Source organism: Rattus norvegicus, chromosome 1, assembly GCF_021556685.1.
Source record: "Rattus norvegicus strain SHRSP/BbbUtx chromosome 1, alternate assembly SHRSP_T2T, whole genome shotgun sequence".
NCBI lineage: Eukaryota > Metazoa > Chordata > Mammalia > Rodentia > Muridae > Rattus > Rattus norvegicus.
The window spans coordinates 62,678,744-62,800,639 of record NC_141534.1 but is presented as its reverse complement, the minus strand read 5'-3'; the positions used below and the strand labels follow the sequence as shown (position 1 = coordinate 62,800,639).

The window sequence follows — 121,896 nt, the reverse complement described above, 5'->3', positions numbered from 1 at the left end:
GGGACAGTGGGAGTTCTGCTACAGGGGTTATCAAAGTGCATGCAAAGAAGAAGCAATGGTACCAGCCAAACATGACCATGGCAAATATAATGAAGTTTTTCATCCACCCCAACACCATCTTGCTTCTCCAATTGAGTCTGAGACAATTCTAAGAACTTATCGTGAAACTGGTTGAAATTTTACAGCTTTACAAATACATCTGAAAGTCTTTCCACCGAGAGGAGGAAGGAGCCAAGGAAATATTTAGGCAAATATTAGCAGGCTTTATCTATGGCTATGGGCACTGTATAAGTTCACAGTGACCTTAAACCAGATTATATTTTGTTAGAGAAGAACAGAAAAGTCAAAAGCATCGACTTTGGCCTTCAACTCAAGACAAACCTGGGCAAATGCTGAACTGGCAGCATGGTGCTTACCCTATTGATGCACCTGATCTCTTCCTAGGACAACTTTATGATGGTGCAAAAAAAAAAAAAAAACCCAACGTATGGATCTTAGGAGTAGGCTTATATTTCACTGTTGTATTTGACGCCGTTGTCATACAACAGTTCAGAAGACAGGTTGTAGCAGGTGTGTACCCTGCTCACTGTGGGGTGTCAGAAGAGGCAGCTTAGCCTCTTAATAAAAGTCAATCCAAACTATGGGCTGACAGTCTCAGAGGTGATGATGTACCCCTGGTCAATGAAAACTGGAAGAGGTTCACAAATCCTTATGAAGAAGTGATCCCTCTCATGCCAGATACTCCAAAAGAGGAAGAAACGTAATATATTGAGGTTTGAGGTAAAATATTATAGATTCATTGCATCAAAAAGGTATAACCAGAATATGGCATCCTTTTGCTTAATGTAACAGCAAGTTATACACAGGAAATGCTTCACAACACAGGCTCAGCAGCTTTGTCCAGTTACGGTCCCATTCTCTACCCTTGCTGATTTCCCTCTAGGACTAAATAGGAATAGAAGTGAACACAACATAGACACATTGTTCTCCTCATCTTCCAATGGCCTAGTGTCTCCCTATGATCATAAGGCTAGTCAAAGAGGAAGCAAAGAGCCATTGGGCATGCCCTTCTTTTCAGGACACTCCCGACAACACGCACAGTGAACAAAGCATACATACACACCAGAAGTGTCCTGTGTCTTCACTCAACCATCAGCCACACTTAGAAGAGCTGTAGCAACGAGAAAACAGAGGACAACCTACTTTCCTCCTGTCTCTCAGCAGAGAGCAGGACACTGCCCAGCTGGGGATTTCCCAGAGGCATTAAAGGATGAACCAATTACAATGGGGAAATTCACTGATGAAGCTGTGTGGCTGCTTTCCTTCAAGAATAAAACCTTACAAGGGGGTGGAGGAAGAGTTTTCTCCCAGAAATGAGGCCAAGGGAGATTGTCCAGAGAACACGCAGATGGCAAAACCCACGTGACTTTGTACTTTGTCCTTCCCAGTTTGCTCTGTGCTCATTCTTCCTCTGGCTCTGTTTTCCAGTTCCCCATAATTCTTACCTTCTTATATCCTCTAAGTATTTTATGATTCTTCCCCCAACCCAAGCCTTCTCCTTCTTCTGGATTTCTTCTCTTCCCAGCAAGGACTCAATATGACTGCTGTGTAGCCCACTCTGGAGCGTGGTGCAGCTGAATGCATCCATTCACCTGAAGTTTATCACACTCTAAAAACACCAGCTTCCACAAAGTGAGGTGGAGAGTGGTATGAGCTCATGAAATCTTCCATAGGTTAGTGGTCCTAGCACACACGGCATTTATCACTAGAGCTATAGAACAAATTCTTATGCTTTCAAAAGTAGCATCACATTTCATTCAGCCTCAAATCTAATAACCAGCAATGACTTTGAAAAATTGAAATTACAGTTGCTGCAACAGTGCAGATCCTGTGAAGAGGTAGGTCCTGCAACAGTGGAGACACTGAAATGGCGCCGGTTCTGTGACAGTGAAGGTCCTTTGAAAGTGGAGGCACTGAGATCGTGGAGGTCAATCTACCTACAGGGGAGCTGCTGCACAATTGAAGGTTCTGCTACAGTGGAGGTCCTGCAAAATTGGAATTGCTGATACAGGGGTATTCCTGTCACTGTAGAGATCCTGTGGCAGTGAAGTTGCAGAATCATGGGAGATCTTGCTTCAGTTGATGTCCTGAAACACTTTAGTTGCTACGGGTGGTGCTACGACAGTGGAATTCCTGGGATAGTGGAGGTGATAGGACAGTGGGTGTCCTGAGACAGTTGTAGTGCTCCTACAGTGGAAGTCCTGTGACAGTGGAGGTCCCGCAATAGTAGTGTTGCTTGGACAGTCCAGTTCTTGGACAAAGGAGGTCCTGTGACACTTGAGATGCTGAGACTCTTGAGCTCCTGAACAGTAGAAGTGCTGTGATAGTTGAAGTGCTGAGACACTTGTGGTCCTGTAACAGTGGAGTTGACACACAGACAGTGGACTTCCTGAGGTAGTGGTGGTGCTTAAACAGTGGATGTCCTGTGACAGAGGAGGTCCTGCAATAGAGGAAGAACAATATATGCTGGCTGATGACCCAGAGCTTCCAGAAAATAGACCACCAACCAATATATATCAGAGGATGGCATTATTTGAAACCAATGGGATGGAAAGCCCTTGGTCCTGTGGAGATGTGATGCTCGAACGTAGGAGGAGGCTGGGGTGGTGGGTTTCGAAAAGTTGGGTGAGTTTAGGAGCAGCATCATAGTGGCACAATGGAGGGAGGAGGGTGGAGATGTAGGAGTGGGCATTTGTGGATTGGCACCTAGAACGTGGGACATCATTTGAGATGTTAAAAACAGTGGAAATGATAAGGTTTACATTGTCTGACCCAAACCTAAGGGATACTACATGAGGAACACAAAAACCTACAGGTGCTCACCAACAATCAGATAAAATTTGGCCTTTGGCGGTATACTCCAAAGAAACTATTCCAAGATCACTGTTTTTTGTTTTTTCAAACAAAGTTTAAAACTCTTAAGTGTACTCTCAAATCTGCCCTAATTTGCATAAATCGGTCAAAACTGTTGGCTTTGTAAACACTTCTATCTTGTCCCAATAGTCACATGCTGGTCATCCCAACAAAATGATCTTGTCAAGGTGGGAGTCAATCAACATGGGGTCCTTGTTCCAACTCGGCATGCAGACCCTCAGCTCACCTTCTCACACACACACACACACACACACACACACACACACACACACACACACAGAGGAGAGAGAGAGAGAGAGACAGACAGACAGACAGACACACAGACACAGATTCACAAACACATGCACACACACACACAGACACACACACCCATGAGAGAGTGATAGATCGAAAGTGAGGTAGAGAGAGAGAGAGAGAGAGAGAGAGAGAGAAAGAGAGTTCTTATCATCTACTTTCTAATGCATATTGTATGCTCTTTGAGTTGAGCACAGAGACTTGCACATGTAAACCAGTCTTGTACACCGAGGAATATTTTCTGATCAGTATTTTCTCTTCTTCATGCAGTTCTTAAATTATCTTTAAGAGAGTGTAGGGCATTGACCTACCATGAAATCTTGGACGTAAAGGTACATTTTAATACAAAGCTTACATATCACTTACAGATGACTCTAGTAGGAAGTACATTAAGTTCAGAATCATTCAATCAGAGACCCTTAATGTATATACCCCATTCTCACTGCCTTCACTTAACCTCATGTTTGGACCACTCTTCCTAGCTGGAGATTCCTGTTTATCTCCCAGAATAAAAGGGAGGCTCCATGCTTAAGTGGAACAGGAGATTCAAGGTGGGACTGTTGGGTGACATTACAGTGAACACCAGGGACTGCGCCACAGAGGCGGGTAGTGGCCCTTTCTTTCCTCCTGGGGAATCATTTTCTACATTGTCCTGAGAAGGGAAGGATCCTCTCATTCTAGCAGATATTCTGGATGACACAAGGAATGTGAATAGATTATGAGATCACTTTTCCACATTTCTTTCTGAGGCAGAGACCCTTGAGACCCTTGGCTCAGGAATAACAGTTCCAGATAGCAAGGTGAGGTCAGTGTGGGCCCTGTGTTCACCTATGAATAGTTATTTATGTTAATCACCAAATCTTTGAAACTTACAGCATGTGAGAGAAAAGTGTCCCAGGAGTCTCAGCTAAAACTAATCAGTGAGTTTTTAAGAACAAGAACAAGTAGGAAATTTAAATTCATGTGATTGCTTCAAATAAAGCAAGACACTGTCACTAGATCACCTTTGTGTAAGGGCCCTGACGATATACACAACTTAAGATGTGAAGTGCTCAGCTAGCAAGCTTCGTGGCATGAACCCAAGACACAGTTTCTCTGTGTCTCATCACCTCTGAAGCATGGTCCACAAACAATGGCAACAAACCTTCTCTTCCTCAGAGTTCAAAGTTACCTTTACTGTTAGTGATAGTTTCACAGTTAACTAACCTCTACTGGATAGACAGGTTAGACTAACCTTCTCTGAGCTTCTCCCAACCATGTACAGATGGTACATCCCTCTGCACATGAGGCCTGTTCCTCTCAGGCCTGCTGGTCTCCTTCCCAGAATAGAAACTGGATACCTTTCAAGCCTACATTCTTAAGTCATCTACCAACTTTGGGTACATGATAAGCACAACATGACATTGGGTGCCAAATAACACTTTCCTACCTGACAATGAATATGGTCCAGGGGTACCAAACATGGAAACTGGTCAGGTAAGGTCAGGTAACCCCCATGCTATCTCCATATGGAGATGAAGATTGACACACCTTCCCAAGCACACTTTCTCAGCTGTCTCAGCCCACACAGCAGTCCTTTGCTGAGCTTCCTTACTCCCAGTGACTGATGAGAGTACATGAGAAGATGCCTGAGTTCTGGAAAGCCCTAGGCCCCATGACCCACAGTAGCAGCAGCTTCTGATCACAGGTGATTTCAGGAACTGAAAATGCCTAATGTTCCTGTGTTGATTTGAATATGCTCAGCCCAGGGAGTGGGACTATTTGCAGATGAGCCCTCATTGGATAGGTGTAGCCTTGATTGAGGAAGTGTGTCACTGTAGATGTGACCCTTATGTTCCTTGTCCTAGCTGCATGAAAATCAGTTTTCTAGTAGCAGCGTTCAGATGATGATGTAGAACACTCAGCTCCTCCTGTACCATGTCTGCCTAGATGCTGCCATGCTCCCACCTTGATGATAATGAACCAAACTGCTGAACTTGTAAACCAAACCCAAAGCAGTGTTCTTATAAGATTTGCATTGGTCATGGTGTCTGTTAATAGCAGGTAAACCCTAAGTAAGTCACTTTCTACCACAGATTACGAGGTTAATTGAGTGATGTCTTCACCTGAGGAGACATGGCCTCTTATTAAGGTTCTAATCTCCTAAGTAATTGCAGGCTCTCTTCCCGCCTAGGCATTGGCTAAAATATTAATCTTCCCAGTGTCTTTTTCTCTGTAAACTATACATTTTGCATTTCTATTTGCCCCATTTGCTCTTTTTCATTGAAGTCCTATAACCTCAGTATAACAGAGGCCATACTGGGCTCTCTTCAAATTTTCATCGAAGAAATTTGTTTATTACTTTTTAATTTAGCCTCAGGTAGGTTTTTACGATGTGGGCTGAAGGAAGCCACATTTTTGTAAAAGCATCATACAAATTATCCCAGGCCAGTTACAAATATTATTGCCTTCTGAATCTCCTTGTCCTGTGCTTCCACATTCTGGATAGGTCTTGGCACTCCTGACTCCCAAGCTCCTGCCAGTATACCCCATTAAACTAGAAGTGGCACTGGGCCACTTCTAGTTCAAAGTTCTGAATTCTTGCATATTTTCCAAAACAAGTAACAAGCACTAACTGGCATGGTCAGGTATCACGGAGCAAGAGTCCGCTCTATCACATCCCATTCTGCATTAGTTACATTTGTATTTCTGTGACAGAAATGCCATGAGCACAGAAAACTATAAAACATGTAGGCGATTAGTGATCCTATTTCACAGACCACCTGTTACCATAGGTTAAGTTCCATGACTACAGGGCACGGTGGAAGGAGCAGGAAGCAGAGGACTCACATCTGGAATCACAAGTACAAAGCAGAGAGTGCACAGGGAGTGGTGCAGAGCACTAAAACCTCAAAGCCCAGCCCCACTGGCATTCTTTCTCCAGCAAGGGCACACCTCCTGAGTCTTCCCAAACAGAGTCAGCAACTGGGAAAGGAGTACTCAAATGCCCGAGACAGTGGAGGATAGCTCATGCAAAATGTCATGATGATTCAGGAATTCGAATCAGTAACAGAGAGAACCTTCACTCTGGGTCAATGTGTGTTGCTGCAAAGCCAGCAAGCTGCTCTCCCTCCTCTTGAACATAAGATATGGATTAAGTAAAAATGTAAACAAGCATCTCCATGGAAAATCAACAGCCCTGTTAATCTGGTCATACTTATAGGATAAGTCCAGAGGTGCTGGATACTGAAATCACAGAAGAAGCCAACACAAACTCAAACCGTTTAGTCTATAGGAATAAAAATACCACAGAAGCCAAAATGGGTAACGATATGGAGCAAACGCTCACTCACTCAGCAGATAAAATTACACCTAGCCCTTACTCACAGACCTACTTCATAGACAGTGTACATTCTGCTGGTACCTACTCAACACAATCCTAAATGCTGCAATCAAACCAAATGGTTTCTTACTTTGTTGAGTATGACATTAAAACACTAAAGTACTCTGAAGGAGGTTAATGGAATCTTCTCAGGGCCTGTGGAGGTTGGCTGAGGGAGTGCAGATTAACAAAGGAACACAACCCAATTTCCCCACCAGCAAGCAGAAACCGGCCTGATGTCAGTTGCCAATTCCTGAGGCTTTAAGAGAAGCCTACAGACTGGAAGGACTGAGGTAGGTGAGATTAAAGTACAGTTACACTAATTGCTCACTTGACGAATCAGAAGGGTAGAAACTGGAAAGTGCTCTGTGTGTGTGTGTGTGTGTGTGTGTGTGTGTGTGTGTGTGTGTGCGTGTGTGTGTGTGTGTGTGTGTGTATGTTCCATGCATGTGTTTCTGTGTGAGTGTGGTTGGGTTGTTGCTGTTGTGTGCTTAATTTGAGACAGAGTGTTACCACAAACTGAAGCTGTCCTAAAACTCACCCTGTACACAAGGGTGGTTTGGACAGTATAGAGACCTTCTCTCTCATGAAAGGGGGATTAATGATGTGTAGCACAAGCTATGTGTGAATGTAAATTTCAAAATCTGAAGATTTTATAAATCTCCTTTGGCTTGCTTTAACAATGCTGGTGATTATAGCAATACATGGTACACTGAGGACAGAACAGAATATATAGTGTGAGCTTTTGAGATGGTTCAGAGGTGAAAGGAATAGCTGATGATCTGAGTTTAGTTCCAGAGGCACTGTTAATAATCAAACACAAATGTAGCCGACTTTTATCCTGTGTAAAAATCAGTCAGGGCATCCAGTCATCTAAAGTCTGGAAGCTGGGGAAGGGAACATGGAGAATTAATATCCTAGTAAGATCACCATTGGAAGGGGAAGCCCTGGGTCCTGCTAAGACTGATCCCCCAGAGAACTAGATTGTTGGGAGGAGGGCGACAAGGGGGGCAGGATGGGGAGGAGGGAAGGGGATGTTTGCACGGAAACTGGGAAAGGGAATACTGGAAATGTATATAAAAATTACTCAAGTTAATATATATATACACTGAGGTCAACCCTAGATAGGGCATAGAGCAATCCATACATCATGGGATTCAACGGGGTGTTTTATGAAAGAGCTCTTTCCCAGGAGCACACCTGTGTGTCAAGGCCTCCCTTCCAGCTAGGCCTTTGGAATCTCCAGTGCTAAACACTGTCTCTTCCTTTGCAGAAGTGAAACATAATGAAAATTCACACTTCACAGTACAGTGAATAGCAGTAATCGCGAAAGGTGTAAATAGAACTGATGAGTACCAGAGTATGTGGATTGATGTTATATGAAATGTGTTTGGATGCCGTGCAGTATCCTCTTCCATGTACCTACATACTGAGCAATGACCCTGTACAATTTCTCTCTAGACAGAACCATCTGGAATTCACTCACTGAGGGACTTATGCCCTGGAGTGGCAGCTACAGGTAGGACTTGTGCAACCATGTCACGAAGCGAAGAGACAAAGATGCATGGATTAAATGGAGAGAAGCAGATTGGAATGGTGGAGAGGCTAACCTGCCAACAACTCCAAACCCCCAGCAGGATGACAATGGAGAACAGCGAGCAGTTTCCCAGCCAGCCTCACTCTCCATAGCCAGACTTCTTCCAGTCCTTCCATTTTCCCAAGGAAAGAAAAGTTCAAAAAGCAGGGACAGGGAAAGAAAAACTGCTCTACTCCCAGGAGCCAAGGGCAAACCCCCTGGCACCTCCCTGTCTGAGCCCATAAGCAGCCACAGCCCAGTCCTGAGATCATCTCTAGAGGCTCAGGGACCCAGGCAGATGAGCCCTTGAATCACAAAGGGTTCCACTACAGCATTCTATGGGTGTCAGTCCTGAGTCCCTGAGCCTGAGGTGCTCTGCACAGCTATTCAGAGAAGCCTTCTCCTGATCTCTGTACAAAGATCTCTGTGTTGGATGTCAGAGGAGAGTGTCCACCCAGCATGGGTTGGGGCTCTGGCCCTCTAATCAGTTGGTCCATGTTAACTTCTCCACAGAGAAAGCTTATGAGCTTTGCTGATGCATCCATTAGGCGTTTGGGGGATTCAAACTCAAGTCTCTGCCTAGTCCTGCAGCTTTGTCTCAGGTGTTTGATGATAACCTAGAGCCTTTCTGAGGACTTATGAGAACAGTGTCCTCTTGATGGGTCAGTTTAGAAACAGCTTTGTCTTTAAAAAAAGAAAACTATACCATCAGTTTGAGGCTATTCCTTCAGAATTCAAAGATAACGTGACACCCTGAGTGTAAACATGAGGACTTTTTAGCAGGATGCAGAGTAAGCATTCAAAACAGAGAACTATGGACAGCTAAACATCTTACAGGGTTTTATTTCTAACAGCCTAAAGTCTTTCCATAGCCCATAGAAGCCACGGTCTCAGAGTCCTTCCCAACCATGTCATGACAGGTCCTATTGTGACCTCATGAGGAGTGATTGTGAGGTGGCCCAGCAAACACATATTAAGCTGTTGCCAGGCCTGGAATTCTTTGAGTGCTTTGAGAGGAGGTGTGGAGTGGAGCCCTCTGCGACTTGGTTGTATCTAGTGAGCTGTGTGTGGTTGTATCGAATTTTACTGTACTGTGTATATGTGTATGTATCAGTGTGTGTAAGAGAGTGTGTGTTGACAGATTGGCCTGTGTGTGAGTGCGTGTACACTTTTGCCTGTGTGTTTGTCAGTATATGTAGGAGTGTGTGAGTTTACAGGTTTTTATGTGTGTATGTGTTTGTATGTGTGTATGTCTTCTTGTGCGTATGTGTATCCCTGTGTGTATGTGTGTATGTGTCTGACGTGTGTTTTTTCAGCTTTGCTTGTGTGTAAGTATGCGTGCTTTGTGTGAATCTGGGTGTTTGTAAGAGTTTGTGTGAGTATAAGTTCACTTCTGTGTATTTCTGTGTGTGTGCCTGTGTGTGTGCCTGTGCCTGTGTGAGTGCCTGTGTGTGTGTGTGTGCGTGTGTGTGTGTGTGTGTGTCTGTGTGTGTCTGTGTGTGCACGTGCCCATCCCCTTTTGCCCCTTGTATCTATATTACCTGCACCTCAGTGCAAGAGAGTGTAGAGGCCAGAAGTCACCCCGGCTGCTGTTCCTGAGGTAGGTTCTCAACCTTATTTTCAAGACAGGCTCTCTCACTGGCCTGCAGCTGCCCAAGTATCTGGGTTGGCTGACCAGTCGCTCCCAGGCATTTGGTATGCCACCCCCATAATATCAGTTTAAAGGCCTATATAGATGGCTGGCTGCCTATTTCTTGATTTTTGATTGATTTTTGGATGACTTCAAGAGAAAGAATTAGGTCACATATTGCCACGCCACTGGCTAATTCCTTATTGGGGTTTTGTTTTTTGTTTTATTTATTTATTTATTTTTTTATGGATTGCTGGTTTCATTTTTTAGTGGTTTTTATGTTCTCACATGCTATATTACTGCTTTGATTATTTACGGTTCTGCAGTCGGATGATTAACTCTATCTCCATTTTCAATGTCCTGCTGTTTCATCCTTTTACATTATTCCTGTTTCTCTATTTATTGAGTACAAGCAATCATTGGCTTAGACTTGATACAAATTTGCCCTTTGTGACACTTTGACTCTTCGGCCTTTGTTTAAGGTTTACTATTCACTGATATTTAACTGCCTTATTCCTTGTGGTTGGTTAATTTTAATTTTCAGTATTTTGCTCTGGAGAGTTGTGGATTTTTGTGGATCACTAGGTCCTGAAATTCAATGGAGTTTTCCCTTAAGTGTTGGCTTTTTATATTTGTTTGTTTTGTCTTATACTAATTCTTTCTCCTCTCGTTTCTTTCATCTGTTTTTTTTTTTTTCTTCAATGAACATCTATTCATAGTATTGACCATCTTTGGCCGCCCAATCCTATTGTAGTATGACGATTTTTATTTTCATCATTGCATTTAGTATGTGTGTGCTCTTGGCTTTCTCTTTTGGAGTTGGTTATTTGGGTGGCTTTTACTTATGACTCTTCATATTTTCCCCTTAACTTTTTCATAATTTTGCTCTATTTTTCTAGTCTAGTTTTTACTTTGTCTTGTTTGTTTTTTTTTTTCTTTTTCTTTTGTTTGTTTCTTTTAGGTACCACAAGTGTAATTTTAGCTCCTATATTGCTCCATCTTTTTCATTATTTGATTCCATTTTTGTTATTTTTAGGTAGCATTAGTACTGATAAAATGCCTACAGAGACTGAGGAGGAGTTACCAACCCCTACACCCGAGCCCAGTATCTCTGAGGAGGGCAACTTCCATTCCCAATACCAAGTATTGGGGACAATTGGGCAAGGGGGCAACGCCAAAGTCCTCCTGGCCCACCACCGGCTCACAGGAACCCCGGTGGCTGTCAAAGTTCTGCGAAAGGACAAGCAGTGGTTCCAGCCAGCCATGATGGAAGCAAACATAATGAGAAAGATCAACCACCCCAACATAGTGTCTCTCATACAAGTTATTGAAAAGGAAACGAGAATATACCTCATAATGGAGCTGGTGGAAGGCCAAGAACTCTACCAGTACATCAGAGAGTCAGGGCACATAGAGGAGGATGAGGCCCGGCAAATATTTGAACAGATATTGTCAGCAGTGAGCTACTGCCATGGAAAGGGGATTGTTCACCGAGACCTCAAACTGGACAATATAATGATTGATAAAAACAAAAAGGTCAAAGTCATCGACTTTGGGCTTAGCACCCAATTTCAACCTGGAAAAATGCTAAACCACCACTGCGGCACGTACTCTTTTGGTTCCCCTGAACTCCTCCTTGGCCATCGGTATGACGGGCCGAAGAATGATATGTGGATTATAGGAGTGGTCTTGTACTGTATGGTAGTGGGAAAGCTCCCATTTGATTCAGTGATCATCCAAGAACTGCAAAGACAAGTAGTGGCAGGGGTATATCCTGCTCCCTGTGGGGTTTCAAAAGAACTGGAGGACCTCCTTAGTAAATTACTGAGGGTAAATCCCAACTTTAGACCAACAGCAAGAAAGGCGATGAAACACCCTTGGTTCAAAGAACACTGGAACGGATTGATAGGTCCCTATGAAGAAATGCTTCCCCTCACACCAGACCCGGCCATTTTGGATGCCATGAAAAGCATTGGATTCCAAGCCTCTGTAGTAAAACACTCTTTAAAACAAAGAAAATATAATGAGGAAATGGCAACTTATTTCTTTCTACAAAAGCAGGCTCTCCAGGGGGATGGCTGCACAGCCCAGGCACAGCAAGTGAGTCCCGTTGTAGCCCCATTTCCTAGCCTTGATCCTGCTGCTGCTTTTAGATTAGAACCAAAGAGGAGTGGAAGCCTGCCAGTCCTTGGCACCTTGCGGGTGTCATCCTCCCATGGTCACGTATCTCACTATGGCCAGAATGCTCATCCAAAAGGAGGCAAAAGATCCACTGTGGCTGGTCGTCTCAGGCCTCTACCGATGACACCTACACAGGACCACTATCACAAATGTGCCGTGAGTGTCCCATGCATTCAAACAACAAGCATCTTCACTGAGAAGAGTAGCAATAAGGAAATCAAAGAAGACAACCCACTCTCCCACAGAGCCCCATTAGAGGATAAGCCCATCCCCAGCAGGGTCCGGCACAGAGGTTTTAAGGGGTGGACCAGGAATATAGCAAATGCCCTGATAAAGCTGTGTTGCTGCATGCCAAGGAGAAAGAAACCTCGCCTGGGGCAGAACAGAATCTCCCCCCAGAAATGAGCCACAGGGAGAGTCCAGAGAACAAGCAGCAGGCATAGCCCAGGTACCTTTGTGCTTTGTCCTTTCCAGTTTGCTCTATGCTCCTCCTTCCTCTGTCTCTGGTTTCCATTTTCCCCACAATTCTTACCTTGTATCTTCTCTAAGTTCTTTATGAGGTTTCCCCAACACCAAGCCTTCTCCCTCTTCTTGATTTCTCCTCTTCCCAGCAGGGACCCAATAGGATTGATGAGTTCCACACTCTACAGAGTTTTCTAGTTGGCCCATCCCTTCAGATGTACTCCAGCTCCCCCTTAGGCCAATAGCTCCCACAGGGTGAGGACTAGAGGGTCATGGGCTCATGGACTCCTCCAGGGGCTACTGATCTTTTAACATGTGGTCATCAATCACAAGTGCTGCAGAGCAGAGTGTATGTTTTCAAATGTAACATCCCATTCCATTATGCCTCAAAACTAATTAACAAGGTTTGTCATTGAATAAGTATCAACAACCTAGTTTGTGGGTTATAGTTGATGGTCAGAATCCTGCATGCATGCATATTGTTTTGCATACTGGTTTTTTTTTGTTCCTAAGACCTAGTGATCTATTGAATTTTATAGGTAGTAGTTCTAAATGTTTTCTTTCAAAGACCTCAACTGAGAAGTAGAAAAAAGAAGTTATAATATAGTAAGGCAAATCAAAGCTCCAAATGGTAAGCTAAGAATTCTACCTCACTGTCTTTTTTGCTTGGAATAAATTGTCTTGTCTATTTCACAGTGTCATCTGGAAATTCTTTCATGTCCTCAGTATAAACAGTAGGTGATTTCAGACACATGGCAATGGAAAAGACACCAGCAGAAACTACAGCAGCAACAGGAGTAGCAACAATAGCAGAAGCAGCATTAGGCACAGCAGCAGCAGGAGGAGGAGAGCGAGGAGGGTAGGAGGAGGAGGAGGAAGAGGAAGATGAAGAGAGGAGGAGAAAGAAGAGGAGGAGGAGGAAGAGAAGGAAGAGGAGGAGAAAGAGGAGGATGAAGAGCAGGGGGAAGATTTTGATTCCCTGTCCCCGTGAGAATTGCTGATGACTACTTCTGGACACAGATATCATGCTGAGAACTGTTTATCAAAATGATTTAACAGAATATTAATTTTCATAGAAGACATGTCAATGTTCCTGAGGGCATGCAGCCCTGGAAAAGAGAGCCAGATGGCAGAGGCAAGCAGTGTGGAATGTTCTTACTGAGGAAGACCTTCTCAAAGCTGATGATGTAATAGGTATGAAGGAGCATTTCATGGGAGTCACGGTCCCATGCCCCTGTGTCAGGGCACACAGAGCTCCTAGCCTTGCATCCTGCGTGAGAGGGGACCTGGAATATTCCCTGATCCCCACAGGGTCCTGGATTGCATGGTTCCCACTCAGTTATGGTCCTCCCTGTGCCTCATGGTGTACGCAGCTTCTACGGGCTGAATTTATATCAGTGATTAACTGGAGCTGGACCACAACCACACCACAGGCAAGCCCTGGGCACTGAGGACATTAAGAGCAACAGACAACATCTCCTCCACTGCTTCTGACTCTGCTCCACAAGGCAAGGCAGCTCCCACACAGCAGGCATCCAGCCTAACTCCCAGCAGGGAGAGTGTGAGATGTCTGTGGATGAGCCCACAGGGACTACAGGATTCTGTGGGAAGACATCTGGTAGCTTCTGGAGCAGCTGCAGCAGCCAGGACACATGAACTACAGTGGAGGTGAGCTATAGGACCAGGTAGCAAAGAGCCTGCTCTGGCCAATGCTGATCTGAATCCCTGGGTGCAGGCTGGAATAGTCACTCAGGGCTATTAGAGTGAAGGCCAGCCCAGGGCATACAATGTGTCACTAACATTCTTAAAGTCTTGTCCAGGAAATAAACCACTGGCCTTGACCAGTAAAGTTGAGTCCAGACTCATGGGCTACAGGATAGCAGATTGAACTGAGTCTGAATTCCCATGAGTATGACCTCTGGCTGCTCCCTAGGCTCAGTATAGATGAGCATGAGAAGGCACCATTGCTGTGTTTGCAGGAGTAGCAGAGAGCTCAGAATACATGACCCACTCCTAACCCAGACTGGAGCCACTCTGGGGAGGAGATAGCATCATTTGAGAGATGGGCTTATGCGGGACACTGTGCTCTGGTTTGTGGCACATACAGCTCCTGTCTTTCTTGCTGACAGTTCAGATCCTCAGCTGGCCTCATCACGGACAGTCCCATGAGGAGTGGGTGTTTGTTTCCTGCTTCACAGTTAGGGCAGGAACAAGCCCAGACGCAGTGAGTAAGGACAGTGCTTCTGTCTTGACCCAGCTTCCTTGTCCTACCCCCTCCCCCAACTCATATCAGGAGCCACCCAGAGACCTTCATAGGAGTGTGGGTCATGTTAATGGGAATGCACAGCTGGAGATTAAATTCTGGGTAAGGTCTCCATACAGCCCTGGTGGCTCCCACACCCTGCCTACCTAAGTTTTCCCAATTGGGTCCTCATGGTCGTGGAGAATATTCTACAAGCTGCCGTGAAGATACAGCCAGTTTCTTGGTAACATTGTGTTTAGCAGAGGTTCTCTGCTTCAGGCACAGGGCCTTCCAGTGAGAGGGTTTGCTGAGTAGCACACCAGGACCAGAAAAGTGTAGAGCCCTCCAGTGGTAGACATGAAGTACTGCAGGAGTTTATTTCCTGATTTCTTCACATCTTCCTTGTTCTAAAGGCTTTTTGTCAGACACATAGGGACCTAAGAAACTTGCGTTTGAACCCCCATAGGGAACCCAGGACACTAAACCAGCAGCCCCGTTAAACGTCGGCAGAGGACAGTCTGGGCTCTGTGTTTATAGAATGGCTCTAGACTGGTATGATGACTGATTGACCAGCCAGTCAAGGAGAGTTAGGGACAGTTAGAGACTTGGAGGAGAGCATGAGCGGCAGACACAGCAGACTCCAGGCCAACAGTGGAACCAGTTCATTTAATAGAGAAGCATTTGCCCTCCCAAAAGGCTGTCAGCTTAAGGCACTGCACTGAAGACCTGACCCAATAACATGCCCAATTTACACATCACCCACCTGTGGCTTGTGGAGGGTCCTCAGGGTAGATCCTAAAGTCCATCATGGCTGAAAGGCAGAAGTTTGCACATCATTGCAATGTGCAGGCTACTCTCTGCTGATGGGACCCACACACTCTGTGAAAAAGTTTGCTTAAGTGAAAGTTGGCCGTCCTTGAACTCTCTGGTCTTCCAGGGTAGTGTGTGTTGACCACATGCAGAGCCATTCCTGAAAAACATAAGTGCCAAAATTCAACAATAGGGAGAGAATCCTGTGCCAGATGGAATCCCTCAGGCCAGTGCGGATTCAGAGACATCCTATGCCATGGCATGGAGGCTCCCAAGAACTTCTAGGATCAATGTGAGCCACACAGGGGCCACAGTCCATCCTGGGAGAACATTAAAGTATCTGGAATTATCAGGGACCCTAAGGTAGGTTCGTCAGGATATGGAGCTGATGCATGGTGGGATGCTTGGAGGATACAGCCTAAGGCAACGTAGAGGAAAGTGTGTTATGAGAGCTAAGACAGAGCAACCACACAGTCTGAGAACAATTTTGCTTAAGTGCAATTTGGCCGTCCTTGAACTCTCTGTTCTTCCAGGGTAGGATGGCCTATCGGGCCCAGGACAGAGCGACTATGCCAGAATTACAATGGACTGTAATAGAGATGGAGAAGGTGTCAGGATGGGACTTGGGCAGTGGATGGAGCTCTATGACTGCAAAGCCTGCCTAGGCTCCAAGGACCCAGAGCTGGCTGCTGCAGGAAGTCCTAGATCACAACTCTGCCGTTCCTCTTCCCAGGTCTTGCTTTTAACTACTGGACCCAACACAAAGCCTCCCTTGCAGGCTTACCAGAGCATGAAAACGAAATGGCCACCTCCTGTAACAAGAAACACTTCTAGAAGAGGAAGGAGACATCAATACATTCACAAAACTTTCAACTCGAAATCTGTCTTGCCAATAAGTGTGCAGGGATAAAGGTAAAGCAGATATTGAGGGACCAACCAGTCAATGACTGACACAAAGTGAGATCTGTCTCATGTGACAGACACAACCTCTGACGCTATTTATGATATTCTTTCTGATTTACTTGCAGACAGAAAAGTAGCACACCTGTCTCCAGAAGCTTCACTCAGCAGGTGAAAGCCACAGCCAATCCTCAGATGGAGCTCGGGAAGTCTTGTGGAAGAGTGGGGGGAGAGTGACAAGGAAACTGGTTGGGATAAAACACTACAAGAAGTCCCCTACCGTCAGATACCTTGGACCATGGAGTATGCTAGAGCCTGTGCAACCAACCCCAGAGCCAGGTTAGCTATCTGCAGTTGGTCTCCATGTGGGTCATCTGACAAGTAGATCCAGGACTGTCTCAGTCTGTGTTGCCTGCCATTGGATCTGTTCCCCATACCCGGACTGCCTGATTGTAAATCTGTGGGGCAGAATGTGCTCGGGCCACCTGGGACTAGATGTCCCGGGGTGGTGTGGTACCCAGGGACTCTCCCCTTGTCCAAAGAGAAGGGAGAGCATTATGGTAGAAAGGATTTGTAAGGTGGGACTGGGAAGGGAAGAGGGAGAGTGACTGGGATCAGGATGTAACCTGAATAAAGAAGACATTATTGGAAGTAAAAAAGTTAGCCTGGAAAATGGAAAGATTGATAAGTGGCTAAGAGCACTGAATGCTCTTTCAGAGGTCCTGAGTTCAAATCCCAGCAAACACATGGAGGCTCACAAATGTCTCTAATGACATCTGATGCCCTCTCTGGTCTTTCTAAATACAGCTACCCTGTACGTATGCATAACGATTGATTGATTGAATGAATGAATGAATGAATGAATAAATAAATAAATTTTACCTAGACTTAGTTATCAGGCAATGAATAAAATGTCGAGATTATGTTCAAACCCATGTCATGGATTGCCTGGATCTTTTAGATCTTCAGGAAACATCTCAACGAAGAACAAGAGAGGCTGAAGAAGAATGGGGAAGGGTTTGATCCCTGAAGTTCCTCAGTGTCCACTAGCACAGCACTTGTCCTTGGGAGATGACATCTTTCACTCTTCCTGACTGTTGCACCAATCAGAATTACAAGCTCTGTGGATGAACCTGTAAAAGAGGACAGTTGCTCTTGGGCCAATATGGAGGTTCCTGACCTCTCAGCAAGCTCACTGCGGACTTTTGAGGTCTCTGGAGGGTGAGCAAAATGAAGACACACAGAGTAGCCTCAGGTTGAGTCAGCCAGGCCCAGGGGGCTCAGTGGTGTCTCTCAGATTCCCAGGCCCTCCCTGAGATTGAACACACTACACAGTGTAAGAGGATTAGGGGATAACCAGGAAATGCAGTTGCTCAGGTGTCTGGCTCTGTAGGAGGGAAATAAATCACAGTGGGAAGCTTCAGGACAGTCAGGTGACCTGAGCCCTCCACAGAGTCTAAGTCCAGAATCACAGACATTCATCTGTCCACAAGTCTCCTAAACACGGGCCTTGACTGACCTGCAGTCCAGAGTATGTTATTATACAGTGTCGCTTAGAGAGAGGACATACTTTCCAATTAGGCCTTTTCTGTGTCACACTGAGACTGGGTTTATGGCACAGCTGATGCAGATGGGGACTGGCCACAAGTGGCAGTCTATCGCAGATGAAATAAATAAATAAATAAATAAATAAATAAATAGATAGATAAATAAATAAATAAATAAATAAATAAATGAATACCCACTTATCTCACTGCCTGCAATCCTCATTGTCACCACAAGGGAGCGCTGCTTTGACATTCTCAGAAAGAAAAGCTGACTTCCCTCAGGGAAATGGATGGATGGATGGATGGATGGATGGATGGATGGATGGATGGATGGATGGATGGATGGATGGATGGATGGGTGGGTGGGTGGGTGGGTGGTTGGATGGATGGATGGATGGATGGATGGATGGATGGATGGATGGATAGACAGAGAAGTGATTTGACTTAATCAGTTTCTTCCTTACCTACTTTTCTGGTCGAAAACACACTGAACATGTCTGCTGCAATTGCTTGTTCTTCATTTCTGCTTTCTTTGGCTGTTCATTCAAGGCAGCTCCCTTAGAATCTGCTCATCTCAATAAAGGTCCATCTGTGGAATGTATAGCTTCTCAGTTAGGAGCCAAGGGATTCTTGGAAGGAGTTCCCAAAATCCCCTCTGGGGCAGTTGCCAGTGTTCTCTACTTCAGACAGCAGCTGCATGAAGCAAACACACACCTGTCTGAACATTACAGCTTGGGTGCACGTCACAGTGCACCTGCCCCAGGGTCCTTGCCAGTTGCACATGCCACAGGGCCACAACTACAAGATCCCTTCCCCAGGAATCATGCCCCCTTGCATCTCCCCCAGGATTCCTGCTCTGTTGTAACTGAACCAGGGTCCCTGCCCGGTTGTTCCTGGCTCACGTTTCCTACTCAGTTTTACCTGCCCCAACGACCCTGTCCCACTGCACCAGCCTCAGGGATCCTGTCCCATTGTGCCCACCATGCTGCACCTTCCTGAGAGTACCTACTAACTGTTCCTAGGTGGCATTTTTCAAAATCTAATTCAAAGATCTTGCCAGTCAGAACCCATTGTCTTTATTAACACCAAGTAGATATTTGCAGGGCTTCCTCACCTACACTTAATCAATCCCTTCTCTCAGTTGTCCATGTGGAAGCAAAGAAACTAGCAGCAGAACATGTATTATTCATCCAGGATATCAGCATCCCTAGAATTCTCATGAGATGGGCTGCTGTGACTGTGATACAGGGGTGGCAGGGAGGCTTTGACACTGAACAAGCCCAGAGTGCTGCCTCTGCTCACATTGTGCCAGCACCTTAGCCTACCTCTAGATGTCCTAAACTCTGAGAGGAGGAAGGAGATCTTCCTACATAGAAGATGTTCTCTGAATCTGTGCTGGCCAAGGTCAAGCCAGAGTGTTTGCACATGCCAGTTCCAGCCCCTGAGGGTTCTCTGCCTGCCTGGTGTTTTGTTCTGCTTTATGTCTGGCAAGGTGAAGATGTGGCCCATACTAGGAATATCTTTGAAGACAACTGCCCTGGGTTCCCATGCTAAAATTCAATTAGGGACTGACAGGGACCTAAATAACAACAAGACAGTGCCAAGACCATGAGTTCCAAAATCAAGAGCAAATGGGGCCTTGATGGTATCCTGTGCTGATCTGACAGGAGTCAGCACACACAATTCTCCTGCACATCCAATGCCCCTTGGAAAAATCCTCTGTCAAGGGTAAGTGATGCCTCATGAGAATGAACTGTCAGCGTAGGACAAGACACTTGGGACTACTGTCCTGAACTCATCAGTCTCAAATGAATGGGCTTTGAAAAGTTTTCAGGACACAGAATAGGGGTGTGTGAGCAAGTGCAGGTAATCCTTGGGTAACACATAGTTCCCGAGGAGGTTCTGAGAGCTGTTGGATCCACTCCTGGAAAAGGCAGCATCGTGTTCAGGGGGGTAAGAAAGCATGAGCCTGCTGATGTTTTCACAGTATTGCATGGGAACAGTAACAATGCCCTTAGGAGCAGGATGTCCTAACACTCTCAGATCAAGCAGACAGCCTAGAGCCTATTAGGCCCATATCCCAAGAGAATACCGGTCATGTGTGAAGCTTCTATAGCCAGGAAGCTGGAGCAGGGAACATTGACATTGTCTCAGTTAGGGGTTTACTGCTGAGAACAGACACACCATGACCAATGCAGCTCTTATGAGGACAACATTAATGGACACAGGATTGCAGGTCAGAGACTCAGTCCAGTATCATCAAGCTGGGAGCATGGCAGCATCCAGGCAGTCATGGTGCCAGAGTAAGTGGGAGGTCTACATATTCATCTGAAGGCTGCTTGAGGAAGATTGGCTTGCATGTGGATAGGAAAATGGCTTTAAAGACCATGCCCACAGTGACACACCTACTTTAACAAGACCACGCCTCCTAATATTGCCACTCCCTGAGCTAAGCATATACAAACCATCATAGACTCTTGCAGGAGGGTGGTACTGTTCTATCAGAGAGAAGCCTCTGCTCCCGTTAATATACTGAGGTCAACCCTGGGTAGGGCACAGAGCCCTCCACACATCCTGGGACTCAGGGAGGCATCCTATGAAAGAGCTTTTTCCTAGAAGGAAACATGGGTGTAGGCCTCCCTTCCAGCCAGGCTGTAGGGAGTCTCCAATGCTAAACTCTGTCTTTTTGCAGAAGTGAAACAATGAAAATTCACCCTTAACAGTACAGTGAATAGCAAAAATGGTGAAAGGTATAAAAAGAATCAATTAGTACCAGAGCATGAGGATTGGTTTTATATGAAATGTGGGTGGGTGCAGTGCAGTATCCTCCTCCATGTACCCACATGTTCAGTAACTACCCTGTTCGATGCAGCTTTACACAGAACCATCTGGAATCCATTCACTGAGGGACTCCATCCCTGGACTGGAAGCTACAGGTGGGACTTTTGTATCCAGGTCTCCCAGCCCTGGGACAGGGATGCATGGATAAAGTGGAGAGAAGCAGACTGGAATGGTGCAGAGGTTATCCTGCCAGCAACCCCAAGCCCCCAGCTGCATGACAATGTAGAACAGCGAGCAGTTTCCCAGCCAGCCTCACTCCCCATTGACAGACTTCTTCCAATCCCTCCTTATGCCAAGGAAAGAAAAGCAAAAAAAGTAGGGGCAGGGAAAGAAAAATTGTTCTACTCCCAGGAGCCAAGGACAAGCCCCCTCCCATCCTCTGATCTGACCCCATAACCAGCCACAGCCAAGTCCTGGGCTCATCTCTAGAGGCACATGGACCCAGGCAGATGAGCCCTTGAATCACAATCGGCTCCTCAAAAGCATCCTATGGGTGTCAGTCCTAAGTCCATGAATCGGAGGTGCTCTGCACAGCTATTCAGAGAAGCCTTCTCTTGATCTCTGTGAAGATCTCTCTGTTGGATGTCAGAGGAGGGTGTCCATCCAGCATCAATCCAGGGACTGTGGCCCTCTAATGTGTTAGCCCATGTGAACCTCCCCACAGAGCCCCACCTGTCCTTGTGCAACTCCTCCTTGAACGCCTTCTATAGGAAGATATTTAGAGTCCCTTGCAGGAGGCAGGGAAAATGGCACACAGCTGAGGGTGGTAGACAAACCTGGGAACACATCAAATATTGAGTTGGTGTGAGGCTCCCTAAGCCATGCTTGGGCAGGTCTGTGCCAGCGATCCCATAAGACCCTTTGATTCTCCCCATGTACACAGCAGGAACCAATTGCCAGTCCTACCCTCTGCCCAGAGCAAAGGGAGATTGGAACTTGGATTCCAACCCTGGCCATTCCTATAATACCTGACCTTGTAACCCTTGCTCCCTTTGGGGCTCAACAGTCCCCCTCAAATGTAGACAACAATGTCTAGATGGTGTTCACATCTTTTCTTGCCTGAAACTGTGCTGTGTTTGATACTACAAACCAGGAAGTAGGGACTTAAACTTGAGATCACTGACTCAGGCTAGGGAGGACTCCAGGGCACCTGAGCTCAGCTGCAAAGGCAGAAGCTGAACCACAGTGAGCAGAGGTGGCACACTTTGCTGTTTCTTTCCTTTTCTGCTCTCAGGCCTTTCAGTGAACTCTACAGATGAGGATCTTTCCTCCCAGGCTTAGTGTCTGCAGCCATGAGAGTCCTCTACAGGGGACTCCAAACCCCAGAAGAGTCTTCAGAAGGAAAGCGCTACACACTGCACTGCCCCCAGCACTCTGAGAAACAGAGACCCTTTCTGGGCTTGGGCCAGTCAGTGCTCAATAGTTAGCTTCTGGCTGCACTGGCTGCTCACAAATAACACAGCAGACTGGGTCCTGTGACCTGGCTGTCACAGACTGTGATTGAGAATTCATTTCAACTGTGTCAGCATAGCCACTCTGTTCCTTCTGGCCCCAGGTTGCACAGAGCTCCTTGTCCTCATACATGCCTCTTCCATCACTGGACCTTAATATTTAAAGTGCGCCCTACACTCTGGATGGACTTGGTTTTCTATACATCATGCCAACCTCTGTGTTAGAGGAAGTGTCTGCCTGTGTATGCCTACCCCTTTATGTGCCTAGGTGTCCATGCATACCACTACCCCATGTCCTGTCAGAGGCCATCCTCTGGACAGGTCCTCACGCCTGCATGTCAGACCACCTGTCTTCAAGCCCCAACCCCTCCCCACTGCACAGATGCTGAGCTTATGGGCTTTGCTGATGCATCCAACATTGATGGGGGTTTTGGGGATTGAAACTCAATTCCTTACCCTTGGGAGGCAAGTGCTCTGCCTATCCCTGCAGCTTTGTCTCAGGTGTTTGATGATAACCTAGAGCCTTTCTGAGGATTTATGAAATCAGTGTCATCTTGATGGGTCAGTTTAGAAACACAGCTTTGTTTTTTTTTATTTTTTTTTAACAGTGTACCATCAGTTTGAGGCTAATCATTCAGAATTCAATGAAAAAGTGACACCCTGAGTGTAGACATGACGACTTTGAAGCAGGAGGCATAGAAAACATTCAAAACAGAGAACCGAGGAGAGGTAAACATCTTACAGGCTTTGATTTCTAAAAGCCTTAAATCTCTCCATAGCCCAAGAAGCCAGAGCCTTGAAGCCCTTCCCAACCATGTCATGACAGGTCCTATTGTGACCTAATGAGGAGCGACTGTGAGGCGTCCCAGCTAACAGATGTTAAGCTGTTGCCAGGCCTGGATTTCTTTGAGTGCTTTGAGAGGAGGTGTGGAGTGGAGCCCTCTGCGACTTGTTTGTATCTTGTGAGCTGTGTGTGGTTGTATTGGATTTTACTGTACTGTATATATGTGTATGTATCAGTGTGTGTAAGAGAGTGTGTGCTGACATATTTGCCTGTGTGTGAGTGTGTGTACACTTTTGCTTGTGTGTTTGTCAGTATATGTAGGAGTGTGTGAGTTTACAGGTTTGTTTGTGTGTATGTTTGTATGTGTGTACCACTTCTTTTGTGTGTGTGTGTATCCCTGTGTGTGTGTGTGTGTGTGTGTGTGTGTGTGTGTCTGTGATGTGCATTTTTCCAGGTTTACTTGTGTGTAAGTATGTGTGTGCCTGTTCCTACGTGAGTGTGTTTTGTATGAATCTGGGTGTTTTTCTGTGTGTGTGCCTGTGTGTGTGTGTGTGTGTGTGTGTTTGTGTGTGCACGCACGTGCCCATCCCCTTTTGCCCCTTGTATCTATATTACCTGCACCTCAGTGCAAAAGAGTGTAGAGGCTAGAAGTCACCCTGGCTCCTGTTCCTGAGGCAGGTCCTCAACCTCATTTTCAAGACAGGCTCTCTCACTGGCCTGCAGCTGCCCAAGTACCTGTCTTGGCTCTCCAGTGGCTCCCAGGAATTTGATATGCCAACTCAATAATATCAGATTAAAGGCCTACGTAGACTGCTGGCTGCTTATTTATGGATTGATTTTTTTTCTATGTGTTTAAGAGATAGAATTAGGCCATATATTCTCAAGACCACTGGCCTTATTGTGGTTTTGTTTTATTTATTTATTTATTTATTTATTTATTTATTTATTTATTTATTTATTTATTATGGATTGCTGGATTCATTTTGGTGGTGGTTTTTATGTTCTCACATGCTATATTACTGCTTTGATTATTTACGGTTCTGCAGTCGGATGTTTAACTCTATCTCCATTTTCAATGCCCTGCGGTTTCATCCTTTTACATTATTCCTGTTTCTCTATTTTGAGTACAAGCAATCATTGGCTCAGACTTTATACAAATTTGCCCTTTGTGACACTTTGACTCTTCGACCTTTGTTTAAGGTTTACTATTCACTGATATTTAACTGCCTTATTCCTTGTGGTTGGTTAATTTTAATTTTCAGTATTTTGCTCTGGAGAGTTGTGGATTTTTGTGGATCACTAGGTCCTGAAATTCAATGGAGTTTTCCCTTAAGTGTTGGCTTTTTACATTTGTTTGTTTTGTCTTATACTCAGTCTTTATCCTCTCATTTCTTTCATCTGACCTTTTTCTTCAAACAATCCATTCACAGTATTGATCAGCTTTGGCCGCCCAATCCTATTGTAGTATGACGATTTTTATTTTCATCATTACGTTTAGTATTTGTGTGCTCTTGGCTTTCTCTTTTGGGGTTGGTTATTTGGGTGGCTTTTACTTATGATTCTTCATATTTCCCCCTGTTCATAATTTTACTCTATTTTTCTAGTCTAGTCTTTTCTTTGTTATTATTTTTTTCTTTTTGTTTCATTTGTTTCTTTTAGGTTCCACATGTGTAATTTTAGTTCCTGAATTGCTCCATCTTTTTCATTATTTGATTCCATTTGTTTGTTATTTTTAGGTAGCATTAGTACTGATAAAATGCCTACAGAGACTGAGGAGGAGTTACCACCTTTTAGTCCCGATCCCAGTATCTCTCAGGAGGGAACCTTTCATTCCCAATACGAAGTACTGAAGACTATTGGAAAAGGAAGCCATGCCAAGGTCCTCCTGGCCCACCGCCGGCTCACAGGAACCTGAATGGCGGTCAATGTTCTCCGAAAGAACAAGCAGTGGTTCCGGCCAGCCATGACAGAAGCAAACATAATGAGAAAGATCAACCACCCCAACATTGTTTCTCTCTTACAAGTCATTGAAAACAAAACTAGAATATACCTCATAATGGAGCTGGTGGAAGGCCAACAACTCTACCAGTACATCAGAGAGTCAGGGCACATAGAGGAGGATGAGGCCCGGCAAATATTTGAACAGATATTATCAGCAGTGAGCTACTGCCATGGAAAGGGGATTGTTCACCGAGACCTGAAAGTGGACAATATAATGATTGATAAAAACAAAAAGGTCAAAGTCATCGACTTTGGGCTTAGCACCGAAACACAACCTGGACAAATGCTAAACCAGCACTGCGGTGCGTATACTTTTGGTTCCCTGGAACGCTTCCTTGGACTTCTGTATGACGGGATGAAGAATGATATGTGGACAATAGGAGAGGTCTTGTATTATATGGTAGTGGGAAAGCTCCCATTTGATTCTGTGATCATCCAAGAATTACAAAAACAAGTTGTTGCAGGGGTGTATCCTGCCCCCTGTGGGGTTTCAGAAGAACTGGAGAACCTCCTTACTCAATTACTAACAGTAAATCCAATGTATAGACCAACAGCCAGCGAGGTGATGAAACACGCCTGGTTCAAAGAACATGGGAAGGGGTTCACAGTTCCTTGTGAAGAACTGCTTCCCCTCAGGCCAGACCCTGAAATTTTGGGTGCGATGAAATGCATGGGATTTCAAGCCTCTGTAATAAAATACTCCCTAATAAAAAGAAAGTATAATGAGGAAATGGCAACTTATTGCTTCCTACAACAGGGGGCTCTCCCAGGGTATGGCTGCACAGCCCAGGCACAGCAAGTGCGTCCCATTGCAGCCCCATTTCCTAGCCTTGATACTGCTGCTGCTTTTAGATTACAAAGAAAGAGGAGTGGAAGCCTGCCAGTCCTTGACACCTTGCAGGTGTCATTCTCCCAAGGTCACGTATCTCATTATGGCCAGAAGGTTCATCCAAAAGGAGGGAGAAGGTCCACTGTGGCTGGTCGTCTCAGGCCACTACCGATGACACCTACACAGGACCACTATCACAAATGTGCCATGAGTGTCCCATACATTCAAACAACAAGCATCTTCAGTGAGAAGAGTAGCAACAAGGAAATAAAAGAAGATTATCTTCTCTCCCACAGAGCCCCATTAGAGGATAAGCCCATCTCCAGCAGGGTCCGGCACAGAGGTTTTAAGGGGTGGACCAGGAATATAGCAAATGCCCTGATAAAGCTTTGTTGCTGCTTGCCAAGGAGAAAGAAACCTCGCCTGGGGCAGAACAGAATCTCACCCCAGAAATGAGCCACAGGGAGAGTCCAGATAACAAGCAGCAGGCACAGCCCAGGTACCTTCGTGCTTTGTCCTTTCTAGTTTGCTCTATGCTGGTCCTTCCTCTGTCTCTGGTTTCCATTTTCCCCACAATTCTTACCTTGTATCTTCTCTAAGTTCTTTTATGAGGTTTCCCCAACACCAAGCCTTCTCCCTCTTCTTGATTTCTCCTCTTCCCAGCAGGGACTCAATATGAATTCCCCATTCTACAGAGTTTTCTTGTTGACCCATCCCTTCAGATGGACTACAGCTCCCCCTTAGGCCAATAGCTCCCACAGGGTGAGGACTAGAGATTCATGGGCTCATGGACTCATCCATGGGCTACTGGTTCTAGCACATGTGGTCATCAATCACAAGTGCTGCAGAACAGAGTCTTATGTTTTCAAATGTAACATCCCACTCCATCAAGCCTTAAAATTAATAACAAGGTTTGTCACTGAATAAGTATCAACAACCTAGTTTGTTGGTTATTGTTGATGGTCAGAATCCTGCATGCATGCATATTGTTTTGCATACTGATTTTTTCATTCCTAAGACCTAGCAATTGATATATATATATATATATATATATATATATATATGTAACATTACTAAATGATTTTTTTCAAAAATCTTAACTGAGAAGTAGAAGAGAATATTTGATAAAATAATAAGGCAATCAAAGCTCCAAATGGTAATCTAAGTATTCTACCGCATAAGATTTTTGCTTAGAATAAATTGACTTTTTTTCTCTCACAGTGCCATCTTGAAATTCTGTCATGTCCTGAGTATAAACAGGAGGTGATTTCAGACACATGGCCAAGGAAAAGACACCAGCAGAAACTACAGCACCAACAGGAGAAACAGCAATAGCACCAGCAGCATTAGCAGCAGAAGGAGGAGGAGGAGGAGAAAGAGGAGGAAGAGGAGGATTCCCCAACACCAATCTCCACCCTCCTCTTGATTTCTCCTCTTCCCAGCAGGGACCCAATATGAATGATGAGTTCCCCACTCTACAGAGTTGTCTTGTTGACCCATCCCTTCAGATGGACTCCATCTCCCTCTTAGGCCAATAGCTCCACAGGGTGAGAACTAGAGGGTCCTGGGATCATGGACTCTTCCATGGGCTACTAATCCATAGAGAAACGGGCCTGTAATACCAGACACTCAAGACACACAGTAGGTAGGGGGATCAGAACTTCAAGGCTAGCCTGGTCTACATCATGAGTTTAAGATCAGCTTGGACAACTTAGTGACACCCTTTTTCTAGAGTTGAGGAGGGCTAAGGCTACTAACTCAGTGGTAGAGTACTCGTGGGGAAACAGACTGCTGTCCATTGATACCTCTCCTTCCTTGCTCGGAAATACACAATGGTATTAGAAGAGTCAAAGGTTCCTGGCCTAGCATCCACTATTCTATTTGCTACATCATTAAGGGTGCAGTTTTTGGTATTTTGGTCAGGGATCAAATCTATGAAATAAAACTTAAGCAATACTCTCATTGCTGTCATAGTGGGAGGTGGATGATAAATGCTTGCCCACCTGCATCAGTACAAAGCTGGTTCCTTGGACTCCCTGCAAACACATCACTGCTAACTGTGTGCCTTGTATAGGCTTTTCCAGCACTGTCATAGCTTGAAAACCTTCCCTGCTATGGACCCTTGAGTGGGCATCCTGCCTTTCTCAGTCTCAGAATGGAGCAAAGATCCCCTGCTCACCTCTAGGCTCACAGGTCAGGGACCTCTTCCATCCCATAGTGAACAAGACTGGCACAGCTGCACACACCTTGGAAAAAGAATGTATTGGCAACCCTTAACAAAAAAGATGGTTCTTACTTTCGATTATGGCATTCTATAAAATACGGGTATTTCCTGGTATAATTACACATGTCATTGATTGTGTGTGTGCGTATGTTTTTTGAGGTTGGAGGGGGATAATTCATTTCTCTAAGCCCCTTCCTCAATGCTGGGTGATAAACATTGACTCTCATATAGATTTTAATAATTATACATTTATTTATATATTTTTAAGATTCGTTTATTTTTCCAACTTTTGTAGCTCTTTCTGTGTGTGTGTGTGTGTGTGTGTGTGTGTGTGTGTAATTAGATATAATACTCAGGGTCAGTAATCCTACCCTTGAGCTACCTTATAACTTTTTATGTTTTAAACAGCTTTATTATGATATCTTTGATATATAAAGCTGATATGTGCTAGAGGTGAGCATCTTGATGTTCTTAAAGACATGTTCTTCCTCAGATACAGAACGCGAGCTGGCTAAAATCCTTGCTACTCCTGCAGATTAACCTTGTCATGCACTGAAGCAATGGGGCACATACTAAGCACACTCCCTGAGCTGCTTCCTAGGTTGGTAGCACTGGCTCCATCCCAGGCACAGCTGGAGTGGGCAGCTGTAAGGTTGAGGACCTGCACTCAGGACACTGGGCCCCAGGAGCACCTCACCTGCTGGTCATCCTGTGTACCTCTGAATGTCACTCCTGGGTTATCACTGCCTGGCACTTAACCATAGACACCACTGTAGAACTGTCTAAGGCCAGAAGGGCAAAAACATTGTTGTTATAAATTTCTACTATGGAAACATCAAATGTTGTGCTTCTTGAACAGTTTTATGAAATGAGCCTGGGAGAAACGCAAGAAATATGGCCTGAAGTCTCTTCTGGAACTGCCACTCCAGCATAAGCGTCCACAGGCAGTCAGTCTCCTCTGCACTAAAGTCCCCCTTGTTTTGCAACTCATGGATCTCCTTGCTTAGCATATCCACAAGGTGCATTTGCTGTTGCTTCTCCAGCTTCTTCCTGACATCTTATTTTTATGGGTCTGGAGACAGACTCCCCAGAGGACAGCACCTCTTTTCTGATAGTTATGAACTGCAGATCCCTGTGCTCAATAGTGGGGGGCTGCTGCAGGGACTACAACACCAGAATGACTGTTTCTTGGGGCCTCTGCAGTGTGGAACGTTTTCCTGGTTTGGTCGGTGTGGTCAAAGATGAGAAGGAAGCAAGTTCAGGGAATGAGAGTGCATCTGTCGCCCTTTCCTCTCCTGCTCCCTGTGCTTCCTCTCTGCTTCCTTGTCCAGACAGGCCTTCTATATCTCAGACCACCACTGCTGCTCCTCACTCTTTTTTCCCAGCCACCTGTGCAGACTGGGATGCTGCCTTGTTTGCAGAAGGAGGGGGGAGTGGCAAATCCACTGAAATGCCACCAATATCTGGTGTAGTGGACCTGTGGTAGAGGAGGTGGTGGAGGGAGGTCTGTTCATATGGGCTGGGAGACAGTCACAGGGGTGGGCAGCACCTCTGCTGGGGTTTCCCAATGGCCAGGACCACTCTTGGTCAGAGTGGAAGCAGGGGCAACTGACTTGGAGGAAGAGTTCAGGTGCTCCTGGCTGCATGTGCTAGATTCCACTGAGGACCTATGGATCCACATATCACTGTCACACTAGAGACCCTTGCCAGCCTCTACTCAGTGGAGCTCAAGTAGGTAAAACTTCCTGAAGCTCTTCCTTGGAAGGGGTAAGAGGCTGAGCAAAGAAAAGAGGAAGCTATACTACTTCAGGGACTCACCAGAGATATTAGCAAAATTTCATGCATGTTTCTTCCTCACAGAGGAGGTAACAAAAACTGGGGAATGGTTATAAAACCAGACCTGACACTGCTTTATGGCTCACTGGCCAAGTAGCCAGCTGTTCCTGTGTCTACAAAGGAATAAAAAGATTTTTCTATACACTGATGCATGCTGTTTGTGGCATTGTCACTCCTGAAATTTAGCTCCTAACTTCAGGTCTAGGTAGAGGGGTCTGTTCTTGTGAAATGTAAAGAAGTATACAATCAGATGCTTAAAACTGCATAAAAGTCGTACTTTTTCCTCAGGTATCTGTTTTACAATCTTTTAAAAAGCATTCATGGGCGTTGACACCCCGAAACAAGCTTTGCCATTTCAGGAAAAGTGTGATGGAGGGAAGATTTGTACAGTGGGTTACTGGGAAGACAGGATTGTAAAGGAAATAAATAAATGGTTTTCTAAAAAGCATGTATTTTAAATGCCCTGCTAAAAACTATAATTTTGAAACTATGCTTTCAATAAAAAACATTTCACATTTTATTTACTCATTTAAACTAATTCTCATTTTCCCAGATTCATTAATTTAGTATTAATTTACTTGAGTAGCGTAATAAAAATAAAACTGAAAAAATAAAAAGTAAAAATAAAAGCTGAGTCAGGGTCAGAAGAGGATTCACAATACTGCACCTAACAGACTGTGAATATATCTAGTAAACCGTACCATCAGATCTGATCTGTATCATGATCCAGAAGTATTTCTCAGCATCATGCACTCAGTCTCAACTAACTTCTTCCTTGAAAAGCTGAGCAAGAGCTGTGGTAGGAGCTACTACATGGGACTTTTAGGGTCTCACTTTATAAAAATAATTTATGTGTATGAGTGTTTGCCCAGCATGTGTGCACATGAATGCTTGACTGGTGTCCAAAGAACTTAAAAGAAGGTTTCAAATCCCCTGAAATTAGAGTTTTAGGCAGTTGTGAGCTAACACTGGGGTTGTAAAATACTGAACCATCTTTCCAGCCCCAGATTTTGATAACTTTTACGAGGAGCCATATCTCAATACAGGATTACTATATGTTGGCTAACCTGGCTTGAGTCACTAGCTCTTACCTCTCTGCACCATGGAGGACAATGGCTGGGTAAGACAGGTGGACAGGCAGTGAGAGAGGATGCCTTGATTTGCAACTTCCAGTGTAACCATGGAACTGGTTGTAGTCATGAGTTCTGCTGCCCTAGGAAGAAAATATAAAGAAACAGTGCTCACTGTCATAGAGGAGTCTATGTTCAGAATACTTGTGCTTAGGTTCCTCAGCCTGGTTGCTGTTTGGGGAAATAAACCAGACTTTCAGAAGATTATGTCCTGTCCACATCACTTATGAGAATTAATTATAAAACAGGTAAATATATTCTATTCTAGAACATAAACATTAAGATATTTAAAGATTTTACAAGCTCTATGTATATGTGTACATATTTATATAATTATTTAATGAAATGTTCTATACTAATATACATTCTTATGAGTGAACCCAAAATGAGATTCATGTGCTCTAAGAACTAGGGTTATAGTGAAGGTGAGTAAACACAAAGAGCTTTTACATCACTTCTTTTTGAATTCAAATTTCAAAATTAAATGCAAACTATCACTTCAGTACACTAAAACTAACCAATTAGTTGACGCGTTTAAGTGACCAATTAGTCATACCTTTCCTGAGAAAGTCCAACCAGAGTAAATTCATCCACAATGAGGAGTTGGTCATGGGCACCTAGTTGTCCAACCTGAGCCACCAGAAGGGTGTAGGGAGAAAAGAAAAAAGGCAGCGTCACTGGTTGCTGCCGCTGCGGAGAGCTCATAGGCAGCACCCCACGAGCAAACTTGAGCCTCGGGACCACAGGTAAGACCAACTTTTCTGCTGCAAGAGATCTGCCTGGTGAACTCAGGACACAGAGAGGCAAAAATCCTCTAGGACAAGGCACTTCCGGGGTTTACCGAGAGTCCCAAACCCGCGGATCCTGAAACGCAACAGCTCTCTGCTCCCGAACCCTGTGGGAGAGAGACCTCACCACCTGGTCAGGTGGGCACTCCTGAGGCTGCAGAGCAGAGGAGACCACCAACACTGCCCACCCCAGCCCACATCCCTGGCCCAAGAGGAAACTGTATAAGGCCTCTGGGTTCCTGCAGAGGAGGGCCCAGGAGCAGCAGGACCGCTGCGTCTGAGACACCGCCAGAACCTTAAGGGACAGACCAGATAAACAGTTCTCTGCACCCAAATCCCGTGGGAGGGAGAGCTAAACCTTCAGAGAGGCAGACACGCCTGGGAAACCAGAAGAGACTGCACTCTGCACACATCTCTGACGCCAGAGGAAAACACCAAACACCATCTGTAACCCGGGTGCACGGAAGCTCCCGGAAAGGGCGGTGCAGATCTTCCTGGTTGCTGCCACCGTGGAGAGCTCATAGGCAGCACCCCACGAGCAAACTTGAGCCTCGGGACCACAGGTAAGACCAACTTTTCTGCTGCAAGAGACCTGCCTGGTGAACTCAGGACACAGAGAGGCAAAAATTCCTCTAGGACTGGGCACTTGCGGGGTTTACCGGGAGTCCCAAACCCGCGGATCCCGGCCCGCAGCAGCTCTCTGCTCCCAAACCCCGTGGGAGAGTGACCTCACTGCCTGGTCAGGTGGGCACTCCTGAGGCTGCAGAGCAGAAGAGACCACCAACACTGCTCACCCTTGCCCACATCCCTGGCCCAATAGGAAACTGTTTAAGGCCTCTGGGTTCCCGCAGAGGAGGGCCCAGGTGCAGCAGGACCGCTGCGTCTGAGACACCACCAGAACCTGAAGGGACAGCCTGGATAAACAGTTCTCTGCACCCAAATCCCGTGGGAGGGAGAGCTAAACCTTCAGAGAGGCAGACATTCCTGGGAAACCAGAAGAGACTGCACTCTGCACATATCTCTGACGCCAGAGGAAAACACCAAACTCCATCTGGAACCCTGGTGCACGGAAGCTCCCGGAAAGGGCAGCGCAGATCTTCCTGGTTTTTGCCGCCGCAGAGAGCTCATAAGCAACACCCCACGAGCAAACTTGAGCCCCAGGACCACAGGTAAGACCAACTTTTCTGCTGCAAGTGACCTGCCTGGTGAACTCCAGACACAGGCCCACAGGAACAGCTGAAGACCTATAGATAGGAAAAACTACACGCCCGAAGGCAGAACACTCTGTCCCCATAACTGGCTGAAAGAAAACAGGAAAACAGGTCTACAGCACTCCTGACACACAGGCTTATAGGACAGTCTAGCCACTGTCAGAAATAGCAGAACAAAGTAACACTAGAGATAATCTGATGGCGAGAGGCAAGCGCAGGAACCCAAGCAACAGAAACCAAGACTACATGGCACCATCGGAGCCCAATTCTCCCATCAAAACAAACATGGAATATCCAAACACACCAGAAAAGCAAGATCTAGTTTCAAAATCATATTTGATCATGATGCTGGAGGACTTCAAGAAAGACGTGAAGAACTCCCTTAGAGAAACACAGGAAAACATTAATAAACAAGTAGAAGCCTACAGAGAGGAATCGCAAAAATCCCTGAAAGAATTCCAGGAAAACATAAATAAACAAGTAGGAACCCATAGAGAGGAGTCAGAAAAATCCCTGAAAGAATTCCAGGAAAACACAATCAATCAGTTGAAGGAATTAAAAATGGAAATAGACGCAATCAAGAAACATCATGGAAACAACCCTGGATATAGAAAACCAAAAGAAGAGACAAGGAGCTGTAGATACGAGCTTCACCAACAGAATACAAGAGATGGAAGAGAGAATCTCAGGAGCAGAAGATTCCATAGAAATCATTGACTCAACTGTCAAAGATAATGTAAAGCGGAAAAAGCTACTGGTCCAAAACATTGGGCCAGGACTCAATGAGAAGATCAAACCTAAGGACAATAGGTATAGAAGAGAGTGAAGACTCCCAGCACAAAGGACCAGTAAATATCTTCAACAAAATCATAGAAGAAAACTTCTCTAACCTAAACAAAGAGATACCCATAGGCATACAAGAAGCCTGCAGAACTCCAAATGGATTGGACCAGAAAAGAAACACCTCCCGTCACATAATAGTCAAAACACCAAACGCACAAAATAAAGAAAGAATATTAAAAGCAGTAAGGGAAAAAGGTCAAGTAACATATAAAGGCAGACCTATCAGAATCACACCAGACATTTCACCAGAAATTATGAAAGCCAGAAGATCCTGGACAGATGTCATACAGACCCTAAGAGAACACAAATGTCAGCCCAGGTTACTGTATCCTGCAAAACTCCCACTTAACATAGATGGAGAAACCAAGATATTCCAGGACAAAAACAAATTTACACAATATCTTTCTACAAATCCAGCACTACAAAGGATAAGAAATGGTAAAGCCCAACGTAAGGAGGCAAGCTATACCCTAGAAGAAGCAAGAAACTAATCGTCTTGGCAACAAAACAAAGAGAAGAATAGCACAAAAACATAACCTCATATCCAAATATAAATATAACAGGAAGCAATAATCACTAGTCATTAATATCTCTCAACATCAGTGGCCTCAACTCCCCAATAAAAAGGCATAGATTAACAAACTGGATACGCAACAAGGACCCTGCATTCTGCTGCCTACAGGAAACACACCTCAGAGACAAAGACAGACACTACCTCAGAGTGAAAGGCTGGAAAACAACTTTCCAAGCAAATGGTCGGAAGAAGCAAGCTGGCGTAGCCATTCTAATATCACATACAATCAATTTTCAACTAAAAGTCATCAAAAAAGATAAGGAAGTACACTTCATATTCATCAAAGGAAAAATCCACCAAGATGAACTCTCAATCCTAAATATCTGGGCCCCAAATACAAGGGCACCTACATACGTAAAAGAAACCTTACTAAAGCTCAAAACACACATTGCACCTCACACAATAATAGGAGATTTCAACACCCCCACTCTCATCAATGGACAGATCATGGAAACAGAAATTAAACAGAGACGTAGACAGACTAAGAGAAGTCATGAGCCAAATGGACTTAACAGATATTTATAGAACATTCTATCCTAAAGCAAAAGGATATACCTTCTTCTCAGCTCCTCATGGCACTTCCTCCAAAACTGACCATATAATTGGTCAAAAAACGGGCCTCAACAGGTACAGAAAGATAGAAATAATACCATGCGTGCTATCGGACCACCACGGCCTAAAACTGGTCTTCAAAAACAATAAGGGAAGAATGCCCACATATACGTGGAAATTGACCAATGCTCTACTCAATGATAACCTGGTAAAGGAAGAAATAAAGAAAGAAATTAAAGACTTTTTAGAATTTAATGAAAATGAAGGTACAACATACCCAAACTTATGGGACACAATGAAAGCTGTGGTATAGAGGAAACTCATAGCGCTGAGTGCCTGCAGAAAGAAACAGGAAAGAGCATATGTCAGCAGCTTGACAGCACACCTAAAAGCTCTAGAACAAAAAGAAGCAAAACACCAGGAGGAGTAGAAGGCAGGAAATAATCAAGCTCAGAGCTGAAATCAACCAAATAGAAACAAAAAGGACCATAGAAAGAATCAACAGAACCAAAAGTTGGTTCTTTGCGAAAATCAGCAAGATAGATAAACCCTTAGCCAGACTAACGAGAGGACACAGAGAGTGTGTCCAAATTAACAAAATCAGAAATGAAAAGGGAGACATAACTACAGATTCAGAGGAAATTCTAAAAATCATCAGACCTTATTATAAAAGCCTATATTCAACAAAACTTGAAAATCTGCAGGAAATGGACAATTTCCTAGACAGATACAAGGTACCCAAGTTAAATCAGGAACAGATAAACCAGTTAAACTACCCCATAACGCCTAAGGAAATAGAAGCAGTCATTAAAGGTCTCCCAACCAAAAAGAGCCCAGGTCCAGATGGGTTTAGTGCAGAATTCTATGAGACCTTCATAGAAGACCTCATACCAATATTATCCAAACTATTCCACAAAATTGAAACAGATGGATCACTACCGAATTCCTTCTATGAATCCACAATTACTCTTATACCTAAACCACACAAAGTCCCAACAAAGAAAGAGAACTTCAGACCAATTTCCCTTATGAATATCGACGCAAAAATACTCAATAAAATTCTGGCAAACCGAATCCAAGAGCACATTAAAACAATCATCCACCATGATCAAGTAGGCTTCATCCCAGGCATGCAGGGATGGTTTAATATACGGAAAACCATCAACGTGATCCATTATATAAACAAACTGAAAGAACAAAACCACATGATCATTTCATTAGATGCTGAGAAAGCATTTGACAAAATTCAACACCCCTTCATGATAAAAGTCCTGGAAAGAGTAGGAATTCAAGGCCCCTACCTAAACATAGTAAAAGCCATATACAGCAAACCAGTTGCTAACATTAAACTAAATGGAGAGAAACTTGAAGCAATCCCACTAAAATCAGGGACTAGACAAGGCTGCCCACTCTCTCCCTATTTATTCAATATAGTTCTTGAAGTTCTAGCCAGAGCAATCAGACAACAAAAGGAGGTCAAGGGGAAACAGGTCGGAAAAGAAGAAGTCAAAATATCACTATTTGCAGATGATATGATAGTATATTTAAGTGATCCCAAAAGTTCCACCAGAGAACTACTAAAGCTGATAAACAATTTCATCAAAGTGGCTGGGTATAAAATTAACTCAAATAAATCAGTAGCCTTCCTCTACACAAAAGAGAAATAAGCTGAGAAAGAAATTAGGGAAACACCACCCTTCTTAATAGACCCAAATACCAAAGTACCTCGGTGTGACTTTAACCAAGCAAGTAAAAGATTTGTACAATAAGAACTTCAAGACTCTGAAGAAAGAAATTGAAGAAGACCACAGAAGATGGAAAGATCTCCCATGCTCACGGATTGGCAGGATTAATATAGTAAAAATTGCCATTTTACCAAAAGCGATCTACAGATTCAATGCAATCCCCATCAAAATACCAATACAATTCTTCAAAGAGTTAGACAGAACAATTTTCAAATTCATCTGGAATAACAAAAAACGCAGGATACCTAAAACTATCCTCAACAATAAAAGGACTTCAGGGGGAATCACTATCCCTGAACTCAAGCAGTATTACAGAGCAATAGTGATAAAAACTGCATGGTATTGGTACAGAGACAGACAGATACACCAATGGAACAGATTTGAAGACCCAGAAAAAAACCCACACACCTATGGGCACTTGATTTTTGACAAGGGAGCCAAAACCATCAAATGGAAAAAAGATAGCATTTCCAGCCAATGGTGCTGGTTCAACTGGAGGTCAACATGTAGAAGAATGCAGATCGATCCATGCTTATCACCCTGTACAAAGCTTAAGTCCAAGTGGATCAAGGACCTCCATATCAAACCAGATACACTCAAACTAATAGAAGAAAAACTAGGGAAGCATCTGGAACACATGGGCACTGGAAAAAATTTCCTGAACAAAACACCAATGGCTTATGTTCTAAGATCAAGAATCGACAAATGGGATCTCATAAAACTGCAAAGCTTCTGTAAGGCAAAGGACACTGTGGTTAGGACAAAACGGCAACCAACAGATTGGGAAAAGATCTTTACCAATCCTACAACAGATAGAGGCCTTATATCCAAAATATACAAAGAACTCAAGAAATTAGACCGCAGGGAGACAAATAACCCTATTAAAAATGGGGTTCAGAGCTAAACAAAGAATTCACAGTTGAGGAATGCCGAATGGCTGAGAAACACCTAAAGAAATGTTCAACATTTTAGTCATAAGGGAAATGCAAATCAAAACAACCCCGAAATTTCACCTCACACCAGTGAGAATGGCTAAGATCAAAATCTCAGGTGACAGCAGATGCTGGCGAGGATGTGGAGAAAGAGGAACACTCCTCCATTGTTGGTGGGATTGCAGACTGGTAAAACCATTCTGGAAATCAGTCTGGTGGTTCCTCAGAAAATTGGACATTGAACTGCCTGAGGATCCAGCTATACCTCTCTTGGGCATATACCCCAAAAATGCCCCAACATATAAAAAAGACACGTGCTCCACTATGTTCATCGCAGCCTTTATTTATAATAGCCAGAAGCTGGAAAGAACCCAGATGCCCTTCAACAGAGGAATGGATACAGAAAATGTGGTACATCTACACAATGGAATATCACTCAGCTATCAAAAACAATGACTTTATGAAATTCGTAGGCAAACGGGTGGAACTGGAAAATATCATCCTGAGTGAGGTAACCCAATCACAGAAAAACACACATGGTATGCACTCACTGATAAGTGGCTATTAGCCCAAATGCTTGAATTACCCTAAATGCCTAGAACAAATGAAACTCAAGACGGATGATCAAAATGTGAATGCTTCACTCCTTCTTTAAAAGGGGAACAAGAATACACTTGACAGGGAATACAGAGACAAAGATTAAAACAGACACAGAAGGAACACCCATTCAGAGCCTGCCCCACATGTGGCCCATACATATACAGCCATCCAATTAGACAAGATGGATGAAGCAAAGAAGTGCAGACTGACAGGAGCCGGATGTAGATCGCTCCTGAGAGACACAGCCAGAATACAGCAAACACAGAGGCGAATGCCAGCAGCAAACCACTGAACTGAGTATAGGACCCCCGTTGAAGGAATCAGAGAAAGAATTGGAAGAGCTTGAAGTGGCTCGAGACCCCATATGAACAACAATGCCAAGCAACTAGAGCTTCCAGGGACTAAGCCACTACCTAAATACTATACATGGACTGACCCTGGACTCTGACCTCATAGGTAGCAATGATATCCTAGTATGAGAACCAGTGGAAGGGGAAGCCCTGGGTCCTGCTAAGACTGAACCCCCAGTGAACTAGATTGTTGGGGGAGGGTGGCAATGTGGGGAGGATGGGGAGGGGAACACCAATAAAGAAGGGGAGGAGGGAGGGGGATGTTTGCCCGGAAACCGGGAAAGGGAATAACACTCGAAATGTAAATAAGGAATACTCAAGTTAATAAAAAAATAAAAAACAGTGGGGAAAAAAGGCAGCATCAATGCACAGCAGCATTCCTCACACCACACAGTCAGTGCAGCAGCATCCCTCACACCACACAGTCAGTACACAGCAGCATTCCTCACACCACACAGTCAGTGCACAGCCGCATTCCTCACACCACACAGTCAGTACACAGCAGCATTCCTCACACCACACAGTCAGTGCACAGCCGCATTCCTCACACCACACAGTCAGTGCACAGCAGCATTCCTCACACCACACAGTCAGTGCACAGCAGCATTCCTCACACCACACAGTCAGTGCACAGCAGCATTCCTCACACCACACAGTGCACTGCAGCATTCCTCACACCATATTCAATGAACTGCAGTGTTCTTCACACCACACAGCATCCACAGCCATGAGCATCTGCACACTTTTTCACAAAGCTCGAGTGCAGAATGCCCTTCACTGATTCCTTTAAAACAAATACTGGCCACATCTGCAACACTGCCTTGGACAACGACTTAACATACATTTCCAGTTTATACCGGCCAGCACCCTATGCAAAAACAAGGTCAGAACAGCACAATGAAATCACACAGCAGGAATAGAGCAAAATCCTACCCACATATACCCTGGAATCTTGACTAGTTAGGAAAATTTCTATTTTATGGTTCCAAACTTCTAAGAAAAATACTCCTGTAAAATGGACAATTGGGTCAGAAAATGCCTATGGACTTGGAATACTCAAAATGATTATTTATAAAGTCTAAAACAGCTACAAATCTAAAGGAATGAGAAACATAACAAGTGACCAGCCCTTACCCACATCAGGACAGAAAACCAGCTTGGTACTAAATAATCCAGCATCTGCCTTCTCTATCTTCCATTTAAACATAATTTATAAATTTTAAAACAAGAAATTAACTTCTTGGAGGAAGCAGTTAACAGCATTTTGTAAGGAACTATTATCCAGAAAGTACTCTACTGGAATTCATACCCTGGAACTGAACAGTCAAATGCACTTACAATAGCATTCTATGGAAAGCTAATGAAATGTTTGAGAAAAATCTTAGGTATGGTATATAATTTCAGGATCATCAATATTCTGCTTAGAGATCATAATATAACAACAAAAGAGTTTTGGATCACATAGGGAAATATTATTAATGCAGTCATGTGCATGAAGCCTTACCCGGACATTACTGGAATTAGCACAACATTATGTGTATACTTTTGTACTAACAATAAAAATAACTTACCATAATAACTGTGAGATAGTATATCATATAATAATGTATCATAAAAAGTGACTTCAAGGAATGAAGAAAAATTTCTAAAGAAGGAATCAAGAAGATGTTATTTTATATGCACACCATCTGTATTTCCACCCAGTAGTTAACATTTTAGTTTACCTTTTTCATTGGTGAGACTGGTCCATTTTCTCCCCTGCAGTAGGGAGTAGGGACAAGGCAGCAGTCATCAAGTATGCAGTGTGTTACTGTTTCATAGGCATACAACCTGTGTTTTATTTACATATAAATATATGGATGTATGTAATAAAATTATGAATAAAATAATAAATTACATTGTACATTAATATATAAATAGAAATTATATATTATAAAAGAGAATTGTCTTATATAGGGTTCTTTAGAGCCACAGAACTTATGGGTAATCTCTGTACAGAGAGACAATTTGTTGATGACTTGCAGTCTGTAGTCCAACTCCCCAACCATGATCAGCAGCAGGTATGAATGGGAGTCCAAGGATCTAGCAGTGGCTCAGTCCCACAAGGCAGGCAGACAGGCAGGTGAAAAAAGAGAGACTCTTCCTTCTTCCAATGTCCTCATGTAAATCCCCAGCAGAAGGTGTGTCCCAGGTTAAAGGTGCATACAACCACAGCTGGATCTGGGACTTGCTTTGTCCCAGGTGACCTTGAACTCAGAGACCTCCTTGCCTTAAGCTCCTGAGATTCCTAGCCACTTTGCCTCATGATCTCCATGCCAAGATGCAGTTCAGAAACTTGTATCTCCCAGCCTCAACATCAGGATCAAAGGTGAGCTTTACAATTCTGGGTTGTAGTTCATTCCACTTATAGTCAAGTTCACAACCAGGAATAGCCACTACGAGTATATACGATGTGTCATTATACATGCACAATATATATACATACATATATATATATATACATATAAATTTGAAAACACCACAACATTTTATTAGTATATATTAACCGAGTAAAGTGACAGATGTGGCATTTGTCTGCACATCATGCATGGGTGGGAGAAGTAATTATAAGCCCTTGCATCAAATGAGGAGCTGCAGTTAACAGCAGCTGATAGAAATTCATTCTTCCTTGGGGGAAGGCCATTGGTACGACTCCCAGTGAACAGCTGTACACACAGTATGCAAGCCTGACCAGGTCTAACAGGGCTTAATGAGATACAAAAAATGTGTTTATGTGTATTTCTGTACACACACACACACACACACACACACACACACACACACACACACACACACACACAGAGGGGTGGTTTAGTGGTGCTGACTTTTAACCCAGGATCTGATTCAGGCGGACCTCTGTGAGTTCTAGACTAATCTGATTTACACAGCCAGTCCCAGACTAACCAGGGCTATAGAGTCAAAAGGGGGATTCTGAGAGGAATCTTTTAGAATTTGGAGGAGAGAAGTTAGGGTTGATAAGACCATATTTTACTGTATAGATGTATGGAAATTTAAATAAGTGAGAAAATACATGAAGTAACTGAGAGGAAAAAAGTACACTCAATAAAGGCAACTTTTTGAACTGACTTTTGTCCAGTTACTTGGCAAAGCAGAAATAAATATGCCTTTAACTGATTTCATCTATGGCAATGCCACTTTCCTTGAGTCAAAACACTTAACATAGATGATTGGAAATGACCTTGAAATCACAGTTACCCTCAGCATCCATGGGCTACATTGAAAATTTATAGTTCTGATTAAGAAGCTGGAAGATATTTCATAACTTTGTATTATCCACTGCGGATTATTTTATAGATCTATAGAATTCCACAACTCAGCTGTTAATTCATTCAATTCTCCCAGTAAACATCCATGATACAGTAATGATGCCCTAATCTCTTTGAACAGGTGCTCTGGTGCAGAGTTTGCCTGAGATAGCCCAACAGCTGCATCCTCTCTTGTCTCCTTCTAGAGAGCTTCATGACTCTGCTGAACAGAATATAAAGTTGGTTATTTGTTTGGATTTTACTTGAATTTTTGTTTTTAGCCTTTTCCCTGATATCTTTCCATGATATATATTCTATTTTTCTAACTTTGATTTTAGTTCATTTCAAGCACATTATGCTACATGCAATTTTAAAATAACCCAGCACTAAGTCTGGCTAAACACAGGCATCACAGTTTCACGCAGCCTCCATGGCTACTTCTATGCACTTGTTACTCTGCATCCTAAGGCTCGATTGCTAAGCCGATTGTGAACCAGTTTAACATAAAATACCTTGACTACTCAAGATGAAATTGCTCTTTGTTTGAGCATGTGAAAAGATAGTCTTTTTATGAGCCAAATTTAATAATAACCAATCCTAAGTCTTTGCTCATGCCTTGTGAAGGATGGCATAAGGAATCTTTACCTTTCTTGTTTGGTTCTCTAGAATTTTCTAGTTCTTCAGGGTGGCTCCCTCTGCCCTTTCTGATCCAGAGAACTCTGGAAGGAGTCCAGGGCCTAATTACTTTTCCTATAAGCAGAAACATAAGGTCTTTCTCCCAAACTAGCATCTCCTTTAGCCAGTAACCAGAAAGATTTTTAGCTTGACATCTTTCCCAGAAAAATAGTAAAATAACCAGAAAATTCAAAATCACACACATTTTGAAAATTTAATTCTCAACAAAGTAACTAAACCAAACAAGCACAGTAGAAACCTTTCTTTCCGGCCTTTTCTAATCTGCCAGGCCAGGATATTGAACCCACTTTTGAGAGAACAGGAGCATCCTGTGAGACACTGAGACTTTCCTAGAGGATTTTGTCCTCATCCAATCTCTGTTGTCTGCTTTGCAGGTTGTAGTTTTTCTGTTAGCTCAGCTTCTCCCTGCACAGCAGGAGCTCCCAGATAATCTGGGCCCATTTTCCCTGAGTTAGCTCTGAACCTCAGGAGGAATTCCCCAGGTGACTGAGGCCAAAATTGTGTCCTCTTCTATCAAATTAAACCAAATTAGCAACAACTAAACCAAACTTTATTAAAAGCAGGCACCCTTTACTTTCCCTCTCTGCCTGGAGCCATTCATTATATTGATTCTTTTTACAGGAGGAGAACTCAGAGCCTGATTTGGGTCTGTCTATCCCTGTGTTTAGATTCCCATGTGCTGGAGTCCCTTGACTCATCTCTGCTCATTCAGGAATCTAATTCTCTCATCCCTAGGACAAGAATCCTAACTCCCTAGTGGATTGTTGACTACCACACTCGACGTCATCTATTGCATGTAGTTTTAAATTAAACCCATGCTAATTCATTCTATGCTCTGGTATCAGTGGTTAGGTTCACCCTACATGGCTAGTTCTATGCAGCCATCTTGTCTTGGTTCCTGCTGTTAGTCTGCTACTTTAACCAAACAAATTTTAACTGAAGTGCCTGGAGTGCTGTTGCATTTCTCATCCCACCCACACCCTCTGGCTGGCCTGCAGAAGGCTGGGTAAAGTTCCTCTCACAGGACTTACCTTAGTCATTTGAAATGAAAATACCAGAGGTTTATACTAACCAGATTTACGTGGGTAAATCTCCAAACCAAAAACGCCCATGCAAGGAACAGAAAACTCAATAATATAACGACAAAATGTGCGATTAGATTGGATAAATACACCTCTACACCACTCTATTGCCCATTATGAAATCTCTAGCTACTTGTGGCTCCTCCAGACCACAGGGGTCTGCTCCATTTTCAACCTCTTCCTCCTCCATCTACTTCTTGCCCACATCCTCCATCTCTATTTTTCTTTCTCTCCCTTTTCCAATGCATTCTGCTCTACCTTTTCCTTCCATTGTCCAATCAGAGGAAGTAACCTTTATTTGGCTAATTACAATTTCACCTGACATCATCTGAATATGTGATCTATTGCACTACAGGTCCACCCTGTTGGGAAAGCAAAAATACAAAGAGCAATCCACAAGACATTTTGCTCATTTTGAGTTAACACATATAGTAATTTCACTACATCTTTTTCATCATTTTTATTCTATTCTTATTAAGTTATTTCTAGGGAATATTTGTAGTTTTTAACTACAATGCTTACACATAGTAAGGAGGAGTTACAACACCCTAGACCTGAGCAGAATCTCTGAGGAGGTATACTTCCACTGTCAATACAAAGACTTAAGGACCATGGGACACAGGAGCAACGCCAAGGTCCCAATACCACACCATCAGCTCCCTGGCAGCCCCATGACCATCAAACTGCTTCTAAAGATGCAATGGTGCCAGCCACTCATGACCAAGGCAGAGACAATGATGATGGTCGACCACCTGAACAGCATCTTATTTCCCCAAGTAAGAGCTCATTGAAGGACAACAGTTTTATGAAAACACCAGAAAATGGGGGTAAGGTAGAGGAGGATAAAGTCAGGCAAATATTTAGGCAAATTAGAGCAACTGTGAGCTAATGCCATGAGCACGGTATAGTACACAGGGAACTCAAACCATATAAGATTATGTTGGACATAAATGGATAAGTTAAAATCGTAGACTTTCTTTCGCCTTAGAACACAAGTTGAACCAGGGCAATGCTGAACTGGCACTGTGGTGCTTTGTCTTTTGGAACTCCTGAACTCTTGCCCAGCAAACTTTATGATAGTCCACAAAATGACATTTGGACCTTAGTTTTACATGGTACTTAAAAAGTTAAGATCTTTACTCTGTTTTCATACTAGATTTGAAAAGACTTGTTGTGGCAATTGTATTCTGCCACCTGTTGGGTGTTAGAAGAGATGGATAACCTGCTTAGCCTCTTAATGATACTCAACATGAAATATAGGATGACAGTCACTGATGTGATGATGTACCGCTGGTTAAAGGAAGACCGGAAGGCTTTCTCAAATCCCTATGAGGACTGAGCTCCATCACACAAGACCCTGTAATTGTGGACGACATGGAACATATTGAGTCCAGAGCCTAAGATATTACAATGTATAATCAACCCATGGGATCATGTTGCTTACTGTCCTGGCAAGTTCTCCAGGTGCAAGGCTGAACAACAGAGGCTCACACATTGAGTTCAGTTATTCCCTACCCTTGATGATAATGATTCATTCCCTTTGGGCTCAAGGAAGTGTGGAAGCTACCCCACCCTAAGCACACTGGTCTCATCATCCTCCAATGGCTTTCTGTTTCCCTGCGGCCATAAACTGGTCCATGATTAGGCATAAGAGCCCCTGGTGCTGCCCTTCTCTCTTCAGGCCACTCCAGATGACACCCACACTGGAGAAACATGCATCCATGCCTCCAGTGTCGCCTGAATACACTAAATAATCAGCCTAACTGAGAAGAACAATGGCAATAAGAACACAGAAACCAATCTACTCTCCTGGTATGCCTCAGTAGGGAGAAAGTCTGTCCTCAGCTAGTGCCAGCCCAGAGGTTATAGGGACAGACCAAGCAAAAGTGGTGTTCCTGACACAATGAGGTCCATTGTCAATGGAGGTCCTGGGACAGTGGATGTGCTTCAACAGTTGAGGTCCTCAGAATATAGAGTAGAAGCTATGGAGGTCCCAGGACAGGGGAAGTGCCATATCAATGGTGCTTCGACAACTGTGGAGGTGCTGCAACAGTCGAGTTCCTTCAAGTTGGAAGACTTGTGACAGTGGAGTGGCTGAGTTTTTGGAGGTACTGCAAGAGTGGAGGTACTGTGACAGTTGAGGTGCTTCATCAGTTGAGGTCCTGTAACAGTGGAGTTCCTAAGACATTTCAGGTCCTTTGACAGTGGAGTAGCAGCTGGGACAGTGGATATGCTGCTACAGTGGAGGTCTTGAAAAACTTCAATTGATGCACGAGTCAGGATCTTTGACCTAGGAGGTGATGGGACAGTACAGGTGTAGGAGTGCCAGTAGAGGTGTGGTGACAATAGAAATGCTATAATAGTGAAAGCCTTGCAGCACTAGAGGTCCTGTGATAGTGGAAGTGCTTCGACAGTAGACGTACTTTGACAGAGGAGGTCCTGCCAATTCTAGTTTCAGAGGAAAATGATGTCCTGAAAAGTGGAGGTCGTTCAATAGTGGGCTTCATGTGATATTTGAGGTGCTACCACAGTGAAAGTCCAACATAAGTGGGTGGATATGCTGTGCCAGTTGAGGTAATGGAACTTGGATTTCCTAAGTTATTGGAGGTCCTGTGACTGTGGGGTCCTGGGAGAGTAGAGGTGCTGAGACACTGATCTGTGACATTGGATGACCTTGTGACAGTTTAGGTGCAGTGACAATGAAAGTCCAGCAACAGTACACATACTGTGACAGTAGATGTCCTGAAAATTGAGGGTCCTGACAATGCAGCCGCTGTTAGTGAGAAGGTCCTATGACACTGGAGGTCCAGTGATAGTGGAGGTACTGGGACAGAAGCCACACTGGAACAGTGGATGTCCTGCTACAGTGCACATCAAAGTGCTTGTAACGATGATGATTTTTGACCACTCTAACTTCATTTCACTACGCAAGTAATTGAGTCTGAGACAAGATAATACCTTGTCATGGTGCTACTTGAATGCCACTAGTTTTACAGTTAAGTCTGAAGGTCTAGGCTGTGACAGAGGAGGTCCTTTGACAGTGATGGCCCTGCAAAATTGGACATCCTACAACACTGGAGCTCCTGCAACAGTGGAGGTCTTGAGACTCTAGATTTACATTGACATTGCAGGTCCTGCAGCAGTGGAATTTCTCTGCGAGCTGAGGTCCTGCAACATACTAGTTGCTGAGAGAATCAATTTTCTGCAACAGTGAAGGTCCTACAATAGTTCAGGTCCTGAAAAGTTGAGACTCTGTGAGAGTAGAAGTACAGGGAAAGTGTATGTCCTGTGCCAGGAGAGGCCCTGCAATTTGGAGGCCCTGAGAATGTGGAGTTGATTTGACAACAGAGTTTCTACCACACTGGTGTTCCTGTGACAGTGTCCAACAAAGTCCTTGTATTAGAGAAGAAATAATGCCAGCCAGCAATGACCATGGAAGTGAAGATGATGGTTGATCACCCCAACATCATCTCGATTCTTCAAGTAATTTAGACCAAAACAATGCATCTATTCATGGAGCTGGTTGAAGGGCAACAGCTTTACAAATACACCCAAAAGTATGGCTACCTAGAGCAAGGCAAGGCCAGCAAAATATTGTGTAAATAATAGCTGTGATGAGCTACTGCTATGGGCACACAATATTTCACAGGCACCTAAAGCCAAAGAATATTGTTTTGTACATCAATGGGAAAGTCAAAATTACCAACTTTGGCCTTAGTATCCCATTCCAATCAGGGTAAATGATGAACCAGCACTGCAGTACTTATACTTTTTGTGTTCCTGAACTCTTCTTTGGCAAATTTTATGTCGTTCCAAAGAACTAAATTTGACGCTTAGGTGGAGTTTTATATTTCATGGCAGTCAGAAAGTTTCCATTTGACTCTCTCTTCATTCTAGAGTTGAGAAAACAGGTTGTAGCAGGAGTGTGTGGTGCCTCTGGTGTGGTGTCAGAAGGACCTACTTAGCCTCCTAATGACAGTCAACCCTAGATATAGGCCAATAGTCACTGTGGTCATGATGCAACCCTAGTTCAACTAAGGCTAGACGCAGTTCCCAAATCCCTATGAGCAACTGATCCCCCTCAGGCCAGACACTGTAAGTATAAGAGCAATGGAATATATAGGATTCCAAGTGCTGGAAACTAAGGACACTTCAACTGAACAAAATTATAACCAGACCATGGCATCCTACTTCCTTCTGCAAAGGCAGGAAGTTCACAGGCAAGACAGCACAAAATAGGCTTGGACAGTCAGCACAGTGGAAGTGTGGGGAAAAAGCAGGTGCTAAGACAGTGGATGTCCTGCTACAGTGGCCTCCAAGTCCTTAAGAGGAAGAAGCACTTATGCCATCCAATAATGACCACGGCAATGATGACAATTGTGGTTAACCACTCCAACATCATCTTCAATGATTGAGACGAAAACAAGTAGATACCTTGTCATGGAGCTGTGTGAGGTTCAATGTCTTCATTAATGTATATGAAAGTATGGCTACATAGTGAAAGACAAGGCATGGGAAATACTTATGCAGATATTAGCAGCCTGGATCTACTGTCAGGGGCACAGAATAAATACAGGACTTCAAAACAAATAAAATGGTGGATAAGAACAATAAAGTCAAAATCATCGACACTGGCCTTAGTACCCAAGACAAACCAGAGCAAATGCTGAACCTGTACTACGGTGCTAACACTTTTGATGCCCCTGAACTCTTCCTGGGTTATACTTATGATGGTCCAAAGAACCACATATGAATGTTAGTCTTACATTTTATGGTACCTGAAAAATTTACCTCTGTTTTCATATAAGAGCTGAAAAGACAGGTTGTGGCAGGTGTGCATCTTGACCACTGTGGGGTGTCAAGAGAGCTAGATGACCTGCTTAGCATTTAATAACAGTCAAACCCAGAAATATCAGTCATAGACATGATAATGCACCCCTGCTTCAAAGAAGATTGGGAGCGTTTCCCAAATCCCTATGAAGAAATGATACCTCTCAGGCCACACCCTGGAATTTTGGAAGTAGTGCAACATGTTCCATTCAAAACACAAGACATAAAGATTCTTTACATCAAAGAAAGTCTAAGCGGATCATGGCATCCAACTGCTTACTGGAAGGACAGGCTATTCTGATGCCTGGCTTCATACCCAGGCTCAGACAGTGAGTCTAGTAATGGCTCCATTCCCTACCCTTAATGATTATGCTGCTGTCCCTCTAGGACTGGACTGCAGAGGAGTGGAAGCCAACCCACCATTGACACATTGGACTTGTCAACCCCATGGCCTCATTTATGCCTTTGTCTATATTCTAGTCATAGAGCTTTCAGAAGAACCACTGGGACTGGCTTTCTTCACAGGCCACTACAGATGACCTGGACAAAACATACATGCCAGAGTGTCTTCTTCCTTCATTCAACAAGCAGCCTCAGGCCGAACAGAAGCATCAATGAGAACACAGAAGACAACCTATTATCTCTCTGTGCATGAGGAGAGGGCGAGTCTGTCCCCATCAGTGGCTGGCTAAGAGGATTCAAGGGATGGTCCAAGAAATTAGGAATATCCAAATGAAGCAGTGTTCCTGTGCTCAATCAAGCAAGAAAACTCTCCTGGGCAGGACAGTGTCTCTCCTGAGAAATGAGGGCTGGAGACAGCATCCAAAAAATAAGCGGCAGGCAGGCAAGGACAGGTACCTTTGTGCTTTGTTCTACCCAGTTTGCTCTGTGTTGCTTAGCTCTGTCTCTGGTATCCATTTCTGCAAAATCGTTTCTGTCTTAACTTTTTAAGTACTGTATGATTCTTCCGCCAATTCTTCTCCCTCTTCTAGATTTCTCCTCTTCCGAACAAGGACTCAATATGACTGATGTGTACCCCAGACTTCAGAGTTGTCCTGTTACCCCATGCCTTTACCAGGACGGTATCACCACCAAAAGGAAACGGTTCCCACAAGGTGAGGTCTAGAGGCCTATGGATTCATGCAATCTTCTAGGGGCAACTGATCCTTGCACATATGGCAATTAATCACAAGCGGTTTGGAACAAATTCTTATTTTGTCAAAAGTAACATCATTCTCCATTAACTTCAAAATAAATAACCAGCAAAGCCTTGTAATAAGTGATAGTGGTGTTGATAAAACAATGCAGCACCCGTGACATTGTAGGTCCTTCAACAGTGGAGGCACTGAGAGACATTGTATTTCGTGCAACAGTGGAGGCACTGAGATAGCGAAGGTCCTTTTACATTCAAGATCATGCAACAGTGGAGGTCCTGAAAGAGTGGGTGTCCTGAGACATTGGAGATGGGATTGGTACAGTGGAGGTCCTGAGACAATGCAGGTGTTGCAAGAATGGATGTCCTGCAACAGTGGAGTTCCTTGCACAGTAAAGGTCCTGCAATAGGGGTTGTCTTTAGACAGAGGAGGTCCTGCTACAGTGGAATTCCTGTGATAGCTGAAGTTTTGATACAATGTCAGACCAGGCACAATGGAGATGCTGTGCCAGGAGAGGTTCTACACAAGTCGAGTTGGTGATAGAGTGGATGTTCTAAGACAGTGGAGATCTGGTGACAGTGGAGGTCCTGCACTATTGGAGGTTCTGGAACAATCGAGGTCCTGAGACAGTGCAGTTGCTTGGACATTGGAGTTTATGCACCATTGTAGGTCATGTGAGAGTGGAGGTGCTGGGACAGTAAAGGTGATGGGATAATGGAGGTCCTGTGACTGTTTTGGTGCTGCGATATTGGAGATCCTTCATCAGTTGAGGTCGTGGCACATTTGAGGTCCTGAAATATTGGATGTCCTGCATTATTGGAGGTCCTCAGTCAGTGGAGATGGGCCTGGGACAGCTGAGATCTGGTAAAAATGGGGGTGTTTCCACACTACAGGTCATGCAACAGTAAATGTCCTGATACAATGCAGTTGTTCCAACACTGTAGGTTCTGCAATAGTTGGTTTGCTAGAACAGTGAAAGTGGAGATCCTGCATCAACAGAGGTCCTTTGACAGGGAATGCCCTGCAACAGTGAACATCCTTCAACATTGGAGGTCCTGCAACAGTGGATGTCATGAGTCAGTGCCATTGAACTGACGGTGGAGGTCCAACAACAGAGGAATTATTGTGCCAGTAGAGGTCCTGCAAAAGTCTGGCTGCTAAAAGAGTGCATGTTCTAAATTGGAGGTCCTGCAACAGTTAAGGTACTACAACAGTCTAAGTATAGATACTGTGCATATACTGTGCTAGTAGAGGTCTTGCACATTGGTGTTGCTCACCGTGAAGTTGATGAGACACTGAAGGTCCTGCCACAGTGGAGGTCCTTATAACAGTTGAGGTCCTGCAACAGTGGGAAAGCAGTGTCAATGGATAACCTGTGCCAGTAGAGTTCCTGCAGCTTGGAGGTCCTGAGAAAGTGGAAGGGCTGAGACAATGGAGGTCTTTTGACAATGCAGGTCCTTATAACCGTGATATAGGAGGTCTTGCGACAATAGAGGTCCTTGAAACAGTTGAAGTGCTGTGACAGTGGATGTTCAGGGACAGTAGAATTCCTGTGCCAGTAGAGATCTTGCAGTTTGGAGGTACTGAGTCTGTGGAGTTTCCTGATAGCCGAGGTACTACCACAGTGGATGTCCTGTGACAAGGGAGTTCTTAGGGTAGTGCAGGTTCTGGGACAGTGGAAGTACTGCTACAATGGTTATCAAAATGCATGGAAAGAAGCAGCAAGGATGCCACCCAGACCAGACCATGGCAAATATAATGAAGATATTAATCCACCCCAAATTCATATTGCTTCACCAAGGAATTGAGTCTGAGACACGTCTACCTTCTCATGGAGCTCTTTGAAGTTCTACAGCTTTGCAAATTCATCTGAAAGTCTGTGATAGTGGAGGCCTTAGACAATGTAAGACCAGCCACAATGGAGATCCTGTTCCAGTAGAAGTTCTGCTAAAGTCTAGTTGGTGATAGAGTGGATGTCCTGAGACAGTGGAAGTCTGGTGACAGTGGAGGTCCTGCACCATTAGAGGTTCTGGATCATTCGAGGTCCTGAGACATGCAGGTGCTCAGACAATGGAGTTCCTGCAACAGTGTAGGTCCTGTGAGAGTGGAGGTGCTAGGAAAGTGAAGGTGATGGACAGTGTAGGTCCAGTGTAGGAATATTGTGTTCCTACAACATTGGAGGTCCTACAACAGTTGAGGATTTCATACCGTGCAGTTCTTCCAACTTTGGAGGTCATGCAACTGAATAGGTCGTGGGAAAATTGAGGTTCTGGGACAGTAAGGGTGTTGGGACAATGGAGGTGCTATGTCACCTGAGGTCCTGGGACATTTGAGGTCCTGCAATATTGGAGGTCCTAAGACAGGGTAGATGACCTTGGAATAGTTGAAGTCTGGAATAAAGGGAGGCTCTGCACCAGTAAATGTCCTGAGACACTGGAGATCCTGCAGTTTGCCTGGACAGTGAAGGTCCTACAAAAGTGGAGGTCCTGTGACAATGGAGGTCATGAATCGATGCATTGGCACTGACCGTAGAGAGCCAGCAGCAGTGGACTGTCTTTGCCAGTAGAGGTCCTGCAAGATTCTAGCTGTTGTGAAAGTGGATATCCTACAACATTGGAGAGCTGGCATTAGTGAATGCCCTGAGACAATGGAGATCCTGCAGGAGTTGGTTTGCTTGGACAGTGAAGGTGCTACAAAAGTGGAAGTCTTGCGTCAGTGGAGGGGCTTGGCAAAAATGGATGTGCTGCCACACTACTGGTCCAGCAACAGTGAATATCATGAGACAGTGCATTTGCAGTGACAGTGGAGCTCCAGCAACTGTGGAATTTTTGTGCCAGTAGAGGTCCTGCAAATTCTAGCTGCTGAGAGGGTCTATGTCCTGCAACCTTGTTGGTCCTGCAACAGTTGAGGTACTGCAACAGTGTAAGTCCAGCTACAGTGGATATCCTGTTATAGTAGAGGTCCTTTAAATTGGCCTTGGTGAGACAGTGGACGTCCTGTGATAGTGGAGGTCCTATGACACTGGAGGGGCTGGAACACTGGAGGTCATGCCAAAATTGCAGTTCTTGTAATGGTTGCGGTGTTGTGACAGTGGAAATCTAGCGACAGTGGACTTTCTGTAAAACAGTAGAGGTCCTACTATATAAAAGTCCTTGGACAGTGGAGGTACTGACGCACTGGAGGTCCTGTGAGAATGGAGGTTCTTATAACAGCTGTGACACTGGAAGTACAGAAAATGTAAATGTCCTCTGATAGGAGAGCTCCAACAAACTGAAGTTGCTGAGAGACAGGAGGTCCTCCAACAGCAGTGGTCCTAAGACAGTAGAGATCCTGTAACAGTGGAGAGGCTGAGACCCTGGAGGTCCTTTGACAGTGGACTACTTTGTAACAATAGACGTGCTATGACAAGGGGGTTGTACAATAGTAGAGGTCCTTGTTATAGTTGAGGTACTCCAACAGTGGAAGTTTATGGACAGTGACTTCCAGTGCCCGTAGAGGTCTTGCAATTTGGAGGGTCTGAGACAGAGGAGTTGCCTGACCACAGACGCCCTACCACAATATTGGTCCTTTGACTGTGGAGGTCTTGGGATAGTTCAGGTGCTGGGACAGTGGAAGTTCTGCTACAGGGGTTATCAAAGTGCATGCAAAGAAGAAGCAATGGTGCCAGCCAAACATGACCATGGCAAATATAATGAAGTTTTTCATCCACCCCAACATCATCTTGCTTCTCCAATTGAGTCTGAGACAATTCTAATAACTTATCGTGAAACTGGTTGAAATTTTAGAGCTTTACAAATACATCTGAAAATCTTTCCACGGAGAGGAGGAAGGAGCCAAGGAAATATTTAGGCAAATGTTAGCAGGCTTTATCTATGGCTATGGGCACTGTATAAGTTCACAGTGACCTGAAACCAGATTATATTCTGTTAGAGAAGAACGGAAAAGTCAAAAGCATCGACTTTGGCCTTCAACTCAAGACAAACCTGGGCAAATGCTGAACTGGCAGCATGGTGCTTACCCTATTGGTGCACCTGATCTCTTCCTAGGACAACTTTATGATGGTGTAAAAAAAATAAACAACAACAACGTATGGATCTTGGGAGTAGGCTTATATTTCACTGTTGTATTTGACTCTGTTGTCATACAACAGTTCAGAAGACAGGTTGTAGCAGGTGTGTACCCTGCTCACTGTGGGGTGTCAGAAGAGGCAGCTTAGCCTCTTAATAAAAGTCAATCCAAACTATGGGCTGACAGTCTCAGAGGTGATGATGTACCCCTGGTCAATGAAAACTGGAAGAGGTTCACAAATCCTTATGAAGAAGTGATCCCTCCCATACCAGATACTCCAAAAGAGGAAGAAACGTAATATATTGAGGTTTTAGGTAAAATATTATAGATTCATTGCATCAAAAAGGTATAACCAGAATATGGCATCCTATTGCTTAATGTAACAGCAAGTTATACACAGGAATTGCTTCACAACACAGGCTCAGCAGCTTTGTCCAGTTACGGTCCCATTCTCTACCCTTGCTGATTTCCCTCTAGGACTAAATAGGAATAGAAGTGAACACAACATAGACACATTGTTCTCCTCATCTTCCAATGGCCTAGTGTATCTCTATGATCATAAGGCTAGTCAGAGAGGAAGCAAAGAGCCATTGGGCATGCCCTTCTTCTTTTCAGGACACTCCCGACAACACCCACAGTGAACAAAGCATACATACACACCAGAAGTGTCCTGTGTCTTCACTCAACAATCATCCACACTTAGAAGAGCTGTAGCAACGAGAAAACAGAGGACAACCTACTTTCCGGCTGTCTCTCAGCAGAGAGCAGGACATTCCCCAGCTGGGGATTTCCCAGAGGCATTAAAGGATGAACCAATTACAATGGGGAAATTCACTGATGAAGTTGTGTTGCTGCTTTCCTTCAAGAATGAAACATTACAAGGGGGTGGAGGAAGAGTTTTCTCCCAGAAATGAGGCCAAGGGAGATTGTCCAGAGAACACGCAGATGGCAAAACCCACGTGCCTTTGTACTTTGTCCTTCCCAGTTTGCTCTGTGCTCATTCTTCCTCTGGCACTGTTTTCCAGTTCCCCATAATTCTTACCTTCTTATATCCTCTAAGTATTTTATGATTCTTCCCCCAACCCAAGCCTTCTCCCTCTTCTGGATTTCTTCCCTTCCCAGCAAGGACTCAATATGACTGCTGTGTAGCACACTATAGAGCGTGGTGCAGCTGAATGAATCCATTCACCTGAAGTTTATCACACTCTAAAAACACCAGCTTCCACAAAGTGAGGTCGAGAGTGGTATGAGCTCATGAAGTCTTCCATAGGTTACTGGTCCTAGCACACACGGCATTTATCACAAGAGCTATAGAACAAATTCTTATGCTGTCAAAAGTAGCATCACATTTCATTCAGCCTCAAATCTAATAACCAGCAATGACTTTGAAAAATTGAAATTACAGTTGCTGCAACAGTGCAGATCCTGTGAAGAGGTAGGTCCTGTGACAGTGGAGGCACTGAAATAGCGCCGGTTCTGTGACAGTGAAGGTCCTTTGAAAGTGGAGGCACTGAGATCGTGGCGGTCAATCTACTTACAGGGGAGCTGCTGCACAATTGAAGGTTCTGCTATTGTGGAGGTCCTGCAAAATTGGAATTGCTGATACAGGGGTATTCCTGTCACTGTAGAGATCCTGTGGCAGTGAAGTTGCAGAATCATGGGAGATCTTGCTTCAGTTGATGTCCTGAAACACTTTAGTTGCTACGGGTGGTGCTACGACAGTGGAATTCCTGGGATAGTGGAGGTTATAGGACAGTGGGTGTCCTGAGACAGTTGTAGTGCTCCTACAGTGGAAGTCCTGCAATAGTAGTGTTGCTTGGACAGTCCAGTTCTTGGACAAAGGAGGTCCTGTGACACTTGAGATGCTGAGACTCTTGAGCTCCTGAACAGTAGAAGTGCTGTGATAGTTGAAGTGCTGAGACACTTGTGGTCCTGTAACAGTGGAGTTGACACACAGACAGTGGACTTCCTGAGGTAGTGGTGGTGCTTAAACAGGGGATGTCCTGTGACAGAGGAGGTCCTGCAATAGAGGAAGAACAATATATGCTGGCTGATGACCCAGAGCTTCCAGAAAATAGACCACCAACCAATATATATCAGAGGATGGCATTATTTGAAACCAATGGGATGGAAGGCCCTTGGTCCTGTGGAGATGTGATGCTCGAACGTAGGAGGAGGCTGGAGTGGTGGGTTTCGAAAAGTTGGGTGAGTTTAGGAGCAGCATCATAGTAGCAAAATGGAGGGAGGAGGGAGAAGATGTAGGAGTGGGCATTTGTGGATTGGCACCTAGAACGTTGGACATCATTTGAGATGTTAAAAACAGTGGAAATGATAAGGTTTACATTGTCTGACCCAAACCTAAGGGATACTACATAAGGAACACAAAAACCCACAGGTGCTCACCAGCAATCAGATAAAATTTGGCCTTTGGCGGTCTACTCCAAAGAAACTCTTCCAAGAACACTGTTTAGTTTTTTCAAACAAAGTTTAAAACTCTTAAGTGTACTCTCAAATCTGCCCTAATTTGCATAAATCAGTCAAAACTGTTGGCTTTGTAAATACTTCTATCTTGTCCCAATAGTCACATGCTGGTCATCCCAACAACAAGATACTTGTCAAGGTGGGAGTCAATCAACATGGGATCCTTTTTCCAACTCGGCATGCAGACCCTCAGCTCACCTTCACACACACACACACACACACAAACACAAACACACACACACACACACACACAGAGAGACAGAGAGAGAGAGAAAGAGAGAGAGAGACAGACAGACAGACACACAGACACAGCTTCACAAACACATGCACACACACACACAGACACACACACACACCCATGAGAGAGTGATAGATCGAAAGTGAGGTAGAGAGAGAGAGAGAGAGAGAGAGAGAGAGAGAGAGAGAGAAAGAGAGTTCTTATCATCTACTTTCTAATGCATATTGTGTGCTCTTGGAGTTGAGCACAGAGACTTGCACATGTAAACCAGTCCTGTACACCTAGGAACATTTTCTGATCAGTATTTTCTCTTCTTTATGCAGTTCTTAAATTATCTTTAAGAGAGTGTAGGGCATTGACCTACCATGAAATCTTGGACCTAAAGGTACACTTTAATACAAAGCTTACATATCACTTACAGATGACTCTAGTAGGAAGTACATTAAGTTCAGAATCATTCAATCAGAAACCCATAATGTATATACCCCATTCTAACTGCCTTCACTTAACCTCATGTTTGGAACACTGTTCCTAGCTGGAGATTCCTGTTTATCTCCCAGAATAAAAGGGAGGCTCCATGCTCAAGTGGAATAGCAGATTCAAGGTGGGAATGTTGGGTGACATTACCGTGAACACCAGGGACTGCCCCACAGAGGCAGGTAGTGGCCCTTTCTTTCCTCCTGGGGAATCATTAGCTACATTGTCCTGAGCAGAGAAGGATCCTCTCATTCTAGCAGATGTTCTGGATGACACAAGGAATGTGAATAGATTATGAAATCACTTTTCCACATTTCTTTCTGAGGCAGAGACCCTTGAGACCCTTGGCTCAGGAGTAACAGTTCCAGATAGCAAGGTGAGGTCAGTGTGGGCCCTGTGTTGACCTATGAATAGTTATTTATGTTAATCACCAAATCTTTAAAACTTACAGCATGTGAGAGAAAATCTCCCAGGAGACTCAGCTAAAACTAATCAGTGAGTTTTTAAGAACAAGAACAAGTAGGAAATTTAAAATCATGTGATTGCTACAAATAAAGCAAGACACTGTCACTAGATCACCTTTGTGTAAGGGCCCTGACGACATACACAACTTAAGATGTGAAGTGCTCAGCTAGCACGCTTCGTCGCATGAACCCAAGACACAGTTTCTCTGTGTCTCATCACCTCTGAAGCATGGTCCACAAACAATGGCAACAAACCTTCTCTTCCTCAGAGTTCAAAGTTACCTTTACTGTTAGTGATAGTTTCACAGTTAACTAACCTCTACTGGATAGACAAGTTTGACTAACCTTCTCTGAGCTTCTTCCAACCATGTACAGATGATACATCCCTCTGCACATGAGGCCTGTTCCTCTCAGGCCTGCAGTTCTCCTTCCCAGATTAGAAACTGGATACCTTTCAAGCCTACATTCTTAAGTCATCTATCAACTTTGGGTACATGATAGCACAACATGACATTGGGTGCCAAATAACACTTTCCTACCTGACAATGAATATGATCCAGGGGTACCAAACATGAAAACTGGTTAGGTAAGTTCAGGTAACCCCCATGCTATCTCCATGTGGAGATGAAGATTGACACACCTTCCCAAGCAGACTTTCTCAGTTTTCTCAGCCCACACAGCAGTCCTTTGCTGAGCTTCCTTACTCCCAGTGACTGATGAGAGTACATGAGAAGATGCCTGATTTCTGGAAAGCCCTGGGCCCCATGACCCACAGTAGCAGCAGCTTCTGATCACAGGTGATTTCAGGAACTGAAAATGCCTAATGTTCCTGTATTGATTTGAATATGCTCAGCCCAGGGAGTGGGACTATTTGCAGATGAGCCCTCATTGGATAGGTGTAGCCTTGATTGAGGAAGTGTGTCACTGTTGATGTGACCCTTATGTTCCTTGTCCTAGCTGCATGAAAATCAGTTTTCTAGTAGCGGCCTTCAGATGATGATGTAGAACACCCAGCTCCTCCTGTACCATGTCTGCCTAGATGCTGCCATGCTCCCACCTTGATGATAATGAACCAAACTGCTGAACTTGTAAGCCAAACCCAAAGCAGTGTTCTTCTTATAAGAATGCCAGCAGCAAACCACTGAACTGAGAATAGGTCCCCTATTGAAGGAATCAGAGAAAGAACTGGAAGAGCTTGAAGGGGCTCGAGACCCCAAAAGTACAACAATGCCAAGCAACCAGAGCTTCCAGGGACTAAGCCACTACCTAAAGACTATACATGGACTGACCCTGGACTCTGACCCCATAGGTAGCAATGAATATCCTAGTAAGAGCACCAGTGGAAGGGGAAGCCCTGGGTCCTGCTAAGACTGAACCCCCAGTGAACTAGTCTATGGGGGGAGGGCGGCAATGGGGGGAGGGTTGGGAGGGGAACACCCATAAGGAAGGGGAGGGGGGAGGGGGATGTTTGCCCGGAAACCGGGAAAGGGAATAACACTCGAAATGTATATAAGAAATACTCAAGTTAATAAAAAAAAAAAAAAGATTTGCATTGGTCATGGTGTCTGTTAATAGCAGGAAAACCCTAAGTAAGTCACTTTCTACCACAGATTACGAGGTTAATTGAGTGATGTCATCACCTGAGGAGACATGGCCTCTTATTAAGGTTCTAATCTCCTAAGTAATTGCAGGCTCTCTTCTGGCCTAGGCATTGGCTATAATATTAATCTTCCCAGTGTCTTTTTCTCTGTAAACTATACATTTTGCATTTCTATTTGCCCCATTTGCTCTTTTTCATTGAAGTCCTATAACCTCAGTATAACAGAGGCCATACTGGGCTCTCTTCAAATTTTCATCGAAGAAATTTGTTTATTACTTTTTAATTTAGCCTCAGGTAGGTTTTTACGATGTGGGCTGAAGGAAGCCACATTTTTGTAAAAGCATCATACAAATTATACCAGGCCAGTTACAAATATTATTGCCTTCTGAATCCCCTTGTCCTGGGCTTCCACATTCTGGATAGGTCTTGGCACTCCTGACTCCCAAGCTCCTGCCAGTATACCCCATTAAACTCTTCTTAGAGCACTGGGCCACTTCTAGTTCAAAGTTCTGAATTCTTGCATATTTTCCAAAACAAGTAACAAGTACAAACTGGCATGGTCAGGTATCACAGAGCAAGAGTCCGCTCTATTCCATCCCCTTCTGCATTAGTTACCTTTGTATTTCTGTGACAGAAATGCCATGAGCACAGCAAACTATAAAAACATGTAGGCGATTAGTGATCCTATTTCACAGACCACCTGTTACCATAGGTTAAGTTCTATGACTACAGGGCACGGTGGAAGGAGCAGGAAGCAGAGGACTCACATCTGGAATCACAAGTACAAAGCAGAGAGTGCACAGGGAGTGGTGCAGAGCACTAAAACCTCAAAGCCCAGGCCCACTGGCATTCTTTCTCCAGCAAGGCCACACCTCCTGAGTCTTCCCAAACAGAGTCACCAACTGGGAAAGGAATACACAAATGCCCTAGACAGTGGAGGATAGCTCATGCAAAATGTCATGGTGATTCAGGAATTCGAATCAGTAACAGAGAGAACCTTCACTCTGGGTCAATGTGTGTTGCTGCAAAGCCAGCAAGCTGCTCTCCCTCCTCTTGAACGTAAGATGTGGATTAAGTAAAAATGTAAACAAGCATCTCCATGGAAAATCAACAGCCCTGTTAATCTGGTCATACTTATAGGATAAGTCCAGAGGTGCTGGATACTGAAATCACAGAAGAAGCCAACACAAACTCAAACCGTTTAGTCTATAGGAATAAAAATACCACAGAAGCCAAAATGGGTAACGATATGGAGCAAACGCTCACTCACTCAGCAGATAAAATTACACCTAGCCCTTACTCACAGACCTACTTCATAAACAGTGTACATTCTGCTGGTACCTACTCAACACAATCCTAAATGCTGCAATCAAGCAAATGGTTTCTTACTTTGTTGAGTATGACTTAAAAACACTGAAGTACTCTGAAGGAGGTTAATGGAAACTTCTCAGGGCCTGGGGAGGTTGGCTAAGGGAGTACAGATTAACAAAGCAACACAACCCAATTTCCCCACCAGCAAGCAGAAACCGGCCTGATGTCAGTTGCCAATTCCTGAGGGTTTAAGAGAAGCCTACAGACTGGAAGGACTGAGGTAGGTGAGATTAAAGTACAGTTACACTGAATGCTCACTTGAGGAATGGGAAGGGTAGAAACTGGAAAGTGCTCGGTGTGTGTGTGTGTGTGTGTGTGTGTGTGTGTGTGTGTGTGTGTGTGTTCCATGAATGTGTTTCTGTGTGAGTGTGGTTGTGTTGTTGCTGTTGTGTGCTTAATTTGAGACAGAGTGTTACCACAAACTGAAGCTGTCCTAAAACTCACCCTGTACACAAGGGTGGTTTGGACAGTAAAGAGACCTTCTCTCTCATGAAAGGGGGATTAATGATGTGTAGCACAAGCTATGTGTAAATTTCAAAATCTGAAGATTTTATAAATCTCCTTTGGCTTGCTTTAACAATGCTGGTGATTATAGCAATACATGGTACACTGAGGACAGAACAGAATATATAGTGTGAGCTTTTGAGATGGTTCAGAGGTGAAAGGAATAGCTGATGATCTGAGTTTAGTTCCAGAGGCACTGTTAATAATCAAACACAAATGTAGCCGACTTTTATCCTGTGTAAAAATCAGTCAGGGCAACCAGTCATCTAAAGTCTGGAAGCTGGGGAAGGGAACATGGAAAATGAATATCCTAGTAAGAGCACCATTGGAAGGGGAAGCCCTGGGTCCTGCTAAGACTGAACCCCCAGTGAACTAGATTGTTGGGAGAAGGGAGACAATGGGGGGAGGATGGGGAGGAGGGAAAGGGATGTTTGCACGGAAACTGGGAAAGGGAATACTGGAAATGTATATAAAAATTACTCAAGTTAATATATATATACACTGAGGTCAACCCTAGATAGGGCATAGAGCAATCCATACATCATGGGATTCAACGGGGTGTTTTATGAAAGAGCTATTTCCCAGGAGCACACCTGTGAGTCAAGGCCACCCTTCCAGCTAGGCCTTTGGATCTCCAGTGCTAAACACTGTCTCTTCCTTTGCAGAAGTGAAACATAATAAAAATTCACACTTCACAGTACAGTGAATAGCAGTAATCGCGAAAGGTGTAAATAGAACCGATGAGTACCAGAGTATGTGGATTGATGTTATATGAAATGTGTGTGGATGCCGTGCAGTATCCTCTTCCATGTACCTACATACTGAGCAACTACCCTGTACAATTTCTCTCTAGACAGAACCATCTGGAATTCACTCACTGAGGGACTTATGCCCTGGAGTGGCAGCTACAGGTAGGACTTGTGCAACCATGTCACGAAGCGAAGAGACAGAGATGCATGGATTAAATGGAGAGAAGCAGATTGGAATGGTGGAGAGGCTAACCTGCCAACAACTCCAAACCCCCAGCAGGATGACAATGGAGAACAGCGAGCAGTATCCCAGCCAGCCTCACTCTCCATAGCCAGACTTCTTCCAGTCCTTCCATTTTCCCAAGGAAAGAAAAGTTCAAAAAGCAGGGACAGGGAAAGAAAAACTGCTCTACTCCCAGGAGCCAAGGGCAAACCCCCTGGCACCTCCCTGTCTGAGCCCATAAGCAGCCACAGCCCAGTCCTGGGATCATCTCTAGAGGCTCAGGGACCCAGGCAGATGAGCCCTTGAATCACAAAGGGTTCCTCTACAGCATTCTATGGGTGTCAGTCCTGAGTCCCTGAGCCTGAGGTGCTCTGCACAGCTATTCAGAGAAGCATTCTCCTGATCTCTGTACAAAGATCTCTGTGTTGGATGTCAGAGGAGAGTGTCCACCCAGCATGGGTTGGGGCTCTGGCCCTCTAATCTGTTGGTCCATGTTAACTTCTCCACAGAGAAAGCTTATGAGCTTTGCTGATGCATCCATTTGGCGTTTGGGGGATTCAAACTCAAGTCTCTGCCTAGTCCTGCAGCTTTGTCTCAGGTGTTTGATGATAACCTAGAGCCTTTCTGAGGACTTATGAGAACAGTGTCCTCTTGATGGGTCAGTTTAGAAACAGCTTTGTCTTTAAAAAAAGAAAACTATACCATCAGTTTGAGGCTAATCCTTCAGAATTCAAAGATAACATGACACCCTGAGTGTAGACATGAGGACTTTAAAGCAGGATGCAGAGTAAGCATTCAAAACAGAGAACTATGGACAGCTAAACATCTTACAGGGTTTTATTTCTAACAGCCTAAAGTCTTTCCATAGCCCATAGAAGCCACGGTCTCAGAGTCCTTCCCAACGATGTCATGACAGGTCCTATTGTGACCTCATGAGGAGCGATTGTGAGGCGGCCCAGCAAACACATATTTAGCTGTTGCCAGGCCTGGAATTCTTTGAGTGCTTTGAGAGGAGGTGTGGAGTGGAGCCCTCTGCGACTTGGTTGTATCTAGTGAGCTGTGTGTGGTTGTGTCGAATTTTACTGTACTGTGTATATGTGTATGTATCAGTGTGTGTAAGAGAGTGTGTGTTGACAGATTGGCCTGTGTGTGAGTGAGTGTACACTTTTGCCTGTGTGTTTGTCAGTATATGTAGGAGTGTGTGAGTTTACAGGTTTGTATGTGTGTATGTGTTTGTATGTGTGTATGTCTTCTTGTGCGTAAGTGTATCCCTGTGTGTATGTGTGTATTTGTCTGACGTGTGTTTTTCCAGCTTTGCTTGTGTGTAACTATGCGTGTTTTGTGTGAATCTGGGTGTTTTTAAGAGTTTGTGTGAGTATAAGTTCACTTCTGTGTATTTCTGTGTGTGTGCCTGTGTGTGTGCCTGTGCCTGTGTGAGTGCCTGTGTGTGTGTGTGTGTGTGTGTGTGTGTGTCTGTGTGTGCACGTGCCCATCCCCTTTTGCCCCTTGTATCTATATTACCTGCACCTCAGTGCAAGAGAGTGTAGAGGCCAGAAGTCACCCCGGCTGCTGTTCCTGAGGTAGGTTCTCAACCTTATTTTCAAGACAGGCTCTCTCACTGGCCTGCAGCTGCCCAAGTATCTGGGCTGGCTGACCAGTCGCTCCCAGGCATTTGGTATGCCAACCCCATAATATCAGTTTAAAGGCCTATGTAGATGGCTGGCTGCTTATTTCTTGATTGATTGATTTTTGGATGACTTCAAGAGAAAGAATTAGGTCACATATTGCCACGCCACTGGCTATTTCCTTATTTGGGTTTTGTTTTTTGTTTTATTTATTTATTTATTTATTATTGATTGCTGGTTTCATTTTTTAGTGGTTTTTATGTTCTCACATGCTATATTACTGCTTTGATTATTTACGGTTCTGCAGTCGGATGATTAACTCTATCTCCATTTTCAATGTCCTGCGGTTTCATCCTTTTACATTATTCCTGTTTCTCTATTTATTGAGTACAAGCAATCATTGGCTTAGACTTGATACAAATTTGCCCTTTGTGACACTTTGACTCTTCGGCCTTTGTTTAAGGTTTACTGTTCACTGATATTTAACTGCCTTATTCCTTGTGGTTGGTTAATTTTAATTTTCAGTATTTTGCTCTGGAGAGTTGTGGATTTTTGTGGATCACTAGGTCCTGAAATTCAATGGAGTTTTCCCTTAAGTGTTGGCTTTTTATATTTGTTTGTTTTGTCTTATACTAATTCTTTCTCCTCTCGTTTCTTTCATCTGTTTTTTTTTCTTCAATGAACATCTATTCATAGTATTGACCATCTTTGGCCGCCCAATCCTATTGTAGTATGACGATTTTTATTTTCATCATTGCATTTAGTATGTGTGTGCTCTTGGCTTTCTCTTTTGGGGTTGGTTATTTGGGTGGCTTTTACTTATGACTCTTCATATTTTCCCCTTAACTTTTTCATAATTTTGCTCTATTTTTCTAGTCTAGTTTTTACTTTGTCTTTGTTTGTTTTTTTTCTTTTTCTTTTGTTTGTTTCTTTTAGGTACCACAAGTGTAATTTTAGCTCCTATATTGCTCCATCTTTTTCATTATTTGATTCCATTTTTGTTATTTTTAGGTAGCATTAGTACTGATAAAATGCCTACAGAGACTGAGGAGGAGTTACCAACCCCTACACCCGAGCCCAGTATCTCTGAGGAGGGCAACTTCCATTCCCAATACCAAGTATTGGGGACAATTGGGCAAGGGGGCAACGCCAAAGTCCTCCTGGCCCACCACCGGCTCACAGGAACCCCGGTGGCTGTCAAAGTTCTGCGAAAGGACAAGCAGTGGTTCCAGCCAGCCATGATGGAAGCAAACATAATGAGAAAGATCAACCACCCCAACATAGTGTCTCTCATACAAGTTATTGAAAAGGAAACGAGAATATACCTCATAATGGAGCTGGTGGAAGGCCAAGAACTCTACCAGTACATCAGAGAGTCAGGGCACATAGAGGAGGATGAGGCCCGGCAAATATTTGAACAGATATTGTCAGCAGTAAGCTACTGCCATGGAAAGGGGATTGTTCACCGAGACCTCAAACTGGACAATATAATGATTGATAAAAACAAAAAGGTCAAAGTCATCGACTTTGGGCTTAGCACCCAATTTCAACCTGGAAAAATGCTAAACCACCACTGCGGCACGTACTCCTTTGGTTCCCCTGAACTCCTCCTTGGCCATCGGTATGACGGGCCGAAGAATGATATGTGGATTATAGGAGTGGTCTTGTACTGTATGGTAGTGGGAAAGCTCCCATTTGATTCAGTGATCATCCAAGAACTGCAAAGACAAGTAGTGGCAGGGGTATATCCTGCTCCCTGTGGGGTTTCAAAAGAACTGGAGGACCTCCTTAGTAAATTACTGAGGGTAAATCCCAACTTTAGACCAACAGCAAGAAAGGCGATGAAACACCCTTGGTTCAAAGAACACTGGAACGGATTGATAGGTCCCTATGAAGAAATGCTTCCCCTCACACCAGACCCGGCCATTTTGGATGCCATGAAAAGCATTGGATTCCAAGCCTCTGTAGTAAAACACTCTTTAAAACAAAGAAAATATAATGAGGAAATGGCAACTTATTTCTTTCTACAAAAGCAGGCTCTCCAGGGGGATGGCTGCACAGCCCAGGCACAGCAAGTGAGTCCCGTTGCAGCACCATTCCCTAGCCTTGATCCTGCTGCTGCTTTTAGATTAGAACCAAAGAGGAGTGGAAGCCTGCCAGTCCTTGGCACCTTGCGGGTGTCATCCTCCCATGGTCACGTATCTCACTATGGCCAGAATGCTCATCCAAAAGGAGGCAAAAGATCCACTGTGGCTGGTCGTCTCAGGCCTCTACCGATGACACCTACACAGGACCACTATCACAAATGTGCCGTGAGTGTCCCATGCATTCAAACAACAAGCATCTTCACTGAGAAGAGTAGCAATAAGGAAATCAAAGAAGACAACCCACTCTCCCACAGAGCCCCACTTGAGGATAAGCCCATCCCCAGCAGGGTCCGGCACAGAGGTTTTAAGGGGTGGACCAGGAATATAGCAAATGCCCTGATAAAGCTGTGTTGCTGCATGCCAAGGAGAAAGAAACCTCACCTGGGGCAGAACAGAATCTCCCCCCAGAAATGAGCCACAGGGAGAGTCCAGAGAACAAGCAGCAGGCATAGCCCAGGTATCTTTGTGCTTTGTCCTTTCCAGTTTGCTCTATGCTCCTCCTTCCTCTGTCTCTGGTTTCCATTTTCCCCACAATTCTTACCTTGTATCTGCTCTAAGATCTTTATGAGGTTTCCCCAACACCAAGCCTTCTCCCTCTTCTTGATTTCTCCTCTTCCCAGCAGGGACCCAATAGGATTGATGAGTTCCACACTCTACAGAGTTTTCTAGTTGGCCCATCCCTTCAGATGGACTCCAGCTCCCCCTTAGGCCAATAGCTCCCACAGGGTGAGGACAAGAGGTTCATGGGCTCATGGACTCTTCCAGGGGCTACTGATCTTTTCACATGTGGTCATCAATCACAAGTGCTGCAGAACAGAGTCTTATGTTTTCAAATGTAACATCCCATTCCATTAAGCCTCAAAACTAATTAACAAGGTTTGTCATTGAATAAGTATCAACAACCTAGTTTGTGGGTTATAGTTGATGGTCAGAATCCTGCATGCATGCATATTATTTTGCATACTGGTTTTTTTTGTTCCTAAGACCTAGTGATCTATTGAATTTTATAGGTTGTAGTTCTAAATGGTTTCTTTCAAAGACCTCCACTGAGAAGTAGAAAAAAGAAGTTATAATATAGTAAGGAAAATCAAAGCCCCAAATGGTAAGCTAAGAATTCTACCTCACTGTCTTTTTTGCTTGGAATAAATTGTCTTGTCTATTTCACAGTGTCATCTGGAAATTCTTTCATGTCCTCAGTATAAACAGTAGGTGATTTCAGACACATGGCAATGGAAAAGACACCAGCAGAAACTACAGCAGCAACAGGAGTAGCAACAATAGCAGAAGCAGCATTAGGCACAGCAGCAGCAGGAGGAGGAGAACGAGGAGGGTAGGAGGAGGAGGAGGAGGAAGATGAAGAGAGGAGGAGAAAGAAGAGGAGGAGGAGGAAGAGAAGGAAGAGGAGGAGAAAGAGGAGGACGAAGAGCAGGGGGAATATTTTGATTCCCTGTCCCCGTGAGAATTGCTGATGACTACTTCTGGACACAGATATCATGCTGAGAACTGTTTATCAAAATGATTTAACAGAATATTAATTTTCATAGAAGACATGTCAATGTTCCTAAGGGCATGCAGCCCGGGAAAAGAGAGCAAGATGGCAGAGGCAAGCAGTGTGGAATGTTCTTACTGAGGAAGACCTTCTCAAAGCTGATGATGTAATAGGTATGAAGGAGCATTTCATGGGAGTCACGGTCCCATGCCCCTGTGTCAGGGCACACAGAGCTCCTAGCCTTGCGTCCTGTGTGAGAGGGGTCCTGGAATATTCCCTGATCCCAACAGGGTCCTGGATTGCATGGTTCCCCCTCAGTTATGGTACTCCCTGTGCCTCATGGGGTACGCAGCTTCTATGGGATGAACTTATATCAGTGATTAACTGGAGCTGGACCACAACCACACCACAGGCAAGCCCTGGACACTGAGGACATTAAGAGCAGCAGACAACATCTCCTCCACTGCTTCTGACTCTGCTCCACAAGGCAAGGCAGCTCCCACACAGCAGGCATCCAGCCTAACTCCCAGCAGGGAGAGTGTGAGATGTCTGTGGATGAGCCCACAGGGACTACAGGATTCTGTGGGAAGACATCTGGTAGGTTCTGGAGCAGCTGCAGCAGCCAGGACACATGAACTACAGTGGAGGTGAGCTATAGGAACAGGTAGCAAAGAGCCTGATCTGGCCAATGCTGATCTGAATCCCTGGGTGCAGGCTGGAATGGTCACTCAGGGCTATTAGAGTGAAGGCCAGCCAAGGGCATACAATGTGTCACTAACATTCTCAAAGTCTTGTACAGGAAATAAACCACTGGCCTTGACCAGTAAAGTTGAGTCCAGACTCATGGGCTACAGGATAGCAGATTGAACTGAGTCTGAATTCCCATGAGTATGACCTCTGGCTGCTCCCTAGGCTCAGTATAGATGAGCATGAGAAGGCACCATTGCTGTGTTTGCAGGAGTAGCAGAGAGCTCAGAATACATGACCCACTCCTAACCCAGACTGGAGCCACTCTGGGAGGAGATGGCATCATTTGAGAGATGGGCTTATGCGGGACACTGTGCTCTGGTCTGTGGCACATACAGCTCCTGTCTTTCTTGCTGACAGTTCAGATCCTCAGCTGGCCTCATCACGGACAGTCCCATGAGGAGGGGGTGTTTGGTTCCTGCTTCCCAGTTAGGGCAGGAACAAGCCCAGACGCAGTGAGTAAGGACAGTGCTTCTGTCTTGACCCAGCTTCCTTGTCCTCCCCCCTCCCCCAACTCATATCAGGAGCCACCCAGAGACCTTCATAGGAGTGTGGGTCATGTTAATCGGAATGCACAGCTGGAGATTAAATTCTGGGTAAGGTCTCCATACAGCCCTGGTGGCTCCCACACCCTGCCTACCTAAGTTTTCCCAACTGGGTCCTCAAGGTCGTGGAGAATCTTCTACAGGCTGCCATGAAGATACAGCCAGTTTCTTGGTAACATTGTGTTTAGCAGAGGTTCTCTGCTTCAGGCACAGAGCCTTCCAGTGAGAGGGTTTGCTGAGTAGCACACCAGGACCAGAAAAGTGTAGAGCCCTCCAGTGGTAGACATGAAGTACTGCAGGAGTTTATTTCCTGATTTCTTCACATCTACCTTGTTCTAAAGGCTTTTTGTCAGACACATAGGGACCTAAGAAACTTGAGTTTGCACCCCCATAGGGAACCCAGGACACTAAACCATCAGCCCTGTTAAACGTCGGCAGAGGACAGTCTGGGATCTATGTTTGTAGAATGGCTCTAGAGTAGAATGAAGACTGATTGACCAGCCAGTCAAGGAGAGTTAGGGACAGTTAGAGACTTGGAGGAGAGCATGAGCGGCAGACACAGCAGAGTCCAGGCCAACAGTGGAACCAGTTCATTTAATAGAGACGCATATGCCCTCCCAAAAGGCTATCAGCTTAAGGCACTGCACTGAAGACCTGACCCAATAACATGCCCAATTTACCCATCACCCACCTGTGGCTTGTGTAGGGTCCTCAGGGTAGATCCTAAAGTCCATCATGGCTGAAAGGCAGAAGTTTGCACATCATTGCAATGTGGAGGCTACTCTCTGCTGATGGGACCCACACAGTCTGTGAAAAAGTTTGCTTAAGTGAAAGTTGGCCGTCCTTGAACTCTCTGGTCTTCCAGGGTAGTTTGTGTTGACCACATGCAGAGTCATTCCTGAAAAACATAAGTGCCAAAATTCAACAATAGGGAGAGAATCCTGTGCCAGATGGAATCCTTCAGGCCAGTGCGGATTTAGAGACATCCTATGCCATGGCATGGAGGCTCCCAAGGACTTCTAGGATCAATGTGAGCCACACAAGAGCCCACAGTCCATCCTGGGAGAACATTAAAGTATCTGGAATTATCAGGGACCCTAAGGTAGGTTCGTCAGGATATGGAGCTGATGCATGGTGGGATGCTTGGAGGATACAGCCTAAGGCAACGTAGAGGAAAGTGTGTTATGAGAGCTAAGACAGAGCAACCACACAGTCTGAGAACAAGTTTGCTTAAGTGCAATTTGGCCGTCCTTGAACTCTCTGTTCTTCCAGGGTAGGATGGCCTATCGGGCCCAGGACAGAGCGACTATGCCAGAATTACAATGGTCTGTAATAGAGATGGAGAAGGTGTCAGGATGGGACTTGGGCAGTGGATGGAGCTCTATGACTGCAAAGCCTGCCTAGGCTCCAAGGACCCAGAGCTGGCTGCTGCAGGAAGTCCTAGATCACAACTCTGCAGTTCCTCTTCCCAGGTCTTGCTTTTAACTACTGGACCCAACACAAAGCCTCCCTTGCAGGCTTACCAGAGCATGAAAATGAAATGGCCACCTCCTGTAACAAGAAAGACTTCTAGAAGAGGAAGGAGACATCAATACATTCACAAAACCTTCAACTCGAAATCTGTCTTGCCAATAAGTGTGCAGGGATAAAGGTAAAGCAGATATTGAGGGACCAACCAATCAATGACTGACACAAAGTGAGATCTGTCTCATGTGACAGACACAACCTCTGACGCTATTTATGATATTCTTTCTGATTTACTTGCAGACAGAAAAGTAGCACACCTGTCTCCAGAGGCTTCACAGCAGCTGAAAGCCACAGCCAATCCTCAGATGGAGCTCGGGAAGTCTTGTGGAAGAGTGGGGGAGAGTGACAAGCAAACTGGTTGGGTTAAAACACTACAAGAAGTCCCCTACCGTCAGATACCTTGGACCATGGAGTATGCTAGAGCCTGTGCAACCAACCCCAGAGCCGGGTTAGCTATCTGCCGTTGGTCTCCATGTGGGTCATCTGACAAGTAGATCCAGGACTGTCTGTCTGTGTTGCCTGCATTGGATCTGTTCCCCATACCCGGACTGCCTGATTGTAAATCTGTGGGGCAGAATGTGCTCGGTCCACCTGGGACTAGAAGTCCCGGGGTGGTGTGGTACCCAAGGGACTCTCCCCTTGTCTTAAGAGAAGGGAGAGCATTATGGTAGAAAGTATTTTAAGGTGGGACTGGGAAGGGAAGAGGGAGAGTGACTGGGATCAGGATGTAACCTGAATAAAGAAGAAATTATTGGAACTAAAAAAGTTAGCCTGGAAAATGGAAAGATTGGTAAGTGGCTAAGAGCACTGAATGCTCTTCCAGAGGTCCTGAGTTCAAATCCCAGCAAACACATGGAGGCTCACAAATGTCTCTAATGACATCTGATGCCCTCTCTGGTCTTTCTAAATACAGCTACCCTGTACGTATGTATAACGAATGATTGAATGAATGAAAGAATGAATAAATAAATAAATAAATAAATAATTAAATAAATACATTTTACCCTGTCTTAGTTATCAGGCAATGAATAAAATGTCGAGAAAATGTTCAAAACCATGTCATGGATTGCCTGGATCTTTTAGATCTGCAGGAAACATCTCAAGGAAGAACAAGAGAGGGTGGAGAAGAATGTGGAAAGGTTTGATCCCTGAAGTTCCTCAGTGTCCACTAGCACAGCACTTGTCTTTGGGAGGTGACATCTTTCACTCTTCCAGACTGTCTCACCAATCAGAATTACAAGCTCTGTGGATTAACCTGTAAGAAGGACAGTTGCTCTTGGGCCAATATGGAGGTTCCTGACCTCTCAGCAAGCTCACTGCTGCCTTTTGAGGTCTCTGGAGGGTGAGCAAAATGAAGACACACAGAGTAGCCTCAGGTTGAGTCAGCCAGGCCCAGGGGGCTCAGTGGTGTCTCTCAGATTCCCAGGCCCTCCCTGAGATTGAACACTCTACACAGTGTAAGAGGATTAGGGGATAACCAGGAAATGCAGTTGCTCAGGTGTCTGGCTCTGTAGGAGGGAAATAAATCACAGTGGGAAGCTTCAGGACAGTCAGGCGTCCTGAGCCCTCCACAGAGTCTAAGTCCAGACTCACAGACATTCATCTGTCCACAAGTCTCCTAAACACAGGCCTTGACTGACCTGCAGTCCAGAGTATGTTATCGTACAGTGTCCCTTAGAGAGAGGACATACTTTCCAGTTAGGCCTCTTCTGTGTCACACTGAGACTGGGTTTGTTGTACAGGTGATGCAGATGGGGACTGGACACAAGTGGCAGTCTATCACAGATCATGCAATAAGTAAATAAATAAATAAATAAATAAATAAATAAACAAATAAATAAATAAATACCCACTTATCTCACTGCCTGCAATCCTCATTGTCACCACAAGGGAGCGCTGCTTTGACCTTCTCAGAAAGAAAAGCTGACTTCCCTCAGGGAAATGGATGGATGGATGGATGGATGGATGGATGGATGGATGGATGGATGGATGGATAGACAGATAAGTGATTTGACTTAATCAGTTTCTTCCAGTCCTACTTTTCTGAGCTAAGCACCTTGGACATGGCTGCTGCAATTGCTTGTTCTACATTTCTGCTTTCTTTGGCTGTTCATTGAAGGGAGCCCCCTTAGAATCTGCTCCTCTAAATAAAGGCCCATCTGTGGAATGTATAGTTTCTCAGTTAGGAGCTGAGGGATTCTTGGAAGGACTTCCCAAAATCCCCTCTGGGGCAGTTGCCAGTGTCCTCTACTTCAGACAGCAGCTGCATGAAGCAAACATACACCTGTCTGAACATTCCAGCTTGGGTGCACGTCACAGTGCACCTGCCCCAGGGTCCCTGTCAGTTGCACATGCCACAGGGCCACTACTACAAGATCCCTTCCCCAGGACTCCTGCCCCATTGCATCTCCCCCAGGATCCCTGCTCTGTTGTAACTGAACCAGGGTCCCTGCCCGGTTGTTCCTGGCTCAGGGTTCCTACTCAGTTTTACCTGCCCCAACGACCCTGTCCCACTGCACCAGCCTCAGGGATCCTGTCCCATTGTGCCCACCATGCTGCACTTTCCTGAGAGTACCTACTAACTGTCCCGAGGTGGCATTTTTCAAAATCTAATTCAAAGATCTTGCCAGTCAGAACCCATTGTCTTTAGTAACACCAAGTAGATATTTGCAGGGCTTCCTCACCTACATTTAATCAATCCCTTCTCTCAGTTGTCCATGTGGAAGCAAAGAAACTAGCAGCAGAACATGGATTATTCATCCAGGATATCAGCACCCCTAGAATTCTCATGAGATGGGCTGCTGTGACTGTGATACAGGGGTGGCAGGGAGGCTTTGACACTGAACAAGCCCAGAGTGCTGACCCTGCTCACATGTGTGCCAGCACCTTAGCCTACCTCTAGATGTCCTAAACTCTGAGAGGAGGAAGGAGATCTTCCTACATAGAAGCTGTTCTCTGAATCTCTGCTGGCCAAGGTCAAGCCAGAGTGTTTGAACATGCCAGTTCCAGCCCCTGAGGGTTCTCTGCCTGCCTGGTGTTTTGTTGTGCTTTACGTATGGCACGGTGAAGATGTGGTCCATACTAGGAATATCTTTGTAGACAACTGCCCTTGGTTCCCATGCTAAAATTCAATTAGGGACTGACAGGGACCTAAATACCAACAAGACAGTGCCAAGACCATGAGTTCCAAAATCAAGAGCAAATGGGGCCTTGATGCTATCCTGTGCTGGTCTGACAGGAGTCAGCACACACAATTCTCCTGCACATCCAATGCCCCTTGGAAAAATCCTCTGCCAAGGGCAGGTGATGCCTCATGAGAATGAACTGTCAGCGTAGGACAAGACACTTGGGACTACTGTCCTGAACTCACCAGTCTCAGAAGAATGGGCTTTGAAAAGTTTTCAGAACACAGGATAGGGGTGTGTAAGCAAGTGCAGGTAATCCTTGGGAAACACATAGTTCCTGAGGAGGTTCTGAGAGCTGTTGGATCCAATCCTGGAAAAGGCAGCATCGTGTTCAGGGGGGTTTGAAAGCAGGAGCCTGCTGATGTTTTCACAGTATTGCATGGGAACAGTAACAATGCCCATAGGAGCAGGATGTCCTAGCACTCTCAGATCAAGAAGACAGCCTAGAGCCTATTAGGCCCATATCCCAAGAGAATGCCGCTCATGTGTGAAGCTTCTATAGCCAGGAAGCTGAAGCAGGGAACATCGACATTGTCTCAGTTAGGGGTTTACTGCTGAGAACAGACACACCATGACCAATGCAGCTCTTATGAGGACAACATTAATGGACACAGGATTGCAGGTTCAGAGACTCAGTCCAGTATCATCAAGCTGGGAGCATGGCAGCATCCAGGCAGTCATGGTGCCAGAGTAAGTGGGAGGTCTACATATTCATCTGAAGGCTGCTTGGGGAAGATTGGCTTGCATGTGGATAGGAAAAGGGTTTTAAATCCCATGCCCACAGTGACACACCTACTTTAACAAGACCACGCCTCCTAATATTGCCACTCCCTGAGCTAAGCATATACAAACCATCATAGACATCTTGCAGGAGGGTGGTACTGTTCTATCAGAGAGAAGCCTCTGCTCCAGTTAATATATTGAGGTCAACCCTGGATAGGGCCCAGAGCCCTCCACACATCCTGGGACTCAGGGAGGCATCCTATGAAAGAGCTTTTTCCTAGAAGGACACATGGGTGTTAAGGCCTCCCTTCCAGCCAGGCTATAGGGAGTCTCCAATGCTAAACTCTGTCTCTTTGCAGAAGTGAAACAATAAAAATTCACCCTTCACAGTACAGTGAATAGCAAAAATGGTGAAAGGTGTAAATAGAACCAATTAGTACCTGAGCATGAGGATTGGTTTTATATGAAATGTGGGTGGGTGCAGTGCAGTATCCTCCTGCATGTACCTACATGTTCAGTAACTACCCTGTTCGATGCTGCTTTACAGAGAACCATCTGGAATCCATTCACTGAGGGACTCCATCCCTGGACTGGAAGCTACAGGTGGGACTTTTGTATCCAGGTCTCCCAGCCCTGGGACAGGGATGCATGGATAAAGTGGAGAGAAGCAGACTGGAATGGTGCAGAGGTTATCCTGCCAACAACCCCAAGCCCCCAGCTGCATGACAATGTAGAACAGCGAGCAGTTTCCCAGCCAGCCTCACTCCCCATAGACAGACTTCTTCCAGTCCCTCCTTATGCCAAGGGAAAGAAAATCAAAAATAGCAGGAGCACGGAAAGAAAAATTGCACTACTCCCAGGAGCCAAGGACAAGCCCCCTCCCATCCTCTGATCTGACCCCATAACCATCCACAGCCAAGTCCTGGGCTCATCTCTAGAGGCACATGGATCCAGGCAGATGAGCCCTTGAATCACAATCGGCTCCTCAAAAGCTCCTATGGGTGTCAGTCCTGAGTCCATGAATCGGAGGTGCTCTGCACAGCTATTCAGAGAAGCCTTCTCTTGATCTCTGTCAAAGATCTCTGTGTTGGATGTCAGAGGAGAGTGTCCACCCAGTATCAGTCCTGGGACTGTGGCCCTCTAATATGTTAGCCCATGTGAACCTCCCCACAGAGCGCCACCTCTCCTTGTGCAACTCCTCCTTGATCGCCTTCTATAGGAAGATATTTAGAGTCCCTTGCACGAGGCAGGGAAAATGGCACAGAGCTGAGGGTGGTAGACAAAGCTGGGAACACATCAAATATTGAGTTGGTGTGAGGCTCCCTAAGCCATGCTTGGGCCGGTCTGTGCCAGCGATCCCATAAGTCCCTTTGATTCTCCCCATGTACACAGCAAGAACCAATTGCCAGGCCTACCCTCTGCCCATAGCAAAGGGAGATTGGGACTTGGATTCCAACCTTGGCCATTATTGTAATACCTGACCTTGTAGCCCTTGCTCCCTTTGGGGCTCAACAGTCCCCCCAAATGTAGACAGCAATGTCTAGATGGTGTTCACAGCTTTTCTTGCCTGAAACTGTGCTGTGTTTGATACTACAAACCAGGAAGTAGGGACTTGAACTTGAGATCACTGACTCAGGCTAGGGAGGACTCCAGGGCACCTGAGCTCAGCTGCAAAGGCAGAAGCTGAACCACAGTGAGCAGAGGTGGCACATTTTCCTGTTTCTTTCCTTTTCTGCTCTCAGGTCTTTCAATGAACTCCACAGATGAGGATCTTTCCTCCCAGGCTTAGTGTCTGCATCCATGAGAGTCCTCTACAGGGGACTCCAAACCCCAGAAGAGTCTTCAGAAGGAAAGCGCTACACACTGCTCTGCCCCCAGCACTCTGAGAAACAGAGACCCTTTCTGGGCTTGGGCCAGTCAGTGCTCAATAGTTAGCTTCTGGCTGCACTGGCTGCTCACAAATAACACAGCTGCCTGGGTCCTGTGACCTGGCTCTCACAGACTGTGATTGAGAATTTATTTCAACTGTGTCAGCACAGCCACTCTGTTCCTTCTTGTCCCAAGTTGCACAGAGCTCCTTGTCCTCATACACGCCTGTTCCATCACTGGACCTTAATATTTAAAGTGAGCCCTACACTCAGGATGGACTTGGTTTTCTATACATCATGCCAACCTCTGTGTGAGAGGAAGTGTCTGCATGTGTAGGCATACCCCCTTATGTGCCTAGGTGTCCATGCTACCACTACCCCATGTCCTGTCAGAGGCCATCCTCTGGTCAGGTCCTCACGCCTGCATGTCAGACCACCTGTCTTCAAGCCCCAACCCCTCCCCACACCACAGATGCTGAGCTTGTGGGCTTTGCTGATGCATCCAACATTGATGGGGGTTTTGGGGATTCAAACTCAAGTCCTCACCCTTGGGAGGCATGTGCTCTGCCTATCCCTGCAGCTTTGTCTCAGGTGTCTGATGATAACCTAGAGCCTTTCTGAGGATTTATGAGAACAGTGTCATCTTGATGGGTCAGTTTAGAAACACAGCTTTGTCTTTTTTCATTTTTTAAAATCTGTACCATCAGTTTGAGGCTAATCATTCAGAATTCAAAGAAAAAGTGACACAGCGAGCATAGACATGAGGACTTTAAAGCAGGAGGCACAGCAAATATTCAAAACAGAGAACTGAGGAGAGGTAAACATCTTACAGGCTTTGATTTCTAAAAGCCTAAAGTCTCTCCATAGCCCACAGAAGCCAGAGCCTTGAAGCGCTTCCCAACCATGTCATGAGAGGTCCTATTGTGACCTCATGAGGAGCGACTGTGAGGAGGTCCAGCCAACAGATGTTAAGCTGTAGCCAGGCCTGGATTTCTTTGGGTGCTTTGAGAGGAGGTGTGGAGTGGAGCCCTCTGCGACTTGGTTGTATCTAGTGAGCTGTGTGTGGTTGTATCGGATTTTACTGTACTGTGTATATGTGTATGTGTCTATGTGTGTAGGATGATGTGTGTTGACAGATTTGCTTGTGTGTGACTGTGTGTACACTTTCGCCCGTGTTTGTTAGTATATGTAGGAGTGTGTGAGTTTACAGGTTTGTTTGTGTGTATGTGTTTGTATGTGTGTACGTTTTCTTGTGCATGTGTGTGTCCCTGTGTGTATGTTTGTGTGTGTCTGTGATGTGCGTTTTTATTGGTGTGCTTGTGTGTAAGTATGTGTGTACCTGTTCATATGTGATTGGGTTTTGTGTGAATCTGGGTGTTTGTAAGAGTTTGTCTGTGTGAGTATACGTACACTTTTGTGTATTTCTGTGTGTGCTTCTGTGTGTGCCTATGTGTGTGTGTGTGTGTGTGTGTGTGTGTGTGTGTGTGTGTGTGTGTGTGTGTGTACACATGTTCCCATCCCCTTTTGCCCCTTCTTGTATCTATATTACCTTCACCTCAGTGCAAGAGAGTGTAGAGGCCAGAAGTCAGCCCGGGCTCCTGTTCCTAAGGTAGGTCATCAACCTCATTTTCAAGACAGGATCTCTCACTGGCCTGCAGCTGCCCAAGTACCTGTGTTGGCTGACCAGTGGCTCCCAGGATTTTGATATGCCAACCCCATAATATCAGGTTAAAGGCCTACGTAGACGGCTGCCTGCTCATTTATGGTTTGATTTTTTTTTTTCTGTGTTTAAGAGATAGAATTAGGCCATATATTCTCAAGACCACTGGCTATTTCCTTATTGTGGTTTTGATCTTTCTTTCTTTCTTTCTTTCTTTCTTTCTTTCTTTCTTTCTTTATTATGGATTGCTGGTTTCATTTTTTGGTGGTGGTTTTTATGTTCTCACATGCTATATTATTGCTTTGATCATATACATTTGTGCAGTCGGATGATTCACTCTATCTCCATTTTCAATGTCCTGCGGTTTCATCCTTTTACATTATTCCTGTTTCTCTATTGAGTACAAGCAATCATTGGCTTAGTCTTTATACAAATTTGCCCTTTGTGACACTTTGACTCTTCGGCCTTTGTTTAAGGTTTACTGTTCACTGATATTTAACAGCCTTATTCCTTGTGGTTGGTTAATTTTAATTTTCAGTATTTTGCTCTGGAGAGTTGTGGATTTTTGTGGATCACTAGGTCCTGAAATTCAATGGAGTTTCCCTTAAGTGGTGGCTTTTTACATTTCTTTGTTTTGTCTTATACTAATTGTTTCTCCTCTCGTTTCTTTCATCTGACCTTTTTCTTCAAACTACATCCATTCACAGTATTGATTTGGCTGCCCAATCCTATTGTAGTATGACGATTTTTATTTTCATCATTGCATTTAGTATGTGTGTGCTCTTGGCTTTCTCTTTTGGGGTTGGTTATTTGGGTGGCTTTTACTTATGATTCTTCATATTTTCCCCCTTTTCATAATTTTATTCTATTTTTCTAGTCTAGTCTTTTCTTTATTTTTATTTTTTTTCTTTTTGTTTTGTTTGTTTCTTTTAGGTTCCACATGTGTAATTTTAGTTCCTGAATTGCTCCATCTTTTTCATTATTTGATTCCATTTTTTTTGTTATTTTTAGGTAGCATTAGTACTGATAAAATGCCTACAGAGATTGAGAAGGAGTTAGCCCCTCCTAGGCCCGATCCCAGTATCTCTCAGGAGGGAACCTTTCATTCCCAATATAAAGTACTGAAGACTATTGGAAAAGGAAGCCATGCCAAGGTCCTCCTGGCCCACCACCAGCTCACAGGAACCCCAGTGGCGGTCAAAGTTCTCCGAAAGAACAAGCAGTGGTTCCGGCCAGCCATGACAGAAGCAAACATAATGAGAAAGATCAACCACCCCAACATTGTTTCTCTCTTACAAGTCATTGAAAACAAAACTAGAATATACCTCATAATGGAGCTGGTGGAAGGCCAACAACTCTACCAGTACATCAGAGAGTCAGGGCACATAGAGGAGGATGAGGCCCGGCAAATATTTGAACAGAGATTGTCAGCAGTGAGCTACTGCCATGGAAAGGGGATTGTTCACCGAGACCTGAAAGTGGACAATATAATGATCGATAAAAACAAAAAGGTCAAAGTCATCGACTTTCGCCTTAGCACCGAAACACAACCTGGACAAATGCTAAACCAGCACTGCGGTGCGTACTCTTTTGGTTCCCCGGAACTCTTCCTTGGACTTCTGTATGACGGGATGAAGAATGACATGTGGACAATAGGAGTGGTCTTGTATTATATGGTAGTGGGAAAGCTCCCATTTGATTCTGTGATCATCCAAGAATTACAAATACAAGTTGTTGCAGGCGTGTATCCTGCCCCCTGTGGGGTTTCAGAAGAACTGAAGAACCTTCTTAGTCAATTACTAACAGTAAATCCAATGTATAGACCAACAGCCAGCCAGGTGATGAAACACGCCTGGTTCAAAGAACACGGGAAGGGGTTCACAGGTCGTTGTGAAGAACTGCTTCCCCTCAGGCCAGACCCTGAAATTTTGGGTGCGATGAAATGCATGGGATTTCAAGCCTCTGTAATAAAATACTCCCTAATAAAAAGAAAATATAATGAGGAAATGGCAACTTATTACTTCCTACAACAGCAGGCCCTCCCGGGGTATGGCTGCACAGCCCAGGCACATCAAGTGCGTCCCATTGCAGCCCCATTTCCTAGCCTTAATCCTGCAGGTGCTTTTAGATTACAAAGAAAGAGGAGTGGAAGCCTGCCAGTCCTTGGCACCTTGCAGGTGTCATTCTCCCACGGTCAAGTATCTCAGTATGGCCAGAAGGCTCATCCAAAAGGAGGAAGAAGGTCAACTGTGCCTGGTCCTCTCAGGGCACTACCACTATCACAAATGTGCCATGAGTGTCCCATGCATTCAAACAACAAGCCTCTTCAGTGAGAAGAGTAGCAACAAGGAAATAAAAGAAGATAATCTACTCTCCCACAGAGCCCCATTAGAGGATAAGCCCATCTCCAGCAGGGTCCGGCACAGAGGTTTTAAGGTGTGGACCATGAATATAGCAAATGCCCTGATTAATCTTTGTTGCTGCTTGCCAAGGAGAAAGAAACCTCGCCTGGGGCAGAACAGCATCTCACCCGAGAAATGAGCCACAGGGAGAGTCCAGAGAACAAGCAGCAGGCATAGCCCAGGTACCTTTGTGCTTTGTCCTTTCCAGTTTGCTCTATGCTCCTCCTTCCTCTTGTCTCTGGTTTCCATTTTCCCCACAATTCTTACCTTGTATCTTCTCTAAGTTCTTTATGAGGTTTCCCCAACACCAAGCCTCCTGCCTCTTCTTGATTTCTCCTCTTCCCAGCAGGGACCCAATAGGATTGATGAGTTCCCCACTCTACAGAATTGTCTTGTTGACCCATCCCTTCAGATGGACTCCATCCCCCCCTTAGGCCAATAGCTCCCACAGGGTGAGGACTAGAGGTTCATGGGATCTTGGACTCTTCCATGGGCTACTGGTCCTAGCACATGTGGGCATCAATTCCAAGTGCTGCAGAACAGAGTCTTATCTTTTCAAATGTGACGTCCCATTCCATTAAGCCTTAAAATTAATAACAAGGTTTGTCATTGAATAAGTATCAACAACCTGTTTGTGGGTTATTGTTGATGGTCAGAATCCTGGATGCATGCATAGTTTTTTGCATACTGATTTTTTTTGTTCCTAAGGCCTACTGATTGGTAACATTTCTAAATGATTTCTTTCAAAAATCTTAAGTGAGAAGTAGAATAGAAGAAGTAATAAAATAATAAAGCAATCAAAGCTCCAAATGGTTATCTAAGTATTCTACCTCATATTTTTTTTGCTTAGAATAAATTCTTTTTTTCTTTCACAGTGCCATCTTGAAATTCTGTCATAACCTGTGTATAAACAGGTGGTGATTTCAGACACATGGCCAATGAAAAGACACCAGCAGAAGCTACAGCACCAACAGGAGTAACAGCAATAGCACCAGCAGCATTAGCAGTAGCAGAAGGAGGAAGAGGAGAAGAGGAAGAGGAGGAGGAGGAGGAGGAGGAGGCAGAGCAGGAGGAGGAGGCAGAGCAGGAGGAGGAGGAGAAAAATCTGGAGGAGAAGGAATAGGAGAAGTGGAATAGGAGGAGAAGAAGGAGGAGGAGAAGGAGGAGGGGGGGTAGGAGGAGGAGGAAGAGAAGGAGGACTTTGCTTCCCTGTCCTGGGATAATTGCTGAATGACTTCTTCTGGAGACAGATACTATGCTGAGCAATGTTTATGAAACAAATTATCAGAATATTAACCATTCATAGAAGACATGTCAATATTCCTGAAGAGGATCACCCCTGGAAGACAGAGTTAGATGGCAGTGCAAGCTGTGCGGAAAGTCCTTAATGAGGACGACTTTCTCAAAGCTGATGATGTCATAGGTCTGAAGGAGCGTTTTGTGGGAGTCAGGGTCCCATCTACCTCTGTCAGGGCGCACAGAGCTCCTGGCCTTGCAGCCTGCCAGGGAGGTGACCGGGATTATTGGCTTCCCTGATCCCCACAGGGTCCTGGATTGCTTGGTTGCCCCTCATTCCTGGTCTACCCTGTGCCCCATGGTGTTTGCAGCTTCTTCTTTTTTTTTTTTTTTATTAACTTGAGTATTTCTTATATACATTTCGAGTGTTATTCCCTTTCCCGGTTTCCAGGCAAACATCCCCCTCCCCCCTCCCCTTCCTTATGGGTGTTCCCCTCCCAACCCTCCCCCCATTGCCGCCCTCCCCCCATAGTATAGTTCACTGGGGGTTCAGTCTTAGCAGGACCCAGGGCTTCCCCTTCCACTGGTGCTCTTACTAGGATATTCATTGCTACCTATGGGGTCAGAGTCCAGGGTCAGTCCATGTATAGTCTTTAGGTAGTGGCTTAGACCCTGGAAGCTCTGGTTGCTTGGCATTGTTGTACTTTTGGGGTCTCGAGCCCCTTCAAGCTCTTCCAGTTCTTTCTCTGATTCCTTCAATAGGGGACCTATTCTCAGTTCAGTGGTTTGCTGCTGGCATTCGCCTCTGTATTTGCTGTATTCTGGCTGTGTCTCTCAGGAGAGATCTACATCCGGCTCCTGTCAGTCTGCACTTCTTTGCTTCATCCATCTTGTCTAATTGGGTGGCTGTATATGTATGGGCCACATGTGGGGCAGGATCTGAATGGGTGTTCCTTCAGTCTCTGTTTTAATCTTTGCCTCTCCCTTCCCTGCCAAGGGTATTCTTTTTCCTCATTTAAAGAAGGAGTGAAGCATTCACATTTTGATCATCCGTCTTGAGTTTCGTTTGTTCTAGGGATCTAGGGTAATTCAAGCATTTGGGCTAATAGCCACTTATCAATGAGTGCATACCATGTATGTCTTTCTGTGATTGGGTTAGCTCACTCAGGATGATATTTTCCAGTTCCAACCATTTGCCTACGAATTTCATAAACTCGTTGTTTTTGATAGCTGAGTAATATTCCATTGTGTAGATGTACCACATTTTCTGTATCCATTCCTCTGTTGAAGGGCATCTGGGTTCTTTCCAGCTTCTGGCTATTATAAATAAGGCTGCGATGAACATAGTGGAGCACGTGTCTCTTTTATATGTTGAGGCATCTTTTGGGTATATGCCCAAGAGAGGTATAGCTGGATCCTAAGGCAGTTCAATGTCCAATTTTCTGAGGAACCTCCAGACTGATTTCCAGAATGGTTTTACCAGTCTGCAATCCCACCAACAATGGAGGAGTGTTCCTCTTTCTCCACATCCTCGCCAGCATCTGCTGTCACCTGAGTTTTTGATCTTAGCCATTCTCACTGGTGTGAGGTGAAATCTCAGGGTTGTTTTGATTTGCATTTCCCTTATGACTAAAGATGTTGAACATTTCTTTAGGTGTTTCTCAGCCATTCGGCATTCCTCAGCTGTGAATTCTTTGTTTAGCTCTGAACCCCATTTTTTAATAGGGTTATTTGTTTCCCTGCGGTCTAACTTCTTGAGTTCTTTGTATATTTTGGATATAAGGCCTCTATCTGTTGTAGGATTGGTAAAGATCTTTTCCCAATCTGTTGTTTGCCGTTTTGTCCTAACCACAGTGTCCTTTGCCTTACAGAAGCTTTGCAGTTTTATGAGATCCCATTTGTCGATTCTTGATCTTAGAGCATAAGCCATTGGTGTTTTGTTCAGGAAATTTTTTCCAGTGCCCATGTGTTCCAGATGCTTCCCTAGTTTTTCTTCTATTAGTTTGAGTGTGTCTGGTTTGATGTGGAGGTCCTTGATCCACTTGGACTTAAGCTTTGTACAGGGTGATAAGCATGGATCGATCTGCATTCTTCTACATGTTGCCCTCCAGTTGAACCAGCACCATTTGCTGAAAATGCTATCTTTTTTCCATTGGATGGTTTTGGCTCCTTTGTCAAAAATCAAGTGACCATAGGTGTGTGGGTTCATTTCTGGGTCTTCAATTCTATTCCATTGGTGTATCTGTCTGTCTCTGTACCAATACCATGCAGTTTTTATCACTATTGCTCTGTAATACTGCTTGAGTTCAGGGATAGTGATTCCCCCTGAAGTCCTTTTATTGTTGAGGATAGCTTTAGCTATCCTGGGTTTTTTGTTATTCCAGATGAATTTGCAAATTGTTCTGTCTAACTCTTTGAAGAATTGGATTGGTATTTTGATGGGGATTGCATTGAATCTGTAGGTCGCTTTTGGTAAAATGGCCATTTTTACTATATTAATCCTGCCAATCCATGAGCATGGGAGATCTTTCCATCTTCTGAGGTCTTCTTCAATTTCTTTCCTCAGTGTCTTGAAGTTCTTATTGTACAGATCTTTTATTTGCTTGGTTAAAGTCACACCGAGGTACTTTATATTATTTGGGTCTATTATGAAGGGTGTCGTTTCCCTAATTTCTTTCTCGGCTTGTTTCTCTTTTGTATAGAGGAAGGCAACTGATTTATTTGAGTTAATTTTATATCCAGCCACTTTGCTGAAGTTGTTTATCAGCTTTAGTAGTTCTCTGGTGGAACTTTTGGGATCACTTAAATATACTATCATGTCATCTGCAAATAGTGATATTTTGACCTCTTCTTTTCCGATCTGTATCCCCTTGATCTCCTTTTGTTGTCTGATTGCTCTGGCTAGAACTTCAAGAACTATATTGAATAAGTAGGGAGAGAGTGGGCAGCCTTGTCTAGTCCCTGATTTTAGTGGGATTGCTTCAAGTTTCTCTCCATTTAATTTAATGTTAGCAACTGGTTTGCTGTATATGGCTTTTACTGTGTTTAGGTATGGGCCTTGAATTCCTATTCTTTCCAGGACTTTTATCATGAAAGGGTGTTGAATTTTGTCAAATGCTTTCTCAGCATCTAATGAAATGATCATGTGGTTCTGTTCTTTCAGTTTGTTTATATGATGGATCACGTTGATGGTTTTCCATATATTAAACCATCCCTGCATGCCTGGGGTGAAGCCTACTTGATCATGGTGGATGATTGTTTTGATGTGCTCTTGAATTCGGTTTGCCAGAATTTTATTGAGTATTTTTGCGTCGATATTCATAAGGGAAATTGGTCTGAAGTTCTCTTTCTTTGTTGTGTCTTTGTGTGGTTTAGGTATAAGAGTAATTGTGGCTTCGTAGAAGGAATTCGGTAGGGCTCCATCTGTTTCAATTTTGTGGAATAGTTTGGATAATATTGGTATGAGGTCTTCTATGAAGGTTTGATAGAATTCTGCACTAAACCCGTCTGGACCTGGGCTCTTTTTGGTTGGGAGACCTTTAATGACTGCTTCTATTTCCTTAGGAGTTATGGGGTTGTTTAACTGGTTTATCTGTTCCTGATTTAACTTCGATACCTGGTATCTGTCTAGGAAATTGTCCATTTCCTGAAGATTTTCAAATTTTGTTGAATATAGGTTTTTATAGTAAGATCTGATGATTTTTTGAATTTCCTCTGAATCTGTAGTTATGTCTCCCTTTTCATTTCTGATTTTGTTAATTTGGACGCACTCTCTGTGTCCTCTCGTTAGTCTGGCTAAGGGTTTATCTATCTTGTTGATTTTCTCAAAGAACCAACTTTTGGTTTTGTTGATTCTTTCTATGGTCCTTTTTGTTTCTACTTGGTTGATTTCAGCTCTGAGTTTGATTATTTCCTGCCTTCTACTCCTCCTGGGTGTATTTGCTTCTTTTTGTTCTAGAGCTTTTAGGTGTGCTGTCAAGCTGCTGACATATGCTCTTTCCTGTTTCTTTCTGCAGGCACTCAGCGCTATGAGTTTTCCTCATAGCACAGCTTTCATTGTGTCCCATAAGTTTGGGTATGTTGTACTTTCATTTTCATTAAATTCTAAAAAGTTTTTAATTTCTTTCTTTATTTCTTCCTTGACCAGGTTATCATTGAGTAGAGCATTGTTCAATTTCCACGTATATGTGGGCATTCTTCCCTTATTGTTATTGAAGACCAGTTTTAGGCTGTGGTGGTCAGATAGCACGCATGGGATTATTTCTATCTTTCTGTACCTGTTGAGGCCCGTTTTTTGACCAATTATATGGTCAATTTTGGAGAAAGTACCATGAGGAGCTGAGAAGAAGGTATATCCTTTTGCTTTAGGATAGAATGTTCTATAAATATCCGTTAAGTCCATTTGGCTCATGACTTCTCTTAGTCTGTCGACATCACTGTTTAATTTCTGTTTCCATGATCTGTCCATTGATGAGAGTGGTGTGTTGAAATCTCCCACTATTATTGTGTGAGGTGCAATGTGTGTTTTGAGCTTTAGTAAGGTTTCTTTTACGTATGTAGGTGCCCTTGTATTTGGGGCATAGATATTTAGGATTGAGAGTTCATCTTGGTTGATTTTTCCTTTGATGAATATGAAGTGTCCTTCCTTATCTTTTTTGATGACTTTTAGTTGGAAATTGATTTTATTTGATATTAGAATGGCTACTCCAGCTTGCTTCTTCTGACCATTTGCTTGGAAAGTTGTTTTCCAGCCTTTCACTCTGAGGTAGTGTCTGTCTTTGTCTCTGAGGTGTGTTTCCTGTAGGCAGCAGAATGCAGGGTCCTCGTTGCGTATCCAGTTTGTTAATCTATGTATTTTTATTGGGGAGTTGAGGCCATTGATATTGAGAGATATTAAGGAATAGTGATTATTGCTTCCCTTTATATTCATATTTGGATGTGAGGTTATGTTTGTGTGCTTTCATTCTCTTTGTTTTGTTGCCAAGACGATTAGTTTCTTGCTTCTTCTAGGGTATAGCTTGCCTCCTTATGTTGGGCTTTACCATTTATTATCCTTTGTAGTGCTGGATTTGTAGAAAGATATTTGTAAATTTGGTTTTGTCATGGAATATCTTGGTTTCTCCATCAATGTTAATTGAGAGTTTTGCTGGATACAGTAACCTGGGCTGGCATTTGTGTTCTCTTAGGGTCTGTATGACATCAGTCCAGGATCTTCTGGCCTTCATAGTTTCTGGCGAGAAGTCTGGTGTGATTCTGATAGGTCTCACTTTATATGTTACTTGACCTTTTTCCCTTACTGCTTTTAATATTCTTTCTTTATTTTGTGCATTTGGTGTTTTGACAATTATGTGATGGGAGGTGTCTCTTTTCTGGTCCAATCTATTTGGAGTTCTGTAGGCTTCTTGTATGTCTATGGGTATCTCTTTTTTTAGGTTAGGGAAGTTTTCTTCTATGATTTTGTTGAAGATATTTACTGGTCCTTTGAGCTGGGATTCTTCACTCTCTTCTATGCCTATTATCCTTAGGTTTGATCTTCTCATTGAGTCCTGGATTTCCTGTATGTTTTGGACCAGTAGCTTTTTCCGCTTTACATTATCTTTGACAGTTGAGTCAATGATTTCTATGGAATCTTCTGCTCCTGAGATTCTCTCTTCCATCTCTTGTATTCTGTTGGTGAAGCTCGTATCTACAGCTCCTTGTCTCTTCTTTTGGTTTTCTATATCCAGGGTTGTTTCCATGTGTTCTTTCTTGATTGCTTTTATTTCCATTTTTAATTCCTTCAACTGTTTGATTGTGTTTTCCTGGAATTCTTTCAGGGATTTTTGTGTCTCCTCTCTATGGGCTTCTACTTGTTTATTTATGTTTTCCTGGAATTCTTTCAGGGATTTTTGCGATTCTTTCAGGCATTTTTGCGATTCCTCTCTGTAGGCTTCTACTTGTTCTCTAAGGGAGTTCTTCATGTCTTTCTTGAAGTCCTCCAGCATCATGATAAAATATGATTTTGAAACTAGATCTTGCTTTTCTGGTGTGTTTGGATCTTCCGTGTTTGCTTTGGTGGGAGAATTGGGCTCCGATGATGCCATGTAGTCTTGGTTTCTGTTGCTTGTGTTCCTGCGCTTGCCTTTCGCCATCAGATTATCTCTAGTGTTACTTTGTTCTGCTATTTCTGACAGTGGCTAGACTGTCCTATAAGCCTGTGTGTCAGGAGTGCTGTAGACCTGTTTTCCTCTCTTTCAGTCAGTTATGGGGACAGAGTGTTCTGCTTTCGGGCGTGTAGTTTTTCCTCTCTACAGGTCTTTCAGCTGTTCCTGTGGGCCTGTGTCTTGAGTTCACCAGGCAGCTTTCTTGCAGCAGAAAATTTGGTCTTACCTGTGGTCCTGAGGCTCAAGTTCGCTCGTGGGGTGCTGCCCACGGGCTCTCTGCAGCGGCAGCAACCAGGAAGACCTGTGCCGCCCCTTCCGGGAGCTTCAGTGCACCAGGGTTCCAGATGGTCTTTGGTTTTTTCCTCTGGCGTCCGAGATGTGTGTGCATGGAGCAGTCTCTTCTGGTTTCCCAGGCTTGTCTGCCTCTCTGAAGGTTTAGCTCTCCCTCCCACGGGATTTGGGTGCAGAGAACTGTTTATCTGGTCTGTTTCTTTCAGGTTCCGGCGGTGTCTCAGGCAGGGGTCCTGCCGCTCCTGGGCCCTCCCTCACGGGAGCCCAGAGGCCTTATACAGTTTCCTCTTGGGCCAGGGATGTGGGCAGGGGTGAGCAGTGTTGGTGGTCTCTTCTGCTCTGAAGCCTCAGGAGTGCCGACCTGACCAGGCGGTTGGGTCTCTCTCTCACCGGGTCTGGGAGCAGAGAGCTGCTGCGGTGTTTGCAGCTTCTATGGGCTGAATTAATCAGTGATTCACTGGAGCTGGATCTGAACCCAAACCACAGGGAAGCCCCGGGCACTGAGGACAATAAGAGCAACAGACAACATCTCCTCCACTGCTTCTCTCTCTGCTCCACAAGGCAAGGCAGCTCCCACACAGGAGGCATCCAGCCTAACTCCCAGCAGGGAGAGTGTGAGATGTCTGTGGATGAGCCCACATTACAGTACGATTCTGTGGGAAGACATCTGGTAGCTTCTGGTGCAGCTGCAGCAGTCAGGACACATGGAACTACAGTGGAGGTGAGCTATAGAACCAGGTAGCAAAGAGTCTGATCTGGCCAATGCTGATCTGAATCCCTGGGTGCTCAGGGCTACAATGAATGCCAGTCATGGGCATGCAATGTGTCACTAACACTGTGTGTGACCACATTCTGAAAGTCTTGTCCAGAAAAAAACAAGTGGTCTTGAGCACTGAGGTTCAGTCCCGACTCATGGGGTACAGGATAGCAGATTGACCTGAGTATGAAATCGCATGAATATGCCCTCTGGCTGCTCCCTGGGCTCAGGATTGATGGGCCCTGAGAAGGCACCATTCATGGGTCTGCAGGAGTAGGGGAGAGCTTGGCATTCATGAGGCACTCCTAACCCTTACTTGAGCCACTCTGGGGAGGAGATGGCATCATTTGTGAGACGGGCTTATGTGGGACACTATGCTTTGATGTATGGCACAGACAGCTCCTGTCCTTGCTGACAGTTCAGACCCACAGCTGGCCTCATCTCAGACAGTCCCATGAGGAGTGGTGTTTGGTTCCTGCTTCACAGTTAGGGCAGGAAAACACCTAGGATACGATGGGCCACTGCAGTGAGTACAGGCCATGCGACTGTCTTGTCCTTGCTTACTTGTTTTTTCCTCTTCCTCCTCCTCCTCCCCCTCCTTCTCCTCCTCCTCTTCTTCTTCCTCCTTCTCCTTCTCCTCCTCCTCCTCCTTCTCCTCCTCTTCCTCCACCTAATTTCAGGAACCACCCAGAGACCTTCACAGGAGTGTAGTTCATGCTAATCAGAATGCAGGGCTGGAGATCAAATTCTGGGTAAGGTCTCCATCCAGCCCTGGTTGCTCCCACACACACCCTGCCTACCTGAGATTTCCAAATTGTGTTCTCAGGGTTGTGGAGAATCCTCTACAGTTAGCCCTGCCGATACAGCCAGTTTCTTGGGAACACTGGGTTTAGCAGGAGTCCTCTCCATCAGGCTCAGAACCTTAGAGTGAGTGAGAGGGCTTGCTGAGTGGCACACTAGGGCCAGAAAGGTGTAGAGCCCTCCAGTGGTAGTCATGAAGTACTGCAGGAGTTTATTTCCTGATTTCTTCACCTCTACCTTGTTCTAAAGCCTTTTCAGGGACCCCTAGGGACCTAAGAAACTTGACTTTGGACCCCCATAGCGCAACAGAGAGACTAAAGCAGCAGCCCTGTGAAACTTCTGCAGAGGACAGTGTGGGCTCTGTGTTGTAAAGTGGCTGTGGAGTGGCATGAAGGCTGACTGACCAGCCAGTCACAGAGAGCTAGGGACAGTTAGATTCTTGGAGGAGGGAGCATGAGCGGCAGACACAGCAGAGTTGAGGCCTTCAGAGGAGCCAGCTCATTTAATAGAGAAGCATATGCCCTCCCAAAAGCCTGTCAGCTTAAGACACTGCACTGAAGACCTGACCCAGTAACATGCCTCATTTACACATCACCTACTTGTGCCTTGTGTATGGTCCTCAGGTTAGATCCTAAGTCCATCATGACTTAAAAGCAGAAGTTTGCACATCACTGCAATGTGGAGGCTACTCTCAGCTGATGGGACCCACGCAGTCTGTGGACAAGTTTGCTTAAGTGAAAGTTGGCCGTCCTTGAACTCTCGGGTCTTCCAGGGTAGTGTGTGTTGACCACATGCAGAGTCATTCCTAAAGACATAAGTGTCAAAATTCAACAATAGGGAGAGAATCCTGTACTGGATGGAATCACTCGGCTCAGTGTGGACACAAAGATAACCTATGCCATGGCATGGAGGCTCCCAAGAACTTCTAGGATGAATGTGAGGCACACAAGAGCCCACAGTGCAGCCTGGGAGAACATTAAAGTATCTGGAATTATCAGGGACCCTAAGGTATGTTGGGCAGGATATGGAGCTGATGCATGCTGGAGAAGGTGTCATGAAGGGACATGGGCAGTAGAGGGAGGTCTATGACTGCAAGGCCTGCCTAGGCTCCAATAATCCAAACTGGGTACTGCAGAATTTCCGAGATCACAGCTCTGCAGTTACCCTTCTCATGTCCTGGTTTTAACTACTGCACCCAACACAAAGCCTCCCTTGCAGTATGTCTCAGATCCATTTGAGACTCTGCAAACCAGACATCTTTGTACGGAATGGAAAAGAACCCTTACTGCACATCTCAGGTTGTGGAGGCTGGTCCATCCTGTCTGACAGTGTTTCTGAGTCACTGGTATAGGGCTGTTTGGGGTCTCCTCTCCTCACCTTAGCCAAGGAGGTCCAGGGTCATCAAGCAGGTACAGTCCATGGGCTCTGATATGGTTCATGGTATGTTATCTACTCATGGAGCCCTCAAGATTTCTTTACTGCCCAGGGTCCAAAGAAGTATTTGATGTCCCTTTACTTGGATGAGAGGAGACTTGAATGTCACTGCTGCTCACAGGTTCTTGGTAGTTGAGCCCAATAGTGGATGCATTTTTGTGAGTCATATCTGCACCTCCTCCTAACATCTGTTAGAGTAGATAAAGTCTGTCTGGCTGGGTGGGGCAGTACCTCCTCATCTAGGCCTTCTTGTGTGCATCTTGACCTCGGCCAGAACATGTGGAGTTGGGACAACCATTCTGGATGTCAGCTGATGCAATGCCTCACACAGAGGTGCTGGCAGAACTGAGGGTTCTATTCCCTGGACATTGTGACACGAAACAGACTGGGAACAGTGGGAAGAGGAGGGTCCACAAGGCTAGCTCAGACTCCAATCTCTAAAGATCAGATTTCATCTTTCGTACAAAATCTGGTGAACTAGCCCTGTACAAGACTCATATTACCTTCCATTAGAAAACCTTTGGGAACAAAAACCCTATTGTAAAGTGGTGTCTGTGCCAACTGTGGGTGCCTGGCATCGGTCAGGTCTGGTGTCAGGATAGGCCCATCCACAGACATACACAGGCACACACACACACACACACACACACACACACACACACACACACATCATTTCATGCAAGCCTACACCGCCCCCCCCCAATCACCTGCTATCTTGGGATGTGTCCAGGCTGCCTCAACTTAGCTTCTTCCCACCACATATGTCCCTAAATTGTGTGAACCAGGGGTGGTCACTCCCCTTGCTGGGTTCCCTATTCCTCAAGTTCAGGTGAGGTCACTCTGCTCCTCCTGATCCTTTCCTGGTCTAGAGCTTGTCACCTGACCCTCTGGTTCACAAGTGCTCCCAAGGAAGAAATAATCCATGTCTCCATGTTTACGTGGTTGCCCATACTGCTGATTCCTGGCAGGAGTCATGTGTGGATGGGTACTTGACAGGGTCTTGGTCCTTAGTTTGTCAGTGTCTCCATGAACACAGCATTCCTGTGAGACCAAAGCACTCCAGACACAGCTTGGGATATGCTGAGTGGCATGGCAGAGTATGCCCCTGAAGAGCAGGCAGGCCCAGCATGGCCACAGAACAGCCTTGGATGTGCCTGTCTGCCTTTCCCACCAGAGCATGACCTGCTGTAACAGGTGCTTGTCATTATCTTGGGGAACACAGCAGTGAGAACCCTGCTGGGGCTTCTGGTCTCCATGGAGCAGGCAGGGGCCTTGTGCTCACTTGTCCCTCACTAGTCCCCTTGGCCCAGGGATTGTGGTTTTCAGGACTCCCAGAAGCATCAGAGGCCAGCACAAGTCATCCTTAGTGTGTGCAGCAGCTACAGGTGCATGCAGGTCAGGACCTGTGCCCTGTGTCTTCAGAGACAAGAAGGAGCCAAGAGCATTGGCTGACCCTGAGAAGCCACTTGGGTCTCATAAAGATTCTATTTATGTCCTTCCTCTGGGCCTGTGGAGACATTGTAGGGAACTATACCAATTTCCTTGGATGCCAGGCTGTGCAGAACTGCAGACTGTGGTCACAATCCATAGGGAATGGACAGGACAATTACAGGCCACGCTCTGCCATGCCTCTGCCTAAAAGTGTGCAATGGGGTCAGGGTATGGGCATAAGGAGGAGCCCATGCAGATCCCAGAGTCTCCTTCCAATATTCATCTGTGGGATGGGTAAAGAAAGCCAGCACAAAATCACAGTAACTTTATATGATTGTCTTTTAAAAGAAACATCAAAGATAACAGGTGTAAATCATGAAAATGGCATCTGTGTGTGCGTAGACAGCTGTTTGCATGGAGAGTGTGTACCCACACTCCAAGCACAGACTACAGGCATGGGGAGTGTCTGTCTACACTTGGAGCAGAGCATACATGCTATCAAACACACAATAAAGGCCATCATGCCCAAGCCCTGGGTCTATAAGCCACTGAAAGCCTCTCACTCCTCAGTGGGGTCTGATGTCCAATACCTTAGAGACATCTGCAGACTGTGCTGTCAGAACATGAAGAGCCATGAGAGTCTCCCCCGGGAACTCTGTAGTCTTGCTGGAAATGCAAGAGGAAAGCCCAGCCTCTAGGCCAACGTGTAGCATAGTTCATACAAGTATCACTGACACACAAACATGTTGAAGACAACATGGCAGGGCCTGGCAGAGCTGTAACTTGGCCAAAGGTGGAGTGGCTGGGACAAATGAACAATCGTGGCTGTGGTAACTCCCTAAAGCCTGGATTTCTTCCCCCTCTATTATGGGGTCTCTGAAGAAGACAAACGGATGGACTCCTAGAGCATCCTGTTGATTAGCTTGCTGTTCAGATGTGGGATATGGTCACAGTGCTCTGACAAGGCCACAAGAACATCCATGGGAGTGGAAACTAGCCTAGGTGTGTCCTACTGTGCCCAGGGATCTGCACTCTGGCTTATGGTGTGGAGGCCCAGGGTGCAATGGGGTCAAGGTGTGGCATAAGGAGGAGCCCACGCAGCATAGCATGTGAGTCCTTGAACTCAGTGCATTTAAGTCCTGGGGTGAGTCTCATGTGGTCAAACTCTGCATGACTCAGGTGGCTGACATCTTACCTGCTGTGATTGACATCACCGGCTTTTACAATGTGGGTGTAGCCTTAAGAGCCATGTTATATACTTGTCAACTGGAAAACAGAACTTGTGTTTCACTTAGGATGGATGTGTGTCCTTCCAAAGTGTGAGTGTACCATACTTTTGTTTTCTTCCCTCCCTCTCCACTTCCAAAGTCTGGAAGGCCTCCTTGATGTGGGCTCTAGACTGCCAACGCTCACTGCAATGATCAGTTGGGTTTGCCATGAATGAACTTCTGTACTGGGAACTGACCTGGCACAGGGCTAGGCTTCCCTTCCTTGCTGACCGAGCAGAAACCTGTGACAATCAAGTGACACCTGAAAGAGTTCCTGTGCACCAAGTTGGGGTGCAGTTCTCTGAGTTGCATGCCTCTGTGGATGAGTCCCACAAACGCCAAGGCACTGATGACAGGCCTGGAAAAGGACAGCATAAGTCACAGGAGACCCCAGGTTGATCTGGCAAGGGATAAGCACTCTTTGCTATGATTAACCTTATCTTGCTCATGGACAGACAATTCTCATGTGAACCAAGTGTGCTAAGTTTAAGAAAATGGGCTGGGGCTGGAGAGCAGGCTCAGTGGTTCAGAGCCTGGCTGCACTTTCAAAGGTTCTGAGTTTGATTCCAGTCACCATATTCTGGATACTAACTAACTATAATCAGATCTGATGCCCTCTTTGGACACACAGATGTACATGCAGATAGACCACTCAAATAATTGAATCTTAAAAGAAAGGAACAAAGGAATGAAAGAAGGAAGAAAAGAAAGTTAAAGAATGAAAGAAAGGAAGGAAAGTATGAAAGAACGAACGAAAGAAAGAACGAAAAATCAAGAAAGGCAGAGAGAGAGAGAGAGAGAAAGGAAGGAAGAATGAAAGAAAGAGAGAGAGAGATAGAAAGGAGAAGAAAAGAAAGGAGGAAGCAAGCAAGCTGGTCAGCTGTAGAGAAATGGGCCTGTAATACCAGACAATCAAGACACACAGTAGGAAGGGGGATCAGAAGTTCAAGGCTAGCCTGGTCTACAGCATGAGTTCAAGGTCACCATGGACAACTTAGTCACACCCTTTTTCTAAAGGTGAGTAGGGCTAAGGCTACTAACTCAATGGTAGAGCACTCGTGGGGAAAGCAGACTGCTGTCCATTGATACCTCTCCTTCCTTGCTCTGAAATACACAATGATATTAGAAGAGTCAAAGGTTCTTGGCCTAGTATCCACTATTCTATTTGCTACATCGTTAAGGGTGCAGTTTTTGGTATTTTGGTCAGGGATCAAATCTATGAAATAAAACTTAAGCAATACTCTTATTGCTGTCAGAGTGGCAGGTGGATGATAAATGCTTGCCCACCTGCATCAGTACAAAGCTGGTTCCTTGGACTCCCTGCAAACACATCACTGCTAACTGTATGCCCTGTGTAGGCTTTTCCAGCACTGTACATAGCTTGAAAACCTTCCCTGCTATGGACCCTTGAGTGGGCATCCTGCCTCTCTCAGTCTCAGAATGGAGCACCTGGTCACCTCTAGGCTCACAGGTCAGGGACCTCTTCCATCCCATGGTGAACAAGACTGGCACGGCTGCACACACCTTGAAAAAAGAATATTTTGGCAACCCTTAATGAAAAAGATGGTTCTTACTTTCCATTATGGCATTCTATAAAATACGGGTATTTCCTGGTACAATTACACATGTCATTGATTGTGTGTGTGCATATGTTTTTGGAGGTTGGAGGGGGATAATTCATTTCTCTAAGCCCCTTCCTCAATGCGAGGCAAAAAACATTGACTCTCATACAGACTTTTAAAAATTACACAGTTATTTATATATTTTTAAGATTTGTTTATTTTTCCAACTTTTTTTAGCGCTCTCTCTCTCTCTCTCTCTCTCTCTCTGTGTGTGTGTGTGTGTGTGGGTATGTGTATGTAATTAGATATAATACTCAGGGTCAGTACATCCTACACTTGAGCTACCCTATAACTCTTTATGTTTTAAACAGCTTTATTATGATATCTTTGACATATAAAGCTGATATGTGCTAGAGGTGAGCATATTGATGTTCTTAAAGACATGTTCTTTCTCAGATACAGAACGCAAGCTGGCTAAAATCCTTGCTGGTCTTGCAGATTAACCTTGTCATGCACTGAAGCAATGGGGCACATACTAAGCACACTCCCTGAGATGCCTCCTAGGTCTGTAGCACTGGCTCCATCCCAGGCACAGCTGGAGTGGGCAGCTGTAAGGTTGAGGACCTGCATTTAGGACACTGGGCCCCAGGAGCACCTTACCTGCAGGTCATCCTTTGTACCTCTGAATGTCACTCCTGGGTTCTCACTGCCTGGCACTTAACCATAGACACCACTGTAGAACTGTCTAAGGCCAGAAGGGCCAAAACATTGTTGTTATAAATTTCTACTATGTAAACGTCAAATGTTGAGCTTCTTGAACAGTATTCTGAAATGAACCTGGGAGAAACACAAGAAATATGGTCTGAAGTCTCTTCTGGAACTGCCACTCCAGCACATTCTTCCACAGGCAGTCACTCTCCTCTGCACTACCGCCCCCCTTGTTTTGCAGCTCATGGATCTCCTTGCTTAGCATATCCACAAGGTGCATTTGCTGTTGCTTCTCCAGATTCTCCCTGGCATCTTGTTTCCATGGGTCTGGAGACAGACTCCCCAGAGGACAACTCCTCTTTACTGATAGTTATGAACTGCAGATCCCTGTGCTCAATAGTGGGGGGCTGCTGCGGGGACTACAACACCAGAATGACTGTTTCTTGGGGCCTCTGCAGTGTGGAAGGTTTTCCTGGTTTGGTCGGTGTGGTCAAAGAAGAGAAGGAAGCAGGTTCAGGGAATGAGAGTGCATCTGTCACCCATTCCTCTCCTGCTCCCTGTGCTTCCTCTCTGCTTCCTTGTCCAGGCAGGCCTTCTATATCTCAGACCACCGCTGCTGCTCCTCACTCTATTTTGCTAGCCAGCATCCACCTGAACAGACTGGGATCCTGCCTTGTTTGCAGAAGGTGGTGGGAGGGGCAAATCCACTAAAATGCCGCCAAAATCTGGTGTAGTGGACCTGTGGTAGAGGAGGTGGTGGAGGGAGGTCTGTTCATATGGGCTGGGAGACAGTGACAGTGGTGGGCAGCACCTCTGCTGGGGTTTCCCAATGGCCAGGACCACTCTTAGTCAGAGTGGAAGCAGGGGTAACTGACTTGGAGGAAGGGTTCAGGTGCTCCTGTCTGGATGTCATAGATTCCAATGAGGAGCTCTGGATCCACATATTACTGTCACACTAGAGACCCTTGCCAGCCTCTACTCAATGGAGCTCAAGTAGGTAAAACTCTTCCTGAAGTTCTTCCTTGGAAGAGGTAAGAGGCTGAGAAAAGAAAAGAGGAAGCTCTACTACTTCAGGGACTCATCAGAGATGTTAGCAAAATTTCATGCATGTTTCTTCCTCACAGAGGAGGTAACAAAAACTGGGGAATGGGTGAAAAACCAGACCTGACACTGCTTTATGGCTCACCCGCCAAGTAGCCAGCTGTTCCTGTGTCTATGAAGGAATAAAAAGATTTTTCTATACACTGATGCATGCTGTTTGTGGCACTGTCACTCCTGCAATTTAACTCCTAACCAGGTCTAGGTTGAGGGGTCTGTTCTTGTGAAATGTAAAGAAATAAACAATCAGATGCTTGAAACTGCATAAAAGGCATACTTTTTCCTCAGGGATCTTTTAAAAAGCATTCAAGGGGGTTGAAACCCCGAAAGGGGCTTTGCCATTTCAGGAAAGGGCGATGGAGGGAAGATTTGTATGGTGGGTTACTGGGAAGACAGGAAGGGCTAATATTGGATTATAAAGGAAATAAATAAACGGTTTTCTAAAAAGCATGTATTTTAAATGCTGTGCTAAAAATGTAATGTTGACCCTATGCTTTCAATAAAAAACATTTCACATTTTCTTATTTACTCATTTACACTAATTCTCATTTTCCCAGATTCAATAATTTAGTATTAGTTTACTTGAGTAGCGTAATAAAAATAAAACTTCAGTGAACAAAATTCAGGAATGATAGTTAATGTAATTTGTTGAGAACTGTATCAAAGAAGTCAGATATTTCACAAGTAAGAAAGTGTTCCAGCTCATCTCAGACCTCAGTGCAGAGGTCTCCAGTGGAGACAGATGTTAGCTGCTGTTCTAGTGGTATATGCACACTTCTCTCCAGGAATAGGAGGCTGATCTATTAGAAATAGTGTTAAAAACCCAAGTGTCACATTAAATGACAAGTAAAATAAACATAACAATGTTCCTTTAAATGCAGGAGCCATGTCATACCCATCATACACTGAGGGCAGGATGTTTAGCACTGAGCCAGAGACAAAGATGTACCAGAAGTCGGCTTCACGCACCCCTACAAGTCTCCTGACACCACAGACCAGGATAAGGACTTTCTCCAGGACCAGATGAGATCTGTGCTAGAGACATGAGAGTAAATACGTGAAGCCTTTTGGAGGTTGAAGCCTTTTGGAGGTTGGGGTCCCTATTCAGGATACTCCATCCTCACTACTTTGTTAGCCAGCCTTTTAAGTGTAAAAATGATCTCCACTACCTTGGAAACCTGACACTTTTTTGAAGACACATTTACAGTGCATTTTGATCTATAAGGTCAAGGGTTTTTCAAGTAAAATCCTAATTTTGGACTAATTTGAGACCTCTATGAAAACAACAATGATCGAAGTACAATGTGCCTCACTGGCTTCTGGGTTACAAGGTGACTTAGAGAGTGCCTCCTCTTGTCACATTGGGGCTGAAAAGGTGATCTGCTCTGTTTTTCATCAGCCTGTCTTTACCAGGCAGTTTCGTTGGATCACTGTGCTCTGTCCAAGGCTTTTGAGGACTCTCTGGGGAGCCGTTTTGAGCTGAATTATTATAGAGCTCAAAACCTTTACTCTTCCACCTATCGATGATGGACAATGCCATCGTCTGCTACACATGTGGCTGGAGCCATGGATCCCTCCATGTGTACTCATTAGTTGATAGTTTGCTACCTGGTAGTTCTGGTGGGTTGTGGTTGGTTGATATTGTTGTTCTTCCTGTGGGGTTGCAAACCCCTTCAGCACCTTCAGTCCTTTCTCTAACTCCTCCATTGGGGTCCCCCTATTCAGTGCAATGGTTACATGCAAGCATCCTTATTCCAGAGCACTGAGATGGGAATGGGTGTGTGGGAGCAGGAGCATCCACATAGAAGCAGAGGCAGGGGTTTGGGAGAGCATGGGAAGGGGATAACGTTTGAAATGTGAATACATAAAATATCCAAGAAAAATAAAACTCATAAAAACTTCACTCTGTGCTCTGGGTTTACCTGAGCCATAACGATCTGAAACTGAAACCAAAGCCAATTCATTCATTCTCTCCCTCTTACTGGTTCTAAGACTTGAAGAGCTTCAAAGTATGCGTCTAAAATTCTTATATTTAATAACTGCTCTTGGTACAATAGGGTGATCTTTATATACATTCTTTGACTAGCGTAAAAATGCAAAACCAACCAAGCAATCAGAAGAAACCATAGCCTAGGGTCTCACTATATATTTGAGGCTGGCCTGGAATTCACTACACAGACAGGGGCACCGGAAACTAACAGAAATCTGCCTCTTTCTGCATTCTTAGAGCTGGCATTAAAGGTACATGCCACCACAAATAGCTTTATATGAACATTTTCAAAAGCTTTTACATATATTGTGTCTAGAAAAACATTTCATTTACTTAATAAGTATCTATGGGGGAAACTGACCTTATTTTTTTTCTCAACACCTGAATTGTAATTTGTAAATAACAAAGTAACCTTTTTTAGAGTATTTTTTAAAAAGCACTCAACTTCTCTTCTCTCACCTGATAACACACATATTATTATCCATCAGAATGACAGCATCACATGGTGCTGTCACCTGGTGTGATTATCCACACCTGTTCACAGTTTAGTCTTCCTGTCTGCTCACCTGGGACTCATTTGTTACCCACGTCCCTCTTTGAGTTAGTAAATGGTGTTCTGCTTTAACATGCCAACACATGGTCTAGCCAGGATTGTTTCCTGTCCTACGCTTTAGTAAACAGGATTCTAGGCTGTCAGATGCTGATACTGTTGTTGATACTCCAGCTACAAAGGTCAGGGCTAGGGTGTGCAGGTTCCACAGCTGAGTCAGGGTCAGAAGAGAGTTCACAATACTGCACTTAACAGACTGTGAATGTATCTAGGAAACTGTACCATCAGATCTGATCTGGATCATGATCCAGAAGTATTTCTCAGCATCATGCACTCAGTCTCAACTAACTTCTTCCTTGAAGAGCTGAGCAAGAGCTGTGGTAGAAGCTACTACATGGGACTTTTAGGGCCTCTCTTTATAAATATAATTTATGTGTATGAGTGTTTGCCCAGCATGTGTGCACATGAATGTTTGACTGGTGTCCAAAGAACTTAGAAGAAGGTTTCAAATCCCCTGAAATTAGGGACAATTGTGAGCTAACACTGGTGTTGTAAAATACTGAACCATCTTTCCAGCCCCAGATTTTGATAACTTTTAGGAGGAGCCATATCTCAATACAGGATTACTATATATTGGCTAACCTGGCTTGAGTCACTAGCTCTTACCTCTCTGCACCATGGAGGACAATGGGTGGGTAAGAAAGGTGGACAGGCAGTGAGAGAGGATGTCTTGATTTGCAACTTCCAGGGTAACCGTGGAACTGGTACTAGTCATGAGTTCAGCTGCCTTAGGTAGAAAAGAAACAGCGGTCACTGTCACAGTAGAGTCTATGTTCAGAATACTTGTGCTTAGGTTCCTCAACCCGGTTGCTGTGTGGGAAATAAACTAGGCTTTCAGAAGATTATGTCCTGTCCACATCACTTATGATAATTAATTATAAAACAGGTAAATATATTCTATTCTATAACATTAACATTAAGATATTTAAACATTTTACAAGCTCTAAGTATAAGTGTACATATTTATGTAATTATTTAAGGAAATACTCTAAAGAATATACATTCTTATGAGTGAACACAAATGAGATTCATGTGCTCTAACAACTAGGATTATAGGGGAAGATGAGTAAACACAAAGAGCTTTTACATCACTTCTTTTTGAATTCAAATTTCAAAATAAAAAGCAAAATATCACTTCAATACAGTAAGACTAACCAATCAGCTTTAAAGTAACCAATTAGTCATACCTTTCCTGAGAAAGTCCAACCAGACTAAATCCATCCACAATGAGGAGTTGGTCATGGGCACCTAGTTGTCCAACCTGAGCCACCAGAAGGATGCAGGTGTAGGGAGAAAAGAAAAAAGGCAGCGTCAATGCACCACAGCATTCCTCACAGCACACAGTCAGTGCACAGCAGCATTCCTCACAGCACACAGTCAGTGCACAGCAGCATTCCTCACAGCACACAGTCAGTGCACAGCAGCATTCCTCACAGCACACAGTCAGTGCACAGCAGCATTCTTCACAGCACACAGTCAGTGCACAGCAGCATTCCTCACAGCACACAGTCAGTGCACAGCAGCATTCCTCACAGCACACAGTCAGTGCACAGCAGCATTCCTCACAGCACACAGTCAGTGCACAGCAGCATTCCTCACACCCTTGCTGATTTCCCTCTAGGACTAAATAGGAATAGAAGTGAACACAACTTAGACACATTGCTCTCCTCATCTTCCAATGGCCTAGTGTCTCCCTATGATCATAAGGCTAGTCAAAGAGGAAGCAGAAGTGCCATTGGGCATGCCCTTCTTTTCAGGACACTCCCGACAACACCCACAGTGAACAAAGCATACATACACACCAGAAGTATCCTGTGTCTTCACTCAACATTCAGCCATACTTAGAAGAGCTGTAGCAACGAGAAAACAGAGGACGACCTACTTTCCTGCTGTCTCTCAGCAGAGAGCAGGACATTCCCCAGCTGGGTATTTCCCAGAGGCATTAAAGGATGAACCAATTCCAATGGGGAAATTCACTGATGAAGTTGTGTTGCTGCTTTCCTTCAAGAATGAAACCTTACAAGGGGGTGGGGGAAGAGTTTTCTCCCAGAAATGTGGCCCAGGGAGATTGTCCAGAGAACACGCAGATGGCAAAACCCAAGTGCCTTTGTACTTTGTCCTTCCCAGTTTGCTCTGTGATCATTCTTCCTCTGGCTCTGTTTTCCAGTTCCCCATAATTCTTACCTTCTAATATCCTCTAAGTATTTTATGATTCTTCCCCCAACCCAAGCCTTCTCCCTCTTCTGGATTTCTTCTCTTCCCAGCAAGGACTCAATATGACTGCTGTGTAGCCCACTCTAGAGCGTGGTGCAGCTGACTGCATCCATTCACCTGAAGTTTATCACACTCTAAAAACACCAGCTTCCACAAAGTGAGGTCGAGAGTGGTATGAGCTGATGAAGTCTTCTATAGTTTACTGGTCCTAGCACACACGGCATTTATCACAAGAGGTATAGAACAAATTCTTATGCTTTCAAAAGTAACATCTCATTTCATTCAGCCTGAAATCTAAAAACCAGCAATGACTTTGAAAAATTGAAATTACAGTTGCTGCAACAGTGCAGATCCTGTGAAGAGGTAGGTCCTGCGACAGTGGAGGCACTGAAATAGCGCCGGTTCTGTGACAGTGAAGGTCCTTTGAAAGTGGAGGCACTGAGATCGTGGAGGTCAATCTACCTACAGGGGAGCTGCTGCACAATTGAAGGTTCTGCTACAGTGGAGGTCCTGCAAAATTGGAATTGCTGATACAGGGGTATTCCTGTCACTGTAGAGATCCTGTGGCAGTGAAGTTGCAGAATCATGGGAGATCTTGCTTCAGTTGATGTCCTGAAACACTTTAGTTGCTACGGGTGGTGCTACGACAGTGGAATTCCTGGGATAGTGGAGGTTATAGGACAGTGGGTGTCCTGAGACAGTTGTAGTGCTCCTACAGTGGAAGTCCTGTGACAGTGGAGGTCCTGCAATAGTAGTGTTGCTTGGACAGTCCAGTTCTTGGACAAAGGAGGTCCTGTGACACTTGAGATGCTGAGACTCTTGAGCTCCTGAACAGTAGAAGTGCTGTGATAGTTGAAGTGCTGAGACACTTGTGGTCCTGTAACAGTGGAGTTGACACACAGACAGTGGACTTCCTGAGGTAGTGGTGGTGCTTAAACAGTGGATGTCCTGTGACAGAGGAGGTCCTGCAATAGAGGAAGAACAATATATGCTGGCTGATGACCCAGAGCTTCCAGAAAATAGACCACCAATCAATATACATCAGAGGATGGCATTATTTGAAACCAATGGGATGGAAGGCCCTTGGTCCTGTGGAGATGTGATGCTCGAACGTAGGAGGAGGCTGGAGTGGTGGGTTTCGAAAAGTTGGGTGAGTTTAGGAGCAGCATTATAGTGGCAAAATGGAGGGAGGAGGGAGAAGATGTAGGAGTGGGCATTTGTGGATTGGCTCCTAGGACGTGGGACATCATTTGAGATGTTAAAAACAGTGGAAAAATAAGGTTTACATTGTCTGACCCAAACCTAAGGGATACTACATAAGGAACACAAAAACCCACAGGTGCTCACCAACAATCAGATAAAATTTGGCCTTATGCGCTCTACTCCAAAGAAACTATTCCAAGAACACTGTTTTTTGTTTTTTCAAACAAAGTTTAAAACTCTTAAGTGTACTCTCAAATCTGCCCTAATTCACAAAAATTGGTCAAAACTGTTGGCTTTGTAAATACTTCTATCTTGTCCCAATAGTCACATGCTGGTCATCCCAACAACATGATACTTGTCAAGGTGGGAGTCAATCAACATGGGATCCTTGTTCCAACTGGGTCATGCAGACCCTGAGCTCACCTTCAGTTTCTCACACACATACACACACACACACACACACACACACACACCACATACAGAGAGAGAGAGAGACAGACAGACAGACACACAGACACAGAAACACACACACATGCACACACACACACACACACAGACACGGACACAACCACCCATGAGAGGGGGAGAGGTAGAAACAGAGTGAGAGAGAGAGAGAGAGAGAGAGAGAGAGAGAGAGAGAGAGAGAGAGAGAGAGAGAGAAGGGAGTGCTTATCATCTACTTTCTAAGGCATATTGTGTGCTCTTCACGTTGAGCACAGAGACGTGCACATGTAAACCAGTCTTGTACACCTAGGAACATTTTCTGTTCTGTATATTCTCTTTTCTATCCAGTTTTTAGGATATCTTTAAAAGCAAGTAGGGCATTGTCCTACCATGAAATCGTGGACCTAAAGGTACATTTTAATACAAAGCTTATATATCACTTACAGATGACTCCAGTAGGAAATACATTAAGTTCAGAATCATTCAATCAGAAACCCTTAGTGTGTATACATCATTCTCACTGCCTTCACTTAACCTCATGTTTAGACCACTGTTCCTAGCTGGAGATTCCTGTTTATCTCCCAGAATAAAAGGGAGGCTCCATGCTCAAGTGGAACAGCAGATTCAAGGTGGGACTGTTGGGTGACATTACAGTGAACATCAGGGACTGTCCCACGGAGGGAGGACATGGCCCTTTCTTTCCTCCTGGGGAAGCAGTATCTACATTGTCCTGAGCAGGGAAGGATCCTCTCATTCTAGCAGATATTCTGGATGACACAAGGAATGTGAATAGATTATGAGATCACTTTACCACATTTCTTTCTGAGGCAGAGACCCTTGAGACCCTTGGCTCAGGAGTAACAGTTCCAGATAGCAAGGTGAGGTCAGTGTGGGCCCTGTGTTGACCTATGAATAGTTATTTATGTTAATCACCAAATCTTTAAAACTTACAGCATGTGAGAGAAAAGTCTGCCAGGAGACTCAGCTAAAACTAATCAGTGAGTTTTTAAGAACAAAAACAAGTAGGAAATTTAAATTCATGTGATTGCTACAAACAAATCAAGACACTGTCACTAGATCACCTTTGTGTAAGGGCCCTGACGACATACACAACTTAAGATGTGAAGTGCTCAGCTAGCATGCTTCCTGGCATGAACCCAAGACACAGCTTCTCTGTGTCTCATCACCTCTGAAGCATGGTCCACAAACAATGGCAACAAACCTTCTCTTCCTCAGAGTTCAAAGTTACCTTTATTGTTAGTGATAGTTTCCACAGTTAACTAACCTCTACTGGATAGACAGGTTTGACTAACCTTCTCTGAGCTTCTCCCAACCATGTACAGATGGTACATCCCTCTGCATGAGGCCTGTTCCTCTCAGGCCTGCTGTTCTCCTTCCCAGATTAGAAACTGGATACCTTTCAAGCCTACATTCTTAAGTCATCTATCAACTTTGGGTACATGATAAGCACAACATGACATTGGGTGCCAAATAACACTTTCCTACCTGACAATGAATATGATCCAGGGGTACCAAACATGGAAACTGGTCAGGTAAGGTCAGGTAACCCCCATGCTATCTCCATGTGGAGATGAAGATTGACACACCTTCCCAAGCAGACTTTCTCAGCTGTCTCAGCCCACACAGCAGTCCTTTGCTGAGCTTCCTTACTCCTAGTGAGTGATGAGAGTACATGAGAAGATGCCTGATTTCTGGAAAGCGCTGGGCCCCATGACCCACAGTAGCAGCAGCTTCTGATCACAGGTGATTTCAGGAACTGAAAATGCCTAATGTTCCTGTGTTGATTTGAATATGCTGAGCCCAGGGATTGGGACTATTTGCAGATGAGCCCTCATTGGATAGGTGTAGCCTTGATTGAGGAAGTGTGTCTCTGTTGATGTTACCCTTATGTTTCTTGTCCTAGCTGCATGAAAATCAATTTTCTAGTTGCGGCCTTCAGATGATGATGTAGAACACCCAGCAACTCCTGTACCATGTCTGCCTAGATGCTGCCATGCTCCCACCTTGATGATAATGAACCAAACTGCTGAACTTGTAAGCCAAACCCAAAGCAGTGTTCTTCTTATAAGATTTGCATTGGTCATGGTGTCTGTTAATAGCAGGAAAACCCTAAGTAAGTCACTTTCTACCACAGATTACGAGGTTAATTGAGTGATGTCATCACCTGAGGAGACATGGCGTCTTATTAAGGTTCTAATCTCCTAAGTAATTGCAGGCTCTCTTCTGGCCTAGGCATTGGCTATAATATTAATCTTCCCAGTGTCTTTTTCTCTGTAAACTATACATTTTGCATTTCTATTTGCCCCATTTTCTCTTTTTCATTGAAGTCCTATACCTCAGTATAACAGAGGCCATACTGGGCTCTCTTCAAATTTTCATCGAAGAAATTTGTTTATTACTTTTTAATTTAGCCTCAGGTAGGTTTTTACGATGTGGGCTGAAGGAAGCCACATTTTTGTAAAAGCATCATACAAATTATCCCAGGCCAGTTACAAATATTATTGCCTTCTGAATCCCCTTGTCCTGGGCTTCCACATTCTGGATAGGTCTTGGCACTCCTGACTCCCAAGCTCCTGCCAGTATACCCCATTAAACTCTTCTTAGAGCACTGGGCCACTTCTAGTTCAAAGTTCTGAATTCTTGCATATTTTCCAAAACAAGTAACAAGCACAAACTGGCATGGTCAGGTATCACAGAGCAAGAGTCTGCTCTATTACATCCCCTTCTGCATTAGTTACCTTTGTATTTCTGTGACAGAAATGCCATGAGCACAGCAAACTATAAAACATGTAGGCGATTAGTGATCCTATTTCACAGACCACCTGTTACCACAGGTTAAGTTCCATGACTACAGGGCACAGTGGAAGGAGCAGGAAGCAGAGGACTCACATCTGGAATCACAAGTACAAAGCAGAGAGTGCACAGGGAGTGGTGCAGTACACTAAAACCTCAAAGCCCAGCCCCACTGGCATTCTTTCTCCAGTAAGGGCACACCTCCTGAGTCTTCCCAAACAGAGTCACCAACTGGGAAAGGAGTACGCAAATGCCCGAGACAGTGGAGGATAGCTCATGCAAAATGTCATGATGATTCAGGAATTCGAATCAGTAACAGAGAGAACCTTCGCTCTGGGTCAATGTGTGTTGCTGCAAAGCCAGCAAGCTGCTCTCCCTCCGCTTGAACATAAGATGTGGATTAAATAAAAATGTAAACAAGCATCTCCATGGAAAATCAACAGCCCTGTTAATCTGGTAATACTTATAGGATAAGTCCAGAAGTGCTGGATACTGAAATCACAGAAGAAGCCAACACAAACTCAAACCGTTTAGTCTATAGGAATAAAAATACCACAGAAGCCAAAATGGGTAACGATATGGAGCAAACGCTCACTCACTCAGCAGATAAAATTACACCTAGCCCTTACTCACAGACCTACTTCATAAACAGTGTACATTCTGCTGGTACCTACTCAACACAATCCTAAATGCTGCAATCAAACCAAATGGTTTTTTACTTTGTTGAGTATGACTTAAAAACACTGAAGTACTCTGAAGGAGGTTAATGGAAACTTCTCAGGGCCTGGGGAAGTTGGCTGAGGGAGTACAGATTAACAAAGCAACACAACCCAATTTCCCCACCAGCAAGCAGAAACCGGCCTGATGTCAGTTGCCAATTCCTGAGGGTTTAAGAGAAGCCTACAGACTGGAAGGACTGAGGTAGGTGAGATTAAAGTACAGTTACACTGAATGCTCACTTGAGGAATGGGAAGGGTAGCAACTGGAAAGTGCTCTGTGTGTGTGTGTGTGTGTGTGTGTGTGTGTGTGTGTGTGTTCCATGAATGTGTTTCTGTGTGAGTGTGGTTGGGTTGTTGCTGTTGTGTGCTTAATTTGAGACAGAGTGTTACCACAAAGTGAAGCTGTCCTAAAACTCACCCTGTACACAAGGGTGGTTTGGACAGTAAAGAGACCTTCTCTCTCATGAAAGGTGGGATTAATGATGTGTAGCACAAGCTATGTGTGAATGTAAATTTCAAAATCTGAAGATTTTATAAATCTCCTTTGGCTTGCTTTAACAATGCTGGTGATTATAGCAATACATGGTACACTGAGGACAGAACAGAATATATAGTGTGAGCTTTTGAGATGGTTCAGAGGTGAAAGGAATAGCTGATGATCTGAGTTTAGTTCCAGAGGCACTGTTAATAATCAAACACAAATGTAGCCGACTTTTATCCTGTGTAAAAATCAGTCAGGGCATCCAGTCATCTAAAGTCTGGAAGCTGGGGAAGGGAACATGGAAAATGAATATCCTAGTAAGATCACCATTGGAAGGGGAAGCCCTGGGCCCTGCTAAGACTGAACCCCCAGTGAACTAGATTGTTGGGAGGAGGGCGACAAGGTGGGGAGGATGGGGAGGAGGGAAGGGGATGTTTGCACGGAAACTGGGAAAGGGAATACTGGAAATGTATATAAGAAATACTCAAGTTAATATATATATATATATATATATATATATATATATATATATATATATATATATAACATACATACACTGAGGTCAACCCTAGATAGGGCATAGAGCAATCCACACATCATGGGATTCAACGGGGCGTTTTATGAAAGAGCTATTTCCCAGGAGCACACATGTGTGTCAAGGCCTCCCTTCCAGCTAGGCCTTTGGAATCTCCAGTGCTAAACACTGTCTCTTCCTTTGAAGAAATGAAACATAGTAAAAATTCACACTTCACAGTACAGTGAATAGCAGTAATCGCGAAAGGTGTAAATAGAACCGATGAGTACCAGAGTATGTGGATTGATGTTATATGAAATGTGTGTGGGTGCCGTGCAGTATCCTCTTCCATTTTCCTACATACAGAGCAACGACCCTGTACAATTTCTCTCTAGACAGAACCATCTGGAATTCACTCACTGAAGGATTTATGCCCTGGAGTGGCAGCTACAGGTAGGACTTGTGCAACCATGTCACGAAGCGAAGAGACAGAGATGCATGGATTAAATGGAGAGAAGCAGATTGGAATGGTGGAGAGGCTAACCTGCCAACAACTCCAAACCCCCAGCAGGATGACAATGGAGAACAGCGAGCAGTTTCCCAGCCAGCCTCACTCTCCATAGCCAGACTTCTTCCAGTCCTTCCATTTTCCCAAGGAAAGAAAAGTTCAAAAAGCAGGGACAGGGAAAGAAAAACTGCTCTACTCCCAGGAGCCAAGGGCAAACCCCTGGCACCTCCCTGTCTGAGCCCATAAGCAGCCACAGCCCAGTCCTGGGATCATCTCTAGAGGCTCAGGGACCCAGGCAGATGAGCCCTTGAATCACAAAGGGTTCCTCTACAGCATTCTATGGGTGTCAGTCCTGAGTCCCTGAGCCTGAGGTGCTCTGCACAGCTATTCAGAGAAGCCTTCTCCTGATCTCTGTACAAAGATCTCTGTGTTGGATGTCAGAGGAGAGTGTCCACCCAGCATGGGTTGGGGCTCTGGCCCTCTAATCTGTTGGTCCATGTTAACTTCTCCACAGAGAAAGCTTATGAGTTTTGCTGATGCATCCATTAGGCGTTTGGGGGATTCAAACTCAAGTCTCTGCCTAGTCCTGCAGCTTTGTCTCAGGTGTTTGATGATAACCTAGAGCCTTTCTGAGGACTTATGAGAACAGTGTCCTCTTGATGGGTCAGTTTAGAAACAGCTTTGTCTTTAAAAAAAGAAAACTATACCATCAGTTTGAGGCTAATCCTTCAGAATTCAAAGAAAACGTGACACCCTGAGTGTAGACATGAGGACTTTAAAGCAGGATGCAGAGTAAACATTCAAAACAGAGAACTATGGACAGCTAAACATCTTAAAGGGTTTTATTTCTAACAGCCTAAAGTCTTTCCATAGCCCATAGAAGCCACAGTCTCAGAGTCCTTCCCAACCATGTCATGACAGGTCCTATTGTGACCTCATGAGGAGCGATTGTGAGGCGGCCCAGCAAACACATATTAAGCTGTTGCCAGGCCTGGAATTCTTTGAGTGCTTTGAGAGGAGGTGTGGAGTGGAGCCCTCTGCGACTTGGTTGTATCTAGTGAGCTGTGTGTGGTTGTGTCGAATTTTACTGTACTGTGTATATGTGTATGTATCAGTGTGTGTAAGAGAGTGTGTGTTGACAGATTGGCCTGTGTGTGAGTGCGTGTACACTTTTGCCTGTGTGTTTGTCAGTATATGTAGGAGTGTGTGAGTTTACAAGTTTGTATGTGTGTATGTGTTTGTATGTGTGTATGTCTTCTTGTGCGTATGTGTATCCCTGTGTGTATGTGTGTATGTGTCTGACGTGTGTTTTTCCAGGTTTCCTTGTGTGTAAGTATGCGTGTTTTGTGTGAATCTGGGTGTTTGTAAGAGTTTGTGTGAGTATAAGTTCACTTCTGTGTATTTCTGTGTGTGTGCCTGTGTGTGTGCCTGTGTGTGTGTGTGTGTGTGTGTGTGTGTGTCTGTGTGTCTGTGTGTGCACGTGCCCATCCCCTTTTGCCCCTTGTATCTATATTACCTGCACCTCAGTGCAAGAGGGTGTAGAGGCCAGTAGTCACCCCGGCTGCTGTTCCTGAGGTAGGTTCTCAACCTTATTTTCAAGACAGGCTCTCTCACTGGCCTGCAGCTGCCCAAGTATCTGGGCTGGTTGTCCAGTCGCTCCCAGGCATTTGGTATGCCAACCCCATAATATCAGTTTAAAGGCCTATGTAGATGGCTGGCTGCCTATTTCTTGATTGATTGATTTTTGGATGACTTCAAGAGAAAGAATTAGGTCACATATTGCCACGCCATTGGCTATTTCCTTATTGGGGTTTTGTTTTTTGTTTTATTTATTTATTTATTTATTATGGATTGCTGGTTTCATTTTTTGGTGGTTTTTATGTTCTCACATGCTATATTACTGCTTTGATTATTTACGGTTCTGCAGTCGGATGATTAACTCTATCTCCATTTTCAATGTCCTGCGGTTTTATCCTTTTACATTATTCCTGTTTCTCTATTTATTGAGTACAAGCAATCATTGGCTTAGACTTGATACAAATTTGCCTTTTGTGACACTTTGACTCTTCGGCCTTTGTTTAAGGTTTACTATTCACTGGTATTTAACTGCCTTATTCCTTGTGGTTGGTTAATTTTAATTTTCAGTATTTTGCTCTGGAGAGTTGTGGATTTTTGTGGATCACTAGGTCCTGAAATTCAATGGAGTTTTCCCTTAAGTGTTGGCTTTTTATATTTGTTTGTTTTGTCTTATACTCAGTCTTTCTCCTCTCATTTCTTTCATCTGTTTTTTTTTTCTTCAATGAACATCTATTCATAGTATTGACCATCTTTGGCCGCCCAATCCTATTGTAGTATGACGATTTTTATTTTCATCATTGCATTTAGTATGTGTGTGCTCTTGGCTTTCTCTTTTGGGGTTGGTTATTTGGGTGGCTTTTACTTATGACTTCATATTTTCCCCTTAACTTTTTCATAATTTTGCTCTATTTTTCTAGTCTAGTTTTTACTTTGTCTTTTTTTGTTTTTTTTTTCTTTTTCTTTTGTTTGTTTCTTTTACGTACCACAAGTGTAATTTTAGCTCCTATATTGCTCCATCTTTTTCATTATTTGATTCCATTTTTGTTATTTTTAGGTAGCATTAGTACTGATAAAATGCCTACAGAGACTGAGGAGGAGTTACCAACCCCTACACCCGAGCCCAGTATCTCTGAGGAGGGCAACTTCCATTCCCAATACCAAGTATTGGGGACAATTGGGCAAGGGGGCAACGCCAAAGTCCTCCTGGCCCACCACCGGCTCACAGGAACCCCGGTGGCTGTCAAAGTTCTGCGAAAGGACAAGCAGTGGTTCCAGCCAGCCATGATGGAAGCAAACATAATGAGAAAGATCAACCACCCCAACATAGTGTCTCTCATACAAGTTATTGAAAAGGAAACGAGAATATACCTCATAATGGAGCTGGTGGAAGGCCAAGAACTCTACCAGTACATCAGAGAGTCAGGGCACATAGAGGAGGATGAGGCCCGGCAAATATTTGAACAGATATTGTCAGCAGTGAGCTACTGCCATGGAAAGGGGATTGTTCACCGAGACCTCAAACTGGACAATATAATGATTGATAAAAACAAAAAGGTCAAAGTCATCGACTTTGGGCTTAGCACCCAATTTCAACCTGGAAAAATGCTAAACCACCACTGCGGCACGTACTCTTTTGGTTCCCCTGAACTCCTCCTTGGCCATCGGTATGACGGGCCGAAGAATGATATGTGGATTATAGGAGTGGTCTTGTACTGTATGGTAGTGGGAAAGCTCCCATTTGATTCAGTGATCATCCAAGAACTGCAAAGACAAGTAGTGGCAGGGGTATATCCTGCTCCCTGTGGGGTTTCAAAAGAACTGGAGGACCTCCTTAGTAAATTACTGAGGGTAAATCCCAACTTTAGACCAACAGCAAGAAAGGCGATGAAACACCCTTGGTTCAAAGAACACTGGAACGGATTGATAGGTCCCTATGAAGAAATGCTTCCCCTCACACCAGACCGGGCCATTTTGGATGCCATGAAAAGCATTGGATTCCAAGCCTCTGTAGTAAAACACTCTTTAAAACAAAGAAAATATAATGAGGAAATGGCAACTTATTTCTTTCTACAAAAGCAGGCTCTCCAGGGGGATGGCTGCACAGCCCAGGCACAGCAAATGAGTCCCGTTGCAGCACCATTCCCTAGCCTTGATCCTGCTGCTGCTTTTAGATTAGAACCAAAGAGGAGTGGAAGCCTGCCTGTCCTTGGCACCTTGCGGGTGTCATCCTCCCATGGTCACGTATCTCACTATGGCCAGAATGCTCATCCAAAAGGAGGCAAAAGATCCACTGTGGCTGGTCGTCTCAGGCCTCTACCGATGACACCTACACAGGACCACTATCACAAATGTGCCGTGAGTGTCCCATGCATTCAAACAACAAGCATCTTCACTGAGAAGAGTAGCAATAAGGAAATCAAAGAAGACAACCCACTCTCCCACAGAGCCCCATTAGAGGATAAGCCCATCCCCAGCAGGGTCCGGCACAGAGGTTTTAAGGGGTGGACCAGGAATATAGCAAATGCCCTGATAAAGCTGTGTTGCTGCATGCCAAGGAGAAAGAAACCTCGCCTGGGGCAGAACAGAATCTCCCCCCAGAAATGAGCCACAGGGAGAGTCCAGAGAACAAGCAGCAGGCATAGCCCAGGTACCTTTGTGCTTTGTCCTTTTCAGTTTGCTCTATGCTGGTCCTTCCTCTGTCTCTGGTTTCCATTTTCCCCACAATTCTTACCTTGTATCTGCTCTAAGTTCTTTATGAGGTTTCCCCAACACCAAGCCTTCTCCCTCTTCTTGATTTCTCCTCTTCCCAGCAGGGACCCAATAGGATTGATGAGTTCCCCACTCTACAGAGTTTTCTAGTTGGCCCAACGCTTCAGATGGACTCCAGCTACCCCTTAGGCCAATAGCTCCCACAAGGTGAGGACAAGAGGTTCATGGGCTCATGGACTCCTCCAGGGGCTACTGATATTTTCACATGTGGTCATCAATCACAAGTGCCTCAGAACAGAGTCTTATGTTTTCAAATGTAACATCCAATTCCATTAAGCCTCAAAACTAATTAACAAGGTTTGTCATTGAATAAGTATCAACAACCTAGTTTGTGGGTTATAGTTGATGGTCAGAATCCTGCATGCATGCATATTGTTTTGCATACTGGTTTTTTTTTGTTCCTAAGACCTATTGATCTATTGAATTTTATAGGTAGTAGTTCTAATCGGTTTCTTTCAAAAACCTCAACTGAGAAGTAGAAAAAAGAAGTTATAATATAGTAAGGCAAATCAAAGCCCCAAATGGTAAGCTAAGAATTCTACCTCACTGTCTTTTTTGCTTGGAATAAATTGTCTTGTCTATTTCACAGTGTCATCTGGAAATTCTTTCATGTCCTCAGTATAAACAGTAGGTGATTTCAGACACATGGCAATGGAAAAGACACCAGCAGAAACTACAGCAGCAACAGGAGTAGCAACAATAGCAGAAGCAGCATTAGGCACAGCAGCAGCAGGAGGAGGAGAGCGAGGAGGGTAGGAGGAGGAGGAGGAGGAAGATGAAGAGAGGAGGAGAAAGAAGAGGAGGAGGAGGAAGAGAAGGAAGAGGAGGAGAAAGAGGAGGATGAAGAGCAGGGGGAAGATTTTGATTCCCTGTCCCCGTGAGAATTGCTGATGACTACTTCTGGACACAGATATCATGCAGAGAACTGTTTATCAAAATGATTTAACAGAATATTAATTTTCATAGAAGACATGTCAATGTTCCTGAGGGCATGCAGCCCTGGAAAAGAGAGCCAGATGGCAGAGGCAAGCAGTGTGGAATGTTCTTACTGAGGAAGACCTTCTCAAAGCTGATGATGTAATAGGTATGAAGGAGCATTTCATGGGAGTCACGGTCCCATGCCCCTGTGTCAGGGCACACAGAGCTCCTAGCCTTGCATCCTGCGTGAGAGGGGACCTGGAATATTCCCTGATCCCAACAGGGTCCTGGATTGCATGGTTCTCCCTCAGTCATGGTCCTCCCTGTGCCTCATGGGGTACGCAGCTTCTACGGGCTGAATTTATATCAGTGATTAACTGGAGCTGGACCACAACCACACCACAGGCAAGCCCTGGGCACTGAGGACATTAAGAGCAGCAGACAACATCTCCTCCACTGCTTCTGACTCTGCTCCACAAGCCAAGGCAGCTCCCACACAGCAGGCATCCAGCCTAACTCCCAGCAGGGAGAGTGTGAGATGTCTGTGGATGAGCCCACAGGGACTACAGGATTCTGTGGGAAGACATCTGGTAGCTTCTGGAGCAGCTGCAGCAGCCAGGACACATGAACTACAGTGGAGGTGAGCTATAGGAACAGGTAGCAAAGAGCCTGATCTGGCCAATGCTGATCTGAATCCCTGAGGGCAGGCTGGAATGGTCACTCAGGGCTATTAGTGTGAAGGCCAGCCAAGGGCATACAATGTGTCACTAACATTCTCAAAGTCTTGTCCAGGAAATAAACCACTGGCCTTGACCACTAAAGTTGAGTCCAGACTCATGGGCTACAGGATAGCAGATTGAACTGAGTCTGAATTCCCATGAGTATGACCTCTGGCTGCTCCCTAGGCTCAGTATAGATGAGCATGAGAAGGCACCATTGCTGTGTTTGCAGGAGTAGCAGAGAGCTCGGAATACATGACCCACTCCTAACCCAGACTGGAGCCACTCTGGGGAGGAGATGGCATCATTTGAGAGATGGGCTTATGCGGGACACTGTGCTCTGGTCTGTGGCACATACAGCTCCTGTCTTTCTTGCTGAGGGTTCAGATCCTCAGCTGGCCTCATCACGGACAGTCCCATGAGGAGTGGGTGTTTGGTTCCTGCTTCACAGTTAGGGCAGGATCAAGCCCAGACGCAGTGAGTAAGGACAGTGCTTCTGTCTTGACCCAGCTTCCTTGTCCTCCCCCCTCCCCCACCTCATATCAGGAGCCACCCAGAGACCTTCATAGGAGTGTGGGTCATGTTAATCGGAATGCCCAGCTGGAGATTAAATTCTGGGTAAGGTCTCCATAGAGCCCTGGTGGCTCCCACACCCTGCCTACCTAAGTTTTCCCAATTGGGTCCTCAGGGTCGTGGAGAATCTTCTACAGGCTGCCATGAAGATACAGCCAGTTTCTTGGTAACATTGTGTTTAGCAGAGGTTCTCTGCTTCAGGCACAGAGCCTTCCAGTGAGAGGGTTTGCTGAGTAGCACACCAGGACCAGAAAAGTGTAGAGCCCTCCAGTGGTAGACATGAAGTACTGCAGGAGTTTATTTCCTGATTTCTTCACATCTACCTTGTTCTAAAGGCTTTTTGTCAGACACATAGGGACCTAAGAAACTTGAGTTTGCACCCCCATAGGGAACCCAGGACACTAAACCAGCAGCCCTGTTAAACGTCGGCAGAGGACAGTCTGGGCTCTGTGTTTATAGAATGGCTCTAGACTGGTATGAAGACTGATTGACCAGCCAGTCAAGGAGTTTAGGGACAGTTAGAGACTTGGAGGAGAGCATGAGCGGCAGACACAGCAGAGTCCAGGCCAACAGTGGAACCGGTTCATTTAATAGAGAAGCATATGCCCTCCCAAAAGGCTGTCAGCTTAAGGCACTGCACTGAAGACCTGACCCAATAACATGCCCAATTTACACATCACCCACCTGTGGCTTGTGGAGGGTCCTCAGGGTAGATACTAAAGTCCATCATGGCTGAAAGGCAGAAGTTTGCACATCATTGCAATGTGGAGGCTACTCTTTGCTGATGGGACCCACACAGTCTGTGAAAAAGTTTGCTTAAGTGAAAGTTGGCCGACCTTGAACTCTCTGGTCTTCCAGGGTAGTGTGTGTTGACCACATGCAGAGCCATTCCTGAAATACGTAAGAGCCAAAATTCAACAATAGGGAGAGAATCCTGTGCCAGATGGAATCCCTCAGGCCAGTGCGGATTCAGAGACATCCTATGCCATGGCATGGAGGATCCCAAGAACTTCTAGGATCAATGTGAGCCACACCAGAGGCCACAGTCTATCCTGGGAGAACATTAAAGTGTCTGGAATTATCAGGGATCCTAAGGTAGGTTCGTCAGGATATGGAGCTGATGCATGGTGGGATGCTTGGAGGATACAGCCTAAGGCAACGTAGAGGGAAGTGTGTTATGAGAGCTAAGACAGAGCAACCACACAGTCTGAGAACAAGTTTGCTTAAGTGAAATTTGGCCGTCCTTGAACTCTCTGTTCTTCCAGGGTAGGATGGCCTATCGGGCCCAGGACAGAGCGACTATGCCAGAATTACAATGGTCTGTAATAGAGATGGAGAAGGTGTCAGGATGGGACTTGGGCAGTGGATGGAGCTCTATGACTGCAAAGCCTGCCTAGGCTCCCAGGACCCAGAGCTGGCTGATGCAGGAAGTCCTAGATCACAACTCTGCCGTTCCTCTTCCCAGGTCTTGCTTTTAACTACTGGACCCAACACAAAGCCTCCCTTGCAGGCTTACCAGAGCATGAAAACGAAATGGCCACCTCCTGTAACAAGAAACACTTCTAGAAGAGGAAGGAGACATCAATACATTCACAAAACCTTCAACTCGAAATCTGTCTTGCCAATAAGTGTGCAGGGATAAAGGTAAAGCAGATATTGAGGGACCAACCAGTCAATGACTGACACAAAGTGAGATCTGTCTCATGTGACAGACACAACCTCTGACGCTATTTATGATATTCTTTCTGATTTACTTGCAGACAGAAAAGTAGCACACCTGTCTCCAGAGGCTTCAGTCAGAGGCTGAAAGCCACAGCCAATCCTCAGATGGAGCTCGGGAAGTCTTGTGGAAGAGTGGGGGAGAGTGCCAAGGAAACTGGTTGGGTTAAAACACTACAAGAAGTCCCCTACCGTCAGATACCTTGGTTCATGGAGTATGCTAGAGCCTGTGCAACCAACCCCAGAGCCAGGTTAGCTATCTGCAGTTGGTCTCCATGTGGGTCATCTGACAAGTAGATCCAGGACTGTCTCAGTCTGTGTTGCCTGCCATTGGATCTGTTCCTCATACCCGGACTGCCTGATTGTAAATCTGTGGGGCAGAATGTGCTCGGACCACCTGGGACTAGATGTCCCGGGGTGGTGTGGTACCCAGGGACTCTCCCCTTGTCCAAAGAGAAGGGAGAGCATTATGGTAGAAAGGATTTGTAAGGTGGGACTGGGAAGGGAAGAGGGAGAGTGACTGGGATCAGGATGTAACCTGAATAAAGAAGACATTATTGGAAGTAAAAAAGTTAGCCTGGAAAATGGAAAGATTGATAAGTGGCTAAGAGCACTGAATGCTCTTTCAGAGGTCCTGAGTTCAAATCCCAGCAAACACATGGAGGCTCACAAATGTCTCTAATGACATCTGATGCCCTCTCTGGTCTTTCTAAATACAGCTACCCTGTATGTATGCATAACGAATGATTGATTGAATGAATGAATGAATGAATAAATAAATAAATAAATTTTACCTAGTCTTAGTTATCAGGCAATGAATAAAATGTCGAGATTATGTTCAAACTATGTCATGGATTGCTTGGATCTTTTAGATCTGCAGGAAACATCTCAACGAAGAACAAGAGAGGCTGGAGAAGAATGGGGAAGGGTTTGATCCCTGAAGTTCCTCAGTGTCCACTAGCACAGCACTTGTCCTTGGGAGATGACATCTTTCACTCTTCCAGACTGTTGCACCAATCAGAATTACAAGCTCTGTGGATGAACCTGTAAAAGAGGACAGTTGCTCTTGGGCCAATATGGAGGTTCCTGACCTCTCAGCAAGCTCACTGCGGACTTTTGAGGTCTCTGGAGGGTGAGCAAAATGAAGACACACAGAGTAGCCTCAGGTTGAGTCAGCCAGGCCCAGAGGGCTCAGTGGTGTCTCTCAGATTCCCAGGCCCTCCCTGAGATTGAACACACTACACAGTGTAAGAGGATTAGGGGATAACCAGGAAATGCAGTTGCTCAGGTGTCTGGCTCTGTAGGAGGGAAATAAATCACAGTGGGAAGCTTCAGGACAGTCAGGTGACCTGAGCCCTCCACAGAGTCTAAGTCCAGACTCACAGACATTCATCTGTCCACAAGTCTCCTAAACACAGGCCTTGACTGACCTGCAGTCCAGAGTATGTTATTATACAGTGTCGCTTAGAGAGAGGACATACTTTCCATTTAGGCCTTTTCTGTGTCACACTGAGACTGGGTTTATGGTACAGCTGATGCAGATGGGGACTGGCCACAAGTGGCAGTCTATCGCAGATGAATGAAATCAATCAATCAATCAATCAATCAATCAATCAATAAATTAATAAATACCAACTTATCTCACTGCCTGCAATCCTCATTGTCACCACAAGGGAGCGCTGCTTCGACATTCTCAGAAAGAAAAGCTGACTTCCCTCAGGGAAATGGATGGTCGGATGGATGGATGGATGGATGGATGGATGGATGGATGGATGGATGGATGGGTGGGTGGGTGGGTGGATGGATGGATGGATGGATGGATGGATGGATGGATGGATAGACAGAGAAGTGATTTGACTTAATCAGTTTCTTCCTTTCCTACTTTTCTGGTCGAAAACACACGAACATGTCTGCTGCAATTGCTTGTTCTTCATTTCTGCTTTCTTTGGCTGTTCATTCAAGGCAGCTCCCTTAGAATCTGCTCATCTCAATAAAGGTCCATCGGTTGAATGTATAGCTTCTCAGTTAGGAGCTAAGGGATTCTTGGAAGGAGTTCCCAAAATCCCCTCTGGGGCAGTTGCCAGTGTTCTCTACTTCAGACAGCAGCTGCATGAAGCAAACACACACCTGTCTGAACATTCCAGCTTGGGTGCACGTCACAGTGCACCTGCCCCAGGGTCCCTGCCAGTTGCACATGCCACAGGGCCACAACTACAAGATCCCTTCCCCAGGAATCATGCCCCCTTGCATCTCCCCCAGGATTCCTGCTCTGTTGTAACTGAACCAGGGTCCCTGCCCGGTTGTTCCTGGCTCACGTTTCCTACTCAGTTTTACCTGCCCCAACGACCCTGTCCCACTGCACCAGCCTCAGGGATCCTGTCCCATTGTGCCCACCATGCTGCACCTTCCTGAGAGTACCTACTAACTGTTCCTAGGTGGCATTTTTCAAAATCTAATTCAAAGATCTTGCCAGTCAGAACCCATTGTCTTTATTAACACCAAGTAGATATTTGCAGGGCTTCCTCACCTACACTTAATCAATCCCTTCTCTCAGTTGTCCATGCGGAAGCAAAGAAACTAGCAGCAGAACATGGATTATTCATCCAGGATATCAGCAGCCCTAGAATTCTCATGAGATGGGCTGCTGTGACTGTGATACAGGGGTGGCAGGGAGGCTTTGACACTGAACAAGCCCAGAGTGCTGCCTCTGCTCACATTGTGCCAGCACCTTAGCCTACCTCTAGATGTCCTAAACTCTGAGAGGAGGAAGGAGATCTTCCTACATAGAAGATGTTCTCTGAATCTGTGCTGGCCAAGGTCAAGCCAGAGTGTTTGAACATGCCAGTTCCAGCCCCTGAGGGTTCTCTGCCTGCCTGGTGTTTTGTTGTGCTTTATGTCTGGCAAGGTGAAGATGTGGCCCATACTAGGAATATCTTTGTAGACAACTGCCCTGGGTTCCCATGCTAAAATTCAATTAGGGACTGACAGGGACCTAAATAACAACAAGACAGTGCCAAGACCATGAGTTCCAAAATCAAGAGCAAATGGGGCCTTGATGGTATCCTGTGCTGATCTGACAGGAGTCAGCACACACAATTCTCCTGCACATCCAATGCCCCTTGGAAAAATCCTCTGTCAAGGGTAAGTGATGCCTCATGAGAATGAACTGTCAGCGTAGGACAAGACACTTGGGACTACTGTCCTGAACTCACCAGTCTCAGATGAATGGGCTTTGAAAAGTTTTCAGGACACAGAATAGGGGTGTGTAAGCAAGTGCAGGTAATCCTTGGGTAACACATAGTTCCTGAGGAGGTTCTGAGAGCTGTTGGATCCACTCCTGGAAAAGGCAGCATTGTGTTCAGGGGGGTAAGAAAGCATGAGCCTGCTGATGTTTTCACAGTATTGCATGGGAACAGTAACAATGCCCTTAGGAGCAGGATGTCCTAACACTCTCAGATCAAGCAGACAGCCTAGAGCCTATTAGGCCCATATCCCAAGAGAATGCTGCTCATGTGTGAAGCTTCTATAGCCAGGAAGCTGGAGCAGGGAACATTGACATTGTCTCAGTTAGGGGTTTACTGCTGAGAACAGACACACCATGACCAATGCAGCTCTTATGAGGACAACATTAATGGACACAGGATTGCAGGTTCAGAGACTCAGTCCAGTATCATCAAGCTGGGAGCATGGCAGCATCCAGGCAGTCATGGTGCCAGAGTAAGTGAGAGGTCTACATCTTCATCTGAAGGCTGCTTGGGGAAGATTGGCTTGCATGTGGATAGGAAAAGGGTTTCAAAGCCCATGCCCACAGTGACACACCTACTTTAACAAGACCACGCCTCCTAATATTGCCACTCCCTGAGCTAAGCATATACAAACCATCATAGACATCTTGCAGGAGGGTGGTACTGTTCTATCAGAGAGAAGCCTCTGCTCCCGTTAATATACTGAGGTCAACCCTGGGTAGGGCACAGAGCCCTCCACACATCCTGGGACGCAGGGAGGCATCCTATGAAAGAGCTTTTTCCTAGAAGGACACATGGGTGTAGGCCTCCCTTCCAGCCAGGCTGTAGGGAGTCTCCAATGCTAAACTCTGTCTTTTTGCAGAAGTGAAACAATGAAAATTCACCCTTAACAGTACAGTGAATAGCAAAAATGGTGAAAGGTATAAAAAGAACCAATTAGTACCAGAGCATGAGGATTGGTTTTATATGAAATGTGGGTGGGTGCAGTGCAGTATCCTCCTCCATGTACCCACATGTTCAGTAACTACCCTGTTTGATGCAGCTTTACACAGAACCATCTGGAATCCATTCACTGAGGGACTCCATCCCTGGACTGGAAGCTACAGGTGGGACTTTTGTATCCAGGTCTCCCAGCCCTGGGACAGGGATGCATGGATAAAGTGGAGAGAAGCAGACTGGAATGGTGCAGAGGTTATCCTGCCAACAACCCCAAGCCCCCAGCTGCATGACAATGTAGAACAGCGAGCAGTTTCCCAGCCATCCTCACTCCCCATAGACAGACTTCTTCCAGTCCCTCCTTATGCCAAGGAAAGAAAAGCAAAAAAAGTAGGGGCAGGGAAAGAAAAATTGCTCTACTCCCAGGAGCCAAGGACAAGCCCCCTCCCATCCTCTGATCTGATCCCATAACCAGCCACAGCCAAGTCCTGGGCTCATCTCTAGAGGCACATGGACCCAGGCAGATGAGCCCTTGAATCACAATCGGCTCCTCAAAAGCATCCTATGGGTGTCAGTCCTAAGTCCATGAATCAGAGGTGCTCTGCACAGCTATTCAGAGAAGCCTTCTATTGATCTCTGTGAAGATCTCTCTGTTGGATGTCAGAGGAGGGTGTCCATCCAGCATCAATCCAGGGACTGTGGCCCTCTAATGTGTTAGCCCATGTGAACCTCCCCACAGAGCCCCACCTGTCCTTGTGCAACTCCTCCTTGATCGCCTTTTATAGGAAGATATTTAGGGTCCCTTGCAGGAGGCAGGGAAAATGGCACACAGCTGAGGATGGTAGACAAAACTGGGAACACATCAAATATTGAGTTGGTGTGAGGCTCCCTAAGCCATGCTTGGGCAGGTCTGTGCCAGCGATCCCATAAGACCCTTTGATTCTCCCCATGTACACAGCAGGAACCAATTGCCAGGCCTACCCTCTGCCCAGAGCAAAGGGAGATTGGAACTTGGATTCCAACCCTGGCCATTCCTATAATACCTGACCTTGTAACCCTTGCTCCCTTTGGGGCTCAACAGTCCCCCTCAAATGTAGACAGCAATGTCTAGATGGTGTTCACAGCTTTTCTTGCCTGAAACTGTGCTTTGTTTGATACTACAAACCAGGAAGTAGGGACTTAAACTTGAGATCACTGACTCAGGCTAGGGAGGACTCCAGGGCACCTGAGCTCAGCTGCAAAGGCAGAAGCTGAACCACAGTGAGCAGAGGTGGCACATTTTGCTGTTTCTTTCCTTTTCTGCTCTCAGTGAATTCTACAGATGAGGATCTTTCCTCCCAGGCTTAGTGTCTGCAGCCATGAGAGTCCTCTACAGGGGACTCCAAACCCCAGAAGAGTCTTCAGAAGGAAAGCGCTACACACTGC

At 44.9% G+C, this 121,896-nt stretch overlaps 5 pseudogenes across 4 annotated transcripts; all 5 read left to right on the top strand.

Moving 5' to 3' along the window:
• The first annotated feature begins 10,760 nt into the window (after positions 1 to 10,760).
• LOC148007100 (sperm motility kinase Y pseudogene) lies at positions 10,761 to 18,128 on the top strand (annotated as a pseudogene). Its single transcript, XR_015646206.1, has 6 exons — positions 10,761 to 12,424; positions 13,135 to 14,106; positions 14,568 to 14,662; positions 16,224 to 16,402; positions 16,519 to 16,729; positions 17,352 to 18,128. The product of XR_015646206.1 is annotated as a sperm motility kinase Y pseudogene (transcript).
• Positions 18,129 to 24,928: 6,800 nt separating this feature from the next.
• Positions 24,929 to 49,931, top strand: LOC148007099 (sperm motility kinase Y pseudogene; annotated as a pseudogene).
• A 14,595-nt stretch (positions 49,932 to 64,526) lies between these two features.
• LOC134485087 (sperm motility kinase Y-like) lies at positions 64,527 to 66,076 on the top strand (annotated as a pseudogene). The gene has a single exon (XR_015646207.1). The product of XR_015646207.1 is annotated as a sperm motility kinase Y-like, transcript variant X2 (transcript).
• Positions 66,077 to 76,717: 10,641 nt separating this feature from the next.
• Positions 76,718 to 79,970, top strand: LOC148007098 (sperm motility kinase Y pseudogene; annotated as a pseudogene). The gene is made up of 2 exons (XR_015646208.1): positions 76,718 to 77,335; positions 78,398 to 79,970. The product of XR_015646208.1 is annotated as a sperm motility kinase Y pseudogene (transcript).
• Positions 79,971 to 110,666: 30,696 nt separating this feature from the next.
• LOC134485092 (sperm motility kinase Y-like) lies at positions 110,667 to 112,196 on the top strand (annotated as a pseudogene). Its single transcript, XR_015648497.1, has one exon. The product of XR_015648497.1 is annotated as a sperm motility kinase Y-like, transcript variant X2 (transcript).
• Positions 112,197 to 121,896: the final 9,700 nt, after the last annotated feature.